The sequence below is a fragment of the Phaseolus vulgaris genome, chromosome 6, assembly GCF_051622355.1.
Source record: "Phaseolus vulgaris cultivar YP4 chromosome 6, ASM5162235v1, whole genome shotgun sequence".
In the NCBI taxonomy this organism is placed as follows: domain Eukaryota; kingdom Viridiplantae; phylum Streptophyta; class Magnoliopsida; order Fabales; family Fabaceae; genus Phaseolus; species Phaseolus vulgaris.
In genome coordinates this window covers 25,930,320-26,051,937 of record NC_143503.1, presented here as the reverse complement: position 1 = coordinate 26,051,937, position 121,618 = coordinate 25,930,320, and the positions used below count along the sequence as shown (strand labels likewise).

Below are 121,618 nucleotides of genomic sequence, written 5' to 3'. Positions count from 1 at the left end.
AGCTGAGTCCAAGTCAAGTAGATCAGGTCAGGTCATATCCAAATTAGGTCAATGTTGATCGAGTCCATGTTGTGTTGAGTAGACTCGAGTCCATATCCAGCAAATTTGAGTTGAGCTTGAGTCAAGTTGTACTTACGTAGAATTATGTCAAATCAAACTCGTTTCACATGCGAATCAAGTCAGGTTGATGTTCGTTCAGTTAAGACAAACTTACCCAATGTTAGGTGAAGCCCATATCAAGCATAGTCAAAGCCGAATCCAAGTTAAATTAACTCAGTCGAAAAGTTAGATTGAACAAATGTAAAATTAAATTGATTCTAATTAAGTTAGATTAGGTTGTTCCACTCAAACAAGTTAGGTTGAGTTTCAAGTTAAGTTGGAAATGAGTTATTTAAAAACTAATTTTTAATTAATATAAAATTTTTAAAATATTTTGCAATTATAATATTTTAAAGTTTTGTTTAAAAGTTAAAACCCTCTCCTTTAATATACCAAAAGAACTACTTTTAGGAATGGATCGAGATGAACCTGTAAATTATGAATTAATTCTCTAACTTTTCAATTTGATTAATTTTATATTTTCAAGAAAGAAAAACTTGATATAAATTAAAATATAGTTTGTTTTCATATAAAATAAATTAATCAAAATATATTATGCTTTTACGAGTACTAAAATCTTAAAGAATTGATATTTTACTTTTACTTGCTTTAGTGTATATACATAATGTCGTTATCTAATTTTCAGGAAATATTATTTTCTTTTCGTCTCGTCCCAAAGTGTTTGCAAAGACACTAAGACATATAATAAGCGTAAAATAATTAATAATACCTACAAATATAAACTTGTTTATAATATTTTATTATCTTGATTAATTTAAATTAATTCGATTTAATAGTTTATTAGCGTCTTATTAAGCTATTATTAACTGCTTAATGTCATTTACGTTAATCCAAGATGATATTGCTTTAGGTGGGCTCAATTTCCTATCTACCTCCATTTACACTCTTATTTCCCTATCTAGCACCATTTTATTTTTATTTCCTTATCTAGCAACTTTTGTTTTTATTTCCCTATCTAGCACCCTTTTATTTTTTATTTCCCTATCTAGCACCATTTCAAAAATAAATAAAATAATAATAAATTATTATTTTTTGATAATTTTAATTTTGAATATATTAAAAAATAAGTATTTTTAATGTTTAAAATAGTTAGAAATATAATTAATGAATAAAGAAATGAGTTTTTACAAAATAAAAATATAAAAGTAATAAATTAAAAATGTTTAGTTAATTATTTCTTTTAAGAATGAAGAAAATAAAAAATTAAACTCTACAATAACATAAAAGTTGAATCTATAAACATAAATTAATATTTATTTTTATTATTATTGATGATGTAATCATGTTAATGTCAAGTAAAAAATACAATACATAATTATAAAAAAAATAAAAGTCAATTAGTATTAATTAATATTGAACACACAGGTAATATTGAAGTGTCTATCTACCATAAATGAAAAATCCTAAAAAAAAACTAATGCAATTGCTACACTTAATGCTTAAAAATAAGAAGAAGAAAAATGTAAAAATAAATAAATATAGGAAATAAAAACAACAACATTGCAAGAGATTTTTCATGTTACGAAAGACTATTTGATGAAACTAAAAAATGAAGAGTATTGGCCAGCATACACTGGTCAAATACTATGCCTAAGTCCCAACATGAAAATAACCTTAAAGGGGAAAACCTAAGTCAAGTCGAATAAAGACAAATATGAACATAAGAGAACAACATCATCGAACAAAAAAATGTTCATATTGTCAAACACCAGGACACACACAAAGAACATGTCCAAACATTATTGGATTGTGCACTTCTCGTCATTAATTATGTTTCATTTCGCACAAACTATTTAATGTACCATTGAAAAAAATATTAAATGAATATCTTTCATTTAATTTTCTTTTTATGATCAACATCTACTTATTTAGTATTGTCTTGTATCTCTTATTTTTATCTTGTTTGAATTTTTTTTTATATCTTGTATATTTATCTTATTTTGTTTTGCCTTTATTTTATATTTTATATGTTTTTAGTTATTATTTTTTTCTGCCATTGTTTATTTATTTTTGTTTTTATTTTATTATTGTTGTTTTTATTTTCTATACTTATTTATTTTTGTATTTTTTTCTTCTCATTTTTAAACATTAAGTGTAGTATTTGCATTAATTTTTTTTTAGGATTTTGTATTTAGGGTAGACACTTCAATATTATTTGTGTGTCCACTATTAATTAATACGAATTGACTTTGTTTTTTTATATTTATGCCCTGTATTTTTTACTTAAAATTAACATGATTACATTATCAATAATAATAAAAATAAATACTAATTTATGTTTATAGATTCAACTTTTATGTTATTGTAGGGTTTAATTTCTTATTTTTTCATTCTTAAAAAAATATTTTTAAACTAAACATTTTTAATTTATTACTTTTTTTTTTGTAAAAACTCATTTTTTCATTTATTAATTATATTTCTAACTATTTTAAACATTAAAAATACTTATTTTTTAATGCATTCAAAATTAAAATTATATAAAAAATAATAATTTATTATTTATTTTTGAAATGGTACTAGATAGAGAAATAAAAAATAAAAGGGTGTTAGATATGAAAATAAAAACAAAATGGTGTTAGATAAGAAAATAAAAAGAAGAAGGTGTTAATTAGGAAAATAAAAATGTAAATGGTGTAGATAGAAAATTTATAAAAAAAAATTAATATCGTTTTAATCGAAATATTAATATCACATTCAATTTTGTTTTCAATATTATATTCGTGAATTTGAAAGTTTACACTAACTATTTTACATCTATCACTAGCTCAAAATTCTCATTTTTTAATCACAAATTCTCTCAATTTATTTATTTAACAAGATTTATTTGGTTGAAAACACGTTAATTTGGATCCTATCCAATGGAAGTCAGCGAAGAAGGCATTATTAGGAGGGTGCAATCGATTGCCCAATCGCCTCTCTCCCGGGTTCCACCCGAATACATTCAACACCCGAATACCCGACCCGTTTTCAACACCCCAACCCAACCTCACAATGTTCCTCTCATCGACCTATCCTTCTTCGACCCGACCCGCCGCACCTCCACCCGCGAATCCATCGCACGCGCCTGCCGCGACTGGGGCGCCTTCCACGTCACCAACCACGGCGTTCCGCTGTCACTCCTCACCGCCATACGCCGCGTTGGCCGCGCCTACTTCTCCGACTGCTCCATGCCGGAGAAGCTCCGCTACGCCTGCTCCACGGCCGCGTCGGAGGGCTACGGCAGCAAGATGCTGGCAACCTCCGATCAGAAGCAAGACGACGCCGTCGCGCAAGTCCTCGATTGGAGGGACTACTTCGACCACCACACGCTCCCCCTCTCTCGGCGGAACCCTGATCGGTGGCCGGAGTTTTCACCCGATTACCGGGACACGGTGGCGAGGTACAGCGACGAGATGAAGATTCTGGCGCAAAAGTTGCTGGCTTTGATATCTGAGAGTCTAGGGTTGCGTGCTTCGTGCATTGAAGATGCTGTCGGAGAATTTTACCAGAACATCACGATTAGCTACTATCCTCCGTGTCCCGAACCGGACCTCACGCTTGGATTGCAATCGCATTCTGATATGGGTGCAATCACGCTTTTGATTCAGGATGATGTGGAGGGTCTTCAAGCGCTCAAGAGTGGTGATGGTGGTGGTGACCAGTGGGTCACTGTTGAGCCCTTGTCAGATGCTGTTCTTGTTCTTTTGGGTGACCAAACTGAGGTAAATAAACTGTTGACCCCTTTGGTTTGTTATAGATCTACAATACAATATGAAATATGGAAATTCTGTTGAACTTGAACATTTGATTTTTGTATTGGACAAATATTGTTCTTAGGCGTTTTTAGTGCTGCTTTTCAATCATGATTGAAGTTTTATCTCTGTAATTTATATTGATATTTAGTTGTTACCTTGTATGATGAGATAAAAGGCTATTTCTGATTGAATAATAGGACTAAGGGTGTGTTTGAGATAACACAGGTTGAAAGCAATCCACGTTTTTCCTAATCCACCATCCTTCTCTGTTTTCTGCTACCAAATGTGTGAAAGGATGCTTGGTGCTTTGGAAACGGCAAACCAAACACACACTAAGAGTATCTGAAGAGAAAAAAGTGCTAGCAAAAAACTTTCTAACAGACTTATTCTTATGGAGTGAAAGTTGGTTGAGTTTCACTGCCACATTTCCCATTTGGGTTTATTCTCAAACTAGTGAGAGATAGGTGAAATTCAACTGATAGAAGAAAGAGGGATAGAAAGAGTGTTAAAAAAATAATGTGTTGATATGCTTCTAATAAGAAATAAGTGGGTTAGAGAATTTTGGTTGTATTGCCATTTATTTAAAGTGTTATGAGAGTTAAGAAAAGCAGTTGCCTGAAGCCTTTAGGGTGAAAGCATTTTTTTAATTTAAATTACTGAGCATGGTCAAAGGAGTTTATGGGAGCAATGTATAGTATATGTGCATTGCAAAGGAATAATTGCTAGCATGATCTATTTGTGACCAGTTTTACTAAATTGCTAACAATTGCAGACATTCAAGTAAGTAGGTGGGAAGTATTGGTTTTTATGGTGTATTGAACTTTGATTAGGACAATAAATTCAATGGACAAGTTATGATTTACCAAATAATATATATAGTATTGCAAGCCGTTTTACTTCAACATATATTTAATGGGTGTAAGGATAAAAAATGTGTGGGGTGTGTGTAGAACCGTGTTTCTATCTGGATTATCAGCATTTGCTTGTGTAATTTTTGACTTGTAAATTCAATATCATACAACGTGGTGGCTTCACAGAGGATTGTGATGATTTGTGATTTCTTTATGTTTCCTGATAGATCATTCACTAAGTTAAATAAAAGTTGGCTAAATTTGGATGAAGAGAAAGTTTGGTTTAATTCAACCCCAATTTGTTTTTTATGCAACTTTTCCACTAACAGAAAATTCTTTTGGCACCAGATTATAACCAACGGAAAATACAGGAGCTGTGAGCATAGGGCAATTACTAATCCTGATAGAGCAAGGCTTTCTGTGGCAACATTTCATGATCCTGCAAAGACAGTCAAGATCTCCCCTGCCTCTGAACTGATAAATGAGTCATCACCGGCTAAATACCGTGATGTTGTGTATGGAGACCATGTATTATCATGGTATACCAAAGGCCCTGAAGGAAAACGAAATATTGATGCACTTCTGCTGCATTCTTAGGTTTGTGCTTTTTTTCTCTCCTGCTGTCATGGCTTGGCTTGTATCTTGTGTGTGAAAGAAAGTAGTTTTATTTTATAGTGTAAAAATCGTCTTTCCTGATCAGTAAATAAAACCTTGAATCTTCTTCTTTACTATGGTATCTGTTTGTGAATGCACTTTCTCATTAGTATGATACATGCACTGATTTCTTGCATTGTACTACAAATTTATACTGTGTTTACAGTAGTAACTCATTTTATGTCATTAGTCATGTCATGTGCAGTATTATTTATTTTAATACTAAAATTATAATTTGAATAGCAATAGTCAATATATATATACTCATATTTTGAGTGAATATATATGGATAAAATTATTCTAAGAATAGCTTAAAAAATTTATTTATTTTTATATTAAATGTGATTTAGTCTATTGAACCATTATTTTACAAGAAAATAAAGCATATAGATGTACCACTTATAGGTATAACCGATTTTGCATATATATAACAAAAAATTAAAAACCTTAATAGAAAAAAAAAATATATTACACAAGAAGTTCTCAATAATATTATCAAATGTTTAAGGGTTCTAAACACATTTTGAAACTCATAAACATAAGACATAATTCTTCTTGCTTCAAATTTGTTTAACCTTGATACAGTTTAAGGTAAACCAGTCTTGCTCATTTTGTTGAGTAGTCTGGATGAGTTCATGTAAATGGTCTCCCAATACTTGATTTCAATTTCTATGAATAAAAAAAAAATAGTGAGGCAAAAGTTTAGATCGATACCTCAAAGGATTCAATAACATAGGTAATAATTATACACATGAAATACTCTACACCTTATTCTTCATAATATTCACAACATTGGAACATAATCTTCCCATTTTTCATAAAGCATAATGCTTATCTTTATCGTACTTCTTATTATTATTACTTGACTTAATATACCTTATATTATATTTATTTTATTTTTTATTGGCATGTTAGAACTCATAATCTTAAAAAAGGGTTTTCTCCATTTTTTTTCTAAGGACTAAGGATTCTATAATTCTTCTTTATCTGATTTCTTTTTTTAAAAAAATGAAAAGTTTTACGAAAAAATATGTTGTTTTGTATAAAATAAAATTTTAAAATATTAAAATTTTAAGAATTTATGATAGTAGTGATCAATTAAATTTTGAGAATTTTAAATTCTACCTAAAAAGTAACTCATCTCAAAACTAAGTTTCTTCTCTTTATATTCTCTTTTTGTCTCAGATTTGATCAAGATATCATAAATTCAACCAAGGTCATGGAGTCCTTGGTTCAACATCGTTGTTTTAATTGATTTTGATAGTTTTTTTTTTTCAGTTAAAGGCTATCATAGTTATTTTAAGATTATCACAACCAAGATTATTATATTTGGTGGTAAGCCATTGTTATTTCTTTTCTCATGTAAATAAGGGGTTTATTTATACAACCTAGGATTATTTTTAGTTAATATCTCAATTTTTTTTTACCAAGGTCGATTAAAATGTAGGTCAGAGTGATTTCAAAACCATTAATAAGAGTTTTTTAATATTGGTAGCACTACTTTTCAATTGATGTCAATAATTTTTTATTTTTGGATGTAAGTCGAGTTTTTAAGTTGAAGTTGATATAATTTTATTTTTTTTGCATATTTGAATTAAAATTTTCAATAGATTTATGTTGTGATTTTTTTTTTTGTTGCATAGATTGTTTTTTTATGGTCAATAGTTTGTTAGACTTTTCTTTTAATGTTAACTAGAAAACTTTCATTGTTTAAAATTATTATTTTTTATCAGTTATTTGGAAAAGTTTGTCAACCGACTTTTAATAGAAAAAGTCAACAAAAAAATTCCAACTGTAAACATTATTGGTTTAAATAATTATAGTGAAACCGAAAACAATTTCGATGAACATCAATTGAGATATTTTTACAAATACTGAATGAAAAAAAATCTTAACGAAATTTTAAAAAAAAACATTAATCAAGATTTACTAAAAAAAAGTTGTTAATATTGATATTTTTAAAATTTTTAACCATTAATTAATATTTAAATAAATTTTTAAATTTGGTAGTAATTAAAATTAAAACCAAAATGTTCAAGAGACTTTTCTGAGTTTTCTTTAATTCCAAAAAAACAAATATAACCATCATACAATTTCAAGAACAAAATTATTTATTTACTTCATTATTTCCTCTACTCAAAACCCTATCCAGAACTATTTTTTTGCATTTGTTCCATAAGTCTCTCTAATATCAGTTTTTTATATTATTAAATATATCAAAAGCTAATAAGTTTACCTGGTCAATAACCATAGCTAATTATGTCGCAAAATGGACAATGAACCTCGTTCTTCCCAGGTGGGCAAGGATAATTTCTCTTACATCTTACACACCAAAGTCTCTCCTTCATACCTAAATATAGATGTAATTAAAGTCAAAGACCCTTCAAATTTTCAAGTAACAGGAACAAGATAGAACTCATAAATTAATAAACTTATATACAAACAAACTATCAGAAAAACTAAATTAGTTCAAACTCACATAATTACATAAATCAAATAGTATATGGTGTTAACATGTGATAGCCGAACATCTAAAAAAAAATGGCAAACACATCCTTATAAACTCTTGTTAAAAGTGGTTAATCGTATTAGGTTAACAAATAATCATTGAAAATGGATTGAAAATTATGAAGTGTCAGGAAAACAGTAAAGGAACAGATTGTTTATATACTGTCATGTAGGAGTTGTTTTTGTTATTCTATAATATTATATTTATTTCATATATTATTGAAATAAATCTAAGTTGAATGGAAAAGATGCATAGATATGAATTTTACAGTTTTATATATATCCACTTTACATCTTAACTATACTAATATCTCAAATAACAACAAGTCATCACATGAAAAAAAATATATTATACCTTCATTTGTAAAATTGTGGTATTGGTTGGGAGTGTGAATGGCAGGAGGTGGAGGAGAAGGATAAGGATGTGTTTGTTTGGTCCTGATGGGTGAAGGAATGGAGTTGATGTGTGCAGAAGAAAAATCTTGGTTTCCGTTTCCTTTGTTGTTGAAGGAGTCCTCTGTAATAGTGCTACCGTCTAGGTTTATGAACAGTTTTGAGTGATTCAGCACCAGAGTTTGTCCATACCCATAATTTCTACTCAAGAAATTGCTTTCTTCATTGTTTTGTTGCCTCCAAGTACTGACCATGTTGTTGTGGTTCGAGTACCGGAATCCCATTCCACTTTTCTGCTTTCAAACTCAGCTATTAATATGCAAACTTTCCCATATTCTACTGCATTTATAGCTTCTGACTGGGTTAGCTTTGGTTCATTCAGGTTTTAAAAATATTTTTTGTGTGAACGAATATATTCACCACCCACTACTCGTCTCTAATTAATATTATCCCCTGCAATTGTGCTAACTCTGCATTTCTTATGACATGACACTGTCATCTTTCTTCATAAGGAAGATTTTTTTTGGCTCTGATGTAAGTTTGCAAATTCTCATACCAGCAAGATAATATTGGTCAACAAGAATAGTCCAAATCATTCTCACACGTCCTAGTCATGTAAATCCTGTTCAGACATGTTGGGACTTACTGTACTCCCTACTTTTTTTACTAACATTAAAAAATAAAATAAATAAGAATACTAGATATACTTCATACTATTACAAAAAGTCTAATGGAAGAAAACCTTTTAAGTATTAAGAATAGAACTTTAAGTCTAACTCACAGTGTGACTATATATTATGGATGATCCAATAGCGGATGATTTGATAAGGTTAACAAACTCTTGTCAGGATAGATTCGGATATTATAGTAAGAAGTGGACTTTAAGTCTAATTTAGTCTTATAAAACTGACTTATAAGATGAAGTTTACACTCACTTATGTATTATGAGATATTTTTATCTCTACTTGATGTGTAATCTAAAAAAAAAAAAAAAACTAAATGGTAACTATGGAAAATATGATAAACAACAAGTGACAAGAAGAACTCCATGACAATCATTTGATCCGAAGGAATTATAGTAATGGAGTCATGGACATGAAGAATATATTCACCACCCACTCTTTTTTTTTTTCTATATTCACCATCCACTACTCGTCTCTAATATTATCCCAACAATTGTGCTAACATAGCATTTCCTATGACATGACACTGTCATATTTCTTAATTAAGAAAGATTTTTGGCACTGACATAAGAAACAAACTGTGAGTATCACTTGATTTTCTACATGCAACCTGAGATGTGAAATGTCATGGGAAATTGGTTATGTATAGAGTTGTAAAAATGAACAAAATCAATCTAATCACTATCCAAATCAACTACACTTAAACATCCTAAATAATGTAAAAACTGGTTTTCAAACCAAATTGATTTAATTACATCAGCATAATCATGGCCAGAAGAAAAGGAGATTCAAGTTTCAACGCTAAGGCAATGTTTTCTAAGTCACCCTATTACGGAAGGATGATTTCACGATTCATTTATTTATCAAGATTTCAGTTGCAATACAAGGCACGGTGTAAGTCATCAAAGCACACACATTAACCAAATTCATAGAAAAATAAACCCAGCATTAAACTCTGGTGTTGAAGAGCAATTAGCTTATGATGAAACATCCAATTTTTTGTTTATATTAGGTCTAACTGGTTTCATCTGTGCTCAAGTACTGAGTTTTTGATGAATTTTGCATGCATTGTATCTGAGTGATCTTCATTATTAATCATCATCAAGTTTTAGATTCTTATTCACTTAACCTTATTATCTTTCAAAGAGCATATACAGTTTCATTTCAGTGGATTTTTTCATACAAGATTTCATTTTTTATTATAAAATTGAAATTATGTTAGAATGGATAATTTGAAATCTAATTGAGATTAGATATTCACCAGTGACCTAAGTCAAATTTATCTTTGATATTTAAAAATCAAAATCACAATGTTTATAAACCCTTAAAACATGGGTTTATAAACCTTTCTCAATGACTCAATCAGCTGCTGATAATAAATTGTAGGACATCGACATGTCAAGATAAGAATAAATTTGACAAACAATAAAAGATTATTCTCTATCTCAAATTAGCAACTTAATCTAGAGTTCCTAAAGGTTGTAAACATTGTGCATTTCAAGGGCCAAAATTAAAGGCAAATAAAGTTCGGTGAGTCACATGCATGTAGAGGAAGAACACTCACAAAAGTTATAACAGTCATATATATAGAAGCACACACTTATAATTGTACAACATAAGCTAACAAACAACCATCCAAACCAGGTTAGTGGTCGATTATACAGACATTTAACAACAACATTAAAACCTTGAATTACTTAAGAGAATGCTGATAAGCTTGCAAAGTTCTTGAGCTTGAGTTTGCATTTTATTATAATTAAGCTACTGCCATTGCTTGTAGTTTATGGCTACATATTAAAATGAAGAGAAATTCTCCTTGGTTAGGTCATAACCATGATATGCGTAAGTTTCCTTTGTGCATCTTGTTTGTACCTACCAAAAGTTATAGTTTCTTTTGTCTTGCCTGTTTGTAACAAAACAACAAAGGAATGTAAAATCAGTTGTCAATTGTTGACTACACTACTTTGTTATCGATAGTTAACACTATAAGAAAATTATGAAATAGAAATAAATTTTTAGAAATCAAAATACTTAGTTGCAATCGTAACTAAATTAGAGATCATTTTAAAAATTAAAAAAATTAATAATTTTTAAATTAGTTTATATTATTGTTAAATAGTTTCTAAATTGGTATCTAATTAGCAACCAAAGTTTTAACTATCAATTATTTAGTTTCTAAATTTGGTAGCAAAAATATTGATTGTTAATTAGATACCAATTTATAAGCTATTTAACAATAATAGAAATTAATTTAAAAGATTTTTTTTTTTTTAGTTTTTAAATTAATATCTAATTTAATTACTATTACAACTAATTATTTTAGTATTTAAAAATTGATTTTTATTTTATGATTTTCTTGTAATATACATTAGAATATATAGTTTACTTAATTTTTACCTAGAGAAATTACGCGTGGCTCGAATGATTGCCAAATGACGCATGGCTCGATAGATATCCCCGTAACGCCTACATTCATATAAAAAGTTGACCTTAAGGCTTTTTTCATCGAGAAAGATAAGAGAAAATGATGAACCCTATGACATACCTATAATGAAAGTCGCAGACAATATGAGAATTTCCACACGCAGATAAGGAAGAAAAAAATTGTTTTTGTTTTTATTCTCTCAAGATTGCTATTTGTGAAATAAAAAAAAAGTTATATAATCTATAATTATAAATTACTCACTAATAATAGAAAACAAACTAAACTCAAAAGTGAATGAGAAGATGACTACCAGTATCTTGTTATTGATTTCTTTATTTATTTTTCTTCAGCAATAGTTATGATTTTACTTTGGTTGTGAACCCTACACAGTGTCTCTAAGTCTTCATTATTCAAAAAAAAGTTAAATAAAATGTGGGTAAACATGGATGATATGGATATAAACTAAAAAAAATTACACTGACAATACAACTGAAACTATAAATAATAAATAATAATAAAAATTAAAAATTTTGTAACATGAAAACATAATATATATATATATATATATATTTAAATTATAAATTAAATTTAAATATTATGTAGGCTAAAGTTATGTTTAAAAATTATATAATCAGGCTAAGTTGAGATTTATTTAAATAAATAATATAAAATATAATTTTGTGTGGAGAACATGTAGTCTAGACTTTCACAAAAAGCACATCACTTCACACTACCATTATTTTTATGTTAAACATATTAGTTTCCAAATTTTAATGATAATTACACTTTTACATTCATTTATTTTATTATAACTAGTGTATCTTTTTGACCCATCTTAATAAACATATTTTTTATATTTTTTTGGAGTGAGTTGTAACTTACCTTGGTGAATCCTCAGAATTGGTATTTTCGGCTTCAGATTCGATTTCAGTTTCAGTTTCGATTTCAGTTTCAGTTTCAGATTCCGTTTCAGATTCGTCATAATTTGTATCTTCGGCTTCAGATCCCTCAGAACTTATATCGGCTTCAGATTCCTTAGCATCACTACCCTCTGCATCTGAACCCTCCGCCTCAGAATACTTTGTTACATTTGCCTTTGGCATTGTAAGGGCAGCTTTATAGGCATCTGTTCAAAATATCATAACAAATAATTTGACCACATCAAAAAATATTGTAAAGTAAAACAAAACATTAAAGAAGAAATAGCTCATTTACTTTTAGAATCATCTGAATTAGAGAATCTTTGGGAACTTGTTTCGCTTTTTATGTAAATAATGCTAATGAATTAGAAGGAGGTATATAAAAAATTATTATAAAACCTCAAATAACGTTTTGAAGTGATTAGATATCATTTACCAAATAAACAATAATTAATAAACAAAGAATTGTTTATGAGTCGTGTAAGTAGTATGTTAAAGATTTTAATTAGATATTCAAATTCTAGTGATATAATAAACAAAGATATCATGCGGTGAGTCTTGGATTGAGATTTTGAGATCAAATTAGAGATGAAAATTCATTGATATTTATTTGTGTGTGTGAGTGTAAAAACAGTAGCCTCATCATAATGTATTTTTTTGTTGATGAGATGAATAATCTTGTGTAGGCTTATGTGTAATTAGTACAATTTATATAAAAAAAAATGGTAGATTATCAAACAAACTAGCATTAAAAAAATTATTAAATAGAAATTCATTTTAGAGACTAAAAATAATTAGTTTCTGTATTGACTAAATTAGATACTATTTTAGAGACTAAAAAAATTATTGGTTTCTAAATTAGTTATTATGATTGATAAATAGTTTATAAATTTGTATCTAATTAGCTACCAAGATTTTAACTATCAATTATTTAGATTCTAAATTTGTAGAAAAACTTTGGTAACTAATTAGATACCAATTTATAAACTATCTATTAATAACAAAAACTAATTTAGAAACTAATAATTTTTTTTAGTCTATAAAGTGGTATATAATTTAATCAATATAGCAACTAATTATTTTTTGTCTCTAAAATTGGTTTCTATTTAATGATTTCCTTGTAGTGTAAGTTGTTATTGCAAATGTTAGCTTTTGAGGTTGATTTTAATAATACTCTTTCAAAAATAATAGTTCAATCATTATATATTTTATTATATATTTTATTGTGTTGATAAAATGAAAAGCCTACTTTAGACCAGATGTGTACTTATATCCTTATGAAAAAAAATTATAAATTGTCTACTAATTATTATATATAGATATGAATCACTATTCATTACACTCTAATTTATACTAACAGACATTTTTATCTTTTTATTCCTAGAACTTTAGCAGAAGTTATTTATATTCAGAATATATAATATAAACACATACTAAATGTCCAACTAATTTTTGGAACTATGAATCAAGGATCTAATACACTATTAAATTAAACTACTAATATGGGGTTTTTTCGCGGAGAGAGAAAAATTAGGGTTTTCAAACGCAAGTTTGCTCCACAGCGTAGCTTCTACTCCTCGGATATAGATCGGCGGCGAAATCTCCTTCCGCCTCCAGCTTTCGACGCGGCTCTCACGAGCTCCGTGTAATCCTCGTCGCTAACCTCGGACCCGACGAGGCCGCCACGTTGTGGCTCCTGGAGAACCTTCCAGCACCTTGCTCACGTGCTGGCCGCCGCACGTCATGGTCGAAAGGGGAGAGGGTTCTAGATTGGCGTGGCTCTGGTTCGTCAGAATTGGGTTTTTGGTTAGCTTTCAAATCCAAATTGCCTCACTTCATCAGCGGAATAGCTGGAGGTGCAGCGCGCGGAGTTCTTGGCGGCAACTTATTAGCCTTCTAAAATTACGGAGGGTTCTGCGGGTTTTCTCATACCATGGGCTTGTTTGATGGATCGGGAAGTATGTCCTGATAAAAAAATATATTCTATATCCGGTCAAAGGAAGACTTTTGCTCAGGCTTTGGGAAATACATGTGACATTCTTTTGTCCCAACTACCTACTCCTTGTATTAAAGGTGACATGATTGTTGTCCGGATTGATGAGGCAGATTACTTGGCTGGTCTTGAGGATTGCAAAACCCATCTCCATGGTCGGATTATTCTATCTAAGGGGGATAAACCTCTTACGCACCTGGATTTAACTAAAAAGTTGCAGCCGGTGTGGAAAGCTCTTGGACCATGGAAAACAATTCCTCTTGGAAAAGGTTTCTATGAGTTTGAGTTCGCTTCTATAGAAGACATGCGATGGGCCCTCGGGATGGGTTCGCTTAAGTTATCTCCTGGTTTATTGAGATTGTTTGCCTGGACAAAAGACTTTGTCCCAGCTACCATGAAGAATACCAAAGCTCAGACATGGGTTAGAATCTACCATTTGCCTTTGGAGTATTGGAAACCAAATACAATATATTCCATCGTTAGAGGCCTTGGTACTCCTTTGTCTTTGGATGAGCATACTATGAGAAAGAATAGGGGTATGTTTGCTAGAGTGTTGGTGGATATTGATCTTCTGTCCCCTCTCTCCGATCAACTTTTGGTTGAACGTCCAGACTTTGCTTTTGTAGCTGGTGTGGAATATGAATGACTCCCTCCTTTTTGCTCTCATTGTAAGATGATTGGGCATGAACTTGCTCAGTGTCGGGCGATCCATGACCAAGGTCGTGTTCTTGGGCCTCAACATAAACCTTCTCAGAAGGCATCTTCTGATGAACGGGACCAAGGGAGGACCGTGATTCCTAAACAACGTAAAGAATATAGGAAAAAAGATCCGGAGACAAAACTCGTGGAAGGCCTCATTGATAAGTTGAAAGTTGATGAAACAGGTGGAGGGGAGGATGATTTTGCAGATATGCCTCCTCTTGAGGATGCTTCAGATCATGATAGGTCCTCACCCAAGCAGGGGTTGTCCACTCCCACTTTGGATTCACTTGCTGTTATGCAAGCTAAGGACTCAGAGTCAAATTCAACAACTTTTATTGATGATCATCATGTGGAGGTATCTGTTCCTGTGATGGTACCATCTCCGTTGCATACTACCTCTCCTCGAAGGATTAAATCACATGCGGATACTAATGCACCAGTTCCTAATGTGGAGGTCTCTGCTATTGTGACTGTACCATCTTAGTCGCCTCATACCTCCCCTCGGAAGGCTAAATATCTTGGGGATGTTAAAGCAATATCGTTGGTCCTTCAAAATCACTTTTCTTCTCTTGATGGTTTGGAAACTACAGATGTGGGAGTTGATTCTCATATTGGAGCGTCAACTATTCCGCCTACCATTGTTGGAATTAATTATGATCATATTGAAAATCAGGTTGTTTCAAAATTTTGAGCTGACTCTAATGACATGGAGGAGTATGACAGTGATAATGGGGAGGAAACAGTTCGCACTAAAAGAAAACCAGGGAGACCACCTAAGGGGACTGGTAAATCCAGGAAAACTGCTAAGGCAGTTCTCTCTACAACGTCGCAATGAAGGTCTCTTCATTTTTTTGGAATGTCAGAGGATTGGGGAACCACAAAACTGTGGAGATGTTGCTTAGTCTACTTAATCTACATAAACCTCTCCTGGTTTTTCTTACTGAACCCATGATGCTGTACACTAATGCTTTCGACGTCCTTTTCAAATCTGTTAAAATGCATTTGGTGGCTACGTCTCCTATTGTTAATAAAGTTGCTAAGCTTTGGTGTTTGTCGGTTCCTAATCTTGTCCAAAATTTCTTGGTTAATGATCAATTTATCTCTGTAACTTGTCGTCTGCAGGATAAAAGTTTTAGCTTTGCAGGTGTTTATGGTGCTAACACATACTTGTCTAGACGATTTTTATGGAGGGATCTTAGTTTCTTCACAGGGCCTTGGTGTATTCTGGGAGATTTTAATGCTGTGCTCTCGGCGAATGACTGTAAAGGGGGGGTGGCTCCTAATCAGGTTTCTTGTAATGAATTCCTGGACTGGATTAATACTAATGATCTTTCTTGTATGCCTTTTACTAGATCTTGTTATACTTGGTGTAACGGAAGGAGAGGGTTGCATAGAATTCATAGAAGACTGGATAGGGCCTTATGTAATGGAGTGTGTCTGGATGAATGGGAATCTTGTTCTTATCAGGTTCTTGTTAAAAATTGTTCTGATCATTCCCCTATTCTTGCTAGTAATTCTTTGCGGAAGGTTAGCAATTTTCGTTTCTTTTCGATGTGGCTTCAGGACACTTTGTGTCTAAAGCTTATTCATGATTCTTGGGCTAATCAGGTTGTTGGTTGTCCTATGTTTATCTTGCAACATAAGTTAAAAAGGTTGAAACTTGAGCTCTGAGACTGGAATAAAAATTCTTTTGGTAATGTTCATAATGGAGTTCTTCTTAAGCAGGGCATCCTTCTTGGTATTCAAAAAAGCTTAGAGACTGCTAGTTTGTCTGATAGTGATGGACTTCTCTGTCAAGAAAAGATTGCTAAGGAGGAGCTTGATCATGCTTTTCACTGTCAATATTTGTTTTGGAAAGAAAGGGCTAGGATGTTATGGTTCAAGGATGGAGATCGAAATACTGCTTTTTTCCATGCGGTGGTCAAAAGGAGATATAATTCTAGTGGGATTCATTGTCTACGGATTGATAATGAGGTTACAGAGGATCCTAAAATCATTGAGGATCATATTTTGGACTTTTATAAAAATCTTTATGCTAAGTCTATTTCTAATGTTCTGGATACTGATAATATGAAAGATTTTATTGGTACTTATATTCCTGTGATGGTTTCCTCTGAGGAGAATATGATGTTGATTAAGTGTCCAAATTTTTCTGAAATTAAAAATGCTATTTTTAATCTTAACGGTAATAGTGCTCCTGGTTCTCATGGTTTTGGTGGTGTTTTCTATCATTCTTGCTGGGAAATTATTGGGACAGATGTTTGCAATGCTGTTCAACAGTTTTTTAAACAAAACTTGGTTCTCCCTGGAATGAACAATAATGTGGTATCTCTTATTCCAAAGGTTCAGGGCGCTGATTCCATTAAAGATTACAGGCCAATTGCTGTTGCTAATTTCAAGTTTAAGATTATTTCCAAGATACTGGCGGATAGGCTTGCACTTGTGGCTGCTAGAATCATTTCTCCTAATCAATATGGATTTGTGCAGGGTAGACAGATTCATGATTGCATTGGTATTGCTTCTGAAGCTATTAACCTGCTTTCTAAAAAGGTTAGAGGAGGTAATGTGGCTTACAAAGTTGATATTCATAAAGCTTTTGACACTCTAAGTTGGACGTTCTTATTATTAGTTTTAAAACGCTTTGGTTTTCACCCCTCATTTGTCGGTTGGATTAGTACAATTCTCCGTTCAGCTATGCTTTCTATAAGAATAAGTGGTAGTTTGGTGGGTTTTTTTCCTTGCAGTCGAGGGGTAAGACAAGGTGATCCATTGTCTCCTTTACTTTTCTGTCTTGCAGAGGAAGTTCTTAGTAGAGGTCTCTCTAAGCTTGTGAATGATAAGAAGATTTTAAATATGGCCAGTCCGCACGGTTATCTCACTCCCTCTCATATTTTGTATGTTGATTACATATTTATTTTTTGTAGGGGGGATATTAAGTCTCTTAGAAATTTGAGTTCTTTTCTTAAAACATATGGTGATTTTTCTGGTCAATATATTAATAACTCTAAAAGTAGTTTCTTCACCATGGATAGTTCTCCAAGATTTGTCACCAAAATTCAAAATATTCTTTCCTGTAGTCATGGTTGTTTGCCTTTCCATTATTTAGGAGTACCTATCTTTGTCGGGTGCTCCAAAGTGTCGGTTTCTTCAACCTTTGGCTGATAAAGTTAAATTGAAGCTAGCATCTTGGAAAGGTAAATCTCTTAGTATGATGGGTCGAATTCAGCTGGTCAATACAGTGATTACTGGATCTCTAGCTTATAGCTTTAATATGTATAAGTGGCATGTTTCACTTATTAAGCAAGTTGAGCAGTGGTGTCGGAATTTTATTTGGACTGGTGATATTCTGAAAAAAGGTATTGCTACCGTTAATTGGGGGAAAATTTGTTCACCTCTCGAGGATGGAGGCTTGAATATCATTAATCTTCATCATGAAAATAATGCATATCTTCTTAAGCTTGCTTGGAACTTTGCTTATAGCGACAAACCTTGGTCTTTACTCTTGAAAGCCAGGGTTCTTAAATCAAAATATGAATTTCGAACGGTTTATAGATCTTCCTCTCTCTGGCCTGGAATTAAGCAATTTTATTCTACCATACTTGACTATACTTATTGGACTGTTGGTACAGGTTCTTTTATTAATTTCTGGAATGATAAATGGTGCTCTACTACTTCTTTAGCAAATATTGCAGGGTTATCTGATGGTGTTAGCATTCCGGATACAGTCTCTCAATTTTGGTCAGGTTGTGATTGGAATATTCCCTTCTCTTTACAGCAGATGCCTCTTTTTTTTAATCATATCATGATTAGAGAGGAACAGGATATTCCTAATTGGATTCTAAATGAGTCTGGTCGTTTCACTCTTAAATCGGCTAGGACTTTTTTCTTGGAACCAGGAGTTCCAGGTGGTTGGGGTAAATTCATTTGGTCTTCATCTATTCCGCCTTCCAAAACTCTAGTACTCTGGAAAAATTTTCATGGGCGACTTCCTACAGATGAACATATTCAGAATAAGGGTTTGCATATATGTTCTATGTGTTCGCTTTGTGAAAAGCAAGAGGAATCTATTCAACATCTATTTTTTGAATGTTCTAACGCATTGCATATTTGGAGTTGGGTACGACAAATTTTTCTTACTTCTCATTTCTCTAATAAGGATGATCTACTTTCTTTTATTAAGAGTGATGGTAGTCCTTTGGTTAAATTGATTAAGCTTGCGGTGATAACCTTTTCTATATGGATGATATGGCGTATGAGGAATTATGCTAGATTTCAGGATAAGATTGGGGTTTCTAAGGCTATTTCGATAATTAAAGATTTAACTTGTCTAGTGGGAAATTCGTCTAAAGCTTCAATGAAGAATGATATGTTGGACTTCAACGTGATTAAGTTTTTCGGTATTAAGACTCGTAGTGGTAAAGTTCTTCGTCCTCTTCCTATTAGATGGGAATTTCCTTCACCAGGCTGGGTCAAAATTAATACTGATGGGGCTGCTAGGGGGTATCCTGGTCTTGCTACTTGTGGAGGTATTTTTCGTGGGAGTATGGGAGAATTTATTGGTGCTTTTTCAGCGTTTCTTGAAGTTCAAACTGCTTTGGTTGCTGAGTTTTATGGAGTTATACATGCTATGGAGGAAGCTCAAAAAATTGGACTTACTAATGTCTGGCTTGAATGTGATTCTGCCTTGGTTTGTGCTGCGTTTACTGCTAGGACTAATGTTCCGTGGATGCTTCAGAATCGATGGAATACTTGTCTTAATTTTTGTGGGACAATCAGGTTTAGGGTAACTCATATTTTTCGTGAAGGGAATGCGTGTGCTGATAAGTGGGCTAATTTAGGATTTATTCATAGATAATCTTTTCATTGGTATAATAGACTCCCAGCTAGTCTGTTCTTAGAATTCTTTATGAATAGGTATAATACTATTAATAATAATAATACTAATAATAATAATAATACTATTAATAATATTAGTATAAAGTTCTTTTATGTAGTAATTATAGTTTTCTGATTACATTTGGGTTCGAATTATGTTGATTGAGATCATTATATATTTAATTGAATAATTAACTTAAATTTTGAAATATATTTATATGATTGTATTTTTAATTTGAATAAAATATATAATTTATTTTAAACGGATAATAGTTGAACAAGGACAATTTTTGGAAGGAGCTACACTTTAATTTACACTAACATAGATAGGGGTGACAATGCGAGTGAGTTGTACGGGTCGGCTCGCAACCCACTACTAAAAAGTGCGGGTCGAACTCACTAATCTAGTCCGATAACCCACTTAGACTCGCTCCGCATAATCCATAGTCCATGCGGGCCAATAGTGGGGCAGGAAGAGTTAGCCCACTGACCCACATATATAAAAAAATAATTAATTTATTTTTTCTAAAAAAAAATCTTATCTTATTCACATTATTATTATTGTAGTGTGACCTTTTTTTTATTTTAAAAAATTAAATTTAATGTACCAAAGAAAAGTGTGTTTTATTTTAATCATATAAAGAAGTTAATATTAAAAATAAGAGTGGATTTAGTTTTAAGTAAAAAATTACATTTAATTTTTTTTAATAAAATTAATATAAAGAAAATATTGTTAAAATATTTTGTAGCAAAACTTTGATAAGATACTCTCATACATGTACATACATACAAGAAAAATATATGCAAAAACAACTTTTAATTATTTTTAATCAAACTTTCTAACAATCCTCATAAATGCCTTTATATTCTTTTTTATCTTAAGAATGAAATTTTAATTTTTTAGCAGCAAAAATATGTTTTTTATAATTAAATTTTAATTTTTAAAAAAAATATTTTCCTTATGCAAGTTATCTCTTACGCGGGACGAACCAGTGACATGAGCACGCACTCCTTGTGCAAGGAACCTCGCCTGCATTTTGCGAGCTAAACACAAAACAGACCTATGCAGGACAAATCAGCTCACATTGTCACCCATAAACACTTGCATTTTTATCCTTTTATTTCTAGAATTTTAGTACAAGTTATTTATTACTACAAGAAAATCATGAAATAGAAACCAATTTTAGAAATAAAAAATAATTAGTTGTTATAGTGACTAAATTAAAGACCATTTTTAGGAAATAAATAAATTTTTGGTTTCTAAATTAGTTTCTATTATTGTTAGATGGTTTCTAAATTAGTATCTAATTAGCCACCAAGGTTTTTGCTACCAAATTTAGAAACTAAATAATTGGTAGTTAAAACTTTGGTAGCTAAATATATACCAATTTAAAAACTATTTAACAATAATAGAAACTAATTTAGAAACCAATTTTTTTTAGTTTCTAAAATGGTCTCTAATTTAGTTACTATTGCAATTAATTATTTTGGTCTCTAAAAATTGATTTCTATTTAATGATGTTCTTATAGTGTATATTTAGAATATATAATATAAACATATGCTAAATGTCCAACTGAAATAATATATATATATATATATATATATATATATATATATTAATAGGCTTAAAATGGTATATTTTTGGAAGGTTACATTTTTAATATTTAATTTTCCAACTATATATGTTGTTTGAACTTAATACTTTAAATTTAATTATACACAGTATTAATCTAATTATGTAATGCATGATATTTAATAATGTATGTATCTATATTGTTTAAAACCTTAAATTGGATTGTTTTATTATTATCTTTATTAAATGATATTTTTATCTTGTCATTTATATCAGCTCACAAACTAAGAGATTAATCTATAGTTCATAATAAATTAAATGGTATATCTCATTATAAGATTAGTACCTAGGTTAGTTGATCGATGTCGTGCAATAAGTTAAAACATAGATATGATTAATAACTAATTGATATATAGTTTGAGATATAATTTGAGATATTATAAAGTATATTTTTTTATTTTTGTTCCGTTTTAGAAATATATTTCCTTTTTCATGTTTAAATTTGAAATGTTTAATTTCTTTTTTCAAAGTAGTTTAATAAAATTTTATAAGTGTCATTATATAATGCTTTAAAAAAATTATGTATTTCAAAATTAAATAAGCAAAAAATGGACAATATTGTGTTACACATTCGGTAAAATATAACATCATTTGATCACCTATGGTATTTAAGAGTGAACTTTAAATTCAACTCAACCTTATAAAATTGATTTATGAAATAAGATTTGTAATAATTATATGCTATGAAATATATTTATATTTATGTATTTTTTTTCAGAATTTTAAAATTAAATCTTTTATTGTATTATTAAGTAAATGATATATTTTGGTGTAAGATTAATACCTTGATTCTCTGGTTGGCCACTGAACTTGCCATACCCTACAATCAGAAAAAAAAAATGATTAATAATTAAGTTATAAAATTATCTAAAAAAAGTAAAAGAAAATGGAGAGAAAGAGATTTATAAAAATATTCGTGAACGGATGAATAATATCGATCTTACTTCAATTCACACATAGAAAAAATAAAATAAATGAAAATATTATAATACTCCAATCCATTAAAAGAAATTCATAATATACAATATAATTAAGAAGACCTTAAATTCCTACCACTAAAACAAATCCTTTCGTATAATTTGTTAGCATACCACATCTAAAATAACTAATAAAATATGTCAAGACAAATAGTTTTTGAGTTTTTTATTGGAGAATAAAGTCGATAGTTGTTGTTTTAGAATTTATTATTTTTATAAAGTTTTTTCTTATGTAATAGTTATAATTTTCTAACTATTTATGATATTTGAGTTCGAATGATGTTTTGGGATTATTATATATTTAATTAAATAATTATTGATGAGTTTTCTGAAGAAGAGATTAGGGTTGCGGTTTGGAGTTGTGACAGCTCAAAGAGTTCTGGGCCTGATGGCTTCAATTTTGGTTTCTTAAAATTCTGTTGGGACATCATTAAGAAGGATGTGATGGCGACAGTGAAGGATTTTGCGGTTAATGGTCGTTGGCCCAGAGGTACAAACGCTTCGTTCCTTTGTTTAATACCAAAAGTTGAAAACCCCCAACAATTTGGTGAGTTTAGACCCATTTCCTTAGTTGGTTGTCTTTACAAGATCATTTCTAAAGCTCTGTCTATACGCTTGAAAAAGGTGATTAGTAAAGTTATTGACGGTAGACAGTCGGCTTTTCTTGAAGGAAGGGGCTTGTTGGACAGTGTGCTAGTAGCTAATGAGGTGTTGGAAGAGTACAAAAGAAAGAGAAAAAGTTGTGTTTTGTTCAAAGTTGATTATGAGAAGGCGTACGACTCAGTTAGTTGGGACTTTATTTATTATATGCTTTGGAGGATGGGTTTTTGTGATCTGTGGATTCGTTGGATAAAGGGCTGTTTAGAATCAGCGTCTGTTTCAGTTCTGGTGAATGGTAGTCCAACTAAGGAGTTCTTTCCTATGAAGGGTCTTCGTCAAGGTGATCCGCTAGCTCCGTTTCTTTTTCTTATTGTGGCAGAAGGGTTGGCCGGAGTGTCAAGGATGGCCGAAGAAAAGAATTTGATTGACAGTTTGGAGGTTGGCAGAGATAAAGTGAAGGTAAACATGTTACAGTACGCAGACGACACCTTGTTTTTCTGTGAAGCTAACACCAAAAGCATTTTCTATATCAAGGCGATTCTGCAATGCTTTGAGCTTGCCTCGGGGCTTAGGGTTAATTTTCTGAAAAGTAGAATTGGCGGAACAGGGTTGGATCAACTTTTGCTACAATGTTTTGCAGCTATCCTTAATTGCGACGTGATGGGTTCTCCTTTTGTTTATTTGGGTCTGCCTGTTGGTGGGAATCACAAGCGCGGTGACTTTTGGAATGGGGTGATAGAGAAAGTTCAGGCTAGACTAAGCAGGTGGAAATGTAAGTGCTTGTCGTTGGCGGGTAGGATTTGTTTCATCAAGTCTGTTCTTTCTTCTATCCCGCTATTCTTTATGTCCTTATTCAAATTGCCTTCCGGGGTGGCAGATAAGTTGGTTAGGATTCAAAGGAATTTTCTTTGGGGGTGGGGTTCTGAAGGAAGGAAGATCGCTTGGGCTTCTTGGGAAAAGGTTTGTAAGCCTCGTGAAGTTGGGGGGCTTGGTATTATTGATTTAAAGTTTTTTAATTTGGCTTTGTTAGGTAAGTGGATATGGAGGTTGGGTTCAAATAAGGGCGGTCTTTGGAAGGAGATTCTCATTTCTAAATATGGTGGGTGGAGAAGTTTGAGAGAGGAAGAAAAAAGTCGTAGGAGTTCCCTTTGGTGGAAAGACTTGAAAGTGGTGTGGGCTTCGGAGGGTTGGGGTATAAGTTTTGAAGATGGGTTCAAGTGGAAAGTTGGTGATGGGAAGGATATTTCTTTCTGGGAGGACAGTTGGTTAGGTAGTATTGCGCTGAAGAGAGTCTTTCCGAGACTATTTTCTCTTTGTTCGGCCAAAGATGCAAAGGTGGCTGAGCTTGGGTCTTGGTCTGACGGTGTTTGGGTTTGGAATTTAGCCTGGCGTAGACCTTTTTTTGACTGGGAGAAGCCTTTGGTGGATCAGTTGTGTCAGACACTTCTTGAGGCTAGACTGGCTTCGGGAGAGGCAGATAGGTGGGTTTGGAAGGCTGGGGGTCTTCAGACATTTTCAGTTAATTCTGCCTATTTTCTTGTCAGGAGGGATTGTGAGGTGGATTTTTCTCCGGTTTTCAGTAAGTTATGGAGTTGTAAAGTTGTTTCGTCTGCTTTATTTACAGCTTGGAGGGTGCTGGAGAATAAGATTGCTACTAGGGTCAATCTGGAAAGGCGTGGGGTGTTGGTGGAAAGTTCTTTGTGTTGTCTATGTGGGAAGGAGGAAGAGTCTCACCGCTATTTGTTTTTCGCTTACAGTTTTGCTTGGCGGGTTTGGTGTTTTTGCTTTAAGTGGTTGAGAGTGTCATTTGTGTCTCACATTGATCCTGCGTCAAACTTTGTTCAGTTCAAGTTGAGCATGTTTTTTGATTCATTTAATGATGTATGGAGCACAATTTGGGTTGGGGTTGTGGGGGAAATCTGGATTCACAGGAACTCTATCATTTTCAATAGGAGGGTGGCTGACGCGTCAGAAGTGTGTGCATTGGTGCAAGCAAAGGTGTGATCTTGGATTTCTGCAAAATGTCGTTCTACCTTGTTCTCCTTCTCTAGCTGGTGCTTGGAACCTTTTGAATGTATGAGAATGGTTTCTTAAAGTATGTTAGGTTTTCAGTAAGATTCGTGTTTTGGGTTGGTTATTTTGGTTAGCTTTAGGTTAGAAGTTGTTCTTTGTATATTTTGTATAAGGGTTGAACCACCCCTGAAGTGGTTCGCATTTATTTTATTTTTATTACTGATAAAAAAATAAAAAAAAATAATAAAAAAAAATAAAAAATAATAATAATTAGCTTAAATTTTGAATTATATTTATATGTTTTTATATTTTTAATCAGCATTAAATTATATTTATATGATTGTATTTTTAATTTAAATAAAATATATCATTTATTTTTAAAAGACAATAATTGAACAAGGACAAGTTTGGGAAAGAGCTACACTCTAATTTATACTAACATAGATATTTTTATATTTTTATTTCTAGAACTTTAGTATAAGTTATTTATATTCAGAATATATAATATAAACACATACTAAATGTCTAACTGAAATAATAATATATATTTATCTAATTAATAGACTTAAAATGGCATATTTTGAAAGGTTACATTTTTAATATTTAATTTTCTAACTATATATGTTGTTTCAACTTGTATAATACTTTAAATTTAATTATACATTGTATTATAAATATCTAACTATATAATGTATGATATTTAAAAACGTATGTGTCTATATTGTTTAAAATCTTAAATTGAAATGTTTTATTATTAACTTAAATAAATGATATTTTTATCTTGTTATTTACTTCAGGTCACAGTTTAGAGATTAATCTATAGTTCATAATAAATTAAATGATATATTTCATTATAAGATTACCTAAGTTATCAGTTGATCGAGATCGTGCAATCCGTTAAAACATAGATATGATTAATAACTAATTGATATATAATTATATATAATATGAGATAGAATAAAATGTGTTTTTTTACTTTTATTCAGTTTTATAAAAATATTCCCTTTTCCATGCTTAAATTTAAAATGTTTATTTCTTATTTTCAAAGTAGTTTAATAAAATTTTATAAGTGTTATTAAATAATGCTTTAAAAAGTTATGTATTTCAAAATTAAAGAAACAAAAAATGGACAATATTGTGTTAGTTATCTTATAAAATATAATATCCTTTGATTATATATAGGTAAAATATTTATGTATATTTTTCAGAATTTTGAAATTGAATATTTTATTGTATAATGGTATATTTTAGTGTAAGATTAGTACCTTCATTGTTTAAGCTGTAGCTGTTGATTCTTTGGGAACTATTGAAGTTTTGAATGCCATACTCTATAATCAGAAAAAAAAATGAGATTAATAATTAAGTTATAAAATATATCTAAAAAAATAAAAGAAAACAATATGGAAAACACTACTAAATTGTTTATGAGTGGTGTATGTATTATGTTAAATATTTTAATGAGATATTTAAGTTATAGTGATATGCTTAGTTAGATAAACAAAGATATCATGTGGTGAGACTCATTTGAGATTTTTGACATTATATTAGGGATGAAATTCATTGATAGTAGGAAGTTATTAGATGAGATCGATAACAAAGATGGTAAATTATCAAACTAACTATTATGATAAATGTTATAGCCTTTGAGTTTGAACTCAATAATAATCTTTCAAAAATCGTAGTTCCATCATTATATATTTTTTGTTGATGAGATGAATAACCTTGTATAGGCTTAATATGTAATTAGTAGAATTTATATGGTAGATTATCAAACAAACTAGGTATTATGAAAAATGTTAACTATTGAGGTTGATTTTAATAATACTCTTTCAGAAATAGTAGTTTGATCATTATATATCTTGTATTGATGAAATAAAAAACCTATTTTAAGCTTGATGTGTACTTATATCATTATATATTTTTTAGTTTACCTACTAATTATTACATATAGATACGAAATATTATTCCCATATTTGTATACCTCGATAATTTTTACTAACAAATAATATAAACTATGAATTTTATATTTTTTTATGGTTAACTCTCAATAAAATTTGTTGATAATCTTTACAAATGTTTATTTGTCAGAAATATTATTATTAATAATAATACTATTAATAATATTAGTATAAAGTTCTTTTATGTAGTAATTATAGTTTTCTGATTACATTTGGGTTCAAATTATGTTGATTGTGATCATTATATATTTAATTGAATAATTAACTTAAATTTTGAAATATATTTATATGATTGTATTTTTAATTTGAATAAAATATATAATTTATTTTAAACGGATAATAGTTGAACAAGGACAATTTTTGGAAGGAGCTACACTTTAATTTACACTAACATAGATAGGGGTGACAATGCGAGTGAGTTGTACGGGTCGGTCCGCAACCCACTACTAAAAAGTGCGGGTCGAACTCACTAATCTAGTCTGATAACCCACTCAGACTCGTTCCGCATAACCCATAGTCCGTGCGGGCCAATAGTGGAGCAGGAAGGATTAGCCCACTGACCCACATATATAAAAAAATAATTAATTTATTTTTTCTAAAAAAAAGTCTTATCTTATTCACATTATTATTATTATAGTGTGACTTTTTTTTATTTTAAAAAATTAAATTTAATGTACCAAAGAAAAGTGTGTTTTATTTTAATAATCTAAAGAAGTTAATATTAAAAATAAGAGTGAATTTAGTGTTAAGTAAAAAATTACATTTAAAATTTGTTAATAAAAACTAATATAAATAAAATATTGTTAAAATATTTTGTAGCAAAACTTTGATAAGATACTCTCATACATGTACATACATACAAGAAAAATATATGCAAAAACAATTTTTAATTATTTTTAATAAAGCTTTCTAACAATCCTCATAAATGACTTTATATTTTTTTTTTATCTTAATTGAATTAAAACAAGAATGAACTTTTAATTTTTTAGGCAGTAGAAATATTTTTTTATAATTAAATTTTAATTTTAAAAAAATATTTCCTTATGCAAGTCCGCACTCCTTGTGCGAGGAACCTCACCTGCATTTTTGCGAGCTAAACACATAACGAACCTATGCAGGACAAATCAGCTCACATTGTCACCCATAAACACCCGCATTTTTATCCTTTTATTTCTAGAATTTTAGTACAAGTTATTTATCACTACAAGAAAATCATGAAATAGAAACCAATTTAGAAATAAAAAATAATTAGTTGTTATAGTGATTAAATTATAGACCATTTTAGGGACTAAATAAATTTGTGGTTTTTAAATTTGTTTATATTATTGTTAAATGGTTTTTAAATTGGTATCTAATTAGTCACCAAGGTTTTTGCTACCAAATTTAGAAACTAAATATTGGTAGTTAAAACTTTGGTAACTAAATAGATACCAATTTAGAAACTATTTAACAATAATAAAAACTAATTTAAAAACCATTTTTTTAGTTTCTAAAATGGTTTCTAATTTATTTATTATTGCAACTAATTATTTTGGTCTCTAAAAATTAATTTCTGTTGGATGATTTTCTTGTAGGGTATATTCAGAATATATAATATAAACATTTACTAAATGTCCAACTGAAATAATATATATATATATATATATATATATATATATATATATATATATAATAGGCTTAAAATGGCATATTTTTGGAAGGTTACATTTTTAATATTTAATTTTCCAACTATATATGTTGTTTGAACTTGTATAATACTTTAAATTTAATTATACATTGTATTAATCTAATTATATAATGCATGATATTTAATAATGTATGTGTTTATATTGTTTAAAACCTTAAATTAGATTGTTTTATTATTACCTTAAATAAATGATATTTTTATCTTGTCATTTATATTAGCTTACAAACTAAGAGATTAATCTATAGTTCATAATAAATTAAATGATATATCTCATTATAAGATTAGTACCTAGGTTATCAGTTGATCGACGTGCAATAAGTTAAAACATAGATATGATTAATAACTAATTGATATATAATTTGAGATATAATTTGAGATATTATAAAATATATTTTTTATTTTTGTTCTGTTTTAGAAATATATTTCCTTTTTTTGTTTAAATTTGAAATGTTTAATTTATTTTTTCAAAGTAGTTTAATAAAATTTTATAAGTGTTATTATATAATGCTTTAAAAAAATATGTATTTCAAAATCAAAGAAACAAAAAATGGACAATATTGTGTTAGATATCGAGTCAAATATAACATCATTTCACCATATATGATATTAAATAGTGAACTTTAAATTCAACTCAACCTTATAAAATTGATTTATGAAATAAGATTGGTAGTAATTATATGCTATGAAATGTTCTTCTTATATATTTATATTTATGTATTTTTTTCAGAATTTTGAAATTAAATATTTTATTGTATTATTAAGTAAATGATATATTTTGGTGTAAGATTAATACCTTGATTGTTTGGTTGCCCACCAAACTTGCCATACCCTACAATCAGAAAAAAAAATGTGATTAATAATTAAGTTATAAAATTAGCTAAAAAAAAGTAAAAGAAAATGGAGAGAAAGAGATTTATAAAAATATTCGTGAACGGATGAATAATATCGATCTTACTTCAATTCACACATAGAATAAATAAAATAAATGAAAGTACTATAATACTTCAATTCATTAAAAAAAATCATAATATATTTTTATGTAGTAGTTATAGTTTTCTAACTATTTATGATATTTGAGTTCGGATGATGTTGTGCATATTTAATTGAATAATTAGCTTAAATTTTGAATTATATTTATATTTTTATTTTATTTTAAATCAGCATTGAATTATATTTATATGATTGTATTTTTAATTTAAATAATATATATCATTTATTTTAAAAGGACAATAATTGAACAAGGACATCTACACTCTAATTTATACTAACATACACATTTTTTATCTTTTTATTTCTAGAACTTTAGTATAATATAAACACATACTAAATGTCCAATTGAAATAATAATATATATTTATATATTTTAATAGACTTAAAATGGCATATTTTGGAAGGTTACATTTTTAATATTTAATTTTCTAACTATATAGGTTGTTTGAACTTGTATAATACTTTAAATTTAATTATACATTGTATTATAAATATCTAACTATATAATGTATGATATTTAATAACGTATGTATCTATATTGTTTAAAACCTTAAATTGGAATGTTTTATTAGTACCTTAAATAAATGATATTTTTATCTTGTTATTTATTACAGGTGACAAACTAAGAGGTTAATCTATAGTTCATAATAAATTAAATGATATATCTCATTATTATAAGATTAGTACCTAAGTTATAGTGTAATATTAGTACCTTGATTGTTTGAGCTGTGGCTGCTGATGCTTTGGCGACTATTGAAGTTTTGCAAGCCATATTCTATAATCAGAAAAAAAAAATGAGATTAATAAATAAGTTATAAAGTATATCTAAAAATATAAAAGAAAATGAAGAGAAAGGGGTTTATAAAAAATATTGGTGAATGGATTAACAATTTCGATCTTGTTTTAATTCACTCAATTATGTGTGTCTAATATTGAAAATAAAACTATGTTTATGTTTATGATGCATTGCATAAAAAAAACTGTTTAACTGATTGTTATAGAGGAAAAATCTGAATGAAATTTATCCTCTAATCAAATTCTCCTCTAATCAATAATTATACAGAAAATAAGAATGAATTTTTATTTTTGTCTTTTAAAAGAAACCTAAAATAAATAAAAACATTATTTTTTATATTTAGTGTTATGCAACACTAATTAAATTTAAAAATGAATGAATTTTTATTTCCATTTTATAAGAAAAATTCTAATTAACTATATGTTGAACTGAAAATTTAAGTAAAATTTCTTTTAAAAAAAATGGAAGTATACTCTAATCCATTTTAAAAAAGGTCATAATATACCATATAATTAAGAAGGTCTTGAACTCCTAACCCTCCACAAGTCATGTGCCTAAAACAAATCCTTCCCACATTCTATGTCATAATATGTTAGCTTAATTACCACATGTAAAATAACTAATAAAATATGTCAACACATGGTATTATCTATTTTAAAATGAATACTAGATTAAAAACAATATTTTGAATTTTAGGAGATAAAAATCAAATAAATATTTTTTTTAAAAATAAAAGCTTTTATGTTAGACATCATTATGCAACTTGACATCTCAGCTATGATGACACCTCAAGTAACAAAACTCATTTGTCATCGCATGAAAAAAAGTATTATTAAAAAAGAAAAAAAAATACAAAAATATGGAGAATTAGACCAAAACCCATATGTTAACAAAAACGATACATAGGTAGACTATACCTATTCATACAGAATTCTAAGCACATACTAGATGGTACTCTATTATACCAATGAAAAAATTCTCTATCAATAAATCCTAAATTAGCCAACTTATCATCACACGTACACGAAAAATATGAGTAACCCTAAACCTGATTTTCCTGCAGTAATTAAGAACAATATTCCATCGATTACGAATCATCCAAAGAACATTGGTCATAGCAGTAAACGCGACACAAACCAAAGCAGAATCACATTCCAGCAAAACATTAGTAAGCCTCATCTTTTGAGTTTCCTCCATAGCATGTATAACCCCATAAAACTCAGCAACCAGAGTAGTCTGAACTTAAAGAAACGCAGAGAAAACTCCAATAAATTCCCCCATACTCCCATGAAAAATACCTCCATAAGTAGTAAGATCAAGAAACTCCCATCTAACAGGAAGAAGACGAAGAACTTTACTAGTACGAGTATTAGTACCAAAAAACTTGATCACATTGAAATCCAACATATCATTCTTCATTGAAGCTTTAGACGAATTACCCACTAGACGAATTTAATCTTTAATAACTCAAATTGCCGTAGAAATCTCAATCTTATCTTGAAAACGAGCATAATTCCTCATACACCATATCATCCAAATAGAAAAAATTATCACAACAAACTTAATCAATTTAACTAAAGGACTACCATCACTCTTAATAAAAGAGGGAAAATCATCCTTATTAGAGAAATGAGAAGTAGGAAAAATCTGCCGAACCCAACTCTATATACTCAAAGCATTAAAACATTCAAAACATAAATGTTGAATAGATTCCTTGTGCTCTTCACAAAGCGTACAAATAGAACAAATATGTAGACCTTTATTTTGAATATGCTGATCTGTAGAAAGTCGCCCTTGAAAAACTTTCCAAAGGACAAGAGTTTTGGAAGGCGGAAGATACGAAGATCAAATAAATTTACCCCAACCACATGGAACTCCTAGATCCAAGAAAGAAGTCCTAGTTGATTTAAGAGTGAAACGACCAGACTCATCTAGAATCCAATTAGGAATATCGTGTTCCGCCCTAACCATGATAACTAAAAAGATTAGGCGTCTGTTGTAAAGACAATGGAATATTCTAGTCACCACCCTACTCAAAACTGAGAGATTGTATCTGGAATGCTAGTACCATCAGATAATGCTACAATATTTGCTAAAGAATAGTACCACACCATTTATCATTCCAGAAATTAATAAAAGAACTTGTACCAACAGTCTAAGAAGTATAATCAAGTATAGTAGAATAAAACTGCTTAATTCTAGGCCAAAGAGATGAGGATCTATAAAACATTCGAAACTCGTATTTTGATTTAAGAACCCTAACTTTTAAGAGCAAAGACCAAGGCCTGTTGCTATAAGCAAAATTCCAAGCAAGCTTAAGAAGATATTTGGTGTAGCCAATAAAGATTGAATTGGAGAATACAAAGTTGCAGTAGGTTGTTTTCTGTAAACTAATTGCTTAACACAAGCAATTTTTGAATTTTTTTATTGGAGAGTAAAGTGGGTAGTTGTTGCTCTGATCAACTCAAGAATGATGTATAATGGCATAACAAGTTTGTACACATGTAGCAATGGTGAACCTAAGATGATGTTGTATTTGTTTGTTTTTGTCAATTAGTTAGGTTTCTTTGTACAAGTCAACTCATACATATGGTGCATAGAATGTCTATAGGTTTTTGTGTTGCTATTTTGGTGGTTTATTTTATGTTTGGTTTGGAGGCATTGTCAAAATAACTACAACTATTTTTTGTATTTTTTAAGAATGGAAAAATGATTTTTCCTTGAATCTTTCAAAGAGTTTCCTACTTAAACCCTTAAGGAACACTCACCCTCTTTGAAACACAACTACTACAGGTCAAAACACCCTCTGAGGGTAGACTCCAGTATCTTACACTCTTACAAATATGAATTAAAGAACAACAACGAATAGGAAGGATCACACTTGATACAAAACGAATACAACAAATCCTATTCCACTCTTAACTAATGCAAAATTTTAAGCAATCTTATAATCTTCTTTGAAAAACCTTTTGATCTTTTGTAATCAGATCTCTCTCTAATTAGAGATTTAAAAACCATTTATATAGCCACAAAAAAATAGACGTTTTAGTCTTTCAAACCAAAACAGATTTGAATCAAGCAAAAACAGATTTAACCAATTCTGTTAAGTTTTTAAAAAAACAATTAATTGAAAGTACGAATCAATCGATTGAGCACTCTTGATGAGAATTTATCTAATAATTGATTTGATAATTTGGAAGTGTTTAGAAATTGTATTATTAAAATACTTTTAGAAAAAATATTTGAAAATTGATTTATCAATATGCTAAATTTTCGTTCAAACTAAAATATATATATATATATATATATTTATTTATTTATTTATTGTGAACTAAGATAATAATTGCATATTAAAAACAAGTGCAAAAATTATGAATGGATAACATTAGAATTTTTTTTTTATTTTTTTTTATAAATATTTGTATTATGTATGAACTACGTGTTTGTTTAAGGTCTGTGTTTTAAAATACATTATACTTTATACATGTCTATGTTAGATTTATAGTACAATAAAGTGGATAGTTACTTTTGAAGTGTTACAAAAATATAATATATTTTAAACATTTCATTAAGCCTACGATGATTCCATGATTAAAATTAAATATATATTTCAATAAAATCAAATCAACATAAAAATGTTGTGTAATTCTCTCTGAATATATTTATGCATATTTCTAAAATTTGGATTTAAAACATTTTTAGTAACATTAATTAGACGGGATATGTGATTCTAAAAGTAGTACCTTGTCTTTGGTAAATCTCTCCACGATTCCCTAAAAACAGAAAAAAAATGGCATATGATTTGTAAATAATTTATATAAAGAAAAATATTAAAGCACAAATGAATAAATGAATAAATAAAAAGGGATTCCGATAGATATTCAGGATATAACCTATTAAATAATATGTTACTTCAGTTCACTCAACCATGAAGTCGCAGTTAAAAACATTTATGATACACTTCATAATGGAGCTTAAAAAATGGGGTTTTGAAGAATAAACTTCTTTCAATTTACCTCTCTCTTTTCTTATTTATTTTTTTTATCAATCTTTTTTTCTATTTAGTTTTTTTATAAAAAAAAAGTATTTTAAAAATATTCAAACCTTTTTACAATATTTTTTTAAAAAATTATGATTCTTCTCTAATTTAAAAAAAAATCTAACATCCAGCAAAATAGGAAGAATTACCAATCACAGAACCTTATCCAGTATACAAAATATACATTAACACTCTGTTACAAATTTTAGAGAAAAAATAATTAATTATTATTGACTAAATTTGACATCATTTCAGACTAATTTTTTTTTTCTAAATTAGTTTATTATTGTTAAATAGTTTTTAAATTGGTATCAAAGTTTTAACTACCAATTATTTAGATTCTAAATTTCATAGAAAAATCTTGATAGTTAATTAGATACCAATTTAAAAATTATTTAACAATAAAAATTAATATCTAATTTAATCACTATATCAATTAATTAATTTTTTTTTAAAATTGATTTTTATTTCATATTTTTTTTTATAATATAATAGGTTTCCGGTGAAAAACAACTCCAAAACGTATATGATATAGTTCATAATAGAACAAATGGGGTTTAGAAGTATCTGCCTCTCACTTTTCTTATTTATTTTTCGTTGATAACAGTGTATTATATTATGAAAAAAAGTTAAAAATTTGGAGGACAAAGATATATTTTTCAAATTTCAGATTTTTGAAAAATAAAAAAATGGGATATTTCATTGTACCTTGTACTACTGGATGGTGCATATTTCGGGGGATCATAGTGCCTACAACGACCCAAAAAATGAAAAGAAAAAGATATTAAAGCAGAAATGATAAAAGAAATTATGATGAAATTGAAATTTATGATGAAAAGAAAAGGGATAAAGGAAATTTACTGGGTGCAGGAAGCAAAGGAAAATTATTGGGTGGAAGATGGTGATCACTTGGGGACCTCTGCTGGTTTTTTCCTTTTGGTTTTGTTGAGGCATGGGGTTTTTTTCCCTTTGGTTTTGTTGAGTCATGGAATTTTTGGGTCAAGGTAACCACTTTTTTCACTATATCACCCCGAGAGTTTCGTTTTTCAACGGTTTTTTTCCTTATATCATACATTTTCTTCTCTCTGCAGATGACCTAAACCCAGAAACCAAGCTACTGATAAATACTTCAATAATGGAATCAATCTTCTTTCAAGAACAGAACCGTGTTCTTCGTTTCAAGAATATTCTCACTTCATTGCTTACAAAATAAGCTAATTAACAAATTATTTCTCTGTTGAGCCTTATCTGTTATGTTATCTGTTGCATGTACTTAACCAATTTCTATCAAATTAATTCTAAGAATCACTAAGATTTATGAATTAACTCAACTATCAACACAATATTTACAGTATTTATATATATACTTTATAATAATACAAGTATTTGTAGTATTTCTTCAAAAGATAAAATCAATTTTTTTTATAAATTATGATAAATAAAATCATGTTTCTATGGATAAAACTATATTAAAATTAAATAATTATTTGTATTTTTTTATTAACTGTATTTAAGATTAAATTCCCGTTTATTATGTGGTGTCAAAGTACTGTTTGGCTTTCGTTGTAACAGTGATGTCATACCGATTAGTGATTATTAGGGTGCTGTGGCAAAATTCAAAAGACAAGTATGGTTGTTATGAATTTGAGAATAAAAGAAAGTTCCGAATAAAGGAAAGTTATATATGCTCAATGATAACCAGAATAAATGAAAGTTTATATATGGTCAATGATACCAATAATATTGAACCTGGATACCGGAAGAGTGAATAACTCGATTTCAGTAAACAATCAATTTCATTAATATATATATTTAAGACACTCAATAAATGATAACAGTAATAATTATGAAAACTCCCTACGAATTATGTTCATGTTCCACCGAATCCAGCCGACATTTTCGATAGATCATCTGACACTGATTTAGTGAAAGATATTGATTTATTAGAGATATTCTTCAAATATACCAATATACCTCCTTATAAATCAAGAAATCAAGCTAAAAATCATATTAACACTGATATTTGATAGATTTAGTCCATCACAACAAAGGTTTATGACTAGACACTACAAATAAACCCTTTGCATTAAGATATGCTTTAATGAGTTTTCACTATACACTCTTAACACAAAGTATTTACTTGAATCGTGGGAATACCTTTTTTCTAAATCAACCTCAACCGAGCATCAACAATATAAGGAGAAGACTTAAAGTGAGAATCGAGGATGTAATTGACACATCAACAATTGTACAACAAGTACTATTTAAGCCTACTTTGTCTATACAAGTACTAATATCAAAACTACTTGTTATATTGAGAAAATTTTCTGTAAATTTCATGTAGATTTTTAAAATTCTACTAAACATTCAAAAGAAAATTTCCCACAAGTAAAAATCCAATAATATAAATGTTGATGATCAATACTAAAGAGGTCTAACAGTGTAGTTCCTTGTTTTGACTTTTGAGGTAGGAAATGGACGTGAAACTGTTTTAGACGAAAAAATTCACATAAGCATTATTCAGCTGGAACAAGTATTAAGTGATAAACTAGATACATTATTGATTCAGTAGTATAGAATAAAATATTTCCTTTGTTCAAATTATACAAGAAATTCTAAAATATTTTCACACGTTAACAAATGGTTGTCATAACTTGAATCTTCAATTTGTATCTACATTATTACTTTATCTGAGACAATGAAGTGACTTTTCTGTATAGAACTACAACCGTGTGAAAAGCTTCCTCTTCTCATTAATTAGTCAAATATTAGATATTTGTTTTACATTTATGACAACAGAAAAGGAACCAAAAGTCAATGTCTGTCTATTCATTTGTCCTATGTTGGTTTTTTGTATTCGGACTTTGTAATATGCAGATTACAGAATCTTATATGTGACACTTAATTTGGACTTCTGTGATCTCAGACTTTCTCAACCAAAATCCTTTCGGAGAAATTCAATGTAAAATTGTTCAATTTGGTAAACATGTCCCCTTCAGGTTTCATGTTTTATTTTGTATGTTTGGCATACTTTTTTTCCCTTAGACCTTTAAATAAGTTATGCTTTGGCAACTTCTAGTGAATTGTTGTCCTAGTTTGTTCTGTTTCTGGATTTTGTTTCTTGTCTCTAAGGAATTGAAAGAAAATACTTTCTCTATCCCCATTTTACAGGCAATAGGATTAGAACTTCAATTTTGTGTTCTTAACTTTTCTTGTATATGCCATCAAACAAGTAGTAAGAAGAACTATGGTCATGAAGGTTTCCCTTATTTTGGTCCTCTTTTCAATTTTCTGTGTCACTTTCAAAATGTACACTGAAGTTGATGCTCAAAATGATCACATCAATGATCCAACTCTCACCAACGAAGAATCTTACAAGAAAGCCACAAGTTCAGAACCAACTAGATTGAACAAGGAAGAAGGTGGAGTTTATGATATATCAGCAAATCCTCACAAAAGGTCAAAAATGTTACGCCTAAGGCGTAGGCCAATGAATAATGGCAACGAGCCTAAAACACATGCAATGGACTCAGCAATCAGGGATTTGGTCAGAATTCAGACTCTTCATAGAAAAGTCACAGAGAAAAAGGAAGGCATCGCCATCCAGCAGCAGAGCAACCCTTCTAAGGCTTTTGTAGCATCATTGGAATCTACTATAGATGAGCTTTCAGGTAGCATCGTGGCAACCTTGAAGTCTGGGGCCTCTCTTGGCACAGGAGAGTATTTCATAGACATGTTTGTAGGAACACCTCCTAAACATGTTTGGTTGATATTTGACACTGGAAGTGACCTCAGTTGGATTCAATGTGATCCTTGTTATGATTGTTTTGAACAAAACGGACCCCTTTATAATCCCAAGAACTCTAGTTCTTATAGGAACATAAGCTGCCATGATCCCCTGTGCCAACTGGTTTCTTCCCCAGACCCTCTTCAGCCTTGCAAAGTTGAAAACCAAACATGTCCTTATTTCTATGAATATGCAGATGGTTCAAACACAACAGGAGATTTCGCATTAGAAAAATTTACTGTAAACCTCACCTGGCCTAATGGGAAGGAAAAGTTTAAGCCGGTAGTGGATGTGATGTTTGGTTGTGGTCATTGGAATAAAGGCTTTTTTCATGGAGCTGCTGGGTTGTTAGGACTTGGGAGAGGACCTCTCTCCTTTTTCTCACAGCTTCAATCTATCTATGGTCACTCATTTTCTTATTGTCTCACTGACCTATTCAGCAACACAAGTACTACAAGCAAATTGGTCTTTGGTGAGGACAAGGAGCTATTGAACAACCACAATATGAACTTCACTTCATTTCTTGCAGGAGAAGAAACTCCGGATGATACATTTTACTATCTTCAAATAAAGTCCATCATGGTTGGTGGGGAAGAGCTTGATATTCCAGAACAAACTTGGCATTGGTTATCAGAAGGTGCTGCTAGTGGTGGTACAATTATTGATTCAGGCTCTACCTTAACTTTTTTCCCTGACCCGGCTTATGGTATTATCAAAGAAGCGTTTGAGAAGAAAATTAAAGTGCAAAAAATTGCTGTAGATGATTTTATTATGTCTCCATGTTACAGTGTGTCAGGAGCCCTGCAAGTGGAGCTGCCTGACTTTGGGATTCATTTTGCAGATGGGGCTGTGTGGAATTTCCCAGCAGAGAACTATTTCTACCAATATGAACTGGATGAAGTTATTTGCTTGGCAATTTTGAAAACTCCTCATCACTCTCATTTCACAATTATTGGAAACTTACTACAGCAGAATTTTCACATTCTGTATGATATGAAAAGGTCTAGGCTGGGATATTCTCCAAGGAGGTGTGCTGAGGTTTAGTATTCGCATCATATTAATATTAGCTCTTAGAAATGTAGTTTTAAGGCTTTTGATTGTCATCTTTTTTTCTTCTATTCTTCAAGTTTAGACCATCAAAATAAGATGGAAAACCAAAGTATACATATGCAATTAATTTCCCAAAAAACAAAGAATCAGAAGATTGATATTTTATGGTGCTATATACATCGAACACATAGTTGTCTGCAGTTACAGAGAATGATGGTTAGGTGTAAGACCAATATTATATAGTATAGGAACAAGTCAAATGGTAGGTATGTAACGATTGTGTAGCAGGTGAAAATGCTAATATATTTCAAATTCTACACTAGTATTTTGACAACCATTAGGATTTTTAAGGCTCCAAGCAAGAAATTAATCCAAAGAATGGAAGCTCTCGTGTATTTTTGTGCAGAAAGCTAATACTTTATCATTGTCGGCATGACATAACTTCTATACCGGATTTTGAATTTTCAACATGGAAATTTCTTCACTTTTGGAACTAATCATGAAGGCTACTGAGTACTTCATTCTTTAAGGCACATGTTTTCTTTGAAAATATGTTGCTGATAATAATGCAAACTGTAAGTGAATAGTTTATTATTATTACTATTATTGTTATGACAGAAAATGGGTAACTGTATTAAAAAGAAGAAAATAAAACAGATAAATAAATATCTTATTTCATTCACGTATATACACAGATGGTGTTTATTCATCTTCACACAAGAGAAGATCTTCTATGAACTTATAATATCCTTGAAGACAAAAAGATAGATAGAGCATTAACGATAATGATGATGATGATGATGAATATAGAAATTATTTTGCATGGAGTAATCTGAATGATTAGTGCCAATTCTTGTAGATGAATGTAGGTTCCCTGAACGTGCCACACTTTGAAACTTGGTAGCAGTGAAATTTTGGTTGGGGTTAAAACTATTAAGGCTTGCATGAGAAAAGTTTTGTTTCCCATTGTTACCATTTTTAAATGAGTCGGATGTACCTGAATTTTGGTTGCATGATGATGATGAAGGCTTCGATTTTCGAAAGCTTGTGTACCTGTTGTCTACACCCGTAACATACGTATGTTCTACAATATCCATAACATACGTATGTTCTACAACATCCGTAGCATACTCATGTTCTACAGTATCCGTTACATACTCATGTTCTACAATATCAGTCTGAAAACCCGTAACATATACAATATCCTTAACATATACAGTATCCGTATGAGTCTTAGGTTGTACAATATCCGTAACATACGTAACGCACTTATGTTCTACAATATTCATAACAGTGTTATAACATACCTATCCGTAACACACTTGTGTTGTAACGTTGTTGCAGGAAATTGAGACTCGTGAAACTGGAACCAAATCAACAAAAAACACTGGGAAACTGGCACCCCTTCTTTGCTACACACTAGTAGTGAATATGAAGAAGATCATTATTATTTTGTATTCCTTTGTTCATCATAATGATATATAGTGTCTTCCTTTTTTCTTTCTCCTTGATGATGATACATAGGCCTAGGGCAACACTATATTATATAGAGATGAAGAAGCAATGTTCTCACTTCATTGCTTTGAAACTAAGCTATTTAGTCAAATTCTATCCACAGATCAATAGATTCTATGCTGCATGCACTCACTCACCTGTTGCAGATGCCAAGGCCAATTATGCAGACAAGATATGAATCGTGTTGAAGAATAACTTTAAATTTTCTAACAATACTTTGTTATGGTAATCAATTATGCATACAAGATATGAATCGTGTTGTAGAATTGATTCCATCCATTGATCCATTAAACACAAATTTAATAATAAATGTTCGGTTGTTATGTTTTGACGATTGAAAATTAAACAAACCTGTCGATGTAAAAAAGATTCAGTATTAATTAATTAAACTTTAACCTAATCAAGCATTTGGCATCTTTTGGATATTGGTTTTTAAATGGTATGAATGGGATTTCATATTTTATATTCAGGTGGAATATATATTAATATATGGTACATGTTCAAGATTCCACATCGACTAGACATTAGAGCTTTTATAGTATATAAGTGGGTGCAAATCTCATCCCATAAACTGATTTTATAGGATTGAGTTAGACTTAAAGTCCAATTTTTAATATGGTATCTTGGTAGACTAAAATCACTATTTCTCTAAAATCTCAACTTTGATTTATTTTTATTATTTTTTCTCTAAATTTTTTTATGGTATTCTTTTTATTTATTTATTATTTGAACCTACAAGTTAGAAGATAGTTGACATCAAATCTAAGGCATCCAAAAAGAACCTTTTCTAGTTTAAGTTTTATATGTCCTTAAAATTTTAAGTTTCTTTCTCTTCTTTTGCTTGCATGTGATCTTTAGTAGAATGCATCTGTGAGTCGATATGCAGTGAGTTTAAAGTAGTATGCATCTTTTAGGTTTGTCTTTCTAAGCAAATTAGATTATCTTTGAACAACCTTAGTTGCTCTTTTTTTTCTAATAATAGATTTTTTAAAGAGTAAAACATTTCACGTAAAGGAGAATAACTTTGATTTTAAATTAGTTTATGAAAGTAGAGAAGAAATTAGTAAATATAAATTGAGTTTAAATGTTGCTGATCTTGATTTGTTAAAAAATTTGTTTTAGGAGTAGGCTTGGGTTAGAAATTGGAATGATTGAATTGTTTGAATTTAGCTTGTATTAATGAATTGTAGTCAAATCGAGGTAATAGAATTGAAATGTTATTGTTTCATATAGATTGAATGTTGGTAGCGATGATAGATAGATATGTTAAAGAGTATAAATAACATGAAAATAGTTGGAGATGAAAGGGTGTTGAGTTTTGATAATGTATCTATTTTTTTTTATGTGTTGATACATCCACACATATATATATATATATATATATATATATTTTGGTTTAGTTCATATATATATATATATATATATTTTTTTTTTTTTCTTACTTAAGTGTCAGCCATATCAAATAGCATATTACATAATCAATTATTTTATAATCAATTATTTTATGTGATTGTTTATAATAAGTTATATTATTGTTATGTGTATGGTAATCAGTTTTTTTGTTTTATAATTGGTCAGATTCTTCATTTTTCATTCATAGTCTCTTACTTTAATGTATCAACACTAATAAACTATAAACTACTATGCGCTGCTTTATGCTTGACCAGTGTTAAGATAAATATTAAGATAATTTTTTTTATGAGATATATAAATTCTAATAATAATCCAAATAATGTAAATTAAAATATTAAGTGATAAAAATCAATGAAAGTTTTATCATCTAGTACTAATCCAGGTAAAGAGTTATCTAAACTCAATAGACATCTAGTTTTAATAATAACCTAAGTAATATGAATTAAAATAATAAAAATAAATGAATTTTTTTATCATCTAGTATAGGTAAAGAGTCATCTGAATTCAATGGAAAAATTTACTTTGACACCCACAGTAACCACACACATCTGACAGAAATTAAAAAAATATAATAAAAAATTAGTATATATATTTTACTGTTTGGGGTGTTAAAATATCACCACCTGAACTCAATAGATGTATACAATTCTCACATCAATGATATAAATATGACACCTATTAAACTCTTTTAATTTGAATTTTAATATAATCTTCCAAAAAGTTATGTATTGTATTATATATTAAACTCTTATAAAGCTCCTAGGAGGCAATATATATTGTTAAAAATTTATTTGATATAATTGATGGCAGTAATGAATAGATTACTTTTAATCATTAGATTAAGAAATAAATAGATGAAAATGAAATTTTAATTTGATCTTTCATTGATATATACATACAAGAAGAATGGGTGGGCGAGAGAAGTAGTAGTATTCTGTGTGTTGTGCACCTTAGAGTCCTTGCATTAACACAGTTTTGGATGGAGTAATCCGAATAATTAGTGTTAATGCATGCTGTCCAACGTTGCTTCAAACATTCTGAATTAAGCATCGTACCAAACAAATTGTGGTTGCCATTGAAACCATTAACAGTTGCATCAGAAAAAAAGGTTAGTTTCCCGTTCAGTCTTCTGGTTTAACCTCAGCCATGCTCCAAATCAACAAGCCTCTGGAAACTGCCACCACTTGTTTCCTTTCACCCACCATTATTCTAATTCAATGTGATGAAGATCATTGTTATGCATTCTTCTTCATCACAGTATATTGTTTTCCCCCCCTCTTCTTCTTCATCATGCAACATATTCTCAATCACTACCTCTCTTAATCTTCTTTATTTTATCATATTTTCTCTATTTTATTCATCTAAGAATCCCTCTTTGCCTGCCATTTAAGCTAACAAAATATTTTATCTTCATAACCAAATTCTTTCCACATGCATAGATTCAGGTTTGAGGTGACATTGTGAAAAATTACTGTATGCTAATAAAACACACTAAAACTGAGATTTTAGACTTTTGAGTAAACTATTACTTCAAAACATGACATCAACTATATACATTTTTAAATATATTAAAAAATAGTTAATAATTTGTGTTTACAGAAACACTTTTAAAAAGAGTCATATTTAAACTTTTTTCACTCTTGATGTATTACTGATAATTACAAAACTGTTAGACAATTACAGAAAAGTAAGATAAAAGAAGTTTATTAATAATAATGATATATTAAGAAATGTTCTGATGAGAAACAATAATAACAATCTTATCAACCTTTTTCTTCTTGTTACTGAGATATAATTTGTGTAAACTTTGTTAAATAAAAAATAGGACTTCTTATTATTTACCAAGTTTAATGTTGTAATTATTGTTATTGGTGGTAATTTTTTTAATCTTGTCATTGGTGTCAATTTTGTCGATAACTAATTTTAAAAAATGAGTATGATATTTTTTTAAAGTCAGTGAATTTTTATTTATTTATTTATTTATGTTTTCATTCACATAACTCAAAAATAAATTTTGTAAAAACCTATTTTTTTGTTAAAGAAGTACATTGGTAACCCAAACAAAAATTACTTAATACAACTTCCAAAAATTCTTCGATTATAAAATTCCATAATTTTTTATTTGTGTCAGAATCATAAATAAGTATAATTTATTTATTTTTGTAGATTTTCATTAGGTTGTTATGATTATTATTGCTCTGGTGACAGATAAAGGATACAATCAGTCTTTTGGTTTTGACTGAGCATAAGAAAGAATTTGATGTTCCATTGAGATGGCCAAATAGGCTCTTCTTCCTTTCGCAATTCTTGGTCTCTATCCGTGTCCCCATTTTCAGCTAAGGTCTCAATCTCTTTGTCTTCTGCTAAAGTTTCAAACTTCAATTGAATGACTGTATTTACTTGTAATGGGTCACCTAATTATTCTCTATCCATTTATTTCCTTTTCTTTTTTCCTCAAGAATTTTTTTTCTTGATTTTTGGTGTGATTCGTGTTTCTTTATCTCTTCTCTTCTTGGTATGGTGTTAATTTGGTGTATGATCATCATCATTATCATTGTTCTTTTTATATTAATTGATATTAATATGAACATGATGTAATCCAATGACTTTTTCTCTTTGTCCTGTTACCTGTCTCCTTTGATGGGGTTTGTTTGTTTGCCAAGAAGTTTTCTTAACTGGCTCTTCCTATGGTCATCATGGTTTGATTGACCAACTTGTGCTGAAAGTCACGTGAAGTGTCTGCAAATGAAATAACAGGCAACTATTGTAGACAAGTTTTCCTTTTCCATGACTCACGGGAAATTTTTTAATTTATTTTGCTGCAGTTTTTTGTTGAGTGGGGATTCCACCCTCCTTTACTGCTTGCTTCAAATGGGGTTCCTTTATTGTTGTGAGGCCACTCATGCATTATGTGTTTGATGCAGTTTGGTACTTTCAACAAGTTAATTGGATGGGATTTACTTTCTATTTTGGTTCGTTGGCTGGTTTGGTTTCCTCCTATGACATTGCTACCCCAACCAAAGAAATTCAATGGCTGGGGTCTGTCTTCACTGGCGTCTTCTTCTGTGTTGTTGTAAGTAAAATGAGTTTTTCATCAATTTCAAAGTGTCTTTTATGTTGCGAATGCCTCTTTTGTCTCTATGGACCAAATTAAGATTTTGAAAGCTTGATAGAGGAGCAGAGTGGAATATCATTTTATGAACATCACTAGGAAAAGAAGAAAAAAAAGGAGGGAAGGGGTGGGGAGGGATTAGGGATATCCTTTTTCTTAAATTGAAATAAGATGGCTGATGATGCAGATGAAGACTGAATGTAGAAATATATGAGGGAATTGATATTTGACAATCATGCATGTTATTATCCAAAAGCAGGATCAGTTATGGGATATGAGATTCATGGAGTAGGAATCACTATTAGTCTTTTGATACTAACACTAAAGGTTTAGGATGCAATTTGAGGAGTAGACATCTTCAAAATGATGTTATTTATTGAATAGCCTGATTTTTTGTGGTCTATGGTGAAGAAGCAAAACAAGTATTTTAATTGAATAGGAGGAGCTTGTATTCTTGTGCGTTCTTTATGGTTAAGTTATTGGTAAAGGCTTTGTAGATACGGGGCCAAGTGGGTAATTTTGGGATATCCTTGGACTGAGGCTTCAACTGTGCCTGGTTAGGATAGAAACATTAAGTGCTCTGCTGGCTTCTTCAGTTCAATAAATATGGTTCACACATTATTTACTTGATATTACTCCCAATATAGTTTTTCATAGATGATGACCTCATTCCTTTAACAACAATTCCAGAGGAAAATTGGATGCTTTACTAGTTAGCAAAAGTTTTAATGCATAAATAAGATATATTGTCATTGTTGTCAAGTGTTAACATAACAATTGAAGATTATATTTAACATTAGGCTTTTATGCCTTTCACTACATCTGCATATTTTACTTTTCAGTATATATTTTGAAATTATGTTGAGTGAGTTTATTACTTCATGGCTTTCATACCAATTGGATTCACTTAATAACAATCTAAAAATGTCTTTGAAAGCAATTTCTGATTCACTATATCTTAGTCTAGGTAGAAATGAATTCTAACTATTTTTTTTAGCTCCAGATCCTACAGTCTTTACCCTTTTGGTTATTTGAGAGTGTAAAACTTTTAACTTTTAGATTTTATACATTCATATAGTGTTGTTTCATTACCTTTTCTAGTTGCTCTTGTTAAATATATATATGATCAGTTTCAGATGAATGGGGAAATAATACTAAAAAATTTCTAGTCTTGGAGATTATTATGTTTAACAATTAGCTATTGACAATTGATCCTTTCCTCGTGTCCTTCTTGAAGGTGTATAGATTGACTGCTATTTTGAGTTCTGTGTTGTTCACGGGATATGGCAAATTGAGTAGTGCAGAGAAAATTGAATGGAATAACCGGTAAAATGAACCGTATAAAGATTTCTGTTTCTATTTATTTTGTCCGTAATTGAATTTTTATGTTAACTTTAGGACATTTTGCCCATGCAGGGGATTCTCAACAGTTCATGCTCTGTTTGTATCATTTGCGTCATTTTACCTTGTGATGTTATCAGACTTCTTCAATGAGGATTCACAAGAAGAACTTGTTATTAATAGATCATTTACTTTCTCAAATTCGGTACTGGGGGTATGTTGAAGACAATATAAGAAAAATTTAACTTGTTTGATTTGTCAGATGTTGATTTTAAATTATTTTTCATTGTAATTTCCAACTATATTTGGGTTAAAATGATCATGATGCGTGTGAGGGTATGGATAAAATATACAGTTCCGATGTTAATCTTCTTTAGGTACCAAGTACTTAATCATGCTGAAGCCTAGATTTGTTGAGTTGTATTGCTTTTAGAATGAACCTGTGTATTTTCTTATGGAGCATTCAGTTCTAGATTTTGTAGCTTTTATAATAAATGCAAGAAGGACAAATCATTTTCTGTATGCTTTGGAAGAAAAAAGGCTCCTGCATGCTTGGTGCACCCCTCAGTTGTGCACTGTAGATAAGGGAGTTAGTTTGACAAGTATCATTTTTAGTTCCATACTGATCTGATTGGTGGTGCATTTTTAATCTTACTGCCATGTCTCTTCTTTTAATCTTTCTGTTTCTTCTTTTTTGATATTTTTTTATCTCTATTATTGTTATTGGTAACGTAATTGTCTTGCCCTATAACTAATGATTGTCCTGTTGGCTTATTTGTGGTTTTGTCTTCTATTCTATTCCTCTCTGTTTACAGATTTCTATAGGTTATTTTCTAGCAGATCTGGCAATGATTCTTTGGCATTTTCCAGCTCTAGGTGGTCTGGAATACGTAAGTTGAAAAGATATTAAGTCTTATTGCCATGTTTAACACATTAGATAATATTGGATATTCGGTTTTTTGCACGTTGAACTCAGTCTCCAGCTTTTCTGTTTAGAAGGTGGTAAATTAACTTCATTCATCCGTGTGTAGGTTTTACACCACGGGCTGTCCATGTTTTCAATTATTCAATCTTTGCTAAGTGGTCAAGGACAGATCTACATCCTAATGATTCTATTCTCTGAGAGCACAACTCCTTTTGTAAATCTAAGATGGTAATTCTGTTGTTCAGACTTTGATTCTGTCATTTCATGTACGTCAGTCAACATTGACTTGTTACATTCAATGCATATATACAGGCACTTGGACATTGCTGGTCTTAAGAGCTCCAAACTGTACGTATGGAATGGTGCTGCATTGTTCTTCGGGTGGTTGGTACTGTATAATATACCTTTGCTCTCAATTTTAATTCCATTATAATAGTACCTGAAGGAATTGCTTGTGGTTACTTTTCTAATTTTTTCTTTTGGTTCTGGGTGAGTTTTGTATCGAGGCACAAGGAACAGGTAGTGATAGTGATAACGATAATTGAAAGGAATAATCAAAGGGGTTCTGAACTGACAAAATGTATACTGCATATTGCATGCCTAAGTAGGCAACATTGTGGAGATATTTTCCCCATTCTTGTTTTAATACATCACATATAAATTTGGGTGGATCACTTGAGCTTTAAAAGGCTTCTAAAAAAATTAAATTAGGTAGGTTGGTTATAACTTTTAAGGAGACGATAAGAGTAGGATAAGATATGAGTTACAATATACTGCATGAATGAACCAGCCAATAATTGACAGAGCAAAGGAGCCATCAACAGATTGGAACCAAATGATAAATAGGATAAAGAATAACTTACTATGACATCGAAATTCACCAAATCAAAAAACAGACTCAACCTTTCACCAAAATAGAGCCTTCTTTGGAACAAAAGCTTTAATGCTCCATCAAGTTGCTTTAGAGTAGATGCAAATCGATTCATGAGTGTGATAGAAAGAAATATGTGACCTTTACTTTGAAGGAAAAATACAATTTGCATTTGAGAGAAGAAGGAAAGCTAGACTTGGAGGCCTTCTTTTCTAGATTGATACACAAAATAGAATGCAGATTAACAAATAGTATCAGCTTCACATTAGCTTTTAACCACCAAGTTTAGGATGGATTGGTGTAATTCCTATATGCATTGGGCACGAGAATATTAAACCATGAACAAAGAAAGGCATGAGGACAAGTTAACAAAATGACTACTCATTGTGAGTCCTTAGTTCTTGGCTATAGGGGACACTAAAAGCCTTTGTCCTTCCATCCCTTGGATAGGAAGGCCCTTCGTTTTTGTGTTGGGATGCAAAATGGAATGAGGGCTTGTTGGGCCCTAAACACCCAAAAAAACACTAAAAGGGTGTTTATTTTTTAATGGCTCAGAATATAATCCTGAAGTACTCCAAAGACTCAGCAAACATGCTGATTTGGCTGTAAATTCACTAGTCAGCATGATTTTGCCTTGAGTTATGGTGTCTACACTAAATCTGCAAAAATTGAGTTACCTGCATTGTGTATGTGGGCTTGTAAACTCAAACGAGTTTACTTGCAAGTATGATTAGTAACCATGGTAACAGCGGTGATAGATGGGTGGGGGTGTGCCAGCAACAGAAATGATGTCAGTTGTAGTAGTGTTAGGGTGACAATAGTGATGCAATGATGGTAGAGGCACTAGTGAACACAATGATTTAGTAACAATGGCAATGGTGACAATCATAATGGTAATGGGTTGTGTGAAATTGGTGGTAAAAAGAATATATGAAGACGATCAATGGGGCTATACCGAGGATAAGAAGTATAAAGAATTGGAGGAGTAAGATAGGATCTACAAGTTTCTATTGGGGCTGAACACAGAACTTGATGAAGTCTGGGGGAGAATCCTTGGTACCAAACCTCTTATAACAATCCGGAAAGTATTTTCGAAAGTGAGAAGGGAGGAGAGCAAGAGGAAAGTAATGCTTGGAAAGTCAAGTTCAGCCCCATCCACTGAAGACTCAACAATAGCAGCAAGGGGGAACCAACCTCGTCCATCTCAAAAGAAAAATTGGCCTTGGTGTGATCATTATAAGAAGCTGGGTCACACTAAGGACACTTGCTGGATCATTAATGGCAGGCATTCAGAGGTGAAACAGACCAAAAACCTAGACAACACATCTGAGATAAATTCTAACCCATCTCCAATCAGCAAGGAGCAAATGGAAGCACTATAGTTTATTCTCTAGCAAACAATTAGTACAGTTGCAGTAGCACAAAAAGGTAATTTCTTGCATGCTTTAAATACTAGCAAAGGAAAACCAAAGTTATGGATCATTGATCCAGGAGTCTAATATCACATGACTAGAGACTTAACTCTGTTGAAAAGCTATTCTTCACACCTAACTTTTTATATAGTTGGGATAGTTGATGGGACTCTTTCTAAGGACATGGGTAAAGGTTCAGTTATTATCTCAAAAAATATTGCCCTGAATTCAGTCCTTTTTGTGCCTAAACTTGACTGTAACCTGTTGTCCATTAGCAAACTGATAAGAGAGTTGAAGTGTCACTGAATTCTTCCCTAACCTATGTGAATTTTAGATTTTGGAGCGGGGAAGACGATTGACAATGCTGAAGAATGTGCTGGACTCTACCACTTCCAAGCTGAAGCGTCAGAACCAGAACCCAAGTCCAACTCTTGTGCAATGATACCTCCAAATAGTAAAATAATTGTAATGTTGTGGCACTATCGGCTAGGAGTTGTTTCATTGTCAAATATGTCAATTGTCCAAACATACCAGCAACTCCTACTCGCCTCAACCCTATACACCCTCTTAACCTTTCTCCCCTAATTCACAACAATATATGGGGACCATCACTGGTAAATAACGTCACTGGATCAAGATGGTTTGTCACCTTCATTGACGATTAGACATGGGTCACTTGGGTTTTCCTAATGAAGGAGAAATAAAGAGCTGACAGAATATTTGAACTGTCTCATACTATGGTGGAAACACAATTTCAGAGCAGCATTAAAATGTGCTAAGGAGTGACAATGACCGAGAGTACTATCACTCTGCAATAAATTCCTACCTTCAGAAACATAAAATCATACATCAGAGTTCGTGTGTAAATACCCCTCAGCAGAACAGGGTTGTCGAGAGAACATATAGACATCTCCTAGAAGTGACCAGATCTCTCTTGTCAGCTACAAATGTACCCAACCAATTTTAGGGAGAAGTTGTCCTCTCTGCAACCTCACCTCATCAATAGAATGCCATCCCAAATCCTCAACTTTAACACCCCTTACTCTACTCTCCAAACATCATACCCTATCAATCGTATCCTTATATCTATTCCCTTGGAAATATTCGGATGTTAAGCCTTTATCCATAACCTCAATGCTCGTGTAACAAACTTGACCCAAAATTCATCAAATGCATTTTCCTCGACTACTCCCCCCATCAAAAGGGGTAGAGATGCTATTCACCTCAAACTAGGAAATCTTTCCGCACAATGTACTTGTAGTAGAGGAAATTGAAATAGTAAATGCAAAGTCAGCAGAGACTGCACCTGCAGGAGAGGAAAATGCAGAGCCAATTGAGACTGAACTTGCAGCAAAGGAAACTGCAGTAGATGTAATAAAAATGCACCAATTGATGCTAGAGAGAGGACTGCATCTCAGTAGAATCAAGACCCTACTACACAAGGAGACAATTGGATGATGTACTTCAGGAAGAGAAGGATGGGTGTAGAGTCCAACATAGCTCCAAGGAATTTGAAGTCAAGGACTTGGGTCAACTCGAATATTTTCAAGAAGAAATCAAAAACAGGCATTGAAGTTTATACTGACTCGGATTGGGCAGGATGCCCCTCTGACAAGAAATCAACTACAGGTTACTGCTCCTTTGTGTGGACAAACTTGGTGACTTGGAGAAGCAAGAAGCAACCTGTGGTGGCAATGAGTAGTGTAGAAGATGAATTTAGAGCTATGGCTCAAGGTATCTGTAAAGGAATCTGGCTTAAGAGGATGCTAGATGAAATCATAATTCCTATCAATTACACTATCAGGATATTATGTGACAACAAAGTTGTTATAAGCATTGCAAAGAACCCAGTCCACCATGATAAGACGGGGCATGTAGAGATTGACTGACACTTCATTAAAGAAAAAATTGACCATGGTATTATAAGTGTTGACTATGTTCCATCATGCTGACAAGCAACAGACATTCTGACAAAGGCTCTTCCAAGGAATACATGAAAACATTAGATCCAATCTGGGTATGATAGACATCTACCACCCAGATTGAGGGGGAGTGTTGGAGATCAGTGCATATCAACCAGAATTTATAGGAGATCAACGCATATCAATCAGAATTTATAGGAGATTAGCTCATATCAATCAGAATCATCCAATTCTGATTTGCACAGCCCAGAATAGGATTTAATGTTAATAAGATCAGTTTTATTTCCTTATTTAGGTACAACATTTATATGGAGAATTATTTCCCTAGTTTTCAGGGATACATTAGTGTACATGTTTATTCCCTTGTATAATAAGTAACAGTTGAATTCAACAGGGTAGTCGGTTGGCTAATGCATTGTCCACATTTCAAACTCGGAAGGGCTATTTGCTTGAAGGTCTTTCTGTTTTATTTTGCTAAATCCATTTGCATTATGTCCTGCGTGAACAAACACATTTCAATGCTCCGATTTCTCAAAGAATTTTTTTTTTCACTTCAGTCGTGACTGTTTGATCTCGAATAGAAACAAGCTGTTATATGTAAGCAAAGAGTTCAAATTTTTTTGTGATCTGTTTGTTATTCTAATGACTGTAATGATGGACGTGTGGAACAAATTTACTTGGTGGTTCGAAATAAATATATTGTCTTACTTTATCCCATATATCTTTTGTGCTGCAGATTGCAAGGATTTTCCTATTTATATTCTTTTTTATCCACTTGTGGACCCATTTTGATGAGGCAAGCGTTTTCTCTGTGATTCCCCATCACACATAATTTCACAATTCCCCTTTGATTATCATTTAGGAAATAAAATCAAACGTTTTGCTCCCTGCTTTCAGGTCAAAGAGATCTTCCCATTGGGTTTTTACAGCTTGCTTGTGGTGCCTCCTGTATTGACAATGATGAATTTGTTTTGGTTCTGGAAGATAGCCAAGGGTTTGGTTAGAAATCTTTCAAAAGCAAAGCATAGCGAGTGAGCCTACTAAATGGCCATTGAATTAATTTAGTACAGCCGTAATTAACTTTTTTTTCCCTCTTATCATTCTAAAAAAAAATTCATTACGGTATATGCTGTACATTTGCCATTAAGAAATTGAATATATTGCTGTGATTACATGTATGTATTCTGAATCAGTAAAGAAAGCAAGAGTTAAAAAACCACAGATATATGTCATCACATGGTTCAAACATTCTGTTGCATCTTTCATACCTTCTCATTTACCATTATGACATTGAATTGAATACAACTCACGCTTCAGTTTCATTCCTATACTGTGTATTATCTACAAAATGACATGAGGATATGGTAAGGCTATTGCATTAGCCTAATACTGGGTGCCTTAAAAAGTTCTTTATTTCTTGGGAAGAAGGCTGTGAAAGTTAGTACTCTTAAATGCTTGCTTTACCTACTTTGAGAAATCAATTAAATCTTGTTACTATCTTTGAAAGGCAAAGATCTGAAGTAATTAACATTTCCCAGAATGATCTTTTTAGCAAAGGGTAAAAGTGCTTGTTTGGGTTTAAAGATGACAAACTTAATTTTGGAGTAGTTTTTCATTTTGCAGACTTTTATGGAAACTTGATTTCAGGCACAATATATTCAATTTTGTATGTGCTTATATGTCAGAAAGAAATAAATTTACTCATCAAGTTAAGTTTGAAGGCCCAATGATCTTTTCAGTTTTAAAGTATATATATTTTTCCAATTAGTCCTTCAATATTAGTAAATAAATAAGATGTTTATAGGTAATTTCTGTTCTTCACATTTTTTTAATTTATTTAAATTTCATGACTAAATTGAAAGTCTCATACACTTTCAAGAAATCCAATTTAATGACTAAATTGGTCCTTCTATTTAAGTTTGAAACACACTCCAAACAAGAGTCCACAGCAGAGTCAAAGTCAATTTGTAATGGAGTTTAAACTTGGATAGAAAGAATGTGAACAAAAAGTAAGGCATTAAAATGAAATTCAAGATCTGAGTACACAAGAAAGCAGCAGAGCAAGCCAGCACTGTTGAGAAAAGAAAAATGTTTAGAAATCTGAGTGTGGATTTGCTTTCCGACCAAAACCAAATTGTTTATTTGTTTCTCATGTGAAACTGTTTTGCTGTTGGTAATTTCACTTGAGTTGAAAAAGAAGAAACCAATCAATTATACGTGTATAGTTAGTTAATTATTTATTATTGCTATAAAAGTTATAATTGATATCAGTTTTTTTATAACTTAGCTGAAAATTATTTTTTCAAAAAAATCTTTGTTGCATGTAACAAAAATATCAGTTTTCATATATGGAAATTAATATTAACAAGATCTGAATGTGTGGTGAAAGGTTAGTGAATCTGACAACTGTTTCTGCGGTCCCCTTTGAAAAAATAAATATATCCATTATATTAACATGGGTCCACGTTCCTTGTTCCTTAACTAACAGGACTTTTAATAAATATTTGGTTTCACTTTTAAATCATTAGTTTTTTATGTATATTAATTCACATTATGCAATGATTTCTTTTTTTCTAATTTATTAATTTGAAATTTTAAACGTTGAACCAACTCCCAGTAAGATTTAATTAAATTTTAAATTTAAGATAATATTAAAATAGTTTAATTAATTAAATGTTATAAATAAATATAAATGAAACTGAAAATTGGACCAAAATTTGAACTTTCTATGGTTGTTTATTTAATTTAATTATAATATATTACATATATAAATATAATATTTTGATATTAAATTAATTAAAAAATTGACCAGGACCAGTCCTTTCCTAAAAAGACACCACTTTTGTGTACAAATTTTAGTTTGTTTCGTAGTTGATGTATATTTCTTTCCTGCTCTCCATAACTTCTCATTTACGTGTAGATTAGACTAAAAAATATTTTATTTAAAAAAATATATTTTAAATTATATAATTTAAAAAACATTCTTATTTAAAATATATTATTTTTTATTTATACATTTTGAATGGTAAAAACTTGAAAGGTATTTACGAATTTTACAAATTGAAACAATTTTAAAAATATATATATATACATTTCAAATTTTGTAATTTTTCTGGATCACAGAAAACATTAATAAATTAAATAATATTTTCTGATATTTTAAAAAATATGGGATGGAATAGTCTTTTGTCATAAGTGTGGAAGACAATCCATCACATATCTAGTGGAAAGTCTGTTTCTACTGACACATGTCAAGTTTAAGTTTTATTTTATTTTATATGGTTTTATTGTATTATAATATTTAAAAAAATATTTCAATAGAAGAGTGTTTAGTAATTTTTATTTAAATTTAATTTTTCAAAATTTGAAAAGTGCTTTGATATAAGCACAATAAGAGACAATCTTATAGTGATTCTTTACAATTATCTGAAGGAATATGAGAAGTCTTATCAAAATAAATTATATACAAATTCACTTTTTAAGATGTAAAATTGTTTTAAAACATTTAGAAGTTTCTAAATTTAGTATTGCTCCATTCAAGATATAAATTGTTAATAATAATTTAATTCATAAAGTCTAAATATATGCAAAACAATTGAATCATCTTACTTACATGTTGTTTTGTTTTTTTATCATTAAATAGTCTCATATTGAGTCACATTTGTTAATTCACTTATATAAAATGGTTTCATTCAAGTAGTTAGATTTCATGTTCTATGTTATTTTTTAGAGAAATTTCTTTGTATTTCAACAATCTTCTTTATCTGTTAGAAGCATGAGTGACCACAATAAATTACTTATAAAAGTTATAAAGAACTTAATAAAAAAATAAATATATGTATACTTTATTTTGAGAAAATAAAAATTATAATTAAAAGTGACTTTATAAAAGTAATCTTCTAATTAAAAAAGAAACAAAAGTGATTGAGTTAAAGCACACCAATACCAAAAATAGATTTTCATTATGCTAATCTGTGTTTCAAACTTTGAACACCAATTTTTTTTTTTATCAAAAAAATAAAAATAAAAAAATAAACGAGCATCCTCATCACACAATCCATTAAAAAATACCTTTCAAAACATTTCTAAATTTATTTCAAATCATTATTACTTATTTTTTAAAGCTTACTTATTTTTAAGTAAAAGGTTGGTTGCATTTAGCTTTATTAAACATAATTATTTTTAATATAATAATATAATATAAAAACAAATATTTAAATTTTAAATTTTTAATATAAAATATGCACCTTTTGTATCTTAAGGATCACAAAACGTTACATCTCGATAGAATCATTTCAAATGTTTGAAATTCTTATTCTTATGATGTAAATAATATAAATTTATTGAAATTAAACTACAAAAATTATGAATTAAAAAAACTTTACAAGTCATTATCAGACAATCTTTAAAATCTGTAATAGTTTCTAACTATTTTGAAACCTCATTTCAATTAATTCTCTGAAAAAGCAGAAAATAAATTGAGACTTTTGAGATAAGAATACAAGTTAGTTAGTATTTAACCTCGACCGTTAGATTAATCTAATCTCAACAACTGTAAGTAAATGTAAGGCCACGCAATGGACACAACACGAAGACATTGAAGTCTTACAAGTGAGAAGAGAGTGCATGGCGTGTGAGTGAATGTCAATCCAAGTTCCTGGGACCCACACAACTCTTTCTGACTCATCAACCCTACCCTTACACCTTTCGCCGTTAATAACCGTTACCCATTGTTGTTGACAACAATGTCGATTCCGCACAAAAAAGTAACTGAGTATTTCTATGTAGCAACTCCGTCAACATCCACTTTCTCCTCTGCTCTTTCGCCTACCTTCTAGTTTCTTTCTTTCTTTCCTTACTCTCTCTCTCCGAGTATTTGTATGCACACGCAAAATTTCTCTTTCTCTTTCTTAGGATTTTATATTAAAGTATACTTCTTGGCCAGTCCTTGTTTGGAAGTTGCTACTTTCGAGCACCGATCTTAGTGACCAATATGTTTTGAATGTTTCAGATGAGAAGGGAGATGTCGGTTGTTGATTTTTCACGGTGTTAACTATACTGTGCAGTGTCGGGTTTTTGTGGAGCTGGTGTTTTTCTCATAAAGTTTGGATTTTTTTTTATTTGGGTTCTGGAAAAATGTGGGGTAGGTGGCGGTGGTGTGTGGGTGGCGGTTTTCTAAGGCAAAGGGTATCAGCAACTGGTGGTGTTAGCAATGGTTGTGGGGAAAAGCTTCATCCTTTTGGTCCTCCTTTGTTGGGTTTGAGGGGTGTGGTGGAGGTGATGTGTGGTGGAAGAAGGGGTGGTGGGATGACACCTTTATCTTTTCTGTTGAATCAAATAAAGAGGGGTGTATCAACTTCAACTGGGGGTGGTGGTTTCAGCAATGGTAATGAAAGAGAAGATTTTATATCATACTCAGAAGCCAAGAAGCTTATGAGGTTGGTGAACGTGGAGTCTCTGAAGATGAAGCTTGGTATGGAAGGGAAGGAAGTTATTTGCTATTCGGAGCTTCTTGAGGCCTGTGAGAGCATGGGGATTGCCAGGAGTCATGAGGAGGCTGCAGCATTTGCCAGGGTTCTTGATGAGGCTGGGGTTGTTCTCCTCTTCCGGGACAAAGTGTATTTGCATCCTGATAAGGTGAGATATTGGGACTGATTTCAATTGATTATGTTTATGCTGGCATAAGAACATGATGTGTTTGTGGGGCTCACCAAAAGCTTGGCCAGATCTAAGTATATAACAGTATATTTACTTACCTTTGTGGTGCAATAGATGTCAATTCTTGCCCTTTTTTTTGTTCCTGCTTTACAATGTGTGAGGGTCCTCCCTGACCCATGTATTACACATCTCTTTTCACAGGGAAATATTATATGTATTTGTAAAGGAAAAAAAAATAGGTGAATCTTCAGTTTATCCTGCATATACACTTTAGCACTCTTCATATTCAACCTGAAATAACTCATGATTCAACCTTTGGCTTAACTCCATGGTGGATGGGAATATTTTTTTTTTCATCTATCAATTACTGATGCATATATAAATTCTCTTATCTTCATGCTCTGTGTTGTCTGCTTTCTCTTTCACGGTAGTTTTAGGTAGTAGAGTTTGATAAAGTCTGATTCAGTTGCAGGTTTTTTCTGAAATAGAGAGAATAAACTGAGTTTATAAACTTTAAGAAAATTGGCTCTCAAGAACACTACAGCTCCAAATTATTTCATTGCATCCTCTCAATGCCATCAACGATTTAGATCCAACCTCTCTTCATTATGCTTGTCCTGTCATGATAAAGATTTCTAGATTCTGGAATCTTGTTTTCAGTTGCAGAATATTAACATCACTATGATTTTCTTTTTCTTCTTGCCCTGTAAATATGTTAACTTATTATATCACTACATACGTTTATTTCATCTTAGAAGATTATAAATGGCAAAAGAGTAATCTCCTGTCTATATAGAGGTCTTATAAATTATAATGGATTCTGGAAGTACAAGATTGTAATATTTTAGTTTAGTCTTCTATGTGCTAGTTATGCAAAAGGTTCCAGGACATAGATTATTCATTTCAACAATTTTACTGGTTCGGGGCTGATGCATTCCCTAATGTAACATAATAGGGAGTGGTATTCATGAAAACTTCCAATATTGTTATGTATTATAGCTAATTAGTGTGTTTCAAGCTGTTTGTCATGGATTATCATGCGTAAACCTACTTCAGTGCAGGACTACTCTTTTCATTTGAACTGGCTACTATGCATCAAACTAAAACCACAAAAGAACCTAAACAACAGTAGAAAACAATTTGTAACTCCTTAAGTTCTCTACGGTGTGTCTGGTCTGGTACAAACTGTCTGTGGGATCTTAGCAGTATGTTTGTTGAAACTTTATCTGATCAACCAAAAATTTTGTTGAGGAAATGAACTTCAGGAAACAGTTTTGAAAAAGACATTAGAGAAAGTGATATGCAATTCAATTCTGTCATAGTGTGGAAAGGTTTCTAAATTCACTGATTATGTTTCTGTTGTATGGCAATGTTCTGTGTTTCAGGTGGTGGATCTGGTTCGCAGAGCCGTTCCACTGGCACTGACTGCTGACAACGATCCTATAAGGGAGGAGTTGAAGAGTCTGCAGGATAAGAAAGAGGAAATTGATGTGTTGGCACATAAACAGGTGCGGCGCGTCCTCTGGTCTGGACTAGGATTCATCATAGTGACAGCCGGCCTCTTCTTCCGGCTAACATTCTGGGAATTTTCATGGGATGTAATGGAACCAATTGCATTTTTTACCACAACCACAGGGTTGGTCATAGGCTATGCATACTTTTTGATCACTTCAAGAGACCCTACTTACCAAGACTTGATGAAGAGGCTTTTTCTTTCAAGGCAGATGAAACTTTTCAAGATGCATAATTTTGACATTGAGAGATTCAAGGAGCTCCAGTGCAAGTGCAAAACACCTTTACATGCTAGTACCGTTTTGAAAAATCGCATAGGGGTGGTAGTGGACCTTGAAGATGCTATACATAGAGATTAACATTTTCATGAGAATTTGCAATTCTTTTTAAATATATATTATAGTTAACCTTGTTCCCCTTGTTTTAGTGTTTGTGGGGAGAGATTAAACTAACTATAGTTTTGGCTTCTTTATTTGCCTCATTTTCTTAACAATGCATGAAGATTATGTTCTATTCCATTTCTTGATGGCAAGTTATTATTGAGAGAATGAGTCTCTGGTCCAGAAATCTTATGGAGTTTTTTGTTTCCACAAATCTGTTGTTAACTTTTGGGATAAATATATCTCAACTAAGTGAAAATAAAATTCAGTAGTTCAAAAAATCGTGCTAAAAGAATGCTTAGACGACCTACGTGTACGAGAAACTAGTGTTAATATTACATCTTTAAATTTATTAAATTGAGAGATCAAATCACATTTAAGAACTAAAAAAAAGTCCAAAATTATAGTAATGCAGGTCATTATAATCTCTTTCTTTACAAAATTACATAAACTAAATGATACATCATATTCTATTATATTTGTTATTTATGCAATTGAACTATGAAGCTAGGACTTGATATGAATAACTAAAAATTATTTGAACTACAAGGGAGCAATTTAAACGAGGGATCAAAGTAAGATATATTATGAAATCTAAAAGTAATAAAGCAAAAAAAAAATGTATTTACCATTAAACACCTGGAACTGTTACGAAATGACTAGTATGTTCAAATATTATCATTACTCAATGCAGATAACATTGTAGTGAAAATGCAACAGACTACAAAGAAATAGTTTTTCACAAAACCTGATGCATAAACTTTGTTACAAAACCCTATACACGTTCCCTTTCCTATATATTAAAAAGTCACACTCTAGGCCATTTATCAGTTCAACCACAGAATCTTCACTGGATCCATTGAAGTGTTCCAAAATAGTGCTCAACGTAGCCTGAAACCAATAAGCAACACTTTTCTTACAATAATAATCACAAAGTAAAGCATATATAAATATATACATATTCATATTTCAGAAAGTTGTCAGAAACATAAAGAAGTCGCCACTTACCCCTTCATCAAGGTTCTTCATCCACTCCACAACAGAACTCTCTGTAGCTTTCAATTTAGTTGAATTTTCTTCATTCGTTTCACTGACCTTTTGTCGTTTTCTTGTGAATTCCCCTTCACTGGCATTTGAGAGCTTCTGTTCCTCAGAACTGTTCACAGGTAAAGGTACCTCATCCATTTCCAAGTCGCATTGTTCAGCCAAACTTTTTGCAGAAATGCCATCTTCACAATGTCTGTCGGGACATGTTTCTAAAGTAGAGTCTGGAAAATTTGAAGCATTGTATGCAAGTTCATCATCTTTCCCAGTCTGGTTACTTCCAGATTGAAATGTTTCCAAGGATATACCAGAGTTTCGCATTGACAAATAAGTCTTGATGTGCTGATAACTTATCTGCACCATAACAAATTATTCAATCTCAGATACAATGAAGCAATAAGCAGTTCTTCAGCTACAAGTTACTTATGATTATGATACTTAAGCTCTCCCTGTTCAGGTTAAGGACTTCAGCTCCCTTTGTTTCTTGGAAGTTATCTTCCAATGTTGTCAGGGTTTTGGGACATTTCCATTTTGAGTTTAATGATTAATATTTACAAATTACAACGTGAAAAGAAACTTCACAAGAGAGAGAAATAGTATCTCGTTGGTAAAAACTTTTGAAACCTGACTACACAACCGTAGCCATTGTCTACAAATTCTTTCTATCTACACTTGGTTGTTGCAGACCTTGTCCATTGACTCTTATGTAGTCTGATTAATCAATTCATAATCAAGAGTTAGACATGATTCTAGAAAAACAAAGAACCAGATACCAACAAGTTCGAATAATTTTCAGGAAATAAAAACATAGTAAACCTAAAATCATGAAGTTGTTCCGGTGGAGGATAGAGCAGTAGAATGAAATATATTGGACCATATATTTGCATAAATACCAAGATATACTCAAATCACGAAGGTAGGAAATCTGAACCCACATCTTCTGGCAATTCATTTTTTATAGGCTTCAGCTTGTCTGTAGATCCAACTTTTGAAATAGCACCCTGAATTTCTGATATGATCTCTTGTGTCAGTCCTATCATCTTGCTGAATCTAACCCAATCAAAAGGTAATCCTTCTTGAGCAGCTTCCAGCAGATATTCAGCAACAGTTTGTTCTTTTATAGGAGCCGATCTAGCTTCTAAGTTCTGAGATTATGGAGAGAGGAGTCAGTGGAGAAAGTAGTTATAGTGAAACATGTGGGCATAGATCTTCTTTAGTAACAACAGACTAATATGACATACAACAATCTCATGAAGTTATACAATGAAATTATATATATCTTTATTAGTAACAGCAGATTCGAATGACATACAGCTATCTCGTGAATAGAAAGACCATCTTCATGCCATTTTTTCCATGCTTCAAACTTTGCTGATGTCAACTTCTTGGATTTGTTGGTTAGTGGAGATACTTTCGTTACTCCATTAGTTTGCAAACTAGCCATTGGAACCTTTTCTTCCCCATCCAATGATAGGTTTAATCCTTGCGACAGTTTCAGAATAACTTGAAGAAAATGATCTCCATATTTTGTAACTAGGTGCTGTACAATGTTGTTTGAAGTCAGTATTTCAAATGACAGAAAGACAGAAGGTATAAAATAAAAATGGCTTCATTATCTAAAGACATGTTTACAGGCCAAACAAATCTGATATGTGATTACTGATCATTGGAAGGTAAACTACTGTCAAGAGATTGCTCATTCAGAGGATTAACTAGTTCACACTGCATGCAACAATAATTCCCCCCCTGTTTAGAAATCTTGCAAGCCATTTTCATAGTATTTCAATAAACCTTCGCAATTGGAAGATTTTTCCATACACGTAATTGCTGCCAAGAATTTTATATTTACTAAAGCTGAATTAGAATATTAATAAAAAAATTGTTTACTAAAGCCATTTTGACAAGTTTCTGCTTTTTTTTCTTGAACCATTTGGGCTGGTCCAGTTACAGACATCTTCAAAACATTGAAGGGATACCTGATTTACACCATTAATGTTTGCTAGTCTTGCTTTTGTAGATGGTCTTGTCAAAGAAATTTTCCTGATCGTTTGATCACCACATATAGCATATCTACAAAGACAGTATAACAGCTTTATGATGAAAGTATGGATAAAAGAAACTAAGAATTAATATCCTTCAAACTGTTAAAAAATAAAAACTATACGGAGCTGTTCCAACACTTCTTGCAAGCTCTAATCTTTCTTCCAAAAGCATTTGGTGGAACGTTTTCTCAGCCTGAGTATAGAAGTACAACACAAAGATTTAGAATTAATATAGTCTCTTACAAACAAAAATTGGAAACAATAAGCTTGCTGTTTTTTATCTTTTATGGATGAATGGCTTATTTATCTTACATACACATATAATTGTAAACCACTTATTCAAGAAGCTTCATTGATGATTAGAAGAAAAGGAAAGAAAGACAAGATGTTGGATAAAGATAAAACCACTTATTACCAACCTCTGAAAAACCTTCTAATTCTGAAGTGGATAAAGTTTTGAATTCTTCTTGTGTGTTTCCATTATCTTCTTCTCCAAGCATTTCAGCAGTTAATGTCAAAATCAAAGGAGGTTGATAATCTGGTGTAGAAGAGGCCAAAAACTGCTCTCCTTTCGAACTGACACTGATTCATGAAGAACAAATTTTGCGTCTAATTATAGCTTCAGTTGTGAAACACACTAAAACACTAAAACTAAAAAGTTGCATAATAGATGTGTTTTGACATTTTTAGGTCCCAATTATGAAAAATTATAATAGAAGTAGGATGCCCAATTAGAGAAGTCTAGCTCTATTAACAGACTGGGTGATGAGGTGGATAAGGGAAACATAAAGATTAACAGGGAGTTGGAAGGGGATAGGACAGTTTTTGGAATGTTAGAAAGTGTAAGAGGGAAAGACTATCGAAATCCCAGTGATAATTATCTGTAAACTTTTCCTCCTTGACGAATCACTATTTTCCACAAAGGTATCCGTGCATAAATTATTATTTTCATCCTACCTTCAGGTAACAGACTAGTAGCATACACAGACTTCAAATAACTACTTTAATCTACCAAATAACTTGAAGAATCTACCTTATAGTTCTATAGACGTCACTAACAGTCTCCTTCAAATAACCTGTAGAACAATAGGAGTCCATTACAAATTGCATCTAGCAATTTCTTCAATACAATTTACTGTGTAATATAAAAGATTGTCATTTTTTGACATAGATTGTGAATAGTAATATGTAAAATATACTGAAGCAAGAAATACAATTACCAGTGCCAAATAAATAGCAAGAAATGTATGAAAAATTAATTATGTTTGAAAACAGAAAAAAATGTCAATTATTTTTCAAATGTATTTTTTTCTTTGTATATATGTATATTGATACAGTTGAGATAAATAAAAGAGACTATATTTGAGAGAGCCAGATCACTCCTCTCGTATGTTCTCATTTTTATATTGGTAGAATTGTGATACAATTACATGGAAGAGCAAAGATCAGAACTAGAGTCCTAGGTACCGCTCATAGGTACCGCTCATAGGTACAGCTCATAAGTACAACATATAGTAGTTTTCAAATACAACTACTTCCTACCTTAATTTAGTACCTATTCTAACAAAGATACTGCTACTAGCTCAAAAAGCTCCAGTTGAAGCAAGAAATAAACCCACTCTATGTAGGAAAAATTAAAAATAAAGGGGTCTCTTGGAATTCTTCTATGTAACATATTTACTCAAATAATCAAAGAGAGCAAAAGGCAGACTTTCATCCATGGTGTCGTACCATCTAACCTAGTGCTTGCAATCCAATCATAGCCAAGACTTAAAAAATGAATACAAGGGACAGCGAACAAGCCAACAGAAACCAGAAAATGTAATTTTATTTTCACAACAAATCCTTTATACAGAAAATAATGTACAACGTTAAAACTGCCTTCTAATGATTCAAATTGCCAAAAAGACAGGCAGTCAACTTAAACAGAGCAACAGAAAATGCTTTGCTCTACATATCCAAACTTTCCCTGAACTGAGAATGTCGATCCACAGAACTGTTTCAATATAACTCATGATTGTAAATTATTTCCACTCTACCTCGAGAAATCAATTGATGCCCAAGTGATTTCCACCAATTTGCTGGATAATTTTTCCCCAGCCCATGAAGTGGAAGCTTATCAAATTGAGCCTCTAGAATTTTCTTGACCTACAAGTTACAAGCTAATACAACTATCAACAGTTGGAACAACTAAATAAATTTAAAGGCAACAATAAAGGTTAAGAATGAATGAAAACCAAATGATACTTATGCTTTTAGAGTATACCAAGTAGAGGGTATTTTTAAAGCTGTGCAGTAACCACAGACAGCAAAAAGAAGGTACCCAATTGCTAGATTCAAAATCATTTTGGGTACTCGAGGAATCCATATGCACTAAAGCTTCAATGTTTGTCACTATGAATAAGAGGAAACAGGGTTTATAGGTTTGTTAAAAGCCACCTTGTCATTATGAACTAAGAGAGCTTTTTGTGCTGTTGAATAACTGAAATGTTCATTTTGAACAATTTTAGGATCATGTAAATGAAGTAATGCGAATTGTTCGTTTAATATATCTAAATTGGTGTATAAAAATTTACAGCTTCGTTATTAAAATTTACACGCAACTGTTTGTAGAAGTTCAACTATTTCTCTAAAACACCTAATGGATGGTAGATAGACAATTAGACACAATCGTACTTGAAAGGGACTAAAGAAAATAAGCCACAGTTATCAAGTAAGGCTCAAAAAGGTATACAACCTATACGTAAGAACTTACCCAGAAAAAAAATGACAATAAAATTATAAGACTCTTTATCGTAAACAATAAGTGATAGTAGTAGTAGTAACCAAAGAAAAAAATATCGTTAGTCAAAACACAGGGACATCGATAACCGTAGAAAATAAAAAGGGAGTACATGATTAAATAAATGAATAAGAAACCAAACAAGAACTCAAAAAGTGAATGAATTCTCTAAAACTGAAATGAAAACACTTCCTAGCTTTAATATTGAAAATCTTACTCGAGACCCACGCAGGACATCAATAGGCATATTAAGGCCCCATCTGCCCTTGCATGAATGAATGCAAGCCATTAGAAGAAATGCTTCCCTTGACATGTCACGCTCCTCCTTTGAGACTTTGCAATTATCACAGTTACCTACAAAACACGTATAAAAGAAATAAAAATTGGAGTAAACTAAATAAGAAAAGGATAGTTTTGAGCAAGATAAAGATTGTTATTGGTTTTGTCAACTTGTCCAGTTAACTGATATATTTTGTAAGCCCCTTAGAGTGCCTATATTTAACCTTATTTAGCAAGCTTGGGAGCATATGACACATGATCCACCATGAGGGGGGTATTAGGACTAAACACACTATTCCTGATTCCCCTAATTGTATAAAGTCAATGGAGTAACAATGATAGGCTACTAAGTTTAAGCTCTAACTTTACAAGGACAATAATGAAGCATCTAAGCAAAAGGCAAACCGCATCTATCAGCTGAATTTTTTTCCCCAAAGTATTCAAGCAAGTACTTTCTTCTGCATGTGGTCAGCACACAATAGTGTTCAGCAGCAAGCAATGACTCCATAACAGCTTTTCTTTGTTTTTCCTGGTACATGGGAGACTTAAATATTAGTAGGAGAATGGGGATAGCTTATATGGGGACAATATGCAAGAAGTAAGCAGCTTCAATGCTCATTTAACTACAAATAAATCCTTAGCCAAACTTTTTCAGATAAATTTAAATACACGTACTGATTTTACATCTCCACAGTAAAAGTCGCCCTTTGCAAAGTCACTTCTTGTGTAGTAAAGCCAACAAACCGAAGCTATACCATCTCTACCACATCGTCCACTTTCCTGGTAGTAGGACTCAAGACTTTTAGGGCAACCATAGTGAATCACTTGTCTAATGTTAGGTTTATCTATGCCCATGCCAAAGGCAATGGTTGCCACCATAACTTGCAGTTCATCTCTAACAAATAATCTGTCAATAGATTAGAACAAGTTCAGTTAGGATCAAACCATTGAAGCATCTTCAAAAATTAGAGAACAGGAGGGAGGTAAGGAGTATGCTCCACCTTCACAGCGATCAGAGGTGAAATTTTATTTCATGTTCTAAAATAAGAAAGAATATTCACCTATGAGACTCCTCTCGATCTTTTCCATTCATTTGGCCATGGTACATTCCTGCCTCAATGCCTGCTTCTGTAAATGACTTGAATATCTATTTAAACAATAAAATTCAAGATATAAAATTAAAAAAGGCTGCAGGCAACAAACAGAATTTAGACAACAAAAATGCAAACAAGAGTTCCGTTGCTAAAACAGAAATATAGATTATCCGTTTTGACAAACTATCATGATAAGTAACCACACATAGTGAAAGGTCATGAATAATCAGTGGATATTTCAATGCAAAAAATATATCTTTTTAATTTTTATTTTCCATATCTAAGAAGGCACACTTGGTGTTAGCATGAATTTTGCAATTTTTTCCTATTACACAATAAGTTGAAAGTTCTCATATTTGTCTTGAATCATGAATGAATATCCTATATAGTACCATACAGCACCACCTTAAATTATTGTGCCTAATAACTAAAATCTTAATGAGTCATCAAGCAACCTGTCCCTTCGGCCTAGTTTATCAAGTGTTCTGAGTCGTGTAAAATCTTCCATTATCCTTCAACAAAGGACAAGATAGAAAACTATTTTGGGATTCTTTTGTAATATTTCTAGCACATTACCTGCTCTACATCTTTGATTGTTGTGCAATAAATTATAGTTGAACCACCAGTAGCAACTTCTTTTGAAATTTCCCGCACAAGCTCATCAATAAAAGATTGTCCACGGTTCAATAGTTTGACACCATAGAAAAGATTTGTGCGATCAAATGAACCAATTGTAACATAAGGGTTATCCATCTTCAGGGAACTGATGATGTCAAATCGAACCCTGGAAATAAAGCACAGAAATTAAAATGAGTGTATGTTTTTCTTTAATCTAAATACAGTTACAGTATATTATTAATTAAAAGAACCATTAAGTACGGCAATGTAACAAAAAGAAGTGTCACATAAATTCATTAATTAATTCACCAAGTAGAAATATAAATTAATTTTAATCCATTCCTATAACAATGCTCATAATAGTGTTCAACACAGGTAACAAAATCCTTTCCTCTTGATAAGAAGATGTTGTAAAATGGAAAGAAAGAGAAAGAAACCACCAGAAGTACACAAACATGGCAGGAATCATTGTACCAGTAAAGATTTAAAAAATATCTTACATGACCTTTAGTAGCCATCCCTTATACAACTGATTTCAACAGAAACAAGTTTGAATTCTGCATAGGTGGTTTAATGAGTCCAGAACCTGGTAATTTATTTTTGCCACAAACAGCATCATTTTAAAAATTTAAGAAACCTAATAGGCTTCATGCAGAATTAGATCAGATCGTAGAACAATATGCAATTTTACTAACAAAAGTCCTCTATCTCTAGAAATCTATAAATTGGATAACAGAATACCAGATAACAGAGGAAGATACGAATCAATGTTGTAGAACAGAAGCACTACTTCCAACCCCAATACATTCAAGTCCTGGCTCTCCTTCCCTCCCATATTGCCCCTAATCAACTTCTTAAATAGATTTAATATCTCAAGAGATTAGTTTCAATTCCCCTGTTTATCCGTTTATGATTATTTTGATGACATAATAAAATACTAAAAAAGAGTTAGTTTCTAGTTTGTCTTTATAGGTCAAACTACCCTCATTTTATAATTCTATCATTCTCCAGCATGTACCCTTCTTGCTGTTATTTGTGGGAAAGGAAAGGGAACATGGGAGAGAAATAGATAGATAGACAGACTGATAAAAGGCTGAAATTGACTGAAATTTGAATCCAACACAAGCAAAGCATGGTGATAAAGTAAAAGAAAAAAACCATGATCTTGACAATGACTTGCAATTGCAACTAAAAGCAAGTTTATCGATAAACAATTGGAGAGCATAATATATACAAGATAAAGAAGGCACAAAATGTGTATCAGAGTCATTATAAAGTACAGCAATGATATGCTTCACTAACAGCCAAAGCAAAAGATGCTTACTTTTCAGTAGCAGTGGCAGTTAGACCAACAAAAGGAACATCAAGCAAGACCTCACGTAACTTGTCTAAATGCTTGTATTCCACCCTAAAATCATGTCCCCATTCCGATATGCAATGGGCTTCATCAACAGCAAGAAGACTAATTCCAGCCTTTAGTAAGTTGGACCAGAAACTACAAAAAATAAGTTCAAGTGAACAGAATATCATAATTAGACAAGACATGGTATGGACTAAAATCAGCGATCTAATTCCAGAAATTAGAAAGATAATTAACTGATAAAGTGAACTAGTCATATATCTTCTAGAATAGCTGCATGACACTTCTATTTTTAAAAGCTATACTAATAAGTGAAATGCAACTCAAAATAAAGGTCACACAATCTGGCAGCTGAAGGTTAGACATGTGTTTAATGCATTACCTGGTAGGAACTGTGCATGCCTTCTCAGGAGTCATGAACAGAATGTCAAATTGACCACGTTCAGCTTTAGAGTGCACAGTGAAATCCTTCTGAGCACTTCCAAGATATTCAGCTTTGATACCTCGTTGTTTTAAAGCCATCACCTGTTTTCCCATCTCTTCTTATTAGATAATCACTATGGCTAGATACAGAAAGGCATTGAGGGCATAGAAAAGTAAAACAAGAAGACTCATTCAGAAGAACCAATCAATTCACCTGGTCTTGCATCAACGATATCAGAGGGCTCACAACTATCCCAGTCTTTTTAACAACCAAGGGAGGTACCTGATAGCTGTTAAAAAATAAAATACAGTTCACCTTTGAACTCTCCAATTTAGGCAATTAGCTTCAAGAAGAGGTAAAAGAACACAGAATGAGAGAGTGAAAGCGGAATGATGATGTTTTTTACCACAATGACTTCCCACTGCCAGTAGCCATGACTACCAAACAATCCCTTTTCTCAACAATTTTCTCAATAACTTCTCTCTGATAAGGCCGAAAATCAGAAAACCCAAAGTATTTCTGAAAACAACAGTAGAAACACATCAGCATCCAACAATCATAAAACCCTCAAAACCTCTAACAAGTCATTCACAAAACTGATTGGGCAACTCGACACCATTTCCATTGCACATTCAATTATTTATTATTTAGATAATAAAGCACCAACAAAAAAACAAAACTTTTTTCAATCTCACCAACGAAACTGAAAACTGGAAAGTGGGTATTGAAGTTATCTTACAAAGGATTAACGGTATTGTACAATCAATAATTTTCATCATTTATGAAACGGTAAAACGAGGTTGGTAGAGGTAAAGACATTGATTAGGGTTTACCTTGAGAACAGAGGGAATGGTCTCCATGGTGGGGAGGAGAGGAAGAGAAACCACCATAAGGTCTCAGAGTTGGAAGCCACTAAAGTTCTGACATTGATATCGGAATACACTCCCGCCAAATCAAACCAGACACACACATGGTTTTGGGCCTGACCATCACCTGGGCTGGGCTTGATTTAATATCATACAGGTGAGAGTCTTTCTTCCTCCATACCTTCTTGTGCCACCCCATACTAAATATGAAAATACCATTTTATCCTTTTTTTTTCACCCCTTGGATTTGAAATAATAAGTCTATGGATTATGTAATCCGGATAAATTCTATCCGGATTACATAATCTGGAAGTCAATTTCATATTTAGAAAAGACTTCCGGATTATGTAATCCGGAAGCTAATAACACATCTGAAAAAAGGCTTTCGGATTACATAATACGGAAGCTAATCTTATGTATAGAAAAGACTTCCGGATTATGTAATCCAGAATATTGAAAAGAGTATTTTTGGAATAAGAAAAATTTATGGGAGTGGCACAAGAAGGTATGGAGGTGCAGGAAGAAGCAGCCTACAGGTGAACTTAGGAAGGCAGTTTCTTCCTGCACCCCTACGTTTTTCTTCCTGCACCCTATAATGTTTTGCAAAGACAAACCTATCCCTAATATTTTCTAAAATTCCTAAAATGCACACAACACTCACACTCTACTTTTTCTTCTTCCTTTGTACACAAACTGCACACAGACAAACTGCATTGCTCTCTCAACAACGAGACTACTCTATCTCTTGGCACAGAGGTGTTTCTCTTAGCGGTTCTCTGTTTGGACAAGAAGGTAAGTAATTTTTTTTTGGTTTTCGGCTATATAGTTCTATTTTATTGTGAATTTTCGTTTTTGCAGTACATATGTTGTGATTCTAGACCGTGCAGTCCGCTAGCTTTACGGGAACTTCGCACTTTGTTTTTTGTCTTTCGGAATATTGAATTTGCAAAACTCTCATATTGGTGTATCCATAAATCATCCAGATTGGTGAGTCCAGTAATCTTCCAGATTTGCTGATCCGTAGTATGTTTCCATATTTCAGAATCCGTAATGCAAAAAATGCTTTCCAGATTCAAAAAAATGCAGGTGTCCTTTTTCAAATAAAAGGTCAAGACTAGTTTCGGAATTTTAAAAATTATGAGGGTACAGGAAGGAAAAACGTAAGGGTGCAGAAAGAAACTCTCACTTAGGAATAATTTCCTCCGTCACCTTCCATTAGAATAACACGATGAAAAAACCTGAAAGTGGATGTCCATGTCGGTGATTCTTGATCAAATAGAGAAATGAAGTTGAGTATACTTGGTACGCATAAATGAATGACAATGTTATTTTATTTGTGCGTACCATTCAGAAACTCTTTAAGAAATTTGTTACACAAAATGAATACTCTACAATTCACCATGGAATGAAGTGATTTCAACCGACTAATGATGATAAGAAACCATGTTCATTATTACCATCATAAGTGATAAATGTGCAAAAAGATACACAAAACTAACCATTGGAGTGAAGTGGGGTAACCAAATATTGATAAATGCAACACTTTCTTACAACATTATAAAGGTAGAGAGAATTGGTGGTACATTATGACTAATTTGGTTTTGTCATCAAGCAAATTGTGGTTTTGCTTTCATTACGAATTTGGTGAATTTGAACATTACTAAAGAAGGTAAAATTTTAATATTTGTCTATAAAGTTTGACATGATTGACCACATAAATGATTCTCCATGTTTCCATATAATTTTTTACGGTTATTATTCACAGGATAATCTTGTGGAGTGGGAGTTCTTGTGTTTGTAACAGGCACTCTTAAGAGTTAAGATGCATCTGCATTTTTTATGTTGGGCCTTTGAATGTTGATTTGATTATCATGTTTACTTGATTCCTACAAAAGTATCTCTTCTAGTTGAAAATCATCTTCAACACAGCTGCAAGTCCCTGGAAGTGTTATTGTAATTAAATTCATTAAATTTGTTTAGTAATGTTTGTAAAAGTTTGAATGCTTTTGACTTTTACAAAAATATATCTAGGTGTTTTGGATTATGTTTCATCCTCTGACAAGTTCTTGATTATATCAGAGAAGAGCATGCATGAAATTGTCCAAATTGGCTGAAGAACAACAGGGAAACTTCAAACACAATACTTTTTCAGAACTCCTTATACAATGTAAATGTTTGTTTATGAAACACAGAATCATCAAATTCTGTCCCCTTTATATAAACATTTTTATATAGATTTTCATTTTATAGTCTTCCTATTTTGTTTTTCAGTGCCACCTAAAATTATCAGAAGACAAATTTCTTGTATTCATCGGCCTCAATAGCCATTTCTTCAATGCTTCTGTCTCTCCTTTTTATATCCACCTCGAGTGCTCGATTCAACTCGTTCTCCTTTTCATTTATCTGCATCATCCAATAAAAAACCAATATCAACAAAGTTACAATATCAGAACTATCTGCATAAAAGAGACAAAATATCTGAAAAGGTAAAAGAAAACTTTTCATCCTACATCCTCATAAATGTCATCATTGTTCTCATAATCACCATTTTTCCGGGGAAGGATATGGATATGAACATGAGCCACTGATTGCCCTGCCTGAGGTCCATCCTAGGATTCATAAAGATGATGTTGTTAGGTTCAAAAATAGTTGAAGCATAACATGCAAGTCTTAGACAATTACAAGGGAATGTGACTATAAGACTTGGTAGAAACTAAGAAACACATGGTTAAAGTCTTCTTCAATTGTCTTACTTGGATACAAAATGTAAGTGATGATGCCTTATGGTAGCTCTCTAGTTGCCTACCAAGTTTCTTAGCTATGTGCCATAAATCTGTATTCTCATCATCTGTGAGATCTGCAACACGCTTCACTTGGCGCTTAGGACAGACAAGAACATGTATATATTGTTAAGTTAACCAGGTTCAACTTCAAATTGCTAACTGAATTGAGATTTGACTATTCAAAAATAACTATGAGCCTAATTCTTAAAGCTCTCAAGCAAACAACTATAAGAAACCATTATTAAATCAAGTGTAATCTGAAGGTATGCAAACTATGTCATGTTGATTCCCTAATGAAACAAACTAGTTTTACAACTACATGTTCACTCTTGTATTGAAAGCTAGTAATTATCTTTATCACATGGATCTTCAGAGTTGTCAAAAGTAACCATTGTAAATTTGTAATTGTATAATGAAGCTACATTTGCTAATATGGTGACTAATCATGTATGGAGTGTGCCTTCCTTTTTTTGCTTTTTGCAGTGTCTCAACTATTATGAAAATGGATTAATCGTATATTACACAGAATGTGTTGCTAACATCTATTAAAAAGGATATGACCTGCAAATGGAAAACAAAAGTCAATTAGTAAGCTAAATCTTTGGAAGTAGAAATGATTCAAAAGTGAAAAGTAATTTATAAATTTTAAATTAAAATCTATTATTAATATAAATCAAAGCAAAACCCTGTACACTGATTACACCACAAAGACTTCACACAGAAAAAAAAAGGATTTTTGAATCATTAGATTGATCTCAAATTTATGCAGGGCCAAATTGATATCTTCTGCATAACTTTACGTGTTAAGATTTATTGGTTTTATTTTCATCATTTCATATATTGATCATCGAAAACAAGAATAGAATGAAAATAAAATTGCAGTTTTATAATTATTTCATAAAAGGAGGAAATGATGAAAAGCTTGTAAAATCATGGTCTCAAACCAAATACGCCTAATCTTTTCTGCAGGCAACACTCAAAGCATTCGCTTCGAGTCAAAACCTTCCTTTGTTAATTTCACAACACTACCAAACAAAATGGTCGAAAAAAACTTAATTTATCTTGAAAATGAAAAAAATGATTATGCCACTTTGAATATTGAAGATAGATAATAAAGCATGATCCTAAGAGAATTGAAAACATAGAGATAAAGGAACAGCATACCTGGCAGAGCAGGACGCAGGTTGACAAAGGCAAAACAAAGATTGGTTGTATGGAACACTGAACTATGGTGGATCTTGTGAGGCCCAAAATCATAGTATTCAACAGCCATCTAACAAAATTGTTGTTCTCAATAATGCATAAAGGAAAAACAAAAAATAGCAAGGGTTATACTTTCTATGATTTTGGTTAGTTATCTATTTACCTCAATGGATGCGCCAGGTGAATGTATCAGAAATATGCACAGAATGCAAAAGATGCTTTACAATTTGCAATTTGCTTTGAATTTATAGGTGTACAAAATCTCTGGACTAGTTTTCTCCCTCAATTTCTTTATTCTTGCATACTCCTTCAGTCTTCCCAAAAATATTTTTAAATATGGGAATGATTAAGTCAAGAATCAATAGTTGTTAATTGTGTGGCACCTAATCCAATAATAATAAAATTTAAATTGGGAGACTTTACTCCTTAAAAATAAGACAGTTAGATATTTTATTTAGAACATGTCTGAAAAGTTTATTTATTATGTATTTTTAAGAGAAAAAAATTAAAAGACAATATTTTTCTCCATAAACAAAAACTAATTCATACTTAATTAAAAATAAATAATTTAAAAATTTATACAAAAGAACGTAAACAAATTAATCTATTAACTTATGGAAAAATTAATTTCATTTTTTTTCAGCTTTTTTCCCTCTACAAAGTTATTGTAACTTTTTTCATTCAAATATACTTTAAGCAATTTATTTTCAGAACATTCGGGTATGCCTTTATGCTGCTATGTGCTGCATTTTGATGGATAAAGCATAGGATTGAAGATGGTTTTGCAACTAAAAATAATTCAAAAGTATTTAAATCAGAGCATTCATAACTGGTTCTAAGCAACTGGTTCTAATTTCAATCCTAAGATGTTCACCATTGACCATAAATTATAAAATAGTCTAAAAGAAACTGGAATTCTGTGTAGGTTAGATTTAACTCAATCTTATACCATCAACTTCTAGAATTAAAGTTGTCTCGGTCGTTGTGGATATTCAAGAAAATGTAGAAGGAAAAATTAACTAAAGATTTCTACTTGCTTTCTGAATGGAAAACAAACATAACTTGTTGAACCTTTAGTTTCAACACTGCCAAGCAAAGTTGAGGCTAAAATAAAAAGGGGGACCCAAATGGTGTTATTTGAATAGAACCAAATTGTCATCACTCCTTCAATTTGTGACTTAACTCAAAGCTCTATAATCTAAACTAGCTGAATAAACTTTTTGGGGACCCCAAGGAAATGCATTACAATTGTCTGCACAAAGAAAAGCTGGTCACATGATGCACACATAATTCATTTTCTACAGCTAGCCAACAGTTATACAAAAAGCTTTCTGTATTCATCTGCCTCTTGACTCATCTCTTCAAGGCTTCTATCTTTCCTCTCCTTGTCTAAGTCAAGCTTTTGTTTCAATTCCTTCTCCTTCTCATCCATCTGAACCAATGACAAACAGAAGATAAAGCTCAGGCATCAAATTCAAATAAAACAACATACTAAAATCAGCATCATAGCCACAAGAAAAAATTCCATCCTACAGCATCATATATCTCATCATTCTTCTCAAAATCACCACTTTTTCGAGGGATAAGATGAATATGAACATGGGGTACAGTCTGTCCTGCTTGGGGTCCATCCTGAGGTACAGAAAGATAACTCGGTTATTTTTGTGAGTCACAAGTAGCATATCATCCAACAAGACAGTGTGTTGAAGTAGGGGAATTTTTAAAAACATAATAAATATAGCACCATAAATGATGTAGATAGTGCTCACCAATCAAAACTAGCACTTCATTTTGGTAACCACTACTTTTATCTTGGTAACTAAAATCAAAATGTAAATTTCAATTGCAGAACAATATCAGTAGAACCTATGGTACTCTCTCAGTTTTATACAATTTTGAACATTAAATTACCGGCTCTAAAATCACAAAATTGAACTGCCCTTAGTATCACTATTTGATCATCTCATCAATAGGGAAATTGCTTAACATCAAATAATGGAGATCAAAGTTGTTTTCACATTTCACCGAGACAACTACAAAATATTAGACAACAAGTGACTAGGAAACAGTTGTCCAGATAACTAGTAAAATGCACATTCTTGTCTCACATACTAACTAACTTGGCATTTGGAAAACAAGAGCCATGAATAAAATAAATATACCTACCAAGAATCTTCATAGAAAAGAACTGAAATGATGAATAAACAGTCATGCATTTCACATACATATTGGAAAATAAGTTCTTAAACATCTCTCTTTTTTTTTCTACAATAATGCTAAAAAATGAGTGTTATCTAGTAGATAATGAATTATGAATGAAAAGAGAGACACCGAGTATAAGTAAACAACTACAAGGAAATAAGAATAAAAACATAAACAAAAACAAAAGAAGGACTATCCATCTAATTTCAAATTTAGTCAAATAAAAGGTGAGTGAGTGTATATTTATGAGATTGCAAATTTGTGACACAGTGCCCAACTAGGACTGAACAACAAATATAAACCACAAATCCTCTTTTAGAAAAAAAAAAGAGTTTTAAAGAAAACTCATGTAAAAGAAAGAATTTAATCCAAAGCAGTTACAAAATAAATTATTAAACAAGCCCGAGCATACTCCAAATGAGTCTTACTTGGATTGCCAAAGTAAGTGATGAAGCCTTGTGGTAGCTCTCAAGCTGCGTACCAACTTTTTGTGCAGTGAGCCATAAATCAGAAGTCTCATCAGCAGTGAGATCAACAAAACGCTTAACTTCGCGCTTTGGACAGACAAGAACATGTAGGAACTGTCAAGCCAAACATTTACGTAGCTGTATGCAATCATTCTTACAACATTACATTATGCAAAATAAAATAATCTTGCACCCGAAACTGAAAATCTCTAGTGATTAACTATGAAACAAATATAGCCACCAAAGTCTAGCCTACTTCTACACTTTCAAACCAACACAGGAAGAACACAAATGAATCCCTATGCCTATATATGGTATATGAAACAATTAACTTCACGGTTGGATAATCTATCAACAGTTATATGCATTCTAGTGAACCGTGAACCGCATAAATCAAAATAGACACTGATAACATGATAACATACAGAAGCCCTAAAAACAGAGTCACTAAAGTGTCCATTGCCGTTAAGGGCTGGAAACAGCACAACATATTGTGCTGGATTGCGTATTCTTTATATATTTATGCAATGTACTGCAATATCAGCATGGGACAAAACTAAGCATAACTATGTTTGTGCTTGTTAATGATTTTCCAACGAAAACGAACAAGGTTTTAAATTGAGATCATGGTTGCAGTTTCACAGTGATCCATAGCATTGCAAGAAATTGCAGCCACAATTGCAGCCCAAAAGCCTTGACTTTATAGACAAAAAGTGCGCTGTTTTTTTTTTTTAAAAAAAAAACATAGCTATGAAATTCACCAAATTAAAAAGAAATTTTGTTTATAGGAATTAAATGTGATTACTAAATAATTTGCAGCAACTCATTCAAACTACTCAATCAAGAAGTAGATCCAATTAAAAGTTTCATTCAATCTCAAACTACCAAAAAAAATCAATCATCCCACCCCATCACTGTGTTATTGAATTGAACCCCGTGTAAAGGATATGACCTGCAAAGAGACAAAAACGAGCAAAATATAAAAATGGGTCTTTCTTAATCTCAATAAAGGCACCAACTTCATAAACCAAACAGTAAAGAAGCCTCTTTTTTTTTGTGTGGCTTCATTGTTTTCAGAATAATCAATCAATTAAAACAAAAGGGAAAGTGAAAAAGGATTTGGCAAAATGAAGCGAATCATGGGTGTGTGAAGAAATAGGCAGTGCCATGTTTTGTTACCAGGGAGAAGAGGACGAAGGTTAACCATGGCGTAGGAGAGATGTGTGGAGTAGAACACTTCAGTGTGGTGTATCTTGTATGGCCCAAAAGTGTAGTCTTCTGCAGCCATCTGCGAGAAAGAGAATAAAAATGGTTATTGGAGAAATGAGAAATTGCAGAGAGAAAAGGTTGATCGATGTTTACCTTAATGGAGGACGACCAAATTGGTCGAACTCGTAGTGATGTTGAAGAATGTGGCAAAAACCAGAGTGGAATCTTCTTGCCAATGCAGGATAGTAACACTGTTTGCATCTTCCAACCACTCCCAATATTTAACGTGTATCTTCATCATATATAAATTTATTCAATGTATTTCTACACAAATTTATATTTTATATCTTATTGAATTTATTCATTTAATTTTAAAGAGAAAAATTATCTGATTATTAATCAAGTAAAGAGAAAAAATGACAGTAATAAAAGAGAAGAGAAAACAGTATGCTTAAAAGTTCTTCTTACATAAATTCCATAGAAATTGTCATGTATGGTAATCTAATTAACTTTTTCTTATAACTAACTGAAAAATCACTTTTAACATGATTAACGATATAAAAATGGTATTTAGATAGATAAACATGAACAAAATACTTATTTAAAAAGAATAAGTAAAAAGTAAATAAATTATTTTATATTAATTAAGAAATATAAATTTAACTTCTTATTATTTTTCTTTGTTAGCATAAACTTGTTTATTTACATTAATTTCTGTTGCTGAGAGAGCAAGTTTCTTTTTATTATTTTGTATGAGTATCACAAAAAAACATATACATTTTTTAAGCAAATAGTATAGTTTTATTACAGGACTAGGACTAGATTGTTAAAATGAGAAGCCCAGTCCAAAGGACATGTTTGATATTAAAAATAATGGTGGGCTTAAAGCCTAGTTCAAAAACAAATCTCTCTCTCTCTCTCTCTCTCTTCCTGTTTTCTCTATCCACATTCGTTATCTAGTGAGTGTGGGACTTCTGGTGTTGCTCAACGCACGCAACAATGGCGTCAGTTTCAGTCATGGCTACGAGCAGCGACAACAGGTGGTCTATGGCTTCCTTGCGCTCTGCTTTACCCTCTCCTTCTCCTCCTTCACTTTCCTCTTCAGTGCGCTTCTCTGTCTCTTCATCTTCTTCGTCTTCTACAATGAAACTCCGAATTTCTCGAACCAAACCCAAATCCCTTCTCACCACTTTCACCGGTCTCGCCCCTCTTAACCTCCTCTTCCTCTCCGCTCCTTCTTCTGCTTCAGGTTCTCACTCACTACCACTCATTCCCCTTTCTATTTGCTTTTCTTTTAATCCGTTGCTATTACTCAGTTTTGTTTTGCTGTCTTCTTCAATTTGGCTGTGTCAGTTAGATTTGGTCTATTGCTTCGTGGATTTATCTTCATTTTTTGTTGATGTTTTGTTTTTTATTTATTTTTTAATAAATGTTATGACTTGTTCACAGCAAAACAATAAATAATTCTTGAATTGAATCCGTTATGGAGAGCATTGCATTGTGTGTGAGAGAGCGATGGTTCATTTGGTGTTAGGATTTATTGATTACAACTATGAAAGGAACTTTCGGGATATTGAAATCTATTGCCATTTAGAGGCTTAAGCATTCGAATTTGGTTAATTGTTGTTATTTGTATTTTGATTTAAGTTTAATTTCTTTGCACTTTTTTGCAATACTAACCAGTGGTCATATAAAATGTAACTAGTAAAATAGTTCTTGCTAAATTTAACAAGCTCATCATGCTTGGTTTCGTTCTCCTTAATTATAGATCTCATAATTGAAACTCGTATGTGAAAAAGACATCTAATGAGAAAGCTAGTTCCATCATGTTATGGATTTTTTGGTTCAAAATAATTTTCTGCTACTGAGAATGCATGTAATTTCAACCATAAAAAAGTTGTCTTTAATCTGATAGGCCTCTTCCTCTTGTTAGATCAAGTGGAGAAATCATACTCTAACATTGCCTTTGAGGTTGTTGTGTGCGTGAGTGATATCTGCTTCCCAGTTGTTCTATTAAACTATGAAATATAGTAGTTCCGTTTCCCTTGTCCTCACTTCCAATTTCATCTTCATGTTACAGAATACACCGGCTGTGATCACTCCTTTACCATTATTGACAATGGTGGTCGAGTATCTGCCATGAGACATGGGAGGCGGGTGCCCAAACTCAACAGGCCACCTGATCAGCGCCGTGCGCTCATTCGAGGCCTTACAACTCAGCTCCTCAAATATGGTCGCATCAAGACCACCAGAGCAAGGGCCAGTGCAATTAGGAAGTATGTTGATAAAATGATTACTTTAGCGAAGGATGGATCTCTTCATAAAAGGAGACAAGCCCTTGGGTTCATCTATGAGAAGCAGATTGTTCATGCTTTATTTGCAGAGGTTCCAGAGCGTTACGGTGAAAGAAATGGGGGTTACACAAGAATTATAAGAACCCTACCAAGGCGAGGTGATAATGCACCTATGGCATACATTGAACTTGTGTAACCATCACCTTTATTTGGGTGCTGTTATCAGCAATCTCACTGCAATGTTGAGCTTGTCTATGTATCCAGCGGTAACAATGATTCTGCAGTTTGTGTATTATGCCTTTTTGATTAGTTTTAGTCTGTGCATCTATTTGTGTACTTGTGGACAAACAACAACCATCTTTGATCTTTAAGTGATCATCTGCAGAAGTTCATAGATTCACTTATTTGTTAAGATTACAGATGTTTTAAGTATGTTTGCATTTGTGACATGCCTTTTTTACTACTCTGTTTACGGTCTTGCTGTAATAACTCTAGACACAAAGCATTTATGATATCAAGTGATCATCTGCATAAGGTCAAGAATTCACCTATTTGTTAAAAGTTCAAAGGTCTGTGTATTTTACCAGTTCTCAGTTTGCATCTCTTTAACTATACTTATGGAGAAAGAGTTGTATATTTAGGTAATTATAGAAGAAAATATTTTTTTAACAAATGTTAATTTATATTTAAAGTAATTTATAGAAATTACTTTCATCCGGCTCCTAGGGCCATCCTTTTGAAGTGTGCTTTGCCATAGATGAAAATGGTACCATCTGTCACTGCTAAGGAAAAATCAACTGGCATCAGGAATAACATTATCATAACCAATGACATTCAACGACTGTCAATGAAATAAATCAATAGAATGATTCAAGCAGAGGATTACCAAGCTGAAGATATGAAATTCCTTAGGAAGGCCACTGCAATGAATAAAACTGATTACTGTTCTTACAAGATAAAGAATGCTTTGGAAAATGAGAATTTCAGTTCAAAATTTTGCTCAGAAACCAGGAAAAAAGATCAGTTCTGCAATTAGTAAGGTCATAGATTTAGTTGATGGTGATCATCAGCATGAGGAAATAGATGTGTTTCAGGATCATGTGATATAGATTATTAACCTTTCTGCCGAATGTGTTGTTAGAAAGTCTTTTTAGTTATTTTTTAACTTAGGTTTATAAAATAAAAAAATTAAATTTATTTATAGATTATTATTATATATATATATATATATTTAAATATGTAGTTAAATTCACTTACATATAAATTAGGTATGGTGTAGTAATTAAATATTTTATGTTTATTCAAGTGACTTGGTGAATTTGTTCTTTACTAGTATTTATACTTAAAAAAAACATATGCATGGTTCGACCACACAAATAATGTATCTACAACAAATGTTGTTTTTGCTACACCTATTACACTTAACTTAGAGGGAAATGTTCATGTAAATTTTATCTGAATTTATGATTTTTATAACAGTTTTTAGTTTTATTGTAATAAATTTGTAATTAAATTTTGTATATTAGATTTTAGTTCTGGTCTTTAATATAAGACTCGTATAACATAGTCACTCTCAATAAAAAAAATAATTATTATTTTCATTTATTTTGTTAAATTTTCAAAACAATATTACGAATACCAAAACTACTTTCATTATAATTGTTAAAAATAATATATTCATAATTTATAGTACATAAATAATGAAATTATGTAATAAAGTTACTACTTCTATTTAACTATTGCATAATGTTATCAAAATAACTTCACCATTTTCATATCAATTTGAAATATTATATGTAACTAAAACCATAGATATTTTGAAACCGAATGAGTATTTTATTTCACCTAATTAACATACACTTATGCAACAAATATCCCAATAAATTTAGGCTTAAGCTGTGTGTAGGTAATGATGATTTATATGGCAATTTGCAAGTGTGAAAATAAAGTCGTTATTATTAATATTTGTTTTTTATTATATAAATATTATTTTAAATAACGTGTTTTTTTAGTTCAATTTTGTTTTTTTTTTGTCATTTCCAACTAACACCTTTAGTTCATGCCGTATCACTGTGCCAAATGTAAAAATATTATTAACTTATGAAAACACGAATCAAAAATTAAAATTAAAATTAGAATTAAAGCCCAAACCAAAATTGGTTACATTGCATCTTTATTCACTTTAAATATTTGGATCCACAATTTTGCTTTTCTGAATTTTTTTCAGCATTTTAAATTATATAGATTTTTTGTAATTTTTTTATGCAAAGCATTTACCAGTTTTGTTAATAATTAAATTTTATTGAGAAACATGAACATTTTCAGTAATTTTTTTCTTAATTACTATTTTTCACTCACAACGTTTAGATTTGAGTGTTTACTAAGGAAATCGAGCCTTGTTCTAAATGAATCTGTCATGTCTACAGTTGAATTGGATCATAATAAAAGATAACACATATATAAATTTAGGAAGATTGAAATTATAAATCACAGATAAAAAATTAAAGAAGATTAATAGTATAATTTTTTATTTGTTATGTACCAAAAATAATTGTTTTAATGTGTTTTTATAATAATATAAATTATATGGAAACTAAGGTAATTAAATACTTAGGAAAGTAACTAGGAAGGGAAGTAACATAGGTAGATTTAGATAACTAGATAAGGTTGTCGTTGATATCTCCTAAGTTGTCCCATTGCCCACTGTCCATGCGCCATTTGCAGCTTTCATTTCTTCTTCTAAGCCCTCAGCACAAACTTACTCTCTTTTTCTATCTTCTCCCAACTTGAGAGATTCTGAGAAACAAGTTTGGAAGAAGAGTTTTGAGGGAACAAGACCATGATGCTTGGTATGGCCACTCTTACTTTGGGTTCATCAACCACAATGGTGGCTCAACAACAGCATGCTGCCACTCTTGCCTCAGCAAATGGACACAGAAGGCACAGTGTTTCCAGCAGGAGTCACTCATTTCCCATGAGTTTGGTGTCTCCCACCCACCAAAGCTTCACCTTTCTCTCTTCCTTCAAGGAACCAGCACATGCACGCCCCTTCACCACAGCTGTTGCATCTGTTGATTCTGACCAGCTCAATTCTTCTGATCCTCCCACCAAGGTTTGTTCCTCTCTCCCACTCCAACCCCACATTGAATTTGTGCTTATTTTGGCTTTTTTGACCTTTTTCTTTTTCAATTTTGATGTTAGTCCTTTATTATGTTATCCTTGTAATCTGAGAAACGCTTGATGGTGTGGTTTTTGAATTGGTTTTGATGATGATTACTTTAGGAAAATATGCTATGCATTGTCATCCAATCACAAACCATAGTGTATGATCAATTTGTTAAATTTCACAACAACTACCTTAAAAGTCACATGTGGGGTAATTTAATTAACTTTGTTTTACACTGTCGGAGCATTACAATTAAACTTTTAGTTTATTTGATTCTTTCTTTTTTGGCTTGTCTTTGCAGAATGAAGCAAACAAGTATTATTTTGTTGTTGCAAATGCAAAATTTATGTTGGATGAGGAGGAGCATTTCCAGGAGCAATTGTTTGAGCGGCTCCGTCTCTTTGGGGAGCGTAATCAAGAACAGGATTTCTGGCTTGTCATTGAGCCTAAGTTCTTGGATAAGTTCCCTAACATTACCAACAGGTTAAAGAGACCTGCTGTTGCTCTTGTGTCAACCAATGGTACCTGGATCAAGTAAGAATACCAATTCTTCATTTTTCGAGTGATTGATTCTACAAGTGCTTTAAACTATGGAGTATACATGAAAATATGATGCTTGGATTGGCTGTCATAAAGTATGAAAGGAGGGAAATTCTTCCATATCATATACAAGTTATGTGTGTTTATGAATGTTTTCATACAGTGGATTGGAAGCCATTCTAGGTAGAACCTCTAGACAAATCCCTAGCCACCTATGATTGACAACTTAATCTAAGCCTATGTGGGCAAAGAGATGCTATTTTGTATGCTTGTGTCATGGTGATTCTCACTTCTCAAGCAAGAATTGATCATTTGCTTCTTTCATAATTTCACAATCTTAAAGCTGCCAATTGTTAAATGTGGTAAAAGGGTTTCTGTATATTTTCCTCTCTTTACTTTTAGTGTTTGGGTTCTTTCTGCTGATAGGAGCTCCACCGTTTCAAATGATATAACATGAAAACAATGGGGGTAAGAAAACAGTGTTTGATCAACAAAATAGCTGCAATGAAAATCATCAAAATAGCATCAAATGCCAGTTTATAATGTTTCAGCCACTTTGTAATTCTGTCCCTGTGTATGTTTTGGACTTTTGGCAGGTTCATGAAGTTGAGACTGGACCGAGTTTTATCTGACAGTTTTGAAGCTGAGAGCCTAGAGGAAGCATTAGCTTTCAATCCTACTGATTTGAAGTTTGAGAAGCCTGAGAAATGGGTGGCACCCTATCCCAAATATGAATTTGGATGGTGGCAACCCTTCTTGCCCCCTGTTCAGAAAGAGGTGAAGCCTTAAGATAATATTTGTCAACACTGTTTCAGTGCTTGGTAGTCTTAAACCTTTTTCTCTAATGATTTCTGTTCAAGTGCAGCTGGATAGTTGTTAAAGAGGGCTAAATTTGCATTCAGTTTTGTATTTTCGAGAGGTAGTATGATTATTTAAGTTGAAGTGTTGCCTTAGGATCTAAGTTGTAGGAATTGCGTTTACGTCTCTCAAATGAGTTAAAGTATATATATTGTTATGAGATTGATGTTCTCTGTTTCTAGAAATGTATGTGAAAGCGTGCAACTTATTAGATTTTTTTGTCTTTTGAATAGATTGACTTCTAAGGCTCTCAAATTTAGATTATTTAAAGCTTGCTTGTAAGGCATGAAATAGCAATTCATTACTGAAGTTACCTCAAATGTACTCACTTTACACTTTTTTTATCCATTGGTATGTTAAGGCTTCCTTAAAACATTCAGAGCCTTGTCATGGTCAGATATATTTCTTTAGTGCAATGAAGTAATGCTTTAAAGAAGGAAGGACCACAAGGTTTCTTTCTAGTTCATATAAGTAGACACGTTCTGCATTTCTTGAAGGTTGTAAAGTCATTCACTTGATTCATTCCTTCCATGAGCCAGACAGACATCAACTACAACATTTGGTTGTTAGTCCAAATTTTAGACATCTTGAGTAATTGTAATGAGGATATATTCCAATAGTTTCCTTACTACAGGTACTCAAAAAGTCTAAAGTTTGGATTAGAGACAAAAACCAATTTTGTATTATAATATATGGACGAAAAACATATTTAATCTTCATTATTATTATTATTTAATTTGTGAAACATACTAAGTGATTTATTTAGATTTTGTTTCTTACACTACGACATAACAGGTTGTGAACAATTTCTACAACGCTTATGTTTTCTATTTTTTGTTTCTTTTTAGTTTCTACTGAAAAGTTTGAACTCCAGGACGGTAAAGTTTCCAATGAATTTTCAAATAAATCAAACGCGGAGGCAAATTATTGTTGCGCATCAATTTTACAAGGGTTGTTTCCCTGCACAAGTTTTTTTGTTAGCAACACAGTCGATTTCTAAAGATCAATAATCAAATTATATTTCCATATAATCGATAATTATTTCTGTTAATCACATAGTACGTGTTAACCACAAGTTTGTACATAATTAATCAATGGCAAAACGATGTACAAAGGTAAAGGCTAGTCCAAAATTACTGAACTTGATGGGTAAGCCTTGCACTATGCTTGTAAGATTACTGTACAATTAAGTTTAAGTTTGTAAAGGCTAGTTCAAAATTAATCCACAACGTTTTGTGCACATTTTGTTTGCAAAAGGAATTACGTTGCTTCTAATCCTCAATGTACTCTTGCGAGGGTGGTTGCGATTTCCCGAAAATCTTCTTCATCAAATCTGCATATAGATGATTCAAGTCAAACAGTGCCCTCTCCGCAAGGATGTCAATAACGTCCCCATGCTTTTCATATACCACTGGCACTATCAGCAATATCACGGATGCTGCACCATCAAAGCAAAGGAGAAAGCAGATTAGTACTAACTTGCACTTCAGTAGAACCACTGAATATACACTTTGCCTGTTGTGTGGAATACTATAGAACACAGAACCCTTCAAAATGTTGAACATGTTTTAGATAGTACATGTCGGACACTCCTCTAGATCACAATTTGCATTTTCAAATAATTTACAATACTATAAAGCTTAATAACTTTGTTTAAGAAAGTGAATATACAACTTTTCATTCTCAATTTAGATTATCATGTTGATTATATATTGGTGGTTTCTAGGTGTCTTCTATTTTAGACACCAGCTTTCATGTCACATATCAATGTTGGAGTCCGTTTTTCATTGGTGGAATGTCACTGTTGTGATAGATGCATGAAGTAGGTAGCTGACCTATGTAGATTAGAGTTGCAGCACTGAACCGAGTGTCAAGAAATGAGACAACTCCGAATGTCACTGTAACCTGCAGATTACTTTGTTGTCAGAGAAAACCAAATAACACTTTAACAAGATGAGAAAGCAAGGTTAGGAATATGCTGAGAAGCACCAAGAGAAATTTCTTCAAATCTTGTCCGGAAGCTAGGATCCCAAATGTTATGAGTAGATTATTAATTATACGTGTCACTGAAATAGCTGTACTGACAAGAAACCCTTTGGGCAAGATGAATGATGATAATTCAAGTGGTGGTAATCTGTATCAACAGGAAGATGGCATCATTCCTTGGTGTAAGACAATAATCTAAATAGGTGTGCAGAGAAGCTCATTCAATGAAAATCAGCAGAAGAAAATAAGCAGGCAACACAATGTGAAGAGATAGGGGAAACAAATGCTTTAACAACTGACTGATAGAGTGAATTAAACTCACATGCCAATGAAGGATGTTACATGGCTCCGTAGGAATAACATTGCCAATAGAAGTATGAGAGAGTCACAAATGAAACTAATCACGGTGTAATCCATCCTCTTAAAAATCAACCATATGAAAGTTACACCAACAAGAACGCTTAATGAGATCTTCTTGTTCCTCCAGAGTATAATATCAGCGACTAAGCAAAAAGAAACCAAGGTTTACAATAAGTTTTGCCATAACCTGAACACTTTTGCAAACTGTTCTGTGTAAAATGATGCTGTACTTTCTTATTGACGCCCTCAAACTATGTTAACATATTCAATGTAATTTTTGCAACACAAATGAAATTTCGCAAATCATGTAATGTATGAAGGAATTATGTAAAAGAGCCAAAAGAGCATACTCAGTCCAGAGCCTAGGGTAACACGAAGAGGTCTTTTCCGGCCAAAGAAGCGGTTCCTGGCAGTGGAGAACACAAAATATCTCTCAAAATCAGTCTCAAATTCAGAATCTTCATCATCGGTTTCTTTGTTACTGAGAAAATCAGAGTCTGCAACATCCATGAATTCTGTTGGTTGAGGTATTATTTATCCTCCTCTTCCTTTATATGTTGAATCCTTTCTTAATGTTGTTATAGATATAGTATAACCTGTAAACAATGACATTTCCAAAAACAAAAAAACAATGCCATGTTTAACAAAATATTAATTAATCAACGTTACAAATATGTTAATTGCATGAACAAATGAAGAACAACGTTGAATCAAATGATGACAAATGCATATGCACGCATGAATAAATTTGTTAGCATGAAGGTTAGAGAATTTGCATGCTGATGCACAGACATTCAAAGTCTATAAGATGAAATGTATAGTTTCTTACCATGGATTAATAACCAGTGGAGAGTTTATCCTTTTCGAGATTTCTTCTTTTCAAGAATATGTGAATTCTTTTGGAGAAACTCTGTTTTCTACCAATGCAATGTTACAAATCTCACACCACAAACACCATAATCTAAACACCATAATCGACCCCTTAATATTCGCATGAAAGCAATCACGAATTCAAATAAATACTATTTTCCTTTTTGTTTTTTACTATATTATTTCTCTTTTCAAATTAACTTATTTTTTTATAAGAAATTATCATGTCGTATATACACATAAACTAAATGTTTAATGGTATTTATCGATAATGAAATATTTATTTTTTATATCTAGTATTTTGATCTATATATTACACAATATAAATATTCATTTCATATATTTAGAATTTATAATAATTCAACGAATGAAAACTATATCACATTATAAAATTTTTAGCACACGACTTGTAATCTATGTTCAACAACTTTAATCTTTATGTGTGAAAGTTTTGCATTATAAACTTTGGTTATTTAGTAGAAATGTGCATTAAACTAGTAAGCACCATTATTCATCATTGTATTATGTAAAAACCACCCTTTTATAATTTCTTCTGTACACGTAAATACTTTGAAGTGTGTCTCTGTTCAATAAAATTATGAAAGAAATTTCACAAAGTGCATGTTATAACTCTGTGTCATAACAAAGTGCAAGGTCATAGCCAAGTTCTGTCCTAGACACACTCGTGGACCAACCCCAAAGGGCATGTACACGTGTGGCAATTTACAAGAACCCATGGTTCCATTGGCAAATCTTTCTGGCTTGAATTTGTAGGCATCTTCTCCCCAGATATCTGGATTTGTATGTGAACTTACTACCATTACCCAAAGGTTAAACCCCTTGTGAACATCAAGGTTCCCAAATTTCATGTCCTTCAAGGCCTCTCTTGACACCACAGTCACAGGAGGATAAAGGCGCAATGCTTCATGAATAACCATTGCTAACGGCCACAACAAATGCAAGTTATGGTTGATGGTATTTTGAAATTCTCAGTATCTTCTGAAAATAATATACACTGTAATATCACTATGAAAAAGAATTAGGCATTAGAATTGCTCCAATTATAGCATAGCAGCTATTACTTGATCTAACAGATATCAGTTTGTTAGTATATGCATTATGAGTTTAGAGTAATAGTCTATCAATTTGATGTATCATACTATTGGTATAGAGTAATTACAATGTATATGATAAAGTTGGTAGATGAAGATCATGAACCCCCAACTTGCGTCGCAAAGTCAAAACCCAACTTGCGTCGCAAAGTCAAAACCCAACTTGCGTCGCAACGTCAAAAAATGTCCCTTACCGAGTGTCTTTCGTAAAAATATCTGTGTGCTGGTACTGTGCCGGTACATACGGAAGGATTACCCGACTTGTAATTCTTCTCGCACAATGTGGCAGTCTATCTCAATATGTTTTGTGTGTTCATGAAATACTGGGTTTGCTACTATATACAAGACTGTTTGATTGTCACAGAAAAGTCGAGCTAGCAAGTTACATGACACCTTTAAATCCTGCAACAAATATTATAACCAAACTATTATTGGTCATCGCGCAGTATTCCGTTTTCACAAATGATGTTGATACTTTTGTCTATTTTTTGGACATCTATGAGATAGTAAAAGAACCAAGAAAAATGCAATACCCGAGTCTGTGAATGTCTGATTGTTCTCGGATGGCAATAGCAATCCTTGTCCCGGTGATCATTTGATGTACTTTTAAGACTCAAATTGTGTCATCCCAATGAGGTTTTCATGGAGCCTGTATATATTGACTTAGAGTCCGAATCGAAAACACTATGTCAGGTCGAGTAACCGTGAGGTATATCAGTCGTCCCACAAGTCCTCTGTATTTGACTGGATCCTTTAATAACTCTCCATCGTCCGGTGTGAGTTTTAGGTATTGCTACTTTGAGAATTTGTCTGGACGAGCACCTGTGAGTACCGTATTCTGTATCAAGCGCATATTTTCTTTGTGACATGTAAACACCAGCTTTGGAACGGGAAAATTCAATCCCTAGAACATATTTTAAGTCTCTAAAATCTTTAATGCGAAATCGTCGTAATAGACAGTCTTTAAGACGCTGCATTTCTGTCAGATCATTTCCTGTCAAAATAATATCGTCCACATAAATCAAAAGGACAGTAAATGATAAGTTATTTTGTCTTGTGAATAGAGAGTAGTTCACATTGGAACTGCCGAAATTCTATAGATTTAATCACATGAGAAAATGTTGAATCACATTTAGGTACTAAAGCTATTACTGATGTGTTATATGTACCTAACATAGACCAAAATTTATTAAGTGTTGGTCAGTTGCCATAAAAAAGTTTCAAGGTGTTTTATTGAAGATAACCACTATAGGACAAGATATGTTCAAGGTAAAAATGAGAGGCAAAAGTTTCTCATTAGATCTATTTCAGGAGGAGTAGACAATATTTTCAACAAAGAAAAGTACTGTTGAGTTATGACACAAGAAGTTTGGTCAATGGCTTCTCAAGATGCAAAAAATCTGAAATGAAAGACGATCCACCAATTAAAGGCATTCGATTACTCTCAGAGACTATATCATAGAGATGTAACTTTGCAGTATGTGAACCTGCTGATCACACAGAAGTTATCAATGACCCAAAGTGGAAAAAGGCAATGGAGGAGGAGTTGTTAATGATTGAGAAAAATAGAACTTGGGAGCTTGTTGACATACCTCGAGATAGAGAGGTACATCAAATGGATGTCAAGTCAGCATCCTAAATGGATTTCTTGAAGAGGAAATTTATGTTGAGCAACCTAAAGGTTTCATTGTGGAAGGAAAAGAAGAAAAAGTTTATAAGTTGTCTGAAGTTCTTTATGGCTTAAAACAGGCTCCCAGAGCATGGTATAGCCGAATAGAAGATGATTATCTTCTCAGTTTAGGCTTTGACAAAAGTCTTTCAGAATCTGCACTTTATGTCAAATCCAAAGGTGTTGAATGAAGATTAAGCAAAACGATGATGAAAAGAAAAAAAAAAGTTGCAAATTTGTTTACCAAGCCACTTCCAACTAGCAAGTTTGAATTCTTAAGATGACAAAAGATTGGAGTTTGCAGTTCAAAAATCAAGGAGGAGTGTTAGATATTGTGTTATTGTAACTGCACATAAATGCACGTAACTGCATGTGACTCTTTATTTGTCCTGTTTCAATTGTTAAATAAATATTTCTACTGTTCATAAGTATTTAGGAGACAGTTACTGCAAGTATTATAAATGTAATTGTTAGGAAAGATAATAAAATATCTTGCTCTGCTTTATTCCTCAACACCAACAAAAACACATGCCTTATTTTTGCTTTATAAGACTTCATACATTATAACATGACCATACATATGCTTAGGAAACTAGTTTATCTCTTGGCAGAACACTCAGAAAGATCAATTCATAGTTTTTTCACTAAGATATTGACTCCATGCTCAGGCTCTATGAGCAACCTAAGAGTTGGCGAATGAACATAGTGTGGAGAGAGTGAGAAAGTGAATTTGGACAATATGAGAGCTATAATCATCTTAAGTTCGAGAATAGCCAAGTTCTGTCCTAGACACACTCGTGGACCAACCCCAAAGGGCATGTAGACGTGTGGCAACTTACAAGAACCTATGGTTCCATTGGCAAATCTTTCTGGCTTGAATTTGTAGGCATCATCTCCCCATATATCTGGATTCGTATGAAAACTTACTACCATTACCCAAATGTTAAACCCCTTGGGAATATCAAGGTTCCCAAATTTCATGTCCTTTAAGGCCTCTCTTGACACCACAGTCACAGGAGGATAAAGGCGCAATACTTCATTAATAACCATTGCTAGCTGCCACAACAAATGCAAGTTATGGTTAATAGTATTTTCAAATTTTCAATATCTCTTCTGAAAATAATATTTATTGTAATATCACTATGAAAAAAAATTAGGCATTAGAATTGCTTTCATTATAGCATAACAACTATTACTTTATCTAACAGAAATCAATCTGTTAGTACAGGCATTATGAGTTTAGAGTAATAGTCTGTAGTTTGATGCATAGAGAGTCTTACACCAAATGGTTTGTGTAAATTATCTAACGCTAGACCATCTAGTCTAATAACACTAGACCATCTAGTCTATTTGCTAATAATAGACCGTCTAATCTATTTATTTACACTAATCTAATCTTGTATGTTAAGATATCCTTTTGTCTGTTAGTTTTTTTTTATTGTATATATACCTTCTTTGCCTCACTTTGACATTATGCAATAATATGTTTCTTTTGTTTTTTCTACTGTCTCTCTCAAATATATATATAAATCATCGGGGAGGTTAAAACCACTAGTGTATATGACTTGTTTTTGTAGTGTATGCTGCCTAAGGATCCTTACCTGCTTCATCTTTCCAAGCATACTCAAATCTGGGATTCTACCCCCGCAAATTTCCAGCACCTCAGCGCGAACACGATCTTGCCAATCTTGGTTTGAGGCCAGCAGCATGAGGCACCATGTAGCTGAAACTGCAGTTGTCTCATAGCCTGCCAAGTATATATTCTTGCAGTTATCAACGATAAAACTGTCAATGTCCTCTTTACTTAGGTTATCATCCTTAACATTTTCAATAACCATTTGCAGCAAGTCCTTCTCAAAAGCACTTTTCTTTCTTTCATTCACCACTTGGACTATCATTTCATTCACATCCTTTTCTAATGACCATATTTCTCTATTGGTCTTTGTTGGAAGGTAGCTGTAACAAGCACAAGTAAATTAATCTTAAATTGAAAATGGAAAGGACAATATAACAACAATATAAAGAAAAACTGCACTGCACCTCATGCCAGGGATACGTCTGGACATATTTTTCCAAGACAACAACTCTTGGAGAGTGTTGAGTTTCAAGAAAATTTCTTCATTCTTGGCATAATTGCTTCCAAAGCATACTCTTGAAATAACATTCCCAGAGAAATTTCTTAAGCACTCATCAATTTTGATGTCAGCAACTCCACCTTCTGCTTCTATTTTATTACTCCACAAGTTTAGCACAGATACAGCAGACTCACTAATTATATTCATCATTCCCTTGGGAGCATAAAAAATTAAGCCATTGCAAGTTAGGAGCCAATGTAATAAAGTATATGTGAATATCAAGCAAAATAAAAACCTTATATACCTTAACCTTTTCCATGTATAGTTCTGGAGCTACGATCTTTCTTTGATGGACCCATTTTGCCCCATTTGAAGTTAAAATTCCTTTTCCCACCAAAGGCCCTAGTTGTTTAAGTTGATATGCAGGCTTCCCCAAGTCCAAGGATGTGCATACAGTAATCTCTCTCACTATGTCGGGTTGGTTTACACACAGTATTTGAATAGGTCCAAGAGAAAACATGAATACTTGACCTGTTTACACAAGATATTTGAAGCATGTTGATTCTCAAACCACTCAAACTATTTGCAACATAGGGTACAGATTAGTCCACAAGCTGAAGGTGAGAAATCCTTCATTACGTACTTGTGATCTAAATAACAAAACTATGCAATTATTACTTTGATTGGAGTGAAAAAATGTATTCCTATATACCCAAGTCACACCTATAAGCAGTTTATTTCAGCTAGTACCCAGCAATTTGAAATTCTAATACTGATAAGTTTCATTGATGATGCTGAAACTGAGTAATGAACTTGATATAATAAGAGAATGGAACATACCATATTGGTCTCTCCATTGATCAAACAATGGAAGGAGAAGAGCAGCACAGTTGTGAGAGGAAGGGGTTTCAGAAAAAGACTTTGAAGTGGCAGACTGAGCTTTCTTTAACTCCAAAATATTTCCAAGCAGTAGAGTTGGAGGTGGACCATTGATGCCTTGCTTCATTAGCTTAGAACGAAGCCTATTTGGCTTCTCCACTAACAAAGTGTACAGATAACATAACAGCCCAACAAAACCAAGAAATACAACAGATATTAAAAACTGAGAATCAAATTCAAGCTTCATGGTTAGAAAACACCTCTTCTGTGCAGACTAAATCACAGACAAGTTCTGTTGTGGTTTGATATAGAACATGTGTGTCTTTATATAGAGAAAAGCACAATAATGAAAGAGATTGGATGCTGAGAAAATGTGTAAAATTAAAATATAGATATTGAATAGTATTGAATATACTTTGACGACTTTGGAGTTTAGCATTATACGTGCCTATCACTAGATTATGGAATTACTTTTAGTTTGGACAGTAAAGGTTGTCATTAGTTAATAGGGTAATTATTGTTTTTCTCTTGCTTAATCAGGATTACTTTTCTTCTGCTATAAAATAAAAATATAGTTTAGATAATTACATTACTTTATTTATAAATGAAAAAATAGTTCAGTGAAAAATATATATAGTGTAAAAAATAGTTTAGATTGTTCCTACTAGGGAGATGGGACTTAGAGAACTATTGAAGTCTTCTTCTCCTTCCTTCGGTCGGTTTGCTGGGTGATGAACTGAGATTCTTCTCGTCCTCCTACTTCTCCTTCGACACTCGGTCTCGGGTGAACACCGGATGGTGGGGTACCTGCGAAGGCACTTCGACGCTCAAGTCAGTAAAGCGGGTGATGGTGTTCTGGTAGGTGAACAGTAATAAATGACATACCTTACTCCTTAGGATGGGTGCTATTTATATTATTCTAATAGGCCTACCTTGTTGAGTCCGTTTATCGGAGTGAATACCGCTTAGGATTGTATCACCTAATTCTTAATGACGGATTAACTTCACTGACCTTGTTTTGAGCATTAACGATAATCTGGGTTGGCCGTCGGCCAGGATTCCATGGTCTCAGTCGTCTCGGCCAAGTCTATGAGGTCTCGGCCAGGTTTTCCTGGTCTCGATCGGGTAGGTCGTCGGCCTCGGCCTCTCGGCCAAGTCTCTTAGGTCTCGACCAGGATTCTCTAGTTTCGGTCAGGTAGATCAAGTCTCGGGCAACCAGGTAGGTCTTGGTGATGGAGACGAGGGGTCGGTCTCGCCAATATCGGTACATAGACAAACTATGTTTAGTTTTCAGTTTTTACTAGTAAGTTGTTTTTTCAAACTTGGTTCAAATCATTGATTTATAGTAAGTTGTTTATGCAAAAAAATTATCTTCATCATTTTTTACTTATTATTTTTCCAGCATCTATTTTGTTCAGAAAAAAAAATATGTTTATTGAAGTATTAAACTTTTCTTAGTTTCAATAAAAAAAATATTAACTAAAAAATTAATTCTAAAGATAAAAATAATTAAATATTATATTGATTAAATTAGATATTAAAAACTAAAAAAATTATTAAAATGTTTCATTTGATATTTTATTTTTTCTATAAGAAAATGTGATATGATAAAAACAAAAATAATTAATTTGATAAAACTATTTTATAATGAACAACATAACACACATTATTACTTATTTTCATTCGTAAACAACTTCAGAAATGTTATAAGTGATATACTCTTTAATTCTATTCATCGTTATGAATTAAATTTATCAGAAAACATAATTTTTGTGGGGTTTTACTTGTTTAATTAGTTTTATGTTTTTATTACATGGATTAAATATGGATATCGATAAATTTATATCAATGTATTTAATAAATTTATTTAACAATTTTTTTAGATTTTCTCTTTGGCTCAGCTAAAGGTATGGTATTTGATTACTTCTAAAGTTCTTTCAGTTTGTTTCTCTTTTTAATATTTGTGTCTTAATCACTTGATTTGTATGTTTTCATTTAAAAGCGAGTGATCTTTTTCGATTGGTAGGTGTTTTGTTGTTGTGAAAGTACATTGTATTTGTTTGGAAATTGAGAATTTTTTGTTCTGAATGTATAAGGGTTGAATCACTTCTGGAGTGTTTTACATTTATTTATTTATTTATTTTTACTGATAAAAAAAAGTTTTTTTATTAAATTTTAATCAATAACAGTAGAGTGTATTGTAAAAAACATTATATTAATTATATAGTTTTAAATGTCTTTTTAAAGACTAATTTTAGATTTGGCATGACCAAAATATGATTCTGTTGCTGTCCAGAAAACAGAAGCATATAGTGTTTAACCACACTTCCCACAGCTGAATTTAAAAATTGGAATAAAATAAAATATAAAGCTATGATAAGAAATATAATCCATATATTACGTGTTCACCATCTTTTCTTAAATAAGTTTCACAATTACTCTACAAAAATAGAATAAAATAATAGTTGCACACGTAATATAATTAAATTAAATCTCAGAAGTCCAAAATAAAACAAATGTGGTCTAAAAAAAGTGGTTGCATCCATTATGAAGTACTAATAACGGTCAACACCAAATAACAATCCTTAAGAAGTTTTTTAGTATTATTGTGATTTAGCTTATCTTATGAACCCAATTATAAAGAAAGACATTGATTTGATCAATACACAAATCAATCATTGTTGTGCTATTGATTTGATTAATACACAAAGTAATAGAAAACATCATTCCTATACTAATTAAGAAAATAAAATAAAATATACATGCATAACTCATGAGTATTTTATTTTATTTTTATCAATAATAAAAAATATAATAAATAAAAATATTTCAAGAGATATTTCAATCGAGTAGTCTAATAAGTTATCTCGTATAATCTAACAAAAACACATCATTTAATCAAAATAAAACTTTAAAACTTTCCAAAAAAAACTTAAGTGATCCTTATAAAGATACAAAACAAAACTTCTATATATTGCATCATGTTTTAAAAAAGACATAAAACTAAGCCATATATTCATTAATGACAAACTTTAAAAAAAAAAACTGTTATGTAGGACTCCATGATACTTCAGAGTCAAAGGCATAACTCATGTGTATATTTCATATAATAAAAGCTTGAATGCAATTGGCAAGTAATTGAATTTTTAAATGTATTAAAAAAAAATCAATTCCCTAACTCTATCTTTATTCAAAGAGGGCAAACTTATTTTGATAATCTCACATTGCAAAATATTTTAATCTCTGCAAAAAGAAAGACACCTAAAAACACTATAAAAAATATTAAATAAAAATTAATTTTAAAGACTAAAATAATTAATTAATATGTTGATTAACTTCTAGAACATTTTATATTGATATATAAAATATTTTCTATTATTAATAAAAATTTATAAAAAAGTTTTTATATTAATATCTAATAATTAGTTGTGAAAGTTAAACTAAAATTATTTTTATATTTTAAATTAGTTTTTATTAGTTTTTAAAAATTAATTTAAAATCTATTAAAATCTTGATAGTTAATTTAGATACCAATTTAAAAATTATTTTATAAATTTTTATTAATAATAGAAACCACTATAAATACTAATATTTTTTTAGTCTCTAACATAATAAATAATTTAGTCAAAATTAAGATTAAGTAATTTTTTTTCTCCAAATTTAATTGTTATTTAATAATTTTCTTGTAATAAGAGTATTTAAAAGAAGAAAAATGACTTGCAAAGAGATTTTAAATGGTTTTGAATAATTTTTTTGTTCGGATATTCTATTAAATAGAATCTAAAATGTATTTAACTTGGATATTCTATTTTTTGTTTGTATTTATTAAATAGAAAATTAACACTTTAATACTGAAAAGTAATTAACTTGTATTTCTAGAAAAGTTAGCTTAAAATTCAATAATCGAATCAAGTTATTAAGATATTATACAGACCCAGTAATCTATAATTATCATCATACGGATTAAATATGAATATGGATAAGTTTATAACAATTTATTCAATGAGTTTATCTTGTTTTTTATTAAATTTTAATCAATAATAATAGAGTATATTGTAAAAAACATTATATTAATTATATAGTTTTAAAAAACTTTTAAAGACTAATTTTAGATTTGGCATAATCAAAGTAAAGTATGATATTTTTTGTTGTCCAAAAGACAGAGCATATATTATAGTTTAACCACGCTTCCCACAGCTGAATTTACAAAATAGAATAAAATAAAATAGTAAACCTATGATAAGAAATATAATCCATATATTACGTGTTACGCGCTATCATTTTCTTAAATAAATTACACACGTACTCTTAAAAATAAAATAAAATAAAATAAGTTGCCCAAGTACTCTAAAAAAAATAAATTAAAATAAGTTGCACACGTAATATAATTAAATTTAATCTCAGAAGTGCAAAATAAAAAAAAAAGTATTGACTAAAAAACGTGGTTGCATCCATTATGATGTAAATAGAACTCTCAAAACTAATTAACAATCCTTAAGAAAAAAAATTAGTATTGGGATTTAGCTTATCTTATATTATATGATATGTTCAACCCAATTATAAAGAAATATATTGATACAAATCATCATTATTGTGCTATTGATTTGATTAATACACAAGTCATGGAAAACATCATTGCCATTCTAATTAACATAGAAATTGAAAATGATAGATATATTTCATATAATAAAAGCTTCAATACAATTGACAAGTAATTGGATTTTTAAATGCATTCACAAAAATCAATTCTCTAATTCTATCTTTACTCAAAGAGGGCAAACTTATTTTGATAATCTCACATGCAAAATATTTTAATCTCTGCAAAAGAAAGAAAAAACAACAAAAAGGTAGGAAAATATTTTTTAAGGAGATTTAAAATGGTTTTGATTTTTTTTTATTTGGATATTCTATTAAATGAAATCTAAAATTTAAAATTTTTAAAAATTATAATTATCAAAATCAAAGAAAATTATAAATTCCATTTAAAAATAAAAAATTCACATTTGTCATTCCTTCCATTCCGTTGTTCTGTCTTATCTCTACACTCTCTCTCTATAATTTTATAAATAAAGGAAATTTAGCTGTTTTATTTACATATAAAGTTTTAACAATGAATAGATTTATTTATTTTATTAAAAAATGTCATTAGGATAGACATTACTTTTTTTCATAATTCAAACCCAAATCCTTAATTAGTTGGAAAGAAAAGGGGAAAGATATATAGAAAAGATCTTGATCAACAAAATAACACTCATTATTAAATCAATTTTGCTAATTTAAAAAGCTTGCTTCAATTATAAGGAGACATTATTTTTTTCATAACTGTAATTAATTAATTGAAAAGAAAAGAAAGGGAGAAAGATAAGATATTGATTAATAAAATAACATGCATTATTAAATTAATTTTGTTAATTTAAAAAGTCTTGCTCCGAAAAGGAAGTGGTTGTAAGTTGAGAAATCAGGTCAGAAGTTTAATGCTATAAGCAATAAATTTCTACCAGTAAAGCAATAAATTTCTACCAGTTACAAAATGAAGTCAGTTTGAAAGAGACAAACATATTTATCAAATTATTTGAAAAATGTTCTCTATGCACTTTTATTAAACATTATAGTTAAATTTTTGGTAAAACTGTAACACCTCATAAATTACATTTAGCTATTACAATAAAAAATTTATCGATTTTTATATAAATTTGGAGTTTTTTAAAAGATTTCTATTACATGATTAAGACTTATAGAAATACAAATATTTACCGTATAAAGTTTAAAAGATCTCCTCAGGCCATCCGGAACCTCTAACACCTGTATGATCATTTGTTCGTGTACATAGTACTGTCATCGCAGTCCACAACACAACAAGAAAAGTAAAGGTAAGCTAGTGAAAATAAAATTTTATAAATGCACAATTTAATCAAAAAGAGGAAACAAAATTACATTGATCAATTTCTCAATTACTCAATCTTCTTCAAATCTCAACATAAAAACAATCACATAAATATCACATGGATCTAAACATCCAGGATATTCAACAAACAGAATAACATTTGACGCCTTCCGAAAGACTCGTATTAAGTAAGTCCTACCAGGGTAAGTTTAATACAACTCAAGTCATGCATCTCATATGTCATGGTGTGCATGAACTCCCCCATCAGCTTCTCACCACATGATATCTTAGTCTATGTGACTTAGATCATCAATGAAGCTCGGAGATCTTTGTTATCATATAGGCATCAATACTTAATACACAATAAACATCAGTCCATACATTATCTCAAATGTATGAATTCAATTTCATACCATTTTCATCATACAATATGATTCAAAACATGATCTACAACATTCAAAAGTCTATTTAACATATAAACAACAACATTTTTTTTATCAGCAAAGAAAACAACACTTAAATACTATACAATCAATATCTAATATTTTTACAAGTTTAAATAATATATAAACAAACGACATAATGTATAAAGACACAACATCCCTGCAAGAGAAATTGAATACTAAGACCACGTCCCCTCCATATCCAGATATTTTAGTCTAGGGTGCTATTAAAAATTAAATTTAGTTTCTTTTACCTTAATTGCTTACTTTCCAAACAACTTATAGAATTTTATCCTCCCAGTCTAGATAAACTTCAAAATTTAAGGGCCTAATGCAAGTTATCCAAATAGAACAAAAATTAAGTATATAGTAGAATAAGTTGAGAGGATCACTCTTCTCAACTGACCCCACCAAAATTGATGACTAAATCCTAAGAAAAAATAGAGAACCCGAAGGATATTTAGAGTAAAAATGAACTTTCTGGGTTTGAAAATCTGATCGGATAAAAATGTTCTTTTAACTCTTCAGTTATAATGTGTTCTTATCAGATTCTAAAATAGATGAAGAAAAAAAAATTAAAAAAAAAAGAGAATTAGAAAGAGAAAGAGATAGAAATAAAAGAAAAGCTACTGTAATGGGATGAAAGGTTCTGTGCATTTTTTTTTTTTAACGCTGTTACAAAAATCCCATCAATCCAACTTTCACAATACAAAAAAATAAGATGAAATTGAATGAGAAATAATTAAAATATTTTCTCGCTTAAATAAGCCTACACAACAAAGACTTTAAAAGGAAAAAACAAATTTTTATAGTTTTATACAAAGCAAAAGACTAGTATTTGCATATTGAGGTAAATATATATATATGTAATAATTTTTTTTTAATATTTATAAAGATAAAAACATTTTATAATATAAGAGATGTAAACTTCGACTTATAAATTGATTACTTCATTTTATAAAATTAAGTTGAACTTAAAATTTATTTTTTAATTAATATTTTTAAAAAAGAAAAATAATTAAAAAAAATTCATTCCTGTACCGGTACCGGGCGAGACTGGGACCCATCTGGCTGCCCGATGCCCAGTCAATCTGCCCGAGTGACCGAAGGTCAAGACCCCTTGAGGACTTGGCCGAGAGACTATCCGCCCGAGTGACCGAAGGTCAAGACCCCTTGAGGACTTGGCCGAGAGACCGAAGGTCAAGACCCCTTGAGGACTTGGCCGAGAGACCGAAAGTCAAGACCCCTTGAGAACTTGGCCGAGAGACCGAAGGTCAAGACCCCTTGGAGACTTGGCCGAGGGACCGACACCGTTGAAGACTCAACCAAGACGGCCGAAGGCCACGAATATTTGGCCGGTGGCCGATCCTTACTCTGAGAATTTGGCCGATGGCCGAGCCCCATTACAATTAACGCTCAAACCAAGATCAGTGAAGCTAATCCATCACCAAGAATTAGGTAATGCAACCCTAAGCGGTATCCACCTCGATAAACGGGCCCAACAAGGTAGGCCCACTAGAATAATATAAATAGCACGCATTTCAAGGAGTAAGGTATGTCATTATTACTGTTCACCTACCTGAGAGCTAACCACCCGCTTTACTGACTTGAGCGTCGGAGTGCCTTCGCAGGTACCCCCACCATCCGGTGTTCACCCGACGACCGAGTCCCGGGTGCCGAAGGATAAGCAGAAAGAGGAGAAGGATCCCAGTCCATCACCCAGCCACCTGCCCGACTGAAGGAAGGAGAAGAAGACTTCAACAGTTCTCTAGGTCCCATCTCCCTAGCAGGAACAATTCCCAGTAAGGAAAACTACAAATTGAAGGCAGTGTGAGCATTTTCATTAGTTTGGGAAAAGGAGGTCAAAAACTAGAGAATTATTAAATCAATTTTGCTAATTTAAAAAGCTTGCTTCAATTATTAGGAGACATTATTTTTTTCATAACTGAAACACAAGCCCTTAATTAATTAATTGAAAAGAAAGGGAGAAAGATAAGTTCTTGGTCAATAAAATAACACGCATTATTAAATGAATTTTTTTAATTTAAAAAGCTTGCTTAGAAAAGGATGTGGTTGTAAGTTGAGAAATCAAGGTCAGAAGTTTAATGCTCTAAGCAATAAATTTCTACAAGTTACAAAATCAAGTCAGATTGAAAGAGGCAAACATATTTCTCAAATTATTTGAAAAGTTCTTTATGCACTTTTACTAAACATTATAGTTAAATTTTTAGCAAAATCCCATCAATCCAACTTTCACAATACAAAAAAAATAAGATGAAATTGAAAGATAAATAATTAAAATATTCTCTCTCTTAAATAAGCCTAAACAACAAAGACTTTAAAAGGAAAAAACAATTTTTTATAATTTTATACAAAGCAAAAGACTTTGCATATTGAGATAAAAACAAATATATATACAATGAATTTTGTTGTTGGAATGTTGATAAAGTTAAAAAATAGATATAAATCTCTTCTTATAAATCAATTATTTTATTTTATAATTTTTTTAACTTAGATAAAAATGAAAAGATAACTAAATAAAATCATTCCCAGAAAAAGGAAAACAACAAATTGAAAAGGCAGCATTTTCATTAGTTTGGGAAAAGCAGGTAAAAACTAGACATTTTTTAAGGAGAAGAGAGAACAAACGTTTGGAAAAAAAGAACACTAGTACTGTCCTGAAATTCCACAAGACTCTTTCTTCCTACACCTCCATACATTCTTGTGTCACCCCAGACTAAATATGAAAATACTATTTTATCCTTTTTTTTCCACCCCTTGGATTTGAAATAATAAGCCTATGGATTATATAATTTGGATATATTCTGGATTACATAATTCGAAAGTCAATTTCATATTTAGAAAAGACTTTCGGATTATGTAATCCAGAAGCTAATAACACATCTGAAAAAAAGGCTTCCGGATTACATAATCCGAAAGCTAATCTTATGTATAGAAAAGACTTCCAGATTATGTAATCCGGAAGCTAATCACAAAAGACTTCCAGATTACATAATCCGAAAGCTAATTCTGAATCTAGAAAAAGACTTCCGAATTATGTAATCCGAAATATTGAAAAGGATATTTTTGGAATACGAAAAATTTATGGGGGTGGCACAAGAAGATATGGAGGTGCAGGAAGAAGCAACCATCCCACAAACACCTTCCAACCATTTGAAAGTTTTGTATATTATATTTATTTTAATATGATGTAAAGTTATCTCATAATTATATGAAACTATAGTTTTATCAACTTATTAATAATATTTGTAGTTTATGATAATTTTAAAAGAAATGTACAAGATTAAGAATATTTTAAAAAATATTTACATGTTTAAAATACATAAAGAAAAAATATACAAAAGACTAATAAAATGCTTATAACAAAATAATCTATATTTTATTTTTCTGAAAAAAGAATAAAAGAATCACAGACAAATAAATTGTAGATTTCTTCTCAATTTTATTAAAATGCAATTTCTTGCAAATTATTATTCTTAGCAAGATTTATAAGTATTTTATAAAGAAAATCTTCTAAAAAAAATTAGTCATAAATATCTATTTGAATTGTGACTCAATCAGAATTTGGACGGAGGAGTACTTAGATCTTGTTTGAGAAGTGTTTGACTCGTAACTCAATTGAAATTCGGATGAAAAGTATTTGACTATTGATCGAACCAGAAAACAACTTTATACTGAAAGAATTGAAGGATATGAGAAGAGTGCATGAAGAAATCTCGTATAGTGATCACGTACCATACCGAGAGACTCTCCCACATATAAAGGATAAAGGATTGAACGAGGAAGAAGTGAGATAATCACCACAACAAGAGAGAAGAAGGGTATGTGTGAAAAAAAAAGGAGTTAGCTCATGAAATGGGAGTGCTAGAAAGATAGTTGTTAACCTATGGAACTTTTAGTTTGATCATTCTCAACTCAAGCCAAAAGTAATTAAAAATTTAACAATTAAATTCGTTTAGTAAACCGGTCGAATAAAATTACCTTGAAAATTGAATGAGTCATGATTTTGGAAATAATGATGCATTGGTAATTTTATGATGTGAATTGAATTAAAAATTGATATTAACATACCTCATGAATGATTACAAGTAATTAAGCTCATGGAAAAATTGAAACATATTGTGATAACAGAATCAATCATGTGAATACAGATTATAAAAATTGATTCAACTGTTTATGACATAAGGTTTTTGAGGGATAAAAATTGCAGGAAACTACACCATTACAAAGCCACCATTATACTCTTTAGAACTTGTACTGGTAGGCTAAAATCGAGAGGTTTAGGCCGAGAACAACATTAAGTAAACAAGGGGATAAGGTTAAAACCGAGAGGTTTAAACCGAGAGTGAAAAAGATATACATTAAAGAATAAAATAAAATATAAGTACTACTATAAAAATGAAACCCAATTAAGTTTAAAACCTACAGGAGGGGTGTGCAAATAATAAAAAGGTGTAAAGAGAAAGTCCAACAGAAAAGGAGAAAAGCCCATTAAGGAAACCCTATAAATAGAAGTCCAGAGTAAGAAAAAGGTAAGAGTGATTTTATCTGATGAATATTAAACCTTTTCTGACTTTGGCATCGGAGCGACTTGCAGGTACCCCCCACCTGTTGTGAGGAGAAGCCGAGAGCACCAGCCGAGAGGAGAAGCCGAGAGCACCAGCCGCGAGGAAAAGCCAAGAGTTCCCATCGAGGAGAGAAATCAAGTACCCAGCCCAAGATAGTATCCAGTCCAAGATAGTATTCAGCCCAAGATTGAAGGATTAGTCTTGTTAACCTATTTCGAGTGTTCTTGGTCCCTGCTGTAAGAACATTTTGGCGCCCACCGTGGGGCCGAGGGTCAATTGAGAAGGGTTAAAGACAAGATGAGTCAAGGAGGAGAACAAGGTGGAGATCGGGAAGACAATGTTAACATGCCAATGGCAATGCTGGTCCAATTACAAAAAGAATTCGAGATGTTAAAAAAGAATAATGAAGAAGAATTGAGTATGTTGAGAGCCGAAAACGCACACATGAGGAGAAAGTTACAAGAGGAAACGGTTTTGAATTCATCTTTCGAAACTGTTCAACCTGGGATACAAGTGAATGAAAGGCTATATCACAACGAAAGTTCCCAAACCAGAAGAAGATGGCTTGAAAACTCTGGGGTTTGTGCAGGGACATCTTCTAGAAAACATCCGTTTTATGATGTTATAATTGATACTTCGTTGCCTGACAATTGGAAGAACTTGACCATTGACAAATATGATGGGAGTACGGACCCTGATGAGCATATTGCAATATATACTACTCAAATAAGCTTGTATACATGGAATGATGTTGTTATGTGCAAAGTATTTCCTACAACTCTGAAAGGGGCAGCATTGAGCTAGTTTACACGCCTCCCACCTTTGAGTATAGATTGTTTTGATACGTTGATAGAAAAGTTCGGCGCTCAATTTGCAACTAGTCGTCCTCATCATTTAACGTCAATCGCCTTAGTGAACATAAGACAAGAGAAAGGAGAGTCCTTAAGAATGTTCATGGAACGTTTTGGAAAGGTTGCTTTGGGAATCCGAAATCTTAGCCCAGAGGTTACCATGCATCATATGATAACGGCATTAAAACCGGGACCATTTGCCGATAGTCTTTGCAAGAAACCTGCGATCAATTTGGATGAACTAAGGCAACGAGCATCAAAATTTATGCAAATGGAAGAATTAAGGGAGTTTCGAAACCAAGTAAGGGTTGATGGAGGTGAGAAGAGCGTGATAGAAAGAGAACACCCACCTGTTGCAAGAAGAGCCCAAGAAGAGTTCAGAAGTCGAAAGTTCCAGCAATACACACCTCTAAATACAAACAGAGCAAGAATTTTACAGGAAGCCATGGCAGCCGAAATAATACCATCACCAAGAAAAGCAAGAACACCAGAAAGGGCAGACCGCACCAAACATTGTGAATATCATAAAAATCATGGTCATCATACAGAAGAATGTATTGGGTTGAAAGACAGAATAGAAGAGTTGATTCATGCCGGGCAGTTAAAACGTTTTGTTCAAAGGGGAAACGCAAGAGCATGGTTGAGTCCTGAGAGAGATGTGAGAGGGCGAGAGCTGGGTGAAAGAAGGGTTGAAAGGTTTGAAAGGAGAGAAAATAAACGAGTGGAAAAAAGAGATGAAAGAAGGATTGGAAGGCCAGACGAAAGAGGAGATAGAATCTATCAAAACACCCAGTCAGTAAGACGAAGTAGAGAGCGAAGTTTGGGAAGGCCGGTTAGGGGGTCTATAAATACGATCTCAGGAGGTTTTTCTGGGAAGGAATCGTCATCTGCACGAAAGCAACATTGGAGAAATATCAGGGCTGTTAATCATGTTTTTAAAAGAAGAACTTTACCACCAATGCTTTTCACAGACGAAGACTTTCAAGAAATTGATCCAGATCATGATGATCCTATGGTGATCACGGTTGAAATAGCCGAATATGCTGTCATGAAGACCCTGGTTGATCAAGGGAGTTCGGTTGATATCTTGTTCTGGGATACGTTTAAAAGGTTGCATTTGAGAGAAGAAGACATAGTGCCTTTCCGAGAGCAAATCATTGGCTTTTCGGGCGAAAGAGTTAACACAAAGGGATATGTTGATTTGGTAACAACATTTGGAAGAGGTAGCAAAATTAGAAAAATTAAAATCCGATATCTGGTGGTGGACGCATCCACTTCATACAATGTGTTGCTAGGACGATCTTCCTTAAATAAGTTAGGAGCAATCGTGTCAACACCGCATTTGGCCATGAAATTCCCAACAGAAAAAGGAGAGATAGCGACAGTTTATGTCAATCAAAGAGATGCTCGGGAGTGTTATGCGGCAGGTCTAAAAATGAATTTGAAGATGGATAGATATGCTGAAAAAATAGTAGCCATGGTGGACTTGGATCCCAGATTGAATGAGGAAAGGCTGGAGCCGAAAGAAGAAACAACAACAGTAGTGTTAGGCCAAGACGACAGACAGTGCACTTATATAAGTGGAAGTATGCCTGATGAATTGCTTAGCAAACTTATCACACTGTTGCGTAACAATAAGGATTTATTTGCCTGGCAGCCGTCTGATATTCCTGGAATTGATCCAGAGGTAATGTGTCACAAATTATTTGTTTGCCGGGAAGCAAAACCGGTATCTCAAAAACGAAGAAAGTTAGGAGAAGAACGACGACAGGCAGCAATTGAAGAAACTCAAAAATTAATACAAGCTGGTTTTATCCAAGAAGCTAAGTATACTACGTGGTTGTCTAATGTGGTACTCGTCAAAAAACCAAATGGACAATGGAGAATGTGTACAGATTACACCGATTTGAACAAAGCTTGCCCAAAAGACACATATCCATTGCCTAACATAGACCGACTAGTTGATGGGGCATCTGGCCAAGAGATGATGAGTTTCCTTGATGCTTATTCGGGGTATAATCAAATACAGATGTATGCACCTGATATCCCGAAAACAGCTTTCACCACTGATGTTGCAAATTATTGTTATAAAGTCATGCCTTTCGGCTTGAAGAATGCTGGAGCAACATACCAAAGATTGATGGACAAAGTGTTTAAAGAACAGATTGGAAAAAACCTAGAAGTGTACGTTGATGACATGGTCGTTAAATCAAGTGAGATACAGAAACACCTGGAAGATCTTGAAGAAGTGTTTGCTCAAATAAGAAAGTACAATATTCGTCTTAATCCAGAAAAATGCGTTTTCGGCGTCAGAGGAGGAAAATTTTTGGGATTCATGTTGACAAACAGAGGAATCGAAGCCAATCCTGATAAATGTGAGGCAATCATGCAGATGGGAAGACCGAAAAACCTAAAAGAAGTACAAAGGCTAGTAGGAAAGCTGAATTCCTTATCAAGATTTCTGCCAATATTGGCTGAGAAAACCAAACCGATTATAAACTTGTTGAAAAAATCTGAAAACTTTGTGTGGAGTGAACAATGTGAGCAAGCTTTATCTCAAATAAAAAGCATGGTGGCTGAACCTCCAATCTTAGTAAAACCTGTACCCAATCAACCCATCATAGTCTACTTAGCCACTTCAAATGAAGCAATAAGAGCTGCTTTAATCCAAGAAAACCCAGAGCAGAAACCGATATATTTTGTGAGTAGAACCCTACAAAATGCCGAAACCAGATATCCCAAAGTTGAGAGAATTGCCCTAACATTAGTGTATGCTGCAAGACGCCTTCGACCATACTTTCAAAATCATCAGATAATTGTGAGGACAAATTTTCCAATATCTAAAATTTTAAAAAAACCAGAGCTTGCAGGTCGAATGGTGACATGGTCAATGGAGCTTTCGGAGTATGGAATCAAATACGAACCAAGAGGACCAATCAAAGCCCAATCTCTTGCAGATTTTATCATTCAGATGCCAACATCAGCACAACAGGACCAGTGGACTTGGTATGTAGATGGCGCGTCAAGCAAAAGAGGAAGCGGAGCAGGAATAGTACTTGAAGGACCAGATAATTTCCAAGTAGAGATGGCGCTAAGATTCGAGTTCAAAACATCCAACAACTAGGCCGAATATGAACCTCTTGTTGCAGGATTGTTATTAGCCAGAGACATGGGAGTGGAAAATGTCATTTGCAAAACTGATTCACAACTATCGGTGGGACAAGTGCACGGGGAGTATCAGGTAAAAGACCCTTTGTTAATGAAATATTATCATAAAATCTTAAATATTATGCAATGTTTTAACAAAGCCGAGATGAAATATATTCCAAGAGAATTGAATATGAAAGCAGATTCATTGTCTAAGTTAGCAAGCCAACAAAGGCAAGTGCAACACAATTCCGTCATACAACAAACCCTCAGTCATCCGACAGTTAGTCTGGACGAATGCTTCAATATTATAACATCCAAAGATGACTGGATAAAAACATACATCGAAATCATAAAGACCCAGGAGCAAGGTGTTGAGCCGGATGCCAAAACAGCAAAGAAAGTCGATAGTTTCATTCTAATCGGTGATGAGCTATATAAAAGGGGATATTCCATGCCCCTGTTAAAATGTTTGACCAAAGAACAAGCAGAATATGTGGTCAAAGAACTTCATGAAGGAATTTGTGGACTGCATTGCGGAGCTCGAACAATGGCCACAAAGGTTTGTAGAGCTGGTTATTATTGGCCAACAATCCGAGAGGATTGTGAAGTTTATGTCAAAACATGTAGAAAATGCCAAGAGTTTGGGAGCTTAAATCATATCCCAGCGCAGGAGTTGCAAGAAATTATATCTCCATGGCCATTTGCAAAATGGGGAATTGATATACTTGGCCCATTCCCACTTGGACGAGGCCAAACAAAATTCATGATAGTAGCTGTAGACTACTTTACAAAATGGATAGAAGCAGAGGCATTGACAAAGATAACGGCACAGCAAGTCCAAACGTTTGTATGGAAAAATATAATATGTCGATTCGGAATCCCACATACTATTGTAAGTGACAATGGCCGACAATTCATTGACAAAAAACTTATGGAATTTTATGCAGATTTGGGAATCAAGCCCACAACCACTTCAGTTGAACATCCGCAAACGAATGGACAAGCCGAAGCCGCAAACAAGGTTATTCTTGGACAATTAAAAAAGAGGTTGGGGACTGCTAAAGGATTATGGGCAGAGAAATTACCGGAGATCTTATGGGCATATCGTTGTACACCGCAAACATCAACTGGAGAAACACCGTTCAATCTCACTTACGGAACAGATGCAATGTTACCAGTAGAAGTTAATGAACCCACATTAAGAAGACAAATGGAAGACTGGAATATCAACAATGAGTGTTTGAGAACCGATCTTGATCTTATTGAAGAACTTAGAGAAAAAGCAAAAATAAAGGAGACTGCAGTCAAACGAAGAGCAATGAAGAGATTTAATGCAAAAGTAAAATTTAGGGATTTTAAAGAAGGTGATCTGGTATGGAGAATGCGAACTGATGCTCGAAAGGATCCACGACATGGAAAGTTGGCATCCAATTGGGAAGGTCCTTTTAGGGTGCTAGAAAACTTACAAAATGGAGCTTATAGATTAGAAACTTTGGAAGAGAAAGTGATACCGAGAACCTGGAATGCAAGTCATCTAAAATTTTATTTTAGTTAAAATAGATGTAAAAAGAAGACTATGTAATTATTTATCATATAATGAAGAAGAATTCTCAAGAAACAATCTGTCTTGTTATCTTCCATTATGTACATATTCATTCTTCGTTTCTCGACCTTGGATGCTTTCACTTCAGGTGAAATCCCACCCGAGAATAGAATTACATAACTTCTTTGGGCTTGGATGCTTTCATTTCAGGTGAAATCCCACCCGAGAATAGAATTACATAACTTCTTTGGGCTTGGATGCTTTCATTTCAGGTGAAATCCCACCCGAGAATAGATTTACACAATTTCTTTGGGTTTGGATGCTTTCATTTCAGGTGAAATCCCACCCGAGAGTTGATTTACATAACTTTTTTGGGCTTGGATGCTTTCACTTCAGGTGAAATCCCTCCCGAACAAACATAAATATACTTCTCACTTTTGAAAGCCTTCAAATCAGATGAAATCCCTGCCATCAGAATCTTCCTTTAAAACTGTCAATCTTAAACGTTTTATCTCAAACGAAAACCGAAAGATCAGAGTTAAAAGATACATGATCTTTACACCTTCAAAAAACGCCAGGTCTAAAGCAGTAACTTTACAATTCGAAAAACCGAAAGCTACTCATCCAAAATACATTGCTAAACCGACAATTGCATATTCCAATCAATCATGTATCAATTATGAATCAACCTTAATAAATTAAAGGTTTCTGATTAATAACTTTATACTTCACAATTTAAAAGATAAAAAATGCTTGTGCGATAAAACCGAAAGCAAATAATCCAATACGATAAAACCGAAAGCAAATAATCCAATGCGATAATCATGGGGTAATATACTTTTTTAAATCCCAATCGAAAGAACCCGGTAACAATTTTATTAACAAATGAATGTTTTAAATTTAAAATAAATAACCCAAGGGGTCAATATTGGGTTAAACATCGAAAGGCCTTTAATATTAAATGATTATAATCCGAAATATCACGCTTAAAAAACCAAAAGGTCCAGGTTACAACATAGTCAATATCTTCATGCTCTAACTGAATGTCATGTTTAAACTAATGATCATTAAAACCGAGAGGTGAGCTCAAACAATTCTAAAATTTTTAACGCTTTCAACATAAAGAAAACCGAAAACTAACAAGTCTCACAATGATTATAACCGAAAGAAAATTTTAACCAGACAACATAATATAAAGGATAAAATTACGATGATAACCACAAAAGCTTAAACATTTATATTAACAAAGTTCCCAAAAAGGAATTACATCACGAATGCAAACATCCAACAAACCCAGCATTCCAAAACAATTGTACTTCTCAGCAAGTAACCGAGAGGTAACCGACAAACTATAAAACTTAAAACCCTATACCTAATTTTCGATATTAATATCTTCAGCATCATTATCCGGAATCTCATTAGCAGGAACTAGCTCACCATTATAAAAGTCCTTCTTAACATCAAAATTACCTTCATCAATAGGAATCTTATAAAAGTATTTTGCTTGTTGAAGAGCCTTCTCAAAGCCAAGTTTGTGTTGTTCAAATATAAAACTTTCAGCTTCAAAAACATTAGTCCTTAGCTGATTAATCTCCTCATCCATAAGTTTGATGGTGTTCTTGTCGGATTCATTCGCAGAAGATAACGTTGATACCTTCTCGGTCAAAAGTTGATTATCCTTGAACAATTGAGCATTCTCTGCGCTAGATTTCAGATTTTCATTCTTCAAATCAGAAATTTCTTTTCCAAGACCTTCATTCTCGATTTCTTGTTCCTTTTTCTGTTTTTTCATCTTTTCTAACTCTAAAGATAAAGAGTTCATCCTTTCCTTATACTCAGCAAGATCATTCTTCAATTTTTCAAATTCAGATAACGACACGCAGTTCCCATTCTTCTCTTTCATCATTTTTCCAATCAAAAGATTTCTACTTGACAATTCAATAACAGAATCCGCTAATGAAGCAACATCCATATTTTTCAGCATATTGTAAGATGATTCACTAAAAGATGTTTGAACAAACTTTGCATACTTAGTCGTAGCACTAAAAATCGTCTCAGGAAGAGGTTCAGATGAAACATTTTCACTATGGCGATGGCGCCGAGAAGACGAATGTGACCTCTTGCTACTCCTATCTCGTTTCTTTGATTTCTTCGAAGGACCAGCAACATCGACATTACTTGTCGGTTCCACCACGTCAACATTAGCAATAGGTTCCACGGTTTCTACTTTCACAACAGGATTTACCACATTCTCACGTCAGGGAGTTACATCACCCACTTTGTTCAGCAATTTCGAAAAGTAAGATCGAGCTTTCGGATTAGTGCTTGCCATCAGAGCTGAAAATCAATAAAAAATTTAGCAAAGTTAAAAAACTCATCCTAAAAAGCAAGAAAATGCGGAACAACCACGTACCAGTAAGATCTTCTCGAGGATGTGATGAAGTATACAACTTAGCAAGGCACGAGTGGGAACTTGGTACGAGAAACGACTAAAAATTTCAATAACATGACGATCGGCCACACCCATCGAATGAAAGGATATTGAGTTAAACTTCACAGGATCTTTCGTCCAATACAGAGGAAATTTTGGAGAATTTCCATTAAAGAAGTATTCTCTTCCTATTGGCTCTATTAGAATTTTGAAAAAACTTCCCTTAAAATCCTTATACGACGACGTAAAAGGCTTAAGAAAACACACGTTGGATTTGCTAATAAGGGATAGCCACCCCGGCCGTTTACTAGGCCGAGAACTATAATAGTATAGAAACGCAGAGGGACTAGGAGAAAGTGACAATAATTTACACAAAATACTGAATGCTTGCATCGCAGCCCAACCATTAGGATGAAGCTGAGTAGGAGCAACATTAAGAAAATTAAGAACGCCCATTTGAAAATTGTTCAAAGGCAATCGAATATGAAGATCTCTGAAAAAGCAAGCATAAAAATAAAAAAATTCATAGCTATCACCTTCTCGGCCATGACACACATTATCAACATCTCCAACACGCCGAAATGAAATGATATCATTTTCAATATCAGAATAATAAATTTGAGAACGGGAAAGAAAACTCCGAAGTTCGTTAGCAGAACGATACTTCGAGAAATACTCTCGGACTTTAGGATTAACCCATTGATAACCAGGACGAAGGTTTTTCTGGGGCACGATAAATTCAAATTCTTGAGGAATATCAACCGCAGGAGCTCCACTTGAATCATTCATACAAGATGGAGTAGCATATGAAGATTTCGACTCAGGAGGAACTTCTTCTCGAACCACTCGGCCAGTTGATTCACCACCCGCGCTTGAAAATTCATCAGTAGCAGAAGAACTTGAAAGAGACATTACCTTTGCAAGAATCGAACGAAGATTGACAATATGCTTCTTTCTCAACAGCAGCAAATCTCACACAATCATAAAAAACCCAATGGCAAACCTATTTATAGCCCAGAGAAAACCCTAGAATTTCAAACGTTATAAATAATGTGGCACCATTCAAAAATATGTCATCTAACGGTCAAAATGGCAAGTTCCTGTCAAGTCATGTAAACTGAGCAAAATAAAGCGCAGAAACCAAAGCGTTCCATATCAAATCAAATCAAATGTCAAAATTATTATATTATATTAAGACACAAATATTTGTTTAAACTTAAAATAAAATATTTCTGTCTCGGGGGCTAGTGTACTGGTAGGCTAAAACCGAGAGGTTTAGGCCGAGAACAACATTAAGTAAACAAGGGGATAAGGTTAAAACCGAGAGTGAAAAAGATATACATTAAAGAATAAAATAAAATATAAGTACTACTATAAAAATGAAACCCAATTAAGTTTAAAACCTACAGGAGGGGTGTGTAAATAATAAAAAGGTGTAAAGAGAAAGTCCAACAGAAAAGGAGAAAAGCCCATTAAGGAAACCCTATAAATAGAAGTCCAGAGTAAGAAAAAGGTAAGAGTGATTTTATCTGATGAATATTAAACCTTTTCTGACTTTGGCATCGGAGCGACTTGCAGGTACCCCCCACCTGTTGTGAGGAGAAGCCGAGAGCACCAGCCGAGAGGAGAAGCCGAGAGCACCAGCCGAGAGCACCAGCCGAGAGGAGAAGCCGAGAGCACCAGCCGCGAGGAAAAGCCAAGAGTTCCCATCGAGGAGAGAAATCAAGTACCCAGCCCAAGATAGTATTCAGCCCAAGATAGTATTCAGCCCAAGATTGAAGGATTAGTCTTGTTAACCTATTTCGAGTGTTCTTGGTCCCTGCTGTAAGAACAGAACTTAAAACAGACTAGAAGAAGAGACAGGATTAAGTATCAGATCAAATGATTTATTCTGAACAATATCACAATGAAATTTCAGGATATTAGATTTTGAGGAGATCTATGTGCTTGGCCAAAATTAAATCTTGAGAATTAAAATGTCACTTATGACAAACAGATATAATTATTTTTTTCATAACTGAAACACAGGTCCTTAATTAATTGAAAAGAAAGGGAGAAAGATAAGATATTGATCAATAAAATAACAAGCATTATTAAATTAATAATATTAATTTAAAAAGTCTTGCTCCGAAAAGGATGTGGTTGTAAGTTGAGAAATCAAGGTCAGAAGTTTAATGCTCTAAGCAATAAATTTCTACAAGTTACAAAATGAAGTCAGATAGAAAGAGACAAACATATCTATCAAATTATTTGAAAAGTTCTTTATGCACTTTTATTAAACATTATAGTTAAATTTTTGGTAAAATTGTAACATCTCATAGATTACATTTAACTATTACAATAAAACTTTTACTCATTTTTATATAAATTTAGAGTTTTTCAAAAAAAAATTATTACATGGTTAGGACTTATAGAAATACAAATATTTACAATATAAGGTTTTAAAGATCATCCTAAGGCCCTCCGGAAAACCTGTATGATCATCTGCTCGTGTACATAGTATTGTCATCGCAGTTCACAACACAACAAGAAAAATAAGGGTAAGCTAGTGAAAATAAAATTTTATAAATACACAATTAAATCAAAAAGAGAAAACTAAATTACATGGATCAATTTCTCAATTATTCAATCTTCTTCAAATCTCATCATAAAGCAATCACATGGATCTACACATCCAGGATATTCGACAAACAGAATAACATTTGACGCCTTTCGGAAGACCCGTATTAAGTAAGTCCTACCAGGGTAAGTTCAATACAACCCAAGTCATGCATCTCATATGTCACGGTGTGCATGAACTCCCTCATCAGCTTCTCACCCACCTGATATCTTAGTCTATGTGACTTAGTGATACAACCCAAGTAGCTATGAAGATGACCAAGGAAGACAAAAAACAAAGCACATGATGAACAGTCATCTCAGCAAACAATTCATAACCTTATCAAGGATCACATGGACCTCACCAAAGGAGCCGGGCATAAACCAACACACCAATTATTCTTCTTTTTGGTCTTCTTATAAGATACAAATATGTTGTAAATAATTTAGGCTCTCTTTAGTGATCCAAATAGCAAAGAGAGGCTAAAATAAGGTGTCTTTATCATAACAGGGGTGTAGGTATCATTTTAACTTGTTCCTAGCCCTTTAGGAAGACAATTTGACCTAGTTTCTAAAAGGACAAGCCTAGGATGCGGGTTTGACTTAGTCAAACCCTAAGGCTACCCATTTCTTCCCTTTTCTCATCCTACCCCTCTTGCTTGTTTTCCAAGGCTTCTTCACCTATAAATAGGAGGTCTAACCATTGTATTTTACATGTTGAATTTTGAGAAGTAAAGAAACTCTGCATATTTTGTAAGAGCTTATAGTGAGACTTGTTTCCTCTTTACATGGTCTTATCTTGGAGAGTGTGAGACTCTCAAGTGGCGGCCCTTCCACTTATCTTGATCTTAATTAAATTTAAAATAAATTATATACGGATTCATTATAGAAAAACTAAATATCGTTGTCTCCCATCTCTGCTAACATTTTTCCATCCTAAAAGTTTGTATTTTTACTTCCTGGAGGCAAACCACTTTAACACCTTCCAACCTAATAAGATCCTTAATATATCTCTCCTTCATAGGACTCCCAAACCCTATTTCATTCATGGAAAGTATTTCATTGATAACCCAAATTCCCCCCGCTAACTTTAAATTCCTATCCCTAGTTTCAAGCTCTATTCACTAAAACTATGAAAGAAATTTCACAAAGTGCTTTATTGCTTATCTTTTACAAATGGAAATAGGAAACTAGTGAAACAACATACATGCCTTATTTTTGCTTTATAAGACTTCATATATACATTATAAGATGGTCATATATATGCCTAGGAAACTAGTTTATCTCTTGGCAGAACTACTACTACTCACAAGGAAGAATTCATAGTTTTTTCACTAAGATATTGACCCCATGCTCAGGCTCTATGAGCAACCTAAGAGTAGGCGAATGAACGTAGTGTGGAGAGAGTGAGAAAGTGAATTTGGACAATATGAGAGATATGAGCATCTTAAGTTCGATAATAGCCAAGTTTTGTCCTAGACACACTCGTGGACCAAGCCCGAAGGGCATGTAGACGTGTGGCAACTTACAAGAACCTATGGTTCCATTGGCAAATCTTTCTGGCTTGAATTTGTAGGCATCATCTCCCCATATATCTGGATTTGAATGCAAACTTACTATCATTATCCAAAGGTTAAACCCTTTGGGAACATCAAGGTTCCCAAATTTCATGTCCTTCAAGAATTCTCTTGACACCACAGTCACAGGAGGATAAAGGCGCAGTGCTTCATGAATAACCATTGCTAGCTGCCACAATAAATGCAAGTTATGGTTGATGGTATTTTCAAATTCTCAATATCTTAATATGAAAATAATATACATTGTAATATCACTATGAAAAATAATTAGGAATTCGAATTGCTTCCATTATAGCATAGCAGTTATTACTTTATCTAATAGAAATCAATTTGTTAGTACAGGCATTATGAGTTTAGAATAATAGTTTGATGTATCATTTATTTACACTAGACCGTCTAATTTGTTAAGAGATGGTTTTGTCTGTTTGTTTTTCTTTTTATTGTGTATATACCTTTTTTGCCTCACTTTGGCATGATGCAATAATATGTTTCTTTGCTTGTTCTTTTCTAGTCCTCTCTCTCTTTAATTTATGTTGTTCTTTTGCTGTTACGGAAAATTCTGAGTTCAACAAACCAGTTGTTGAGAGGATATAATACATGGCATACTGTTAGTATAGAACAACAACTTTGTTATGCTAAAGGATATATCATTGGGGAGGCTAACTCAATTTGAAACCACTAGTATATAACTTGTTTTTGTAGTGTATGTTGCCAAAGGATCTTACCTGCTTCATCTTACCAAGCATACCTAAATCTGGGATTCTTCCATTGCAAATTTCCAGCACCTCAGTGCGAACACGATCTTGCCAATCTTGGTTTGAGGCCAACAGCATCAGGCACCATGTAGCTGCAACTGCAGTTGACTCAAAACCGGCCAAGTACATATTCTTGCAGTTATCAACAACAAAATTTTCAATGGCATTTTTACTTAGGTTACTATCCTTAACATTTTCAAAAATCATTTGCAGCAAGTCCTTCTGATGAAAAGAACTTTTCTTTCTTTCCTTCACCACCTTGAGTATCTTTTCATTCACCTCCTTTTCTAATGTCCATATTTCTCTATTCGTCTTTGTTGGAAGGTAGCTGTAAACAAGCACAAGTAAATTAATCTTAAATTGAAAAATGGAAAGGACAATATAACAACAATATTTTTGGTGCTATATAAAGAAAAACTGCACTGCACCTCATGCCAGGGATACATTTGGACATATTTTTCCAGGACAACAACTCTTGGAGAGTGTTGAGTTTCAAGAAAATTTCTTCACTCTTGGCATAACTGCTTCCGAAGCATGCTCTTGAAATAACATTCCCAGAGAAATTTCTTAAGCACTCATCAATTTTGATGTCAGCAACTCCACCTTCTGCTTCTATTTTATTACTCCACAAGTTTAGCACAGATACAGCAGACTCGCTAATTATATTCATCATTCCCTTGGGAGCACAAAAAATAAAGTTATTGCAAGTTAGGAGCCAATGTAATCAAGTATATGTGAATATCAAGCAAAATGAAAACCTTATATACCTTAAGCTTTCCCATGTATAGTTCTGGAGCTACGATCTTTCTTTGATGGACCCATTCTGCCCCATTTGAATATAAAACTCCTTTTCCCACCAAAGGCCGTTGTTGTTTAAATTGATATGCAGGCTTCCCCAAGTCCAAGGATGTGCATACACTGAACTCTCTCACTATGTCTGGTTGGTCCACGCACAATATTGGAATGGTTCCAAGAGAAAACATGAACACTTGACCTGTTTACACAAGATATTTGAAACATGGTGATTCTCAAATCAGTCAAACTATTTTGCAACATCAATGTACACATAAACTGAAGGTGAGAAATCCTGCATACGTACTTGTTATCTAAATAACACAATACTATGCAATTACTACTCTGATTGGAGAGTAGTGAAAAAATGGATTCCTATATATCCAAGTTACACCTATAAGCAGTTTATTTGAGCTAGTACCCCAGCAATCTGAAATTCTAATACTGATAGGTTTCATTGATAATGCTGAAACTAAGTAATGAACTTGATATATTAAGAGAATGAAACATACCATATTGATCTCTCCATTTATTAAACAATGGAAAGAGAAGAGCAGCACAGTTGTGAGAGGAAGGGAATTCAGAAGAAGACTTTGAAGTGGCAGACTGAGCTTTCTTTAACTCCAAAAGATTTCCAAGCAGTAGAGTTGGAGGTGGACCATTGATGCCTTGCTTCATTAGCTTAGAACGAAGCCTATTTGGCTTCTCCACTAACAAAGTGTACAGATAACATAACAGCCCAACAAAACCAAGAAATACAACAGATATCAAAAACTGAGAATCAAATTCAAGCTTCATGGTTAGAAAACACCTCTTGTGTGCAGACTAAATCACATACAAGCTCTGTTGTGGTTTGATATAGAACATGTGTGTCTTTATATATAGAGAAGCACAATAATGAAAGAGATTGGATGCTGAGAAAATGTGTAAAATTAAAATATAGATATTTGAAGAAAGAGATTGGATGGTGAGAAAATGTGTAAAATTAAAATATAGATATTTGAAGAAAGAGATTGGATGCTGAGAAAATGTGTAAAATTAAAATATAGATATTTGAAGAAAGAGATTGGATGCTGAGAAAATGTGTAAAATTAAAATATAGATATTTGAAGAAAGAGATTGGATGCTGAGAAAATGTGTAAAATTAAAATATAGATATTTGAAGAATAGCATTGGATATACTTTAACTTTGGAGTTTAGCGTTAGAGGTGCTTATGGATAAGTGCCTAATTTCATTAACAGTTACGAATTTATATATAAAATAATTCCTAATTTATGAATTTATACATTTTTAGGAAAGATTGGAGATTTGGAATAAAGGAGAATAATTTGAGCTAAAAAGATAAAGCCGGAAGGTCCTAGAATGAAAAAAGATGCAAAGAAAGATTTGTCATTTTTTATATTTTATCATTTAACTCATTAACGCGCGACACAGGAAGCAACCTAACCCTAGAAAAACTAGGATAAATAGAGGGCTATAGGCTCAACCCTAGTGTGCCAGATTGAGAGGAAAACACCACATAGAGTGAATTGTAATTTGTAATCAATTGAGAGAATGGAAGGTGATAGAAGTATGCATGGCTAATTCTACTCTTTGGGATTGGGAGTAATCTGTTCAAACTCTTATGTATTGATGTGATATCTTATATATTAATATTCAGTTTTTGATTGATTATTGGTATTGTTGTTTTACTTTTAATTTTCCGTGACAAATTGAGAATATTAAATCTGACCGGGAGGTATTTGTAGAGTTTGGACCTAAACAACAATATTTAACATATTTGAGTGCTAGGAATAGACTTGAAATGTTAATTGCTATTAAACGTCTAAGTTATGTTGTTCTAAGTTGTTCTTATAATTATGCGAGGGATTAATAGTTAGGGGACATTCTTAAGGATTTTATATGCGAGGAATCAATATAAATGATTTTTATACGAGCATCAATTTCAATCAAAGAACTTAATATTGACATGCTAATCAAAATACTTGAGAGTGAGATAGATGAAACTAATCCTTATGCTTCCAATTGAAACAACTAATTTTTTATCTGTTTTCTTATTGATCAGTGTCAACACAATTAATTCAAAACTCTTTTAATTATTCTGTTTTTATATTTAGCGATTATTGTACCTGATATGTGGGATCGATATCTGTCCTTAGGGAACAATTATTACTTCTGACAAACGCGGTGCACTTGCCGTAAAAAGTCATCAAGCTTTTGGCGTGTTGCCGGGGAACAGGTTTGAATTGTTGAGTATAATTTCTTAAATATTGTGAATATACTAACTATTTTTTTAGATGTGAATAATTTTGTTTTTTTTTGTTTTCAGATCTGTATATTTTTTATTTTTTATTTTTGTAAAGATTTTGTTTTTTTTTCTAGTTTTGAATATGTAAAGAGTTTTTTTTAATGTGAATATGTTTGTTTTTTTTGTAAAACTGTTATTTTTATGTTAATATTTTTTCTTTTAAGTTTTTTTTTTATTTGTTTACTTTATTTATTTTATTTTGATTTTGTTTTGTTATATTTTATTTTATTCTTTACTTTTTTGTTTTTATATTGTTTACGTTTTTTCACTGTAATTATTTGATTTTATTTTTGTTTTTATTCTTATTTTTATTTTATTTTGATTTGGATTTTGTTTTATCATATTTTATTTTTACGTTTAGCGTAGTTTTTATTTATTTATTATTTATTACTATTAGTTTCTGTTTTATTTTTGTTTCATTTTTATTTTATTTTATTTATTTTTCTTAATAGTTATTTATTTAGTTATTTATTTTATTTTATTTTATTTTTATTTTTAGTTTTATTATTTTTCTTGATTTCATTCTTAGTTTTTATTTTACGCAAGTTTTTTTTCTATCTATATATTTTGTTTTAGTTTTCTTAGTTAGTTAGTTATTTTATTTTTATTTTTTTTTATTTTGTATTTTTTTAGTTTTTATATATTATTCTTGTTTTTTTTTATTTTATTTTTCTCTTTGTTAAAAATTATAGTTTTATTATTTTATTTAGTTTTTAGTTTTTATTTAAGTAAGTTTTTGTTTCTTTTATTTTATTTTTTTGTTCTGTTTTTCATTTACTATTTATTTCTCTTTCTTTTGTTATTTTAAATTTTCTGTTTTTCTTTATTTCATTTAAAAAAAAAAAACTATTTGCTTGTTATACTAATCTTTGCTTGAGTTGTCTTAAGATATTAAGAAAACAAGTTTTTATAAATTGAGCAATTGAGAAGACAACATGGAAGAATAGAAGTTAAAAATAAAGAAAAGAGAAGAAAGGAGAAGTTAGAAAAGATTGAGAGATGATGACCGTACCTATCACCAGTTGAGAGAGAACATATGGGTTTAGTAATGAAGTGGCTAGGGA

General features: G+C 32.0%; 14 protein-coding genes and 1 long non-coding RNA gene across 30 annotated transcripts; 7 read left to right on the top strand and 8 right to left on the bottom strand.

Moving 5' to 3' along the window:
• Positions 1 to 2,861: 2,861 nt before the first annotated feature.
• Positions 2,862 to 5,433, top strand: LOC137831602 (2-oxoglutarate (2OG) and Fe(II)-dependent oxygenase superfamily protein). The gene is made up of 2 exons (XM_068639344.1): positions 2,862 to 3,821; positions 5,054 to 5,433. Exons 1-2 carry the CDS (start codon positions 2,979 to 2,981, stop codon positions 5,300 to 5,302), a joined length of 1,092 nt encoding a protein of 363 aa, XP_068495445.1. The 5' UTR covers positions 2,862 to 2,978; the 3' UTR covers positions 5,303 to 5,433.
• On the bottom strand, positions 5,309 to 9,252 carry LOC137831605 (uncharacterized). 2 transcript variants are annotated; one of them, XR_016521468.1, is made up of 3 exons: positions 8,223 to 9,252; positions 7,596 to 7,709; positions 5,309 to 5,442 (listed from the first exon to the last, which is right to left on the bottom strand). It is a non-coding gene; the product is annotated as an uncharacterized LOC137831605 (long non-coding RNA). The 2 variants fall into 2 exon arrangements; XR_011084455.1 differs by lacking the exon at positions 5,309 to 5,442 and adding an exon at positions 5,811 to 6,028.
• Positions 9,253 to 10,530: 1,278 nt separating this feature from the next.
• On the bottom strand, positions 10,531 to 35,669 carry LOC137831603 (uncharacterized). 3 transcript variants are annotated; one of them, XM_068639345.2, is made up of 10 exons: positions 35,414 to 35,659; positions 35,261 to 35,302; positions 34,257 to 34,286; positions 30,430 to 30,492; positions 29,521 to 29,556; positions 26,348 to 26,410; positions 22,277 to 22,312; positions 12,251 to 12,494; positions 11,341 to 11,409; positions 10,531 to 10,846 (listed from the first exon to the last, which is right to left on the bottom strand). In XM_068639345.2, the coding sequence occupies exons 1-10, from the start codon at positions 35,625 to 35,627 to the stop codon at positions 10,816 to 10,818; spliced, it is 828 nt and encodes a 275-aa protein (XP_068495446.2). In that variant the 5' UTR covers positions 35,628 to 35,659; the 3' UTR covers positions 10,531 to 10,815. The 3 variants fall into 3 exon arrangements, with proteins under 3 accessions (XP_068495446.2, XP_068495449.2, XP_068495448.2); XM_068639348.2 differs by lacking the exon at positions 11,341 to 11,409 and having other exon boundaries at positions 35,414 to 35,669; XM_068639347.2 differs by lacking the exon at positions 26,348 to 26,410 and having other exon boundaries at positions 35,414 to 35,660.
• Positions 35,670 to 37,438: 1,769 nt separating this feature from the next.
• On the top strand, positions 37,439 to 40,901 carry LOC137831601 (aspartyl protease family protein 2). The gene has a single exon (XM_068639343.2). It carries the CDS (start codon positions 37,800 to 37,802, stop codon positions 39,381 to 39,383), a length of 1,584 nt encoding a protein of 527 aa, XP_068495444.1. The 5' UTR covers positions 37,439 to 37,799; the 3' UTR covers positions 39,384 to 40,901.
• Positions 40,902 to 44,486: 3,585 nt separating this feature from the next.
• Positions 44,487 to 53,148, top strand: LOC137831599 (uncharacterized). Of its 7 annotated transcripts, none has more exons than XM_068639340.2 (10): positions 44,514 to 44,658; positions 45,143 to 45,390; positions 46,667 to 46,755; positions 46,846 to 46,984; positions 47,586 to 47,660; positions 47,802 to 47,923; positions 48,008 to 48,083; positions 52,295 to 52,355; positions 52,637 to 52,696; positions 52,798 to 53,148. In XM_068639340.2, exons 2-9 carry the CDS (start codon positions 45,220 to 45,222, stop codon positions 52,690 to 52,692), a joined length of 789 nt encoding a protein of 262 aa, XP_068495441.1. In that variant the 5' UTR covers positions 44,514 to 44,658; positions 45,143 to 45,219; the 3' UTR covers positions 52,693 to 52,696; positions 52,798 to 53,148. The 7 variants fall into 7 exon arrangements, with proteins under 7 accessions (XP_068495440.1, XP_068495443.1, XP_068495441.1 ...); XM_090303656.1 differs by lacking the exon at positions 52,798 to 53,148 and adding an exon at positions 52,458 to 52,497; XM_068639339.2 differs by lacking the exon at positions 52,295 to 52,355 and having other exon boundaries at positions 44,487 to 44,658; positions 45,242 to 45,390.
• A 3,494-nt stretch (positions 53,149 to 56,642) lies between these two features.
• Positions 56,643 to 59,588, top strand: LOC137831598 (calcium uniporter protein 2, mitochondrial). Its single transcript, XM_068639337.1, has 2 exons — positions 56,643 to 57,537; positions 58,944 to 59,588. Exons 1-2 carry the CDS (start codon positions 57,037 to 57,039, stop codon positions 59,427 to 59,429), a joined length of 987 nt encoding a protein of 328 aa, XP_068495438.1. The 5' UTR covers positions 56,643 to 57,036; the 3' UTR covers positions 59,430 to 59,588.
• Positions 59,589 to 60,096: 508 nt separating this feature from the next.
• Positions 60,097 to 70,077, bottom strand: LOC137831597 (uncharacterized). 5 transcript variants are annotated; one of them, XR_016521533.1, is made up of 19 exons: positions 69,927 to 70,077; positions 69,500 to 69,612; positions 69,307 to 69,382; positions 69,052 to 69,194; positions 68,634 to 68,804; positions 67,268 to 67,475; positions 66,659 to 66,744; positions 66,273 to 66,504; positions 66,003 to 66,126; positions 65,536 to 65,672; positions 64,576 to 64,684; positions 63,570 to 63,612; positions 62,956 to 63,118; positions 62,664 to 62,729; positions 62,471 to 62,564; positions 61,807 to 62,034; positions 61,388 to 61,639; positions 60,459 to 60,848; positions 60,097 to 60,341 (listed from the first exon to the last, which is right to left on the bottom strand). XR_016521533.1 is itself a non-coding variant. In XM_068639336.2 (19 exons), the coding sequence occupies exons 1-19, from the start codon at positions 69,981 to 69,983 to the stop codon at positions 60,216 to 60,218; spliced, it is 2,781 nt and encodes a 926-aa protein (XP_068495437.1). In that variant the 5' UTR covers positions 69,984 to 70,077; the 3' UTR covers positions 60,097 to 60,215. The 5 variants fall into 5 exon arrangements, 2 of the variants coding, with proteins under 2 accessions (XP_068495437.1, XP_090159616.1); XR_016521532.1 differs by having other exon boundaries at positions 61,430 to 61,639; XR_011084452.2 differs by having other exon boundaries at positions 62,659 to 62,729; positions 69,927 to 70,048.
• Positions 70,078 to 72,086: 2,009 nt separating this feature from the next.
• On the bottom strand, positions 72,087 to 74,248 carry LOC137831596 (bifunctional bis(5'-adenosyl)-triphosphatase/adenylylsulfatase FHIT). Of its 2 annotated transcripts, none has more exons than XM_068639335.2 (5): positions 74,109 to 74,248; positions 73,905 to 74,015; positions 72,713 to 72,859; positions 72,470 to 72,568; positions 72,087 to 72,362 (listed from the first exon to the last, which is right to left on the bottom strand). In XM_068639335.2, exons 2-5 carry the CDS (start codon positions 74,013 to 74,015, stop codon positions 72,246 to 72,248), a joined length of 474 nt encoding a protein of 157 aa, XP_068495436.1. In that variant the 5' UTR covers positions 74,109 to 74,248; the 3' UTR covers positions 72,087 to 72,245. The 2 variants fall into 2 exon arrangements, with proteins under 2 accessions (XP_068495436.1, XP_090159560.1); XM_090303434.1 differs by having other exon boundaries at positions 72,154 to 72,362; positions 72,505 to 72,568.
• A 795-nt stretch (positions 74,249 to 75,043) lies between these two features.
• FHIT (FRAGILE HISTIDINE TRIAD) lies at positions 75,044 to 78,128 on the bottom strand. Its single transcript, XM_068639334.1, has 5 exons — positions 77,977 to 78,128; positions 77,792 to 77,902; positions 76,576 to 76,722; positions 75,479 to 75,577; positions 75,044 to 75,377 (listed from the first exon to the last, which is right to left on the bottom strand). Exons 1-5 carry the CDS (start codon positions 78,082 to 78,084, stop codon positions 75,261 to 75,263), a joined length of 582 nt encoding a protein of 193 aa, XP_068495435.1. The 5' UTR covers positions 78,085 to 78,128; the 3' UTR covers positions 75,044 to 75,260.
• A 528-nt stretch (positions 78,129 to 78,656) lies between these two features.
• Positions 78,657 to 80,529, top strand: LOC137831594 (Ribosomal protein L17 family protein). The gene is made up of 2 exons (XM_068639332.2): positions 78,657 to 79,072; positions 79,904 to 80,529. The coding sequence occupies exons 1-2, from the start codon at positions 78,823 to 78,825 to the stop codon at positions 80,311 to 80,313; spliced, it is 660 nt and encodes a 219-aa protein (XP_068495433.1). The 5' UTR covers positions 78,657 to 78,822; the 3' UTR covers positions 80,314 to 80,529.
• A 2,217-nt stretch (positions 80,530 to 82,746) lies between these two features.
• Positions 82,747 to 84,894, top strand: EMB3143 (YCF54). Its single transcript, XM_068639331.1, has 3 exons — positions 82,747 to 83,229; positions 83,585 to 83,817; positions 84,420 to 84,894. Exons 1-3 carry the CDS (start codon positions 82,957 to 82,959, stop codon positions 84,610 to 84,612), a joined length of 699 nt encoding a protein of 232 aa, XP_068495432.1. The 5' UTR covers positions 82,747 to 82,956; the 3' UTR covers positions 84,613 to 84,894.
• An 832-nt stretch (positions 84,895 to 85,726) lies between these two features.
• Positions 85,727 to 92,413, bottom strand: LOC137831592 (reticulon-like protein B1). Its single transcript, XM_068639330.2, has 6 exons — positions 92,280 to 92,413; positions 87,378 to 87,623; positions 86,990 to 87,170; positions 86,671 to 86,815; positions 86,517 to 86,586; positions 85,727 to 86,119 (listed from the first exon to the last, which is right to left on the bottom strand). Exons 2-6 carry the CDS (start codon positions 87,535 to 87,537, stop codon positions 85,953 to 85,955), a joined length of 723 nt encoding a protein of 240 aa, XP_068495431.1. The 5' UTR covers positions 87,538 to 87,623; positions 92,280 to 92,413; the 3' UTR covers positions 85,727 to 85,952.
• LOC137831590 (cytochrome P450 714C2) lies at positions 91,141 to 101,609 on the bottom strand. The gene is made up of 5 exons (XM_068639329.2): positions 93,594 to 101,609; positions 93,058 to 93,284; positions 92,719 to 92,966; positions 92,280 to 92,634; positions 91,141 to 91,734 (listed from the first exon to the last, which is right to left on the bottom strand). Exons 1-5 carry the CDS (start codon positions 93,877 to 93,879, stop codon positions 91,309 to 91,311), a joined length of 1,542 nt encoding a protein of 513 aa, XP_068495430.1. The 5' UTR covers positions 93,880 to 101,609; the 3' UTR covers positions 91,141 to 91,308.
• Positions 101,610 to 105,502: 3,893 nt separating this feature from the next.
• LOC137833502 (uncharacterized) lies at positions 105,503 to 108,523 on the top strand. The gene has a single exon (XM_068641847.2). The coding sequence runs from the start codon at positions 105,503 to 105,505 to the stop codon at positions 108,521 to 108,523; it is 3,021 nt and encodes a 1,006-aa protein (XP_068497948.2).
• A 5,053-nt stretch (positions 108,524 to 113,576) lies between these two features.
• LOC137831589 (cytochrome P450 714C2) lies at positions 113,577 to 119,207 on the bottom strand. 2 transcript variants are annotated; one of them, XM_090302988.1, is made up of 5 exons: positions 118,758 to 119,207; positions 118,221 to 118,447; positions 117,882 to 118,129; positions 117,424 to 117,781; positions 113,577 to 114,342 (listed from the first exon to the last, which is right to left on the bottom strand). In XM_090302988.1, exons 1-5 carry the CDS (start codon positions 119,041 to 119,043, stop codon positions 114,316 to 114,318), a joined length of 1,146 nt encoding a protein of 381 aa, XP_090159114.1. In that variant the 5' UTR covers positions 119,044 to 119,207; the 3' UTR covers positions 113,577 to 114,315. The 2 variants fall into 2 exon arrangements, with proteins under 2 accessions (XP_090159114.1, XP_068495428.1); XM_068639327.2 differs by lacking the exon at positions 113,577 to 114,342 and adding an exon at positions 116,255 to 116,867.
• Between the last annotated feature and the right edge of the window lie 2,411 nt (positions 119,208 to 121,618).

Excerpts from the sequence above, each read along its gene's own strand:
- LOC137831602 (XM_068639344.1), top strand. The coding sequence starts at position 2,979 with ATGGAAGTCAGCGAAGAAGGCATTATTAGGAGGGTGCAATCGATTGCC. Across the intron at positions 3,822-5,053 it reads TTTTGGGTGACCAAACTGAG|ATTATAACCAACGGAAAATA; the intron begins GTAAATAAACTG and ends TTTTGGCACCAG.
- LOC137831603 (XM_068639345.2), bottom strand. The coding sequence starts at position 35,627 with ATGTATGATATAAGGAAAAAAACCGTTGAAAAACGAAACTCTCGGGGT. Across the intron at positions 29,557-30,429 it reads CCACAGCTCAAACAATCAAG|GGTATGGCAAGTTTGGTGGG; the intron begins GTACTAATATTA and ends TTCTGATTGTAG. Across the intron at positions 10,847-11,340 it reads GCCACGCGTAATTTCTCTAG|GCAAGACAAAAGAAACTATA; the intron begins GTAAAAATTAAG and ends TGTTACAAACAG.
- LOC137831601 (XM_068639343.2), top strand. The coding sequence starts at position 37,800 with ATGGTCATGAAGGTTTCCCTTATTTTGGTCCTCTTTTCAATTTTCTGT.
- LOC137831599 (XM_068639338.2), top strand. The coding sequence starts at position 45,220 with ATGCATTATGTGTTTGATGCAGTTTGGTACTTTCAACAAGTTAATTGG. Across the intron at positions 45,391-46,666 it reads GCGTCTTCTTCTGTGTTGTT|GTGTATAGATTGACTGCTAT; the intron begins GTAAGTAAAATG and ends TCCTTCTTGAAG. Across the intron at positions 52,697-52,797 it reads TGTGGACCCATTTTGATGAG|GTCAAAGAGATCTTCCCATT; the intron begins GCAAGCGTTTTC and ends CCCTGCTTTCAG.
- LOC137831598 (XM_068639337.1), top strand. The coding sequence starts at position 57,037 with ATGTGGGGTAGGTGGCGGTGGTGTGTGGGTGGCGGTTTTCTAAGGCAA. Across the intron at positions 57,538-58,943 it reads TGTATTTGCATCCTGATAAG|GTGGTGGATCTGGTTCGCAG; the intron begins GTGAGATATTGG and ends TCTGTGTTTCAG.
- LOC137831597 (XM_068639336.2), bottom strand. The coding sequence starts at position 69,983 with ATGGTGGTTTCTCTTCCTCTCCTCCCCACCATGGAGACCATTCCCTCT. Across the intron at positions 69,195-69,306 it reads TATCGTTGATGCAAGACCAG|GTGATGGCTTTAAAACAACG; the intron begins GTGAATTGATTG and ends ATGGGAAAACAG. Across the intron at positions 62,565-62,658 it reads AGAAGTGTTGGAACAGCTCC|ATATGCTATATGTGGTGATC; the intron begins GTATAGTTTTTA and ends CTGTCTTTGTAG.
- LOC137831596 (XM_068639335.2), bottom strand. The coding sequence starts at position 74,015 with ATGGCTGTTGAATACTATGATTTTGGGCCTCACAAGATCCACCATAGT. Across the intron at positions 72,860-73,904 it reads TGCGTCCTGCTCTGCCAGGT|CATGTTCTTGTCTGTCCTAA; the intron begins ATGCTGTTCCTT and ends TAACAATATATA. Across the intron at positions 72,569-72,712 it reads CACTTACATTTTGTATCCAA|GATGGACCTCAGGCAGGGCA; the intron begins GTAAGACAATTG and ends TATGAATCCTAG.
- FHIT (XM_068639334.1), bottom strand. The coding sequence starts at position 78,084 with ATGCAAACAGTGTTACTATCCTGCATTGGCAAGAAGATTCCACTCTGG. Across the intron at positions 77,903-77,976 it reads TTTGGTCGTCCTCCATTAAG|ATGGCTGCAGAAGACTACAC; the intron begins GTAAACATCGAT and ends TCTTTCTCGCAG. Across the intron at positions 75,578-76,575 it reads CACTTACTTTGGCAATCCAA|GATGGACCCCAAGCAGGACA; the intron begins GTAAGACTCATT and ends TCTGTACCTCAG.
- LOC137831594 (XM_068639332.2), top strand. The coding sequence starts at position 78,823 with ATGGCGTCAGTTTCAGTCATGGCTACGAGCAGCGACAACAGGTGGTCT. Across the intron at positions 79,073-79,903 it reads CGCTCCTTCTTCTGCTTCAG|AATACACCGGCTGTGATCAC; the intron begins GTTCTCACTCAC and ends TTCATGTTACAG.
- EMB3143 (XM_068639331.1), top strand. The coding sequence starts at position 82,957 with ATGATGCTTGGTATGGCCACTCTTACTTTGGGTTCATCAACCACAATG. Across the intron at positions 83,230-83,584 it reads CTTCTGATCCTCCCACCAAG|AATGAAGCAAACAAGTATTA; the intron begins GTTTGTTCCTCT and ends TTGTCTTTGCAG. Across the intron at positions 83,818-84,419 it reads ACCAATGGTACCTGGATCAA|GTTCATGAAGTTGAGACTGG; the intron begins GTAAGAATACCA and ends GACTTTTGGCAG.
- LOC137831592 (XM_068639330.2), bottom strand. The coding sequence starts at position 87,537 with ATGGATGTTGCAGACTCTGATTTTCTCAGTAACAAAGAAACCGATGAT. Across the intron at positions 86,816-86,989 it reads GTAACATCCTTCATTGGCAT|ATTACCACCACTTGAATTAT; the intron begins GTGAGTTTAATT and ends CTGTTGATACAG. Across the intron at positions 86,587-86,670 it reads ATTTGAAGAAATTTCTCTTG|GTTACAGTGACATTCGGAGT; the intron begins GTGCTTCTCAGC and ends AGTAATCTGCAG.
- LOC137831590 (XM_068639329.2), bottom strand. The coding sequence starts at position 93,879 with ATGAAGCTTGAATTTGATTCTCAGTTTTTAATATCTGTTGTATTTCTT. Across the intron at positions 92,967-93,057 it reads TATACATGGAAAAGGTTAAG|GGAATGATGAATATAATTAG; the intron begins GTATATAAGGTT and ends TATGCTCCCAAG. Across the intron at positions 92,635-92,718 it reads AGACGTATCCCTGGCATGAG|CTACCTTCCAACAAAGACCA; the intron begins GTGCAGTGCAGT and ends TGCTTGTTACAG.
- LOC137833502 (XM_068641847.2), top strand. The coding sequence starts at position 105,503 with ATGGAACGTTTTGGAAAGGTTGCTTTGGGAATCCGAAATCTTAGCCCA.
- LOC137831589 (XM_068639327.2), bottom strand. The coding sequence starts at position 119,043 with ATGAAGCTTGAATTTGATTCTCAGTTTTTGATATCTGTTGTATTTCTT. Across the intron at positions 118,130-118,220 it reads TATACATGGGAAAGCTTAAG|GGAATGATGAATATAATTAG; the intron begins GTATATAAGGTT and ends TGTGCTCCCAAG. Across the intron at positions 117,782-117,881 it reads AAATGTATCCCTGGCATGAG|CTACCTTCCAACAAAGACGA; the intron begins GTGCAGTGCAGT and ends GCTTGTTTACAG.